We start from the raw sequence: 115809 nt of genomic DNA on the forward strand, positions 1-115809 counted from the left end.
TCTTCAGGGTTAATCCAGAATGTAGACATTTTGTTAAAACCAAGCTGTTTATTCTCTGGCATTCGCATTCACTCCACTGGCGGCGTGCACCCAGCTCCATTTTATCTTCCTCCGGGTGGCCACTCCTCTGTGTTTACAAACTCCCGGGCCTCTGGTTTTAGGCAGAGCGGCTCGGCACATCTTCGGAGGTCGAACTTCGCCGGGGGTTGTGTCGATTGGCGCAAAACACTACAGGGCCTATACCCAGCTTTGCTAGCTGCCTCAAGGAGGGTTACTGTATGCGAGCCCGCGCATTTGCGTCACTGGGAAAAAAACTCATTCCGAATGCCGTCATATGGTTTGTGGCCGCATCGGCACTCGGAAATTCTCGCCACCCCGTCCAGCAACTCTGAAGAACGGACGCTGCCTACGGTCTGCGGCACAACGCGTTTCCGCTGCAGCCAAGGTGGGTAGACACGTTTTGTTTTCCAACTTTGCTGCGTCAGGCTTTCCGAGCTTCTCGGGAGTCCGGCGTGCCGACTTTGCTGCCACGGTGAGTATGCAAGAATGAGGTACGCTTGTGTGTCTGCAGCAGGTTGCCTATATCCCTTTTTTCTCTCTATCTTTGCAGGTGTGCTTGCACTTGCAGTAGTGTATTCGGCTGGCGATGACATCTGGAATGATGTCAATTAAGGTTCGTGCAAAATTTGTCTTGCACACTGCATATATTTTGCCAGCCACACTGTACCTGTCGGAAGTTTCGACTGCGCTGCATCGCAGCGTCAAGTTTTCTGCGTTTTCGATAGACTCATCGAAACGAGAAGACTTGACATGGCTGCTATAACCCTGTCGGCTCACTCGTCACCAAGTGTGGCCGTAGTGGGGTGGAGGATGTAGCTTGGTCGAAGTTGACGCGGCAAACGCCGCATTTGCTTCTGACAGTGCTGCAAGTGTATAGCGTGACAAACAAACCTTTGGATGGCTCAGCCTTCATTCAAATATAAATGTTTGCTTTCTGCCACGCTTGTCCTCATCTCTTCATTACCAGAGTTTTGCCACTACTTAGCGATACTATTAATCACGTCCAATAATCGGAACACTAAACAGCCGTCACATGCCGAAAAAGCTGCGCATAGCAGATGTTTACAAAACTCATCACAGACGGTTTCAAATGAGACATTTACAGACACAATTACATATCCCCCTTTTCACCAACAGAATTACATACAATGCTTCAGAGATAATGTATTTCGCATTCTTTTTTGCCATTGCGTTCTGTTTTTTTACTTGCTCTCTGACATTATGCCACATTCATCGCATGCTGTTATGCTACTCTGTGCAAGGTCAGGGCACCTCACGCCGCTTTTATAGCTTTTTACCTGGCCTACAGGCAATTTTTTTTTTCTTGCAGAATAATTTTTTTTATTTTGGCTCGTGCCAAAGAATCTTGCTCGACAGCTGGCTATTATTCCGGCATGCAACGAGAACGTTTTTTTGGAGAGCTTTCAACTTATTTAGAACCTTCAAGGTACATTTCGTTCACATATACAACTACACTTCGCTACGAGTCCCTGCATGGTCTTCGTTACAATAAAACAGATATCCGAACAATTTAACACGGGAAAAAAGTTGTTACTCTTTCAAGCAGATATTTAATGTTTTGCTTTACACGACATTATCGGCACTTTCGCAGTGATCCTGCCATCTTGTACACCTACATGCGCCAGCTTGTTTATACTACAGCAAATTTACATATGCACCATGTTGCATACCATGTGCATACACTCCATTCATACATGATCCCATATTTCTGACACTAAACATTGACACTAAACACTATAATTTCAGATTAAGGGGCCCCTTTTCCCATCAAGGCTATAGAAAAAAATAAACGTGACTTCCATATGAAGGCTCGAATGAAACCGCGAACAAGATAATGTTGTAGTATTTCCATCAAACAATTTTATGAAGCCATATAGTCACGATTACGAATTGGGCACACACATCTAACACACACCTACTTGGTTTCAGGGACAGAGCAGTCTCACTGCGAGCACTGTAGCATCCCATTTTCAGGGGCCCATATTCGTTAAACATGCCTATTTTATAAAAATCATGGTCTCAATCATTTCAGAAAATTTTGACTATTGCTTACTATTTCATTGCCAGGTTTTATTAGGGGTGACACCTTTTGAAGACTGTGCATTATTTACATGCAACCGGAATTTTAATGAGTATATAAAGTTGCAATACTTTCATTCTGGGTAACTAGTTGAAAAGTGTAACCTGGCACTGACAAGAGCGCGTCGTAACCAAGCACGGTATAGGAGGAAACTCCTCGCCCTCTTGTTTGTGCCAAATTCCATCTATTAGCTTCCATTTGAATGTTTTTTTTGTCCATTGCTTCCAGTTATTTATGCTGGATTTTTATATTCGGTATTGACACACAGCGAATCCATCTTCCATCACATCTAGCACATCACACACGAGTTACATTGTTTTGGAGCTATTTAATTCTAGTTGCCCTTGTGCCATTAAACTTCCAACTATTATACGTTTTGCGTTTCAGCCTTTTTTCTGCATGTTTGATCAACTTATCTAGGTGTTCGCAATTCCTTAAAACACAGTCCATCAATGCCATTAAAGTAACTCAGTTATTCAGTTATTTCGAATGATAGACTCCCTGTGTCTCTTTAATTCTACATTGGAGAGTCCTCATCAATGCAGTCGTCTGTGATCATCTGTATTCTGTGTAATGATTGGTTAGCCTTGCACACTATCAGAGTGGTTCTTGGCCAAGAAAGACAAACAACAATTCAGCTCTTTTGTGGTGCTCAAGGTTGCTTTCCTCTTCAATACACTGTTGTTGTTGTTTGTCAACTCTGCTTCTTTGCTATCATTTCTTGTTTCGTTATATTAACAGGAATATGCGTTTTTATTTGTCTTTACAATTGTACTAAGCTCCAGTATGTAAAGATTTTGGCCGCACTTTTTTCCATCGTCAGTTATACCTGAAGAGAGAATCGTTAGATTAGGGTATGGCGGAAGACGTGTAGTGAAAGCGCAAGATCACATTGATGATATACTATAACGATCGGGAGAAAAGAGATAAACAAGTGACATTTTGATACAGTGGTCTCAAGAGAGACCAAGGGAGAAAAATGACAACGGCGGTAGACCATGGCAAGCTGCCTTGTCGCCTTGCCGAGGCGGCATTAATATCCATCACTTTCACGCATCTGATTCCCATCAAAGTAACGAGAGCTCGCATGCAGCACCTCTGGGCACAGTGCATCCTTGATTTCAAAGCACGAGCTGCGTGCACTTAAAAAGTCCTATAGCGGAGTCTCAGTCACTTATCTCTAGTGCGCTTACTACCTAACAACTTTGCATGTTGACAAATAAAGCAGACCTAGCAAGGCCAACATTCCTGAGTTTAGGGCTGTCATCTGCACAATCTTCTAAATTGCATTCATAACTTGTCAGCTATGCAACAAAAACTGAATGGCATGAGTGCGCAAGTGGCACTGTTGACAATTAAAGTGCCACTGATTCCGGCTTGAGAGCAACCTTAAGTATCTACTGTAATTGGTTATCAGCTTTGAAATAATTATGTCCTATTGTTATAATCCAAACCGGAAGTGAGACAGATAAAACAGTACATACAATATAACATTTTCTCCCTTTGTTGGGGAGAAACAGAATAGAAATGACAGGTTCCTTTGTGCACACTGGAAAGAATTGAAATTCGTTCAAAAATGTATACAATCATACCTATTCGTGACATCAGAATTGTCAAGACGTAGTAACACAACCTCATTCACAGAACATGAATGGTTACACAGGCGGCAGCCACGGAGGATGGCACACGACGGTAGTTAGTGTACTGCGAAAGGTGAATGACCTTCAATATTCCTGGCCATTGGTCTGCTTACAATCCGACCCTTTAGACACTGCAATCACCACTGGATGTTGGAAGCACTGCTCACTGGAAAAAAAAAAAGAAAATGACACGCATACTTAATGAAGATTCAATAACATAACTGCACTGTGGGTAAACATCTGGAGATTCCAACTCGTGGCTCTCAGCTTACTGCGGGACTCCAAGAGGAAAAGCAGGATTCGGTCTTGCTGGTCTCCGAGAGGCTCTCTTTGTCCCCTTGGCTGTCATTCGCAAGAGGTGCGAGCACAGGGCGCGTCCACAAATTATCCTCCGGTTCCAGAGTACTGCTACAGTATGCATCTCATGCAAGATGTCTTTGTTTCTTCATTGGCTTGAATTTCTTTGTACTGGTATGTTCTTTTCCCTGTATCTCTCAAACTACTTGGCATTGTTTGCGTGCAGACGTAAAATGTCCTGTTTTCACATGGAAACAGCACGTCATGTTTGCCTTGTGCAGGGCAAGTTAATGCGGCGGAGCTGTGCATGGTTGACCGGCATATGTAGCAGTGGGTCTGCCTTGATCTGTTCTTGAAATTTTGTATTTATCGTTTTTGTCCGTGTCTGACATGTATTATAAACAACTCTTGGAGCAGGCAGTTTGTAGGTGGTTGTAGCCGCCTTTGAGGTGGCGTTACATTTTGGCGCCGACGATAACTCTAGGAGGCTTGCCGCGAGTTGTGCAGTTTTGGCGTATAGTCTGGGAATCAGTATTTGGGATACAGGCTGGCGTTGGTAAAAGAGTTTTTGCGGAGGGAAAGGAAGCCAAAATTGCCTTGGCATTGCCATCTATGTTATGACTAGACGAGTTGATATGTCTCCTGCCTTATGGGTTGAATAGGTCTGGATGTTGCATAAACTGATTCGGAGGGCGTATACCTGGAAAACAAAACTTAGGAAGTGCCATTTCTTCAGCTTCCCAGGCCGCTAACATTAAAAATGGCCTACTTTCTAGCTAGAAATGTAAACACCATGACAACATATTGAGCAGTGGAGTAGCCTCCCAAGGGAGGATCCTAAAATGGGCGAGCAGCATCTCCCTTCCGTTGAAGTTAGGGCTAGCAGTTAACAGGTACTTCGATCTAACATTGAAGGAACGCTGACACAGTTTCTGACTTTTATTGCCACGAACATTCTTGACACGCGATGAAGGTTGATGCAGTAGAACGCAATATCCATGGTGACAGACATGAAAAGACGCGGCAGAAGTATTTTCGCTCCTGCGTTCATACAGGCGTTCGTCTCTCCGCAAGTGATGCTAACAGCAAACATAACAGCTTGACTATTCGTTTCCTGAAATACTTGCAACTCCTTGTAGAAAACTTCACAAAATGAAAAGGATGCACTAACTTTGAGCGGTGAACACAGCCCGATGCGGCATGCCAGCAGGTGTGACTATTCAGACGATCTCGCTAGACCACTTGAATTCATTTCCATGAAGCCTGAAGAGCAAAAAAAGACAGGAACGTGAAACACTGGAAAATGCACTAACTTGCAACTGGAATTTATTTAGGGCACGGAAGCATATATACAGAAGAAAGCGCTCCAATAAAGAGAAATAGAAAATGAGAACTCCATCAACTAGCCCATGAAACAGCCTTGCTGACGGAAAGATATGTACCGACGTCGACGGTAATTATGCTGTGGTTTTGCTACCAGGGATGGACTGAAGAGAACTATATGACGGATGCCATCAAATTGCTCAAGTACAATATAAGGATGGCCCTATTACATTGTGCATATCCCACACTCGTGCGTCAATTTTGTGTCTGCACAAGCGGCTGTGAAGAAGGGGACCCGAGAGTCAGTTCTCAAAAGTCCATGTCTAAACAGTCGGAAGATCGTGTTCATTAGGTAAGCGCCGTATATATGCGCTATACAGAAACCGAAACTGGACAAAACCGAACTTGAAATGGATAAACAGCACACACAATATTACAAATATAACCCCATCCGAACCCACAGCAACACCATGGTCTTAGAAGTGCTTTTTTTATCATTTATGAGTAGCAAGCAAACAGTTAACAGATCGTATCATCCTTCAGCAGCCAGCAACAGTCAAGCGGCAATCGGCAATCAAGCATAGCACATGTGCTACCACCATTCCCCAGTTTTGATCTTTGTGCTAATGACGACAGTAATATTGGACACAAATGGACCAAGTAGATAGAAAGGTTCTAGACCATTCTTTTGGCCGATGATATTACGGCATACGCATGAAAGAAAGCGTTTCTTCTGCACTACGTTGAAGTCTACAATGCGTTTCGCTCCCTCCCCGATAATTCTACACAAGCTCGAGCTACAGCGGCTACAAGCACGACCAAACCTGCAACACATCGACGCCGTTATACGATACCTCGTGAGAAAAATGATGCACATTTCACTGCGCGATTGACCATTTAGAATTTACAAATTTCGTCAAGCTTAGCAAAATGTTATTGAGCCATTGTACGCCTTCTACGCGCGCCTCCGGCAAATATCTGGGCACTGCAACTTTGAAAAAGTCGGAAAACAAATCATCTTTGTTACATTTTCCTGCCTCCGAAAATTATACCTGCCTCATTCCCATACTTTACTGGACTTTCAAGCAAGAATGCTCGGGGACGTTCAAACGTGATGCGTCCGAAATTCAATAGATCGTCAACAGTGACTCACCAGTGCTCGCAGTAAAGAACCAAGGACATCACCATGACCAATGCCGAAGACGTGGACGACAGGTGCAGTGACATACCTATACCAATTGCAACTACTTCATGTACTGTAACTGCGGCGGCAAGGGGCCTTACCAAGTCGGACGGTCAAGCTGTGCAGCATAAGGCCAGACAGGCAAGGCGTGCAACAACGTTCGTCACTTTTCACGATTCTGGCGTTCAGCGAGGAGAAATGTCTAAACAGCAGACAACAAAAAATGATCCGAGCAGTAGCCCACTGGATGCACGCATTAAGAGCAGCTTAAGTGTTAAAGAGCACGCATCCACCTATGACGCTAGCTTAATCAGTGAAGAGCACATTTTCGTTGCCTTGATCGACTGTCCCTCAAGCAAGCTAATGCTCAAGAGATGTTTTTATTGCCAACAACGCGCCTGCGGCTTAGTAATGGACACAGGTTCAACAGAGTCCAATGTTTGTGAAGACTTTGAGAGCCTTCACCTTAATGGGATTCTCCAGAAAACATCAGGGAGTTCCCAAAGCAATGTCTCCACTTCAACGTCTAGGCAAAGTCTTTGCCTCAATGAAATATAAAGAGAAATGTATTGAGGAGGACAACACTCTTGAGCTTCACAGCAGCATCCTATCCGAGGCTTGCCCAAATCGCATACCAAGTTGATGACAGCCAGCTGACATGTCAATCGTGGAATCATTTTCCCTAGTTACTTAATGCAGTTGGAAAACAAGATCAAGATCTAGCTCTTTGTGGACAACACTGTTGCACTTAATTGTTGCATAACCACACAATCCAGTTTTCTTGACGTGACGCCACATAAAAGGATCTTGAGCGACTCCTGTAGCAAGGCACGATTGAGCCAGTTATCGGACACTGACCGTGGTTGTCCCCTATGGTTATCTTGCCTAAACTACACCAGTTTGATGAAATTCGAATGTGCATTGACACGCGTGTTGTGAATAGTGCCATTCAACGTGAACGACATTTGTGTCTGAGAGTAGATGACACCAGTGTTGTCTTAACTGGAGCAATAGTATTCTCCAACATTGACCTGAAGTCTGAATGCCACCAGCTGGAACTTGACACTGCTTCGAGGCAACTCGCAACTATCTCTACAGTTGTTAACTTCGATACAAGTGCTAAAGTTTGGCCTCAGCAGTGCAGCCTACATCTTTTAGACTCGTCCGTGAAGTGCTCGATTGCATCCCTAATGTCCTGAATGTTAATAACATCCTTGTCTTTGGTAAAAGAAAACAGGAGCATGAAGCCTCATTGGAAGCAGTTCTGCAGAGACTCCAAAAAGCTTGATTGACAATCAAGCAAGAGAAGTACAATTTTTTTTCAGCAAGAACTGAATTTCTTTGGAAAAACTCTTTCAGCTGATGGCGTTTGTGCTGAGTTTGTGAAGAAAATAGCTGCCTTCTTACAAGTCGACTTGTCTCTGCAACAAGTGAAGTGCCTGCTAGAAATAATCAACCATCAGGTTAGCATGATTATTTCTAAAATAATCTTGCTAACCTCCCACAACCTTTTCATCGAGATTGAAGAATACTGCATGGGAATGGACAGAACGACAGCAGAAGGCGTTTAAAAGCTTAAAGCAATGCCATGTTTGACACTCCACCCTTACTTTGACCCATCACAACCGCTAGAGCTGGTGGTTGATGCAAGCCTACACGGACTGGGTGCTATTCTTGCACAGCATGTCAGTGAACATATTGCAGTGATAGTTTATGCGAGTAGAGAACTTACACAGGTTGAAAGCTGCTACTCCCAAATAGAACGAGATGCTCACAGCTGTGTGGACTTTAGAACGCTTTCTTCATCTTTGTGGAGTTCACCTTCCTCGCACTTACTGATCCCAAGTCATAAGTGATCATAGTAAGGGAGCCGAAGATCATCTGCCCGCATCGAGCGCCTAGCTGTACGCATTCAGCAGTAGAAATTTGATGTACAGCACTCCACAAGAAGCAGCAAACCATGCGGTTACCTTTCCAGACATTCAGTTCCCAAGATGAAAATAGAATCCCCATCGATGAGCCCTCAAATGAGTATGTTAGTTTCCTCCAGTGCCACATTGTTTAAAAGCTTCGTCGGTTCATAAAGTCAGTGATGAAATAAAGCAAACAGCTAAAACTACTTTTAACCGATATTTAGCACCCCATCCTCAATAGCTGCACTTCATCTGAAATGAAGCCACTTGCATCGATTAAGACAACGGCAACACCTGCAAGCAGAGTTCGAGGAACTCTGCTAGTTTTCCCTATAGACTGCAGAAACAAGCTGTGCTGCTCGACATCGAGGGTCATCTAAAGATCATCAAGACAAAACAACAGTGAGGAAAGGTCCTGTATCCAGACATGAATAGCATTGTAAGCAATTTGATTAAACGCTGCCTGCCATGTCAAGGATCTGTTCCCTAAACAACACGAGGACAATGTGCCATCATCGAACCACTCAATTATCCCCAGGAGGAAGTGTCAGTTGACTTTGGGGTCCTTTCCTAGATGGAAAATGCGCTATGGCGGTAATAGATAATTTTGAAAAGATACGCAGTGCTACAAGTCATGCACGTCACAAGTTCGAAAATTTTGCTTCCGTCCCTGCGAAACCTGTTTTGCCAATTCGGAATCTCTGCACAGGCGACGACTGACAACAGGCCACCATCCCAAGGCAGAGTTTGCTTCATTCTTTAAAGGGTTGGGACTTGGGCACCGCTGGATCACATATTTATTGCTGCAGGTTAATGGTGAACCCATCGTTTCATGAGAACCCCCGAAGTTCTTCACATGAGTCAGCTTGAGAACACTGATCGGTAATTTGAACTCAACACTTTTCTGATCTCGTATATGTCTGTTAAAACACTTGTAATACAATTGACAAAATAATCACAAGAACTGCGGTTCAGTAGACCAATGAAATCTTCTGCCCTACTACACTAAAACTATGTCCCAAACAGAACACCCAACAAGATGGAAAGCAATCATAATCGAGAAGGCAAACAAACGTCACGTTGATGCATTCAGGTATCCTCAATTTCTTCGCTTCCATGTAGGCGAAAGTCCCATGCAAGGATCACAAGTCAAGGCACCGAGATGAAATAGAGTATAAACGTGCAGCTCAGGTTTTTCAGACTGCTCTGGCTTTTTGCAAGTACCAGCCAAAAAAGCAGGACTTTGATAATACAATATATCCGCCACCTAATGTCAACAGCCCTACCTCAGTTCCAGATCCTGCACCGCCTCCTTGCATCAGTTCCCCAGTGCATCGCTATCCAAAGAAAAGCAGAAAACCCCCACATCATCTTTCTCACTTTATGACCTGACTTTGAGACTGTTGAGACAATCACAAGCTTTGCAGTGAGCAGTGAACTGTTCATTGTTTAGTTTTCCTAATCATTGTATGCTCATTCATTGAACTTCTCAACGCGAAGACAATTCTGCGAAGACGTCGTCGAGGATGGGCAATGTGTAGCGCTCCCTTTCACTGCTTCATTTAGCGCTTACGAGTGAATGGATCTTGGCTTCGCAATCCTGCTAAGATGTCGAGAATGGGCAACGTGTGAAGCTTTCGTTTCACAGCTTTATTTTGCACCTATGCATGAATGGACCTTTGCTTTCTAATCCTGCCAAGACGTCGAAAATGGCCTGTGTGTGGAGCTCTCGTTTCAATGCTTCATTTAGCACTTATGAGTGAATGGACCTTGTCATTGCAATACTGCCAAGACGTCGAGAATGGCCACCGTGTGATGCTTTCATTTCAATGCTTTACTTAGCTCTTATGGGTGAATGGATCTTGGCTTTGCAATCCTGCAAAAACGTCATAGAGAATGGCCAGCATGTGGACCTCTCATTTCAATGCTTCATTTAGCTCTTATGAGTGAATGGATGTTGGCTTTGCAATCCGACCAAGACGTCGTCGAAAATGGCCAGCCTGCGGAGCTCTCGTTTCAATGCTTCATTAAGCGCTTATGCGTGAATGAACCTTGGCTTTGCAATCCTGACGAGACGTTGACAATGGCCAGCGTGTGACGCTTTCGTTTCAATGCTTTATTTAGCCCTTATGAGTGAATGGATCTTGGCTTTGCAATCTTGCCAAGACGTCGTCGAGAATGGCCAGCGTGTGGAGCTCTCGTTTCTAAGCTTCGTTTAGCACTTATAATGACTAGATGTTGGCTTTGTAATCCTGCCCCGTCATCGAGAATGGCCAACGTGTGAAGCTCTCATTTCACTGCTTCATTTAGCGCTGATGAATGAACGGATCTCGGCTTTGCAATCCTGCAAAGATGTCATCGAGAATGGCCACCACGTGGAGCTCTCGTTTCAAAGCTTCACTTAATGCTTATAATAGACAGATGCTGGCTTTGCAATCCTGCCCCGTCGTCGAGAATGGCCAGTGTGTGAAGCTCTCATTTCAGTGCTTCATTTACCGCTGATGAGTGAATGGATCTTGGCTTTGCAATCCTACCAAGACGTTATCGAGAATTGCCTGCGTGTGGAGCTCTCGTTCCAATGCTTCATTTAGAGCTTATAATGATTGGATATTGGCTTTATAATCCTGCCCCGACGTTGTATAGAATGGCCAGCGTGTGAAGCTCTCATTGCAATGCTTCATTTAGCTCTTATAATGAATGGATGTTGGCTTTGCGATCCTGCCACAGAGTCATCGAGAATGGCCTACGAGTGGCGCTCTCGTTTCAATACTTCATTTAGCGCTTATGAGTGAATGGGCCTTGGCTTTGCAATCCTGCCAAGACGTCGTCGAGAGTCTCCTGCGTGTGGAGCTCTCGTTCCAATGCTTCATTTAGCGCTTATAATAAATGGATGTCTGCTTTGCAATCCTGCCCCAATGTCGAGAATGGCCAGCATGTGCTCTCGTTTCAATGCTTCATTTAGCGCTTATAATAAATGGATGTCTGCTTTGCAATCCTGCCCCAATGTCGAGAATGGCCAGCATGTGCTCTCGTTTCGATGCTTCATTTAGTACTTATAATGAATGGATCTTGGCTTTGCAATCCTGCCAAGACGTCGTCAAGAATGGCTAGCGTGTAGCGCTCTCGTTTCAATACTTCAATTAGCGCCTATGAGTGAATGGATCTTCGCTTTGCAATCCTGCGAAGACATCGAGTATGGCCACCGTGTGGAGCTCTCGTTTCAAAGCATCATTTAGCGCTTATGCATGAATGGACCTTGGCTTTGCAATCCTGCTGAGACGTCATCGAACGAGGCTTGTGTGTGGAGGTCTTGTTTCAATGCTTCATTTAGCGCTTATGAGTGAATGGACCTTGGCTTTGCAATCCTGCCAAGACGTTGACAATGGCCAGCGTGTGACGCTTTCGTTTCAATGCTTTATTTAGCCCTTATGAGTGAATGGATCTTGGCTTTGCAACCTTGCCAAGACGTCGTACAGAATGGCCAGTGTGTGAACCTCTCATTTCAATGCTTCCTTTAGCGCTTATAATAAATGGATGTCTGCTTTGCAGTGCTGCCAAAATGTCGAGAATGGCCAGCGCGTGCTCTCTTTTCAATGCTTCATTTAGCGCTTATAATGAATGGAACCTGGCTTTGCAATCCTTCCAACACGTCGAGTATGGCCAGCATGTGAAGCTCTCATTTCAGTGCTTCATTTAGCGCTTATGAGTGAATGGACCTTGGCTTTGCAATCCTGCCAAGACGTCATAGAGAATGGCCTGTGTGTGGAGCTCTCGTTTCAATGCTTCATTTAGCGCTTATAATGACTAGATGTTAGTTTTGTAATCCTGCCCGTCGTCCAGAATGGCCAGCGTGTGAAGCTCTCATTTCAACGCTTCATTTAGCACTTACGAGTGAATGGATGTTGGCTTTAAAATTCTGCCAAGACATCGTCGAAATTGGCCAGCGTATGAAGCTCTCATTTCAGTGCTTGATTTAGCGCTGATGAGTGAATAGATCTTGGCTTTACAATCCTACCAAGACGTCAGCGTGTGGAGCTCTCGTTTCAATGCTTCATTTAGTACTTATGAGTGAATGGACCTTGGCTTTGCAATCCTGCCCTGTCGTCGAGAATGGCCAGTGTGTGGAGCTCTCGTTTCAATTCTTCATTTAGCGCTTATAATAAATGGATGTTGGCTTTCCAATCCTGCCCCGAAGTTGTCGAGAATGGCCAGTGCGTGAAGCTCTCATTTCAGTGCTTCATTTAGCGCTGATGAGTGAATGGATCTTGGCTTTGCAATCCTTCCAAGACGTCATCGAGAATGGTCAGCGTGTGGAGCTCTCATTTCAATGCTTCATTTAGCACTTATGAGTGAATGGAGCTTGCTTTGCAATCCTGCCAAGACGTCGAGAAATGCCTGTGTGTGGAGCTCTTGTTTCAGTGCTTCATTTAGCCGTTATGAGTGAATGGACCTTGTCTTTGCAATCCTGCCAAGACTTCATCGAGAATTGCCTGCGTGTTGAGCTCTCCTTCCAATGCTTCATTTAGAGCTTATAATGATTGGATATTGGCTTTGTAATCCTGCCCCGACATTGTCGAGAATGGCCAGCGTGTGAAGCTCTCATTTCAACGCTTCATTTAGCTCCTATAATGAACGGATGTTTGCTTTGCGATCCTGCCACGTCGTCGTCGAGAATGGCCTACGAGTGGCGCTCTCGTTTCAATGCTTCATTTAGTGCTTATGAGTGAATGGATCTTGGCTTTGCAATCCTGCCAAGACGTCGTCAAGAATGGCTAGCGTGTGGCGCTCTCGTTTCACAAATTCAGTTAGCGCCTATGAGTGAATGGATCTTGACTTTGCAATCCTGCCAAGACGTCAAGTATGGCCACCGTGTGGAGTTCTCGTTTCAAAGTTTCATTTAGCGCATATGCGCGAATGAACATTGGCTTTGCAATACTGCCGAGACGTTGTCGAAAGTGGCTTGTGTGTGAAGGTCTCGTTTCAATGCTTCATTTAGCGCTTATGAGTGAATGGACCTTGGCTTTGCAATCCTGCCAAGACGTTGACAATGGCCAGCGTGTGACGCTTTCGTTTCAATGCTTTATTTAGCCCTTATGAGTGAATGGATCTTGGCTTTGCAATCCTGCCAAGACGTCGTCAAGAATGGCTAGCGTGTGGCGCTCTCGTTTCACAACTTCAATTAGTGCCTAAGAGTGAATGGATCTTGGCTTTGCAATCCTGCCAAGACGTCGAGTATGGCCACCGTGTGGAGTTCTCGTTTCAAAGCTTCATTTAGCGCTTATGCATGAATGAACATTGGCTTTGCAATACTGCCGATACGTTGTTGAAAGTGGCTTGTGTGTGGAGGTCTCGTTTCAATGCTTCATTTAGCACTTATGAGTGAATGGACCTTGGCTTTGCAATCCTGCCAAGACGTTGACAATGGCCAGCGTGTGGAGCTCTCATTTCAATGCTTCTTTTCGCTATTATAAGTGAGGGCTTTGCAATCCTGCCAAGAAGTTGTCGAGAATGGCCAGCGTGTGGAGCTCTCGTTTCAACGCTTCATTTAGCGCTTATAATAAATGGATGTCTGCTTTGTAATCCTGCCCCAATGTCGAAATTTGCCGGCGTGTTCTCTCATTTCTATGCTTCATTTACTGCCTATAATGAATGAATCTTGGCTTTGCAATCCTGTCAAGACGCAGAGTATGGCCACAGTGTGTAGCTTTCGTTTCAATGCTTCATTTAGCGCTTATGCGTGAATGGACCTTGGCTTTGCAACCCTGCCAAGACGTCGAGAATGGCCAGTGTGTGACTCTTTCATTTCAATGCTTTATTTAGCTCTTATGAGTGAATGGATCTTGGCTTTGCAATCCTGCCAAGACGTAATCGAGAATGGCCAGCGTGTGGAGCTCTCGTTTCAATACTTCAATTAGCGCCTATGAGTGAATGGATCTTCGCTTTGCAATCCTGCGAAGACGTCGAGTATGGCCACCGTGTGGAGCTCTCGTTTCAAAGCATCATTTAGCGCTTATGCATGAATGGACCTTGGCTTTGCAATCCTGCCAAGACGTTGACAATGGCCAGCGTGTGACGCTTTCGTTTCAATGCTTTATTTAGCCCTTATGAGTGAATGGATCTTGGCTTTGCAATCTTGCCAAGACGTCGTAGAGGATGGCCAGTGTGTGGAGCTCTCATTTCAATGCTTCATTTAGCGCTTATAATAAATGGATGTCTGCTTTGCAGTCCTGCCAAAATGTCGAGAATGGCCAGCGTGTGCTCTTTTCAATGCTTCATTTAGTGCTTATAATGAATGGACCTGGACTTCGCAATCCTGAAAAGACGTCGAGTATGGCCAGCATGTGAAGCTCTCGTTTCAGTGCTTCATTTAGCGCTTATGAGTGAATGGAACTTAGCTTTGCAATCCTGCCCTGTTGTCGAGAATGGCCAGTGTGTGGAGCTCTCGTTTCAATTCGTCACTTAGCGCTTATAATGAATGGATGTTGGCTTTGCAATCCTGCCCCGACACTGTCGAGTATGGCCAGTGCGTGAAGCTCTCATTTCAGTGCTTCATTTAGCGCTGATGAGTGAATAGATCTTGGCTTTGCAATCCTGCCAAGACGTCATCGAGAATGGTCAGCGTGTGGACCTCTCTTTTCAATGCTTCATTTAGTGCTTCTAATGAATGGCCCTTGGCTTTGCAATCCTGCCAAGACGTCGAGAATGGCCACCGTGTGGAGCTGTCGTTTCAATGCTTCATTTAGCGCTTATAATGCCGATGTTGGCTTTGTAATCCTGGCTCATCGTAGTCTTGAATGGCCAGCGTGTGAAGCTCTCATTTCAGTGCTTCATTTAGCGCTGATGAGTGAATGGATCTTGGCTTTGCAATCCTTCCAAGACGTCATCGAGAATGGTCAGCGTGTGGAGCTCTCGTTTCAATGCTTCATTTAGCACTTATGAGTGAATGGAGCTTGCTTTGCAATCCTGCCAAGACGTCAAGAAATGCCTGTGTGTGGAGCTCTTATTTCAGTGCTTCATTTAGCGGTTATGAGTGAATGGACCATGTCTTTGCAATCCTGCCAAGACTTCATCGAGAATTGCCTGCGTGTTGAGCTCTCCTTCCAATGCTTCATTTAGAGCTTATAATGATTGGATATTGGCTTTTCAATCCTGCCCCGACATTGTCGAGAATGGCCAGCGTGTGAAGCTCTCATTTCAACGCTTCATTTAGCTCTTATAATGAACGGATGTTTGCTTTGCGATCCTGCCACAACGTCGTCGAGAATGGCCTACGAGTGGCGCTCTCGTTTCAATGCTTCATTTAGTGCTTATGAGTGAATGGATCTTGGCTTTGCAATCCTGCCAAGACGTAATCGAGAATGGCCAGCGTGTGGAGCTCTCGTTTCAATGCTTCATTTAGTGCTTATGAGTGAATGGATCATGGCTTTGCAATCCTGCCAAGACGTAATCGAGAATGGCCAGCGTGTGGAGCTCTCGTTTCAATGCTTCATTTAGTGCTTATGAGTGAATGGATCATGGCTTTGCAATCCTGCCAAGACGTCGAGAGTGGCCAGCGTGTGGAGCTCTTATTTCAATGCTTCATTTAGCACTTATGAGTGAATGGACCTTGGCTTTGCAATCCTGCCTTGCTGTCGAGAATGGCCAGCGTGTGGAGCTCTCGTTTCAATGCTTCACTTAGCGCTTATAATGAATGGATGTTGGCTTTCCAATTCTGCCTTGAAGTCGTTGAGAATGGCCAGTGCTTGAAGCTCTCATTTCAACGCTTCATTTAGCACTTATGAGTGAATGGATGTTGGCTTTCCAATTCTGCCTTGAAGTCGTAGAGAATGGCCAGTGCTTGAAGCTCTCATTTCAACGCCTCATTTAGCACTTATGAGTGAATGGAGGTTGGCTTTACAATCCTGCCAAGATGGCATCGAGAATGGCCAGCGTGTGGAGCTCTCGTTTCAATGCTTCATTTAGCGCTTATAATGACTAGATGTTGGTTTTGTAATCCTGCCCGTCGTCGAGAATGGCCAGCGTGTGAAGCGCTCATTTCAACGCTTCATTTAGCACTTATGAGTGAATGGATGTTGGCTTTACAATTCTGCCAAAACGTCATCGAGAATGGCCAGCGTATGAAGTTCTCATTTCAATGCTTCATTTAGCGCTGATGTGTGAATAGATCTTGGCTTTGCAATCCTGCCAAGAAGTCATCGAGAATGGTCAGCGTGTGGACCTCTCTTTTCAAACCTTCATTTAGTGCTTATAATGAATGGATCTTGGCTTTGCAATCCTGCCAAGATGTCATCGAGAATGGCCAGCGTGTGAAGCGCTCATTTCAACGCTTCATTTAGCACTTATGAGTGAATGGATGTTGGCTTTACAATTCCGCCAAAACGTCATCGAGAATGGCCAGCGTATGAAGCTCTCATTTCAGTGCTTCATTTAGCGCTGATGTGTGAATAGATCTTGGCTTTGCAATCCTGCCAAGTAGTCATCGAGAATGGTCAGCGTGTGCACCTCTCTTTTCAAACCTTCATTTAGTGCTTATAATGAATGGACCTTGGCTTTGCAATCCTGCCAAGACGTCGAGTATGGCCACCGTGTGGAGCTCTCGTTTCAATGCTTAATTTAACGCTTATAATGACGACGTTGGCTTTGTAATCCTGAACTATCGTCATCTTGAATGGCCAGCGTGTGAAGCTCTCATTTCAGTGCTTCATTTAGCACTGATGAGTGAATGGATGTTGGCTTTGCAATCCTGCCAAGACGTCATCGAGAATGGTCAGCATGTGGAGCTCTCGTTTCAATGCTTCATTTAGCACTTATGATTGAATGGACCTTGGCTTTGCAATCCTGTCCCGACACTGTCGAGAATGGCCAGCGTGTGGAGCTCTTGTTTCAATGCTTCACTTAGCGCTTATAATGGACGTTTGTTGGCTTTGCAATCCTGCTCCGTCGAGAATGGCCAGCGTGTGGAGCTCTCATTTCAATGCTTCATTTAGCGCTTATAATGAATGGATGTTGGCTTTACCATTCTGTATGTTGGCTTTACAATTCTGTCAAGATATCATCGAGAATGGTCAGCGTGTGGACCTCTCGTTTCAATGCTTCATTTAGCGCCTATAATGAATGGATCTTGGCTTCGCAATCCTGCCCTGTTGTCAAGAATGCCAGTGTGTGGAGCTCTCGTTTCAATTCATTTAGCGCTTATAATGAATGGATGTTGGCTTTGCAATCCTGCCAAGACATCGAGTATGGCCACCGTGTGGAGCTCTCGTTTCAATGGTTCATTTAGTGCTTATAATGACGATGTTGGCTTTGTAATCCTGACCCATCGTCGTCTTGAATGGCCAGCGTGTGAAGCTCTCATTTCAGTGCTTCATTTAGCACTTATGAGTGAATGGATGTTGGCTTTACAATTCTGTATGTTGGCTTTACAATTCTGTCAAGATATCATCAAGAATGGTCAGCGTGTGGACTTCTCGTTTCAATGCTTCATTTAGCGCCTATAATGAATGGATGTTGGCTTTGCAATCCTGCCAAGACGTCGAGTATGGCCACCGTGTGGAGCTCTCGTTTCAATGCTTCATTTAGTGCTTATAATGACGATGTTGGCTTTGTAATCCTGACCCATCGTCGTCTTGAATGGCCAGCGTGTGAAGCTCTCATTTCAGTGCTTCATTTAGCACTGATGGGTGAATGGATGTTGGCTTTGCAATCCTGCCAAGACGTCATTGAGAATGGTCAGCATGTGGAGCTCTCGTTTCAATGCTTCATTTAGCACTTATGATTGAATGGACCTTGGCTTTGCAATCCTGCCCTGTTGTCAGGAATGGCCAGTGTGTGAAGCTCTCATTTCAGTGCTTCATTTAGCGCTGATGAATGAATGGATCTTGGCTTTGCAATCCTGCCAAGATGTCATCGAGAATGGCCAGCGTGTGGAGCTCTCGTTTCAATGCTTCATTTAGCGCTTATAATGACTAGATGTTGGTTTTGTAATCCTGCCCGTCGTCGAGAATGGCGAGCGTGTGAAGCTCTCATTTCAACGCTTCATTTAGCACTTATGAGTGAATGGATGTTGGCTTTACAATTCTGCCAAGACGTCGTCGAGAATGGCCAGCGTTTGAAGCCCTCATTTCAGTGCTTCATTTAGCGCTGATGAGTGAATGGATCTTGGATTTGCAATCCTGCCAAGACGTCATCGAGAATGGTCAGCATGTGGAGCTCTCGTTTCATTGCTTCATTTAGCACTTATGATTGAATGGAGCTTGGCTTTGCAATCCTGCCCCGACACTGTCGAGAATGGCCAGCGTGTGGAGCTCTCGTTTCAATGCTTTACTCAGCGCTTATAATGGACGTTTGTTGGATTTGCAATCCTGCCCCGTCGTCGAGAATGGCCAGCGTGTGGAGCTCTCGTTTCAATAATTCATTTAGCACTTATGATTGAATGGACCTTGGCTTTGCAATCCTGCCCTGTTCTCAAGAATGCCAGTGTGTGGAGCTCTCATTTCAATTCTTCATTTAGCGCTTATAATGAATGGATGTTGGCTTTGCAATCCTGCCAAGACGTCAAGAATGGCCAGCGTGTGGAGCTCTCGTTTCAATGCTTCATTTAGCACTTATAATGACGATGTTGGTTTTGTAATCCTGACCCATCGTCATTGAGAATGGCCAGCGTGTGAAGCTCTCATTTCAGTGCTTCATTTAGCCCTGATGAATGAATGGATCTTGGCTTTGCAATCCTGCCAAGATGTCATCGAGAATGGCCAGCGTGTGGAGCTCTCATTTCAATGCTTCATTTAGCACTTATGATTGAGTGGACCTTGGCTTTGCAATCCTGCCCTGTTGTCGAGAATGGCCAGTGTGTGGAGCTCTCGTTTCAATTGTTCATTTAGCGCTTATAATGAATGGATGTTGGCTTTGCAATCCTGCCAAGACGTCAGGAATGTCCAGTGTGTGGAGCTCTCGTTTCAATTCTTCATTTAGCGCTTATAATGAATGGATGTTGGCTTTGCAATCCTGTCAAGACGTCAAGAATGGCCAGCGTATGGAGCTCTCATTTCAATGCTTAACTTAGCACTTATAATGACTATGTTGGCTTTGTAATCCTGACCCATCGTCATTGAGAATGGCCAGTGTGTGAAGCTCTCATTTCAGTGCTTCATTTAGCGCTGATGAATGAATGGATCTTGGCTTTGCAATCCTGCCAAGATGTCATCGAGAATGGCCAGCGTGTGGAGCTCTCGTTTCAATGCTTCATTTAGCGCTAATAATGACTAGATGTTGGTTTTGTAATCCTGCCCGTCATCGAGAATGGCCAGCGTGTGAAGCTCTCATTTCAACGCTTCATTTAGCACTTATGAGTGAATGGACGTTGGCTTTACAATTCTGCCAAGACGTCATCGAGAATGGCCAGCGTATGAAGCTCTCATTTCAGTGCTTCATTTAGCGCTTATAATGAATGGATGTTGGCTTCGCAATCCTGCCAAGACGTTGAGAATATCCAGCGTGTGGCTCTCGTTTCAGTACTTCAATACGCGCCTGTGAGTGATTGGATCTTGGCTTCGCAATCCTGCCAAAATGTCATCGAGAATGGCCAGCGTGTGGAGCTCTTGTTTCAATTCTCCATTTAGCACTTGTAATGAATCAATGTGGGCTTTGCAATCCTGCCTCGATCTTGTCCAGAATGGCCAGCGTGTGGAGCTTTCGTTTCAATGCTTCACGTAGTGCTTATAATGGACGGATGTTGGCTTTGCAATCCTGCCTTGTCGTCAAGAGTGGCCAGCGTGTGGAGCTCTCGTTTCAATGCTTCATTTAGCACTTATAATGACGATGTTGGCTTTGTAATCCTGACCCATCGTCGTCGAGGATGGCCAGCGTGTGAAGCTCTCATTTCAGTGCTTCATTTAGCGCTGATGAATGAATGGATCTTGGCTTTGCAATCCTGCCAAGATGGCATCGAGAATGGCCAGCGTGTGGAGCTCTCGTTTCAATGCTTCATTTAGCGCTTATAATGACTAGATGTTGGTTTTGTAATCCTGCCCGTCGTCGAGAATTGCCAGCGTGTGAAGCGCTCATTTCAACGCTTCATTTAGCACTTATGAGTGAATGGATGTTGGCTTTACAATTCTGCCAAGAAGTCATCGAGAATGGTCAGCATGTGGACCTCTCTTTTCAAACCTTCATTTAGTGCTTATAATGAATGGATCTTGGCTTTGCAATCCTGCCAAGATGTCATCGAGAATGGCCAGCGTGTGAAGCTCTAATGCTTCATTTAGCACTTATAATGACGATGTTGGCTTTGTAATCCTGACCCATCGTCGTCGAGGATGGCCAGCGTGTGAAGCGCTCATTTCAACGCTTCATTTAGCACTTATGAGTGAATGGATGTTGGCTTTACAATTCCGCCAAAACGTCATCGAGAATGGCCAGCGTATGAAGCTCTCATTTCAGTGCTTCATTTAGCGCTGATGTGTGAATAGATCTTGGCTTTGCAATCCTGCCAAGAAGTCATCGAGAATGGTCAGCGTGTGCACCTCTCTTTTCAAACCTTCATTTAGTGCTTATAATGAATGGACAATGGCTTTGCAATCCTGCCAAGACGTCGAGTATGGCCACCGTGTGGAGCTCTCGTTTCAATGCTTCACTTAGCGCTTATAATGGACGTTTGTTGGCTTTGCAATCCTGCTCCGTCGAGAATGGCCAGCGTGTGGAGCTCTCATTTCAATGCTTCATTTAGCGCTTATAATGAATGGATGTTGGCTTTGCAATCCTGCCAAGAAGTCGTCGAGAATGGTCAGCGTGTGGACCTCTTTTCAAAGTTTCATTTAGTGCTTATAATGAATGGACCTTGGCTTTGCAATCCTGCCAAGACGTCGAGTATGGCCACCGTGTGGAGCTCTCGTTTCAATGCTTCATTTAGCACTTATGTTTGAATAGACCTTGGCTTTGCAATCCTGCCCCGACACTGTCGAGAATGGCCAGCGTGTGGAGCTCTCGTTTCAATGCTTCACTTAGCGCTTATAATGGACGTTTGTTGGCTTTGCAATCCTGCCCCGAAGCCGTCGAGAATGGCCAGTGCGTGAAGCTCTCATTTCAACGCTTCATTTAGCACTTATGAGTGAATGGATGTTGGCTTTACCATTCTGTACGTTGGCTTTACAATTCTGTCAAGATATCATCGAGAATGGTCAGCGTGTGGACCTCTCGTTTCAATGCTTCATTTAGCGCCTATAATGAATGGATCTTGGCTTCGCAATCCTGCCCTGTTGTCAAGAATGCCAGTGTGTGGAGCTCTCGTTTCAATTCATTTAGCGCTTATAATGAATGGATGTTGGCTTTGCAATCCTGCCAAGACATCGAGTATGGCCACCGTGTGGAGCTCTCGTTTCAATGCTTCATTTAGTGCTTATAATGACGATGTTGGCTTTGTAATCCTGACCCATCGTCGTCTTGAATGGCCAGCGTGTGAAGCTCTCATTTCAGTGCTTCATTTGGCACAGATGAGTGAATGGATGTTGGCTTTGCAATCCTGCCAAGACGTCATTGAGAATGGTCAGCATGTGGAGCTCTCGTTTCAATGCTTCATTTAGCACTTATGATTGAATGGACCTTGGCTTTGCAATCCTGCCCCGACACTGTCGAGAATGGCCAGTGTGTGGAGCTCTCGTTTCAATTGTTCATTTAGCGCTTATAATGAATGGATGTTGGCTTTGCAATCCTGCCAAGACGTCAAGAATGGCCAGTGTGTGGAGCTCTCGTTTCAATTCTTCATTTAGCGCTTATAATGAATGGATGTTGGCTTTGCAATCCTGCCAAGACGTCAAGAATGGCCAGCGTATGGAGCTCTCGCTTCAATGCTTAATTTAGCACTTATGACTATGTTGGCTTTGTAATCCTGACCCATCGTCGTTGAGAATGGCCAGTGTGTGAAGCTCTCGTTTCAGTGCTTCATTTAGCGCTGATGAATGAATGGATCTTGGCTTTGCAATCCTGCCAAGATGTCATCGAGAATGGCCAGCGTGTGGAGCTCTCGTTTCAACGCTTCATTTAGCACTTATGAGTGAATGGACGTTGGCTTTACAATTCTGCCAAGACGTCATCGAGAATGGCCAGCGTATGAAGCTCTCATTTCAGTGCTTCATTTAGCGCTTATAATGAATGGATGTTGGCTTTGCAATCCTGCCAAGACGTCAAGAATGGCCAGCGTATGGAGCTCTCGTTTCAATGCTTCATTTACCACTTATAATGACGATGTTGGCTTTGTAATCCTGACCCATCGTCATTGAGAATGGCCAGCGTGTGAAGCTCTCATTTCAGTGCTTCATTTAGCGCTGATGAATGAATGGATCTTGGCTTTGCAATCCTGCCAAGATGTCATCGAGAATGGCCAGCGTGTGGAACTCTCGTTTCAATGCTTCATTTAGCGCTTATAATGACTAGATGTTGGTTTTGTAATCCTGCCCGTCCTCGTGAATGGCCAGCGTGTGAAGCTCCCATTTCAACGCTTCATTTAGCACTTATGAGTGAATGGATGTTGGCTTTACAATTCTGCCAAGACGTCATCGACAATGGCCAGCGTATGAAGCTCTCATTTCAGTGCTTCATTTAGCACTTATGAGTGAATGGATCTGGGATTTCCAATCCTGCCAAGACGTCATCGACAATGGCCAGCGTATGAAGCTCTCGTTTCATTGCTTCATTTAGCACTTATGATTGAATGGACCTTGGCATTGCAATCCTGCCCCGACACTGTCGAGAATGGCCAGCGTGTGGAGCTCTCGTTTCAATGCTTCACTTAGCGCTTATAATGGACGTTTGTTGGCTTTGCAATCCTGCCCCGAAGCCGTCGAGAATGGCCAGTGCGTGAAGCTCTCATTTCAACGCTTCATTTAGCACTTATGAGTGAATGGATGTTGGCTTTACAATTCTGTATGTTGGCTTTACAATTCTGTCAAGATATCATCAAGAATGGTCAGCGTGTGGACCTCTCGTTTCAATGCTTCATTTAGCGCCTATAATGAATGGATGTTGGCTTTGCAATCCTGCCAAGACGTCGAGTATGGCCACCGTGTGGAGCTCTCGTTTCAATGCTTCATTTAGTGCTTATAATGACGATGTTGGCTTTGTAATCCTGACCCATCGTCGTCTTGAATGGCCAGCGTGTGAAGCTCTCATTTCAGTGCTTCATTTAGCACTGATGGGTGAATGGATGTTGGCTTTGCAATCCTGCCAAGACGTCATTGAGAATGGTCAGCATGTGGAGCTCTCGTTTCAATGCTTCATTTAGCACTTATGATTGAATGGACCTTGGCTTTGCAATCCTGCCCTGTTGTCAGGAATGGCCAGTGTGTGAAGCTCTCATTTCAGTGCTTCATTTAGCGCTGATGAATGAATGGATCTTGGCTTTGCAATCCTGCCAAGATGTCATCGAGAATGGCCAGCGTGTGGAGCTCTCGTTTCAATGCTTCATTTAGCGCTTATAATGACTAGATGTTGGTTTTGTAATCCTGCCCGTCGTCGAGAATGGCCAGCATGTGAAGCTCTCATTTCAACGCTTCATTTAGCACTTATGAGTGAATGGATGTTGGCTTTACAATTCTGCCAAGACGTCGTCGAGAATGGCCAGCGTTTGAAGCCCTCATTTCAGTGCTTCATTTAGCGCTGATGAGTGAATGGATCTTGGATTTGCAATCCTGCCAAGACGTCATCGAGAATGGTCAGCATGTGGAGCTCTCGTTTCATTGCTTCATTTAGCACTTATGATTGAATGGAGCTTGGCTTTGCAATCCTGCCCCGACACTGTCGAGAATGGCCAGCGTGTGGAGCTCTCGTTTCAATGCTTTACTTAGCGCTTATAATGGACGTTTGTTGGATTTGCAATCCTGCCCCGTCGTCGAGAATGGCCAGCGTGTGGAGCTCTCGTTTCAATACTTCATTTAGCACTTATGATTGAATGGACCTTGGCTTTGCAATCCTGCCCTGTTCTCAAGAATGCCAGTGTGTGGAGCTCTCATTTCAATTCTTCATTTAGCGCTTATAATGAATGGATGTTGGCTTTGCAATCCTGCCAAGACGTCAAGAATGGCCAGCGTGTGGAGCTCTCGTTTCAATGCTTCATTTAGCACTTATAATGACGATGTTGGCTTTGTAATCCTGACCCATCGTCATTGAGAATGGCCAGCGTGTGAAGCTCTCATTTCAGTGCTTCATTTAGCCCTGATGAATGAATGGATCTTGGCTTTGCAATCCTGCCAAGATGTCATCGAGAATGGCCAGCGTGTGGAGCTCTCATTTCAATGCTTCATTTAGCACTTATGATTGAGAGGACCTTGGCTTTGCAATTCTGCCCTGTTGTCGAGAATGGCCAGTGTGTGGAGCTCTCGTTTCAATTGTTCATTTAGCGCTTATAATGAATGGATGTTGGCTTTGCAATCCTGCCAAGACGTCAGGAATGTCCAGTGTGTGGAGCTCTCGTTTCAATTCTTCATTTAGCGCTTATAATGAATGGATGTTGGCTTTGCAATCCTGCCAAGACGTCAAGAATGGCCAGCGTATGGAGCTCTCGTTTCAATGCTTAACTTAGCACTTATAATGACTATGTTGGCTTTGTAATCCTGACCCATCGTCGTTGAGAATGGCCAGTGTGTGAAGCTCTCATTTCAGTGCTTCATTTAGCGCTGATGAATGAATGGATCTTGGCTTTGCAATCCTGCCAAGATGTCATCGAGAATGGCCAGCGTGTGGAGCTCTCGTTTCAATGCTTCATTTAGCGCTAATAATGACTAGATGTTGGTTTTGTAATCCTGCCCGTCGTCGAGAATGGCCAGCGTGTGAAGCTCTCATTTCAACGCTTCATTTAGCACTTATGAGTGAATGGACGTTGGCTTTACAATTCTGCCAAGACGTCATCGAGAATGGCCAGCGTATGAAGCTCTCATTTCAGTGCTTCATTTAGCGCTTATAATGAATGGATGTTGGCTTCGCAATCCTGCCAAGACGTTGAGAATATCCAGCGTGTGGCTCTCGTTTCAGTACTTCAATACGCGCCTGTGAGTGATTGGATCTTGGCTTCGCAATCCTGCCAAAATGTCATCGAGAATGGCCAGCGTGTGGAGCTCTTGTTTCAATTCTCCATTTAGCACTTGTAATGAATCGATGTGGGCTTTGCAATCCTGCCTCGATCTTGTCGAGAATGGCCAGCGTGTGGAGCTTTCGTTTCAATGCTTGACGTAGTGCTTATAATGGACGGATGTTGGCTTTGCAATCCTGCCTTGTCGTCAAGAGTGGCCAGCGTGTGGAGCTCTCGTTTCAATGCTTCATTTAGCACTTATAATGACGATGTTGGCTTTGTAATCCTGACCCATCGTCGTCGAGAATGGCCAGCGTGTGAAGCTCTAGTTTCAATGCTTCATTTAGCACTTATAATGACGATGTTGGCTTTGTAATCCTGACCCATCGTCGTCGAGGATGGCCAGCGTGTGAAGCTCTCATTTCAGTGCTTCATTTAGCGCTGATGAATGAATGGATCTTGGCTTTGCAATCCTGCCAAGATGGCATCGAGAATGGCCAGTGTGTGGAGCTCTCGTTTCAATGCTTCATTTAGCGCTTATAATGACTAGATGTTGGTTTTGTAATCCTGCCCGTCGTCGAGAATGGCCAGCGTGTGAAGCGCTCATTTCAACGCTTCATTTAGCGCTGATGTGTGAATAGATCTTGGCTTTGCAATCCTGCCAAGAAGTCATCGAGAATGGTCAGCGTGTGGACCTCTCTTTTCAAACCTTCATTTAGTGCTTATAATGAATGGATCTTGGCTTTGCAATCCTGCCAAGATGTCATCGAGAATGGCCAGCGTGTGAAGCTCTAATGCTTCATTTAGCACTTATAATGACGATGTTGGCTTTGTAATCCTGACCCATCGTCGTCGAGGATGGCCAGCGTGTGAAGCTCTCATTTCAGTGCTTCATTTAGCGCTGATGAATGAATGGATCTTGGCTTTGCAATCCTGCCAAGATGGCATCGAGAATGGCCAGCGTGTGGAGCTCTCGTTTCAATGCTTCATTTAGCGCTTATAATGACTAGATGTTGGTTTTGTAATCCTGCCCGTCGTCGAGAATGGCCAGCGTGTGAAGCTCTCGTTTCAATGCTTCACTTAGCGCTTATAATGGACGTTTGTTGGCTTTGCAATCCTGCTCCGTCGAGAATGGCCAGCGTGTGGAGCTCTCATTTCAATGCTTCATTTAGCGCTTATAATGAATGGATGTTGGCTTTGCAATCCTGCCAAGAAGTCGTCGAGAATGGTCAGCGTGTGGACCTCTTTTCAAAGTTTCATTTAGTGCTTATAATGAATGGACCTTGGCTTTGCAATCCTGCCAAGACGTCGAGTATGGCCACCGTGTGGAGCTCTCGTTTCAATGCTTCATTTAGCACTTATGTTTGAATAGACCTTGGCTTTGCAATCCTGCCCCGACACTGTCGAGAATGGCCAGCGTGTGGAGCTCTCGTTTCAATGCTTCACTTAGCGCTTATAATGGACGTTTGTTGGCTTTGCAATCCTGCCCCGAAGCCGTCGAGAATGGCCAGTGCGTGAAGCTCTCATTTCAACGCTTCATTTAGCACTTATGAGTGAATGGATGTTGGCTTTACCATTCTGTATGTTGGCTTTACAATTCTGTCAAGATATCATCGAGAATGGTCAGCGTGTGGACCTCTCGTTTCAATGCTTCATTTAGCGCCTATAATGAATGGATGTTGGCTTTGCAATCCTGCCAAGACATCGAGTATGGCCACCGTGTGGAGCTCTCGTTTCAATGCTTCATTTAGTGCTTATAATGACGATGTTGGCTTTGTAATCCTGACCCATCGTCGTCTTGAATGGCCAGCGTGTGAAGCTCTCATTTCAGTGCTTCATTTGGCACAGATGAGTGAATGGATGTTGGCTTTGCAATCCTGCCAAGACGTCATTGAGAATGGTCAGCATGTGGAGCTCTCGTTTCAATGCTTCATTTAGCACTTATGATTGAATGGACCTTGGCTTTGCAATCCTGCCCCGACACTGTCGAGAATGGCCAGTGTGTGGAGCTCTCGTTTCAATTGTTCATTTAGCGCTTATAATGAATGGATGTTGGCTTTGCAATCCTGCCAAGACGTCAAGAATGGCCAGTGTGTGGAGCTCTCGTTTCAATTCTTCATTTAGCGCTTATAATGAATGGATGTTGGCTTTGCAATCCTGCCAAGACGTCAAGAATGGCCAGCGTATGGAGCTCTCGCTTCAATGCTTAATTTAGCACTTATGACTATGTTGGCTTTGTAATCCTGACCCATCGTCGTTGAGAATGGCCAGTGTGTGAAGCTCTCGTTTCAGTGCTTCATTTAGCGCTGATGAATGAATGGATCTTGGCTTTGCAATCCTGCCAAGATGTCATCGAGAATGGCCAGCGTGTGGAGCTCTCGTTTCAACGCTTCATTTAGCACTTATGAGTGAATGGACGTTGGCTTTACAATTCTGCCAAGACGTCATCGAGAATGGCCAGCGTATGAAGCTCTCATTTCAGTGCTTCATTTAGCGCTTATAATGAATGGATGTTGGCTTTGCAATCCTGCCAAGACGTCAAGAATGGCCAGCGTATGGAGCTCTCGTTTCAATGCTTCATTTACCACTTATAATGACGATGTTGGCTTTGTAATCCTGACCCATCGTCATTGAGAATGGCCAGCGTGTGAAGCTCTCATTTCAGTGCTTCATTTAGCGCTGATGAATGAATGGATCTTGGCTTTGCAATCCTGCCAAGATGTCATCGAGAATGGCCAGCGTGTGGAACTCTCGTTTCAATGCTTCATTTAGCGCTTATAATGACTAGATGTTGGTTTTGTAATCCTGCCCGTCCTCGTGAATGGCCAGCGTGTGAAGCTCCCATTTCAACGCTTCATTTAGCACTTATGAGTGAATGGATGTTGGCTTTACAATTCTGCCAAGACGTCATCGACAATGGCCAGCGTATGAAGCTCTCATTTCAGTGCTTCAATTAGCACTTATGAGTGAATGGATCTGGGATTTCCAATCCTGCCAAGACGTCATCGACAATGGCCAGCGTATGAAGCTCTCGTTTCATTGCTTCATTTAGCACTTATGATTGAATGGACCTTGGCATTGCAATCCTGCCCCGACACTGTCGAGAATGGCCAGCGTGTGGAGCTCTCGTTTCAATGCTTCACTTAGCGCTTATAATGGACGTTTGTTGGCTTTGCAATCCTGCCCCGAAGCCGTCGAGAATGGCCAGTGCGTGAAGCTCTCATTTCAACGCTTCATTTAGCACTTATGAGTGAATGGATGTTGGCTTTACAATTCTGTATGTTGGCTTTACAATTCTGTCAAGATATCATCAAGAATGGTCAGCGTGTGGACCTCTCGTTTCAATGCTTCATTTAGCGCCTATAATGAATGGATGTTGGCTTTGCAATCCTGCCAAGACGTCGAGTATGGCCACCGTGTGGAGCTCTCGTTTCAATGCTTCATTTAGTGCTTATAATGACGATGTTGGCTTTGTAATCCTGACCCATCGTCGTCTTGAATGGCCAGCGTGTGAAGCTCTCATTTCAGTGCTTCATTTAGCACTGATGGGTGAATGGATGTTGGCTTTGCAATCCTGCCAAGACGTCATTGAGAATGGTCAGCATGTGGAGCTCTCGTTTCAATGCTTCATTTAGTACTTATGATTGAATGGACCTTGGCTTTGCAATCCTGCCCTGTTGTCAGGAATGGCCAGTGTGTGAAGCTCTCATTTCAGTACTTCATTTAGCGCTGATGAATGAATGGATCTTGGCTTTGCAATCCTGCCAAGATGTCATCGAGAATGGCCAGCGTGTGGAGCTCTCGTTTCAATGCTTCATTTAGCGCTTATAATGACTAGATGTTGGTTTTGTAATCCTGCCCGTCGTCGAGAATGGCCAGCATGTGAAGCTCTCATTTCAACGCTTCATTTAGCACTTATGAGTGAATGGATGTTGGCTTTACAATTCTGCCAAGACGTCGTCGAGAATGGCCAGCGTTTGAAGCCCTCATTTCAGTGCTTCATTTAGCGCTGATGAGTGAATGGATCTTGGATTTGCAATCCTGCCAAGACGTCATCGAGAATGGTCAGCATGTGGAGCTCTCGTTTCATTGCTTCATTTAGCACTTATGATTGAATGGAGCTTGGCTTTGCAATCCTGCCCCGACACTGTCGAGAATGGCCAGCGTGTGGAGCTCTCGTTTCAATGCTTTACTTAGCGCTTATAATGGACGTTTGTTGGATTTGCAATCCTGCCCCGTCGTCGAGAATGGCCAGCGTGTGGAGCTCTCGTTTCAATACTTCATTTAGCACTTATGATTGAATGGACCTTGGCTTTGCAATCCTGCCCTGTTCTCAAGAATGCCAGTGTGTGGAGCTCTCATTTCAATTCTTCATTTAGCGCTTATAATGAATGGATGTTGGCTTTGCAATCCTGCCAAGACGTCAAGAATGGCCAGCGTGTGGAGCTCTCGTTTCAATGCTTCATTTAGCACTTATAATGACGATGTTGGCTTTGTAATCCTGACCCATCGTCATTGAGAATGGCCAGCGTGTGAAGCTCTCATTTCAGTGCTTCATTTAGCCCTGATGAATGAATGGATCTTGGCTTTGCAATCCTGCCAAGATGTCATCGAGAATGGCCAGCGTGTGGAGCTCTCATTTCAATGCTTCATTTAGCACTTATGATTGAGAGGACCTTGGCTTTGCAATCCTGCCCTGTTGTCGAGAATGGCCAGTGTGTGGAGCTCTCGTTTCAATTGTTCATTTAGCGCTTATAATGAATGGATGTTGGCTTTGCAATCCTGCCAAGACGTCAGGAATGTCCAGTGTGTGGAGCTCTCGTTTCAATTCTTCATTTAGCGCTTATAATGAATGGATGTTGGCTTTGCAATCCTGCCAAGACGTCAAGAATGGCCAGCGTATGGAGCTCTCGTTTCAATGCTTAACTTAGCACTTATAATGACTATGTTGGCTTTGTAATCCTGACCCATCGTCGTTGAGAATGGCCAGTGTGTGAAGCTCTGATTTCAGTGCTTCATTTAGCGCTGATGAATGAATGGATCTTGGCAATCCTGCCAAGATGTCATCGAGAATGGCCAGCGTGTGGAGCTCTCGTTTCAATGCTTCATTTAGCGCTAATAATGACTAGATGTTGGTTTTGTAATCCTGCCCGTCGTCGAGAATGGCCAGCGTGTGAAGCTCTCATTTCAACGCTTCATTTAGCACTTATGAGTGAATGGACGTTGGCTTTACAATTCTGCCAAGACGTCATCGAGAATGGCCAGCGTATGAAGCTCTCATTTCAGTGCTTCATTTAGCGCTTATAATGAATGGATGTTGGCTTCGCAATCCTGCCAAGACGTTGAGAATATCCAGCGTGTGGCTCTCGTTTCAGTACTTCAATACGCGCCTGTGAGTGATTGGATCTTGGCTTCGCAATCCTGCCAAAATGTCATCGAGAATGGCCAGCGTGTGGAGCTCTTGTTTCAATTCTCCATTTAGCACTTGTAATGAATCGATGTGGGCTTTGCAATCCTGCCTCGATCTTGTCGAGAATGGCCAGCGTGTGGAGCTTTCGTTTCAATGCTTCACGTAGTGCTTATAATGGACGGATGTTGGCTTTGCAATCCTGCCTTGTCGTCAAGAGTGGCCAGCGTGTGGAGCTCTCGTTTCAATGCTTCATTTAGCACTTATAATGACGATGTTGGCTTTGTAATCCTGACCCATCGTCGTCGAGAATGGCCAGCGTGTGAAGCTCTAGTTTCAATGCTTCATTTAGCACTTATAATGACGATGTTGGCTTTGTAATCCTGACCCATCGTCGTCGAGGATGGCCAGCGTGTGAAGCTCTCATTTCAGTGCTTCATTTAGCGCTGATGAATGAATGGATCTTGGCTTTGCAATCCTGCCAAGATGGCATCGAGAATGGCCAGTGTGTGGAGCTCTCGTTTCAATGCTTCATTTAGCGCTTATAATGACTAGATGTTGGTTTTGTAATCCTGCCCGTCGTCGAGAATGGCCAGCGTGTGAAGCGCTCATTTCAACGCTTCATTTAGCGCTGATGTGTGAATAGATCTTGGCTTTGCAATCCTGCCAAGAAGTCATCGAGAATGGTCAGCGTGTGGACCTCTCTTTTCAAACCTTCATTTAGTGCTTATAATGAATGGATCTTGGCTTTGCAATCCTGCCAAGATGTCATCGAGAATGGCCAGCGTGTGAAGCTCTAATGCTTCATTTAGCACTTATAATGACGATGTTGGCTTTGTAATCCTGACCCATCGTCGTCGAGGATGGCCAGCGTGTGAAGCTCTCATTTCAGTGCTTCATTTAGCGCTGATGAATGAATGGATCTTGGCTTTGCAATCCTGCCAAGATGGCATCGAGAATGGCCAGCGTGTGGAGCTCTCGTTTCAATGCTTCATTTAGCGCTTATAATGACTAGATGTTGGTTTTGTAATCCTGCCCGTCGTCGAGAATGGCCAGCGTGTGAAGCTCTCGTTTCAATGCTTCACTTAGCGCTTATAATGGACGTTTGTTGGCTTTGCAATCCTGCTCCGTCGAGAATGGCCAGCGTGTGGAGCTCTCATTTCAATGCTTCATTTAGCGCTTATAATGAATGGATGTTGGCTTTGCAATCCTGCCAAGAAGTCGTCGAGAATGGTCAGCGTGTGGACCTCTTTTCAAAGCTTCATTTAGTGCTTATAATGAATGGACCTTGGCTTTGCAATCCTGCCAAGACGTCGAGTATGGCCACCGTGTGGAGCTCTCGTTTCAATGCTTCATTTAGCGCTTATGTTTGAATAGACCTTGGCTTTGCAATCCTGCCCCGACACTGTCGAGAATGGCCAGCGTGTGGAGCTCTCGTTTCAATGCTTCACTTAGCGCTTATAATGGACGTTTGTTGGCTTTGCAATCCTGCCCCGAAGCCGTCGAGAATGGCCAGTGCGTGAAGCTCTCATTTCAACGCTTCATTTAGCACTTATGAGTGAATGGATGTTGGCTTTACCATTCTGTATGTTGGCTTTACAATTCTGTCAAGATATCATCGAGAATGGTCAGCGTGTGGACCTCTCGTTTCAATGCTTCATTTAGCGCCTATAATGAATGGATCTTGGCTTCGCAATCCTGCCCTGTTGTCAAGAATGCCAGTGTGTGGAGCTCTCGTTTCAATTCATTTAGCGCTTATAATGAATGGATGTTGGCTTTGCAATCCTGCCAAGACATCGAGTATGGCCACCGTGTGGAGCTCTCGTTTCAATGCTTCATTTAGTGCTTATAATGACGATGTTGGCTTTGTAATCCTGACCCATCGTCGTCTTGAATGGCCAGCGTGTGAAGTCTCATTTCAGTGCTTCATTTGGCACAGATGAGTGAATGGATGTTGGCTTTGCAATCCTGCCAAGACGTCATTGAGAATGGTCAGCATGTGGAGCTCTCGTTTCAATGCTTCATTTAGCACTTATGATTGAATGGACCTTGGCTTTGCAATCCTGCCCTGTTGTCAGGAATGGCCAGTGTGTGAAGCTCTCATTTCAGTGCTTCATTTAGCGCTGATGAATGAATGGATCTTGGCTTTGCAATCCTGCCAAGATGTCATCGAGAATGGCCAGCATGTGGAGCTCTCGTTTCAATGCTTCATTTAGCGCTTATAATGACTAGATGTTGGTTTTGTAATCCTGCCCGTCGTCGAGAATGGCCAGCGTGTGAAGCTCTCATTTCAACGCTTCATTTAGCACTTATGAGTGAATGGATGTTGGCTTTACAATTCTGCCAAGACGTAGTCGAGAATGGCCAGCGTTTGAGGCCCTCATTTCAGTGCTTCATTTAGCGCTGATGAGTGAATGGATCTTGGATTTGCAATCCTGCCAAGACGTCATCGAGAATGGTCAGCATGTGGAGCTCTCGTTTCATTGCTTCATTTAGCACTTATGATTGAATGGAGCTTGGCTTTGCAATCCTGCCCCGACACTGTCGAGAATGGCCAGCGTGTGGAGCTCTCGTTTCAATGCTTTACTTAGCGCTTATAATGGATGTTTGTTGGATTTGCAATCCTGCCCCGTCGTCGAGAATGGCCAGCGTGTGGAGCTCTCGTTTCAATACTTCATTTAGCACTTATGATTGAATGGACCTTGGCTTTGCAATCCTGCCCTGTTCTCAAGAATGCCAGTGTGTGGAGCTCTCATTTCAATTCTTCATTTAGCGCTTATAATGAAGGGATGTTGGCTTTGCAATCCTGCCAAGACGTCAAGAATGGCCAGCGTGTGGAGCTCTCGTTTCAATGCTTCCTTTAGCACTTATAATGACGATGTTGGCTTTGTAATCCTGACCCATCGTCATTGAGAATGGCCAGCGTGTGAAGCTCTCATTTCAGTGCTTCATTTAGCCCTGATGAATGAATGGATCTTGGCTTTGCAATCCTGCCAAGATGTCATCGAGAATGGCCAGCGTGTGGAGCTCTCATTTCAATGCTTCATTTAGCACTTATGATTGAGTGGACCTTGGCTTTGCAATCCTGCCCTGTTGTCGAGAATGGCCAGTGTGTGGAGCTCTCGTTTCAATTGTTCATTTAGCGCTTATAATGAATGGATGTTGGCTTTGCAATCCTGCCAAGACGTCAGGAATGTCCAGTGTGTGGAGCTCTCGTTTCAATTCTTCATTTAGCGCTTATAATGAATGGATGTTGGCTTTGCAATCCTGCCAAGACGTCAAGAATGGCCAGCGTATGGAGCTCTCGTTTCAATGCTTAACTTAGCACTTAAAATGACTATGTTGGCTTTGTAATCCTGACCCATCGTCGTTGAGAATGGCCAGTGTGTGAAGCTCTCATTTCAGTGCTTCATTTAGCGCTGATGAATGAATGGATCTTGGCTTTGCAATCCTGCCAAGATGTCATCGAGAATGGCCAGCGTGTGGAGCTCTCGTTTCAATGCTTCATTTAGCGCTAATAATGACTAGATGTTGGTTTTGTAATCCTGCCCGTCGTCGAGAATGGCCAGCGTGTGAAGCTCTCATTTCAACGCTTCATTTAGCACTTATGAGTGAATGGACGTTGGCTTTACAATTCTGCCAAGACGTCATCGAGAATGGCCAGCGTATGAAGCTCTCATTTCAGTGCTTCATTTAGCGCTTATAATGAATGGATGTTGGCTTTGCAATCCTGCCAAGACGTCAAGAATGGCCAGCGTATGGAGCTCTCGTTTCAATGCTTCATTTAGCACTTATAATGACGATGTTGGCTTTGTAATCCTGACCCATCGTCGTTGAGAATGGCCAGTGCGTGAAGCTCTCATTTCAACGCTTCATTTAGCACTTATGAGTGAATGGATGTTGGCTTTACAATTCTGTATGTTGGCTTTACAATTCTGTCAAGACATCATCGAGAATAGTCAGCGTGTGGACCTCTCGTTTCAATGCTTCATTTAGCGCCTATAATGAATGGATCTTGCCTTCGCAGTACTGCCAAGACGTTGTCGAGCATGGCCAGCGTGTGGAGCTCTCGTTTCAATGCTTTACTTAGCGCTTATAACGGACGGATCTTAGCTTCGCAATCCTGCCCCGTCGTCGAGAATGGCCAGCGTGTGCAGCTCACATTTCAATCCTTCATTTAGCGCTTAGGAGTGAATGGATGATGGCTTTACAATCCTGCCCCGACGTTGTCAAGAATGGCCAGCGTGTGAAGCTCTCATTTCAATGCTCTATTTTCCGCTTATGAGTGAATGGACCTTGGCTTTCCAATCCTGCCAAGACGTTGAGAAATGTGTGTGTGTGTGGAGCTCTTATTGGAATGCTTCATTTAGAGCTTAGAATGAATGGATGTTGGCTTTGCAATCCTACCAAGATGTCGTCGAATATGGCCAGCGAGTGGCGCTCTCGTTTCAATGCTTAATTTAGCGCTTATGAGTGAATGGACCTTGGCTTTGCAATCCTGCCACAGCATCATAGAGAATGGTCAGCGTGTGGAGCTCTCGTTTCATTGCTTCATTTAGCACTTACGAGTAAATGGACCTTGGCTTTGAATCCTGCCCTGTCGTCGAGAATGGGCACCGTGTGGAGCTGTCGTTTCAATGCTACACTTAGCGCTTATACTGAATGGATTTTGGCTTTGCAATCCTGCCCCGACGTTGTCGAGAAAGGCCAGTGTGTGGAGCTCTCATTTCAACGCTTCATTTCGCACTTATGAGTGAATGGATGTTGGCTTTGCAATCCTGCCAATACGTCGTCCAGAATGGCCTGCGTGTGGAGCTCTGAATTGACTTTGGCTTTGCAATCCTGCGAAGACGTCGAGAAATGCCTGTGTGTGGGGCTTTCGTTTCAATGCTTCATTTAGCGATTCTGAGTGAATGGATCTTGGCTTTGCAAACTTGCCCAGACGTCGTCGAGAATGGCCAGCATGTGAAGCTCTCGTTTCAATGCTTCATTTACCGCTTAAGATTGAATGGATATTTTGAGTTTGCAATCTCTGCCAAGACGGCGTCGAGAATGTCTAATGTGTAGAGCTCTCGTTTCAATGCTTCAATTAGCACTTATGAGTGAATGCACACTCCATGCAGTCATTTTTGTTTATTACCAGTAGCAGTAGGTTCACCCACTCGGTTCGGTTGGTTACACTTGTAGCGAAAGCTATACTTCGGTAGGTTTTCAAGCCGTCAGCGTAGCACCATGGCGCTGTGGAAGATGAAGGAAAGGAAGAAAAATAAGAATGCTAGGTCAACCGCAGGTAATGCTTTCGTTCCACATTCGGTTTAGCAGCGTTGAACTATTGATTGTTTAGTAATAGATACACTGCTCTAGTTTTAAAGCCGTCTGCGTGTCACCCTCTCACCGTGGAAGACGAATAAGAATGCTCGGTCGCACGGAGCTATAATGCTTTCGCTGCACATTTGATTCAGCAGCGTTGAACCCTTCCTTCTAATTTTTTTATTACTATTCCGTCAATGATTTGCATTGTTTCTTCCAGTTGCAGTTTTATGCTGAAAGGCACTCTGCAACTTTTTATGGCTTTCAGTGTTATGTTTAGTTTATATATTGGATGCGCTCTTTTCAGTAGCGTCCCTGAGGCTTTGCCAAGGACGCCTGGAATTTTTTTGCACTACGGGCTTGAGGCCTTTTTCTGGAGCGTCAAATGTATAGCTCCCGGACCATAGTCAATTGTTGCGAGACCTATGGTTTCTGCAATTTTCCTTCCAGGTGTTAGCTCATCACTAACAACCTTGGCACCCCGCCGGAGTGGCGCAGTGGTTACCGTGCTCGACTACTGTTCCCAAGGGTGCAGGATGGAATCCTGGCCTCGGCGGCCGCTTTTCGATGGAGGTGTAAAGCAAGGCGCCTATGTGCTGTGCGATGTCAGTGCACGTTAAAGAACTCTAGGTGGTCGAAATTTCCGGAGTCCTCCACTATGGCGTCTCTCATAGCCTGAGTCGCTTTGGGACGTTAATCCCCACAAACCAAACCAAACCAACTACTAACAACCTTGGCAGTGACCTAAAATTTGTCCTTGCGTTGCAAAAAACTTTGCTTTCTTTCCATGTCCGCGGTGTCATTGCGTTCGCTCTTAGCTGCTGCAGCTCGACATGTTTTGCTCTGTAATCCCATCAACTGCCGCTAGTCTACCCAGTCTACCCTTTCTTTCCGTTGGCCGGAACATGTAGACTACTGGGCCTTTTGCTGTTGACTATCAAAATGTCCTCTTCATCGCTATCGACCTCCAGACTGTAGCCACTACCTTTGCACACTGCTGCGAAGTTGTTCGGCTTTTTCCGCTATATGCATACTTGCTTCCATGCTGGACTGGCGGTTATTTTGCATTCGTTTCTTCTGCTGTAGTCTTGTTCTGGAAGGTTTGCCATTGACGTAATTTCTTTTAGTCTTCTAAGCTGTTACTGGCATAGGCGCGACGGTTATGCTTTTCCACAAAGTGCACTTCGCTGTTGCTTGCAGCCGATACCTGCTTGTTTACATTTCATGTTTTGTAGCTTCATGAACAAGACGCACTCTGACCACTCTCTCGGATTGGGTCATGGAGCTTTAGGATGTTAACTCTCGCTTTCTCGTCCTTAACTCAGCAGATGACCTGGTCATGCATCAGATTGTCTCCTAAACGTGAAGTTATGCGCTTTCAGTGGCGGGTGAGAAAATAATTTAACCGCTCATCCTGGAGCTGCATTTGTGAGTGGAAGACGTGTCTCAAGTGCAGTTCGCTATGCTTTGGTAAGAAGTGTGCGTCTGGAAGGGTTATCACATGCATCTAGTAAGTCTTGGTGTGGTCTTGGTTCTGTTGGTTTCCCGAATTCCAAAGCGTTATAAATGTCAAGAAGCGTAGAGCCTCAGACTCTCAATGCAATGGCAGTGCTACTTGCCGGTCGGGCGGTAGCACCAGTCTGTAAGTTGTACGATTTCTTTCATTGATCGCATACAAATTGCGGATACGGCCCATATAAAACACAGAAAATATGGGGTTTTATAGAGCCAATCATTTTCACTATTGCTTTTTGTTGATGGATTCCCTTGCGCTATTGAGACTCCGCTCTTGCTAATCATGGTAGGTTGAAATGCTAAATTGATGCGAATGCAAATATAAATGCAAGTATCAATTGTCTGACTACGCACAAAAATACACTAGATGAAAAATCCTCGGATCAAGACAACAGAGCATTCCCTTTAAACTCTCCCTTTGAGGGCAGGAACTTTATCGACAACCATCAGCATTGTGGGTAGATGTAACAGGCCATCTTTAATTGGCTACCTACTCTTTTCTTGCACAAACCGTTGTTACGTGCAATCCAACTATGTCATGCTTGTCCTCCATCACGACCAACGGGGACACAGCATATCGCCAGTAACCTACAGCCTGTATCCTCGAAGTGGCCTATGAAACGCAACCATGGTGTGCTCTCTATTCGATAAGTTATTGCAACAAAAGTTGCACTTATTAAACTTTAAGGGAATGGGGCGAGTCTGCTGGGTAAACCAGGAAAACGCTGGACACTATATAAATTATAAATATAGGGCGAGCGCAAGCACCATGTAGAAGAATATGCTTGTCCTTACGGCCGCATTATTAGTAGACTACGTATTGAATTAGCCACTTTGTGGCCATGCGTGGGATCGAACTCTCAGCGCCACCAACATTTCTTGCACTCCCTGATCTCACCTGGAGTGGACAGTTTCCTTCTACATTTGGCCTCCTCTCCTCCTGGAGGTTCACACCAAACACTGAGCACATTCCGCGACAGAGCAAGCGCATTAACCACATTCAACTTCCTGTTGCTTCCCTCCTGTCGGGTACCGCAGATAAGCGCACTAAAGACGCGTATGGAATGCATGAATAGAACTTAATGTCGGATATATTGCTGCAGCCTGCCAACATTAACGCACAAAAAAACTATCAAGGCGAAAAATCTGGGCTTTCACGAGTGACAACTTTTCACTGAACGTTTTCTGGCTTAGAAGCGCTACCATTAGAGAGACAAGCTTTATGCGAATGATAGGCCCCCTTCTCCTTCGTCTTGTTCCATACTTTTAGCAGCACCTGACGCAGATGTTTCAGGCTGCTGCTTCCCGCCAGCTCGCTTCGTTGCGAGTGGCGCACAGGCATTGACTGAACCTGAATTTAGCTCCTTGTGGACGTTACCGTTGCCTGCCCTAGATGTTCCAGGCTTGCTCGTGTGGCCTGCAGTGTGTGGCACGTACCACGTTCCAGATACCTCATGCGCCTTCGCAGCCGCTCACCGACGCATATCTGAGTCTTTCTAATATAGCACAACCCGCATGACAATGGGATACTATACGCTGCACGAAGTGTGTTTGAAAAACAATGAATTCGTGCTGTACACAGCAAGTATGTTGGTAATTGTTGCGCGCGGAGAACGTGATCCTCACCCCTGTCCGCCCAAAGATCACGTTGTAAAAGGTCCACGTGGAATGGCGGCAGACTCACCGCCATTCTCTTGAGCTGGTTGCGTATTTCCGTGCCTTTTGTGGATTAATATCTTTGCGGTGATAGATTCAGCTATGCTAGTGAGCTGTCTTTTTGAAAACTATGATAGTGTTAAAGCCCTGTTCTCTGCAACATGAGGCGTTGGCGTTGTTGGAATCCAGCCCTAAAGGACTTAGGCCCCTTGGCCATGCCGGCACGTTGGTACGGCTTTGTTAAAGAGGGGGGCTTTATATCTATATTGTGTGGTCTTCAATTAATCTGCTAGTTGTTGGCAGTATTATAAACGGTATATACCAGGTAATAGAGGTACACATTCAAAGCAGTTATTAAGCGAACCGTCCAGTGCACGTGCGCGAAAAAGGTTCTGCAAGGGGAGTCTGAAGACGGGAGTCACCGCTAACATCCCTTGCAGGTGGAGCTTAGGTATCCCCCCTATTTTTAAGGCAGCTGGAAATCGTTTACCTTTTTCGTTCAGTTGTTGGTGAGCGCGCATTTAGTCTGTCTTCAGGAGTGCTAAACTGTCATGGTCAAGCCTTGACCGATGGGCTCCATGTCTGTCTGCCAGGCGAGGGGCTCCGGGACCTTTCTTTACCTATAAAGACGAATCAGAGGCGACATAACATAGGAAACCTTAGCCTATGCATGCCGTATGGATAAACCTGCTGAATAACATGATCGGTCTCTGAAAAGAGGTCGCGCCGATATGAAGCAATTGATGCCGGAGAAACCAGGAAGCTTCTCAAAGTTTTTCATTACCACCTCCTTGACCGATGAATCAGCCAGTGGCAAACTAGTCCGCATTTTTCATTGCCAATACCACCCAGAAATACGTTGGCCGAAACTACAAAGCCAACAAACGGAAAACTTCTTGTAGAAACTTGCATCGCGGATCAAACTGATAAGTTGCTGTCCTTGCAAAATCTTCGTGAACTGAATGTGCAGGTGACACCTCACCGCACCCTAAGTTACACAAAGAGCTTTATTTCCAAGCAGAAATTGCTACATAGCACTGATAGAGAACTACCTGAGCAAAGGAGTAATCTCTGCCCGACATATTACCATCAGAAGAATTAACACAAAGATAGAACAAAACACATTATCTTGACATTCAATAGAACTCTACCAGAATCCACCCAAGCCGCATACATTTCCGCCCTTACATACCGAACCAACTTAAAACACAACTTGTTAGCTTGCTGGGACACACTTCTGCCACATTTGGAAAAGACAAATACCGACGAGAGAGGTGAACACACGCCAAAATGAATCTACTGCAGTGGCGCACATGGCGCATACTCTAGATCGTGTCCAATGTGGAAAACTGAAAAATAAACTGAAAACCACCGAAAACATGCCATATCTTAAGACAAGAATACATATCTCCCTGCAACAGAAGGGTACATACACTGGGGCAGTGACGTGGGGACCACCTTCAGTTTGTCTGCACACAGTTCGATACGATGGACCTGGTGCCGACATCCAGGTCTGCCACTGCGTTCACAAAAGGCACAGACCACAGGTCCAAAATTAGATCACGTGATCTCTGTCGGAGGCCCTCAATCACCGCCTTCGGTGGCAGCCTCTCCAGCAACACACACAAGACAGTAGTGCTGATATGGGCCTGTCTCCCCAAACCCATAAGAAGGCAACTCTCCTGTCAAAATAGGCTGTGCCGCTGGAGCGGAGCCTGGCGAAAAAGACGCGTGAAGGTCACAGGTCAACGCGACGGAGAAAAATCCTCCAAGTCTACCACGGAGGAAATGGATTTTGGTGAGATCCCGCCGACATCCAAAACTCTCACGCCTGCGAAACCTCCGTGAAAGTCCAACGCCACTAGAGTGGCAATGGATTCAACTCCGAGCTTGTGGCTGCCTCTCTGCACCCGATGATAACTGTTCTCAGTATCCAGCTTATCACAATGACTTGTTAAATACAGTTGAACTGTATTGGATTGTGCAGAAATTACACTGGCATTACAGGTCTACTTAAAGCTATGACACCCACCGCTCTATGCAATCAAGAAACGAACCTCAGGCCACAACACACAAATATACAACACTTTTCGAAAATATCCAGAAAATAATAGACTATCAGGAGGCGTAGCAATGTAATACAGAGCGATGTCCCTGCCAAAGAGCTACAATTAAAAACAAACTTCGACAGTAGCTATAAAGATCATAAGCTACAAAACAATAACAAAACAATAATTTACTCTGAACACATACCGCCACATATCGCAGTTACCATCCCCGATTTCAAAGACCTTACTGAACAATTACCAGAGCCATAGGTGATAGTTGGACACTCCTCCTTTTGGGAAAGCGAACGCACAGATGCGAGAGGAAACATTACAGGTTTCATACCGTCTTATAATATATGCCTGATGAATACTGGAAAGCCTATAATATACTGCTCTCCTAGCATAGAAAAAATAAGCTGCCCAGATTTAGCTTCTACATCGGTACGCTTTTTAACGATTTCAATTCGGATGTTTTTGATGGCCCTCGATGAATTGATCATCTACCCATAGTTTTAAAGCTATCATCGCCTACACCATTCATCACAAGACCACAGCAATAGCTGTTGCACCTTGCTGATTGGTCGCTTTTTCAAAGAAATTTCTCATTAGAAAAAGAATATCAAGAAATTGAGGTAGACGAAATAAATCAGAAATTTACTGAATGCATTGTATCAGCAGCTGCACTATCCATTCCACAAACTTTCACAAAGGAAACAAACGTACAGTGGACAAATGAATGCAAGCAGGAAAAAAAAAGCAGTATAAAGTACTGAGTACTCTCCGTAGATACCCCAATGCAGAAAATTTGCTCTTGTGGTACGTTAGACGAAATGCCGAAACGCTTGAAAAATATAATGGCAGAAATATATTTCATTCATAAGTTCAATAACATCGGAAATGAAATTGGCCATAAATAAGGCCGTAAATTCACTAAAACCGTTTCTGCACTTACAATGTTGACGCTAATTGGTACGCAAACACCAGGACAGGCTAACACACTGGGCAAGCACTTCCCCAAAGTATCTTGCTCATCTAAATATGCACGCACATATTCCATAAATATAAAGCAATAGCAGAAAAACAAAAGCTTCCCCTCTGAACAGGCACGCATGTGGACTACAACCAACTTATTACACTACAGGAACTAGAGTATTATTGGAGAAAAAAAAACGCGAGGTCTGGATAATATTTATTATGATATGCTAGCCCACCTCTCCCAAGCAATAGTTAAGGCACAGTTGAAATTCCTTAAGATATGGATAACTGGAAAAATACCCGAAACATGGAAGCAAGCATTCATAGTAACTCTTATTGAACCCGGCAAGCCACCACCAAGTCCCAGCTGCTACCGGCCAATAGTACTTACCAGCTGTCTAGCAAAGTCATTTGAAAGTGTTGTAAATATCAGGCTGACTGAATCTCAACATTTAGACTATCATCAATGTGGTTTAAAAAATATGTCCAACCGCTGGTCTCCTCATCCACCTAGAAAACACGTCTCTGAAGCATTCATCCACAAGCAGCATTGTATTGGGTATTCTTTGGCCCGGAGAACGTTTACGATACAATGTGGAGGTTTGGGGTCCTGCGTGACCTAGCAGATCTATTCGCGGGAGGATGCTGCACTGCTCGAGTGACTTCTACAAGCAATCGTACATTGTCTGCTTAGGCTCAACATTTTCAATGATTTTCCTACAGGAAAGTGGTGTTCCTCAAGGCTGTGTCTTGGCACCACACTTTTCATAGTTAACATAATTTCTATCGGAAGTGATTCCAAGATGTATTCACACTAAGTGTCAAAGTCACATGCTCTTCCTCCAAATTCTCAACCTGCGAGAAACAAATACAGATTACAATAAACAGAATGTCTGCCTGGACAGACGACAAATTTAAATTATCTCCGCAAAAAGAATAGCTGTTCAATTCTCGCTCTAACGAGGCTTGCAAATTGACCTTACACTTCACCTGAACCAGACTCCATTACTTGTTAAACAAGAACATGGTTCTGAACATAAAAAAATTAAAACCTCACGCTTTCCACATCATTGCATTAGCAGATTATGCGCCATAAAAACCAATGCAACCCGTTTCCTAAAAGGAGACTTTCTAAACAAACTGTAGTTGAAACACACCTGTTTTCCCCCTTTTTTCACAAAACAAATTAACCTTGCTCTTGGCGCACGATAGCCTTAGTTGCTTATGCGCTAAAAACCCAACATAACACACTACACACACATATCAGCATATCAGAGGCAAATACAAACAACATTAAATAAACTTGCTATCTGGGCGGACAAAAATATATTTAACTTTTCCACGCAAAAACTAAAAACGGTAGCTGTTCTTTTTTTCACTTAAGGCAGGGTTACAGATTGACCCCACCTTATTCCTAAATGAGAAGTACAAATCCCAGTAAAGAAAGACTGCAAATTTCTAGGCCTGACTTTTGATAAGGAGCTTGCATTCCTTCCACACAAGTCTAAAAATAAAGCTTCTCAAGCTCTAAATGTGCTAAAGGTCCTCGTGCGAAAAGGGTAGGGCTGTGATAAGATATGCCTGTTGCAGGTTTAAAGATCTCTAGTAGGCTCCTGTTTAGATTATGAATGCATAGTTTGCGGTTCAGCTAGGCAATCTTATTTAAAGCGACTAGATTGAATGCATAAGTTGACCTTCATCTCTCAACCGGTGCATGCAGAACGTCTCCCATAACCAACCTATATGTTGAAACTGAGCCGCCACTTGCAGACGGAAGAACCACGCTTCATGCGCGGACACTCAAAATAAGGTCCCTCCCGAAACACCGCTGTCACTCTATTGTTAAAACAGCATCATCCCGAACACTATTCAACAATAGACCCCACGCCGCCGGACCACTGCTGCTCCGTTGTGAAGAAAAATGTAGAGAATTATATCCTTCTCAATGTTGCAACATCACCAAGCCCACTTACGCTAATCAAGATTTGACAAGACGCAAACGCCACGTGAATAAATACAGCAAGATTTTTTTTAAGTTTAAATGAGAAATACAAAAAATACACGCGCGTGATTTTATACAAATGGTTCAAAAACAGTGCAGTAATTCAGGACTGCTGGTAGAGAACAGTAAGACTACCACAGTACTCCAATTTTCACTGCTGAATGTAATGCTGTACCTGTAGCCGTAGAAACAATATAAAAGAACATCAGAAGCAGTGTTATTTACTCCGACACTCTGAATGTAATAATGGCACTGCGCCCCCAACACGGAATGGCACCTTTTATTGGAGATGTCATTAACAGTGTAGTGAAGGCTGATAAGCGAGGACAGGTAATTAAGTTCCACTGGGCCCCTAGCCACATAGGAATTAGTAGAAATGAGAAAACAGATGATTCTGCTGCGCTAGCTCTTAATGCTGAAATAAACACATTCAATGCCTCGTAAAGACTGCATGAAGTTCCTGCAGAACAAACAAAAATCTAAGCGGAAGTCATAAATCACGAAGAGTGCTTTTTTGGAGTAATCCTGTGTCGCCTCCGTATTGGGCATACTCACACACAACTTCATACTTCTCAAACAAGAAAAAAACCTACATGGGAAGCATGCGATGAGCTGACAAGCCACATTCTAATACCATGCGTAAAATTTGAGGAAATAAGGAAAAAGGCATTATACAAGTCTCTGCAGTGAACACATACCACTAAATCCAAGTGTTTTGCTAGGAGAAAATGTCCTCATTGAGAATTCACCTCTTAACTATGACATAAGTATAAAGTATTTTAGCACTACTCACTCAACCTTGTGTTTGGCGCATGATGGCCTTAGATGCCTATGCGCCATAAAAAGCAACACAATGCTACAGAATCATTTATCGTTCTCTTGTACAGTTTGTTAGACTATATGGTTGCATAGTATACGGTTCAGCAAGACCATCGTACTTGAAACGAATAGTTCCAGTTCATAATCTTGATTTACGGCTATCATGCGGAACTTATAGAACATCCCCAGTATCCAGCCTTTATGTGGAGACCAATGAACCTGTCTTAAAATATCGAACTGCACTAACTTGTACAAACGTCCTCAAAATCTGTTCGCAGCATAAATCTGTTATGTTGCCACGAAATGCCCGCCCATCTTGAGTAATCAACAACAAACCCCAGGCGATTAAGCCGCTGCCTCAAGACGTGAACCGCTACCACCCTGGCACACTCTCCTGCAGTCAGGGACCTCATGTTAACGCACTTTCGGGAAACCTGTACACCACATGAGCCTATACTATAATACCTTACGCTGCCAAAAAAACAGATATTACATGGCACTTCACACTAATTGGTCAAAAATCGAAATCCATGTCACAAGTGCAGTAATACAAGACAAAACTGAAAATTGCTGTAAAAAAAAAAAAAAGAAAATGAACTTCAGAAAGAGCATCGTTTATACAGACTCCCTGAGTGTACTCTCGCTTAAACTGTAAAACTTCTGCCAACTCCTTATTTGGAAGTATCGTACGCAATATAGCCAAGTCATGACACTAAGACATACCATAAAATTATACAACTCTGCTGGGTCCCCAGTCACGTTGGGATCAACGGTAATGAGAAGGAAGATGCGCCACGTGATCCAGAACGATGGAAATAAAACCCGTAAACATGTCACATAGAGATTGCATTAAGTTAGTGAGCTGCACACTGAGAAGCAAATGGCAGGCTCCTTGGGAAAATGAAACAAGCTTCACTCCGTAAAGCCCATATTTGGAAAATGAAAACCATGGCGCCATCAGCAACGTTTTGTCAAATTCATTTTATGCCATCTAAGCAACACGGATTGTTTCCTGCTAATACAGAAAAAGGCAAACCTGTGTGTGAAATGTGTGATGATGAGCTCACAGTTGACATTTTATTCTCACGCCTACATCTTGAAGAATGTAGGAAAAATATTTTGCTGTATTTTACAAAGAACACATTCCATTTCATTAAGCATTGCTTTCAAGCAAACAGGCACTCGTTGAGTTTACTTCTGTTTGCTCGTTTCTGAAGAAATCCATTTAAATCACAGTTTTTTCTTCTTTTTTTTGGCATGTCAGTTGAGGTTCACTGTGCGGTTATTATTCTGTTTCTTTGTCCTTCTCCCCCCTTTTGCCCAACGTTTTAAGAATTGTTCCCCTGTAGACATATTCCTTATCAGGGCCCTTTGCAAAGCCTGTCCCTTTTTAAGAAAGGTTCATCAGCACCAAACCTGCTTAAGTGATGACTAATCATCCACCCCATATTGTAGGTATTCCTGGTACTGCCGCTTTTATTTCTTTTGCAGGCCACAGGATGCCTTGTTCCAGGCTGAGAAATACATAGTGAAGAAACACTTCTTCTTATATTTTCTTAGATTTGTTTCACTTCATGACCGACTGTCTTCTCACCCATCCTCCCCCTCCACACTCCTTGACCTACTTTCTCCTCATCCACTTTTCCCTTCCCCAGCTTTTCTTCTTCGGAAGCAAAAGCGTATTTAAACCCCTGCCAGTGATGATCGCTTTGCCCAGACGAAGACAAGTCCACTTGTCGAAACGTTGGCTCCACCTGCGAACTGAGGCTTCCCCACCCTACCCTTGTTCAGTGCTCCTTCATACCATAACATCTGGGTACTTAACAGATCATCTAACCTTGTGTTTAGCGCATTACAGCAGAAGTCAGTTATGCACCATAAAACCCATAACTAACTTATTTCCAAACATGGCCAGATTGAAGCCCAAGAAGAAATATAACTTTTCTTCTTGAAATTTATTGAAATAAATTATTCAATGATTCAACTCTTTGCACTGTAAAATGAATAATAGCGTGTACGCGAACTAATAATGGAAGGCAGATGCTTCGCCTTCCAGTTCCGTGTGTTGTGAGAAATGGAGCGATGAAAACCACCTTTTCGGTCGCATGTTGTGACTGTAAAGGTAGACTTTGTTCAAAAATCATAGTGCCCACTGACCTGACATTACTGATATATGCTTGCGACGTTCGTATGTTTTTGTTTCACATGTATATACACTCTTTCAGCTTCCTCCACTTTTTAACTCCCATATTCTCTCCATGTTCCTCACCCATATTCCTTCAATTAACCCGGTTCTGTGCTAGCTGTATTCAGTTGACCCCTGGCAACTTCTTAACCTCATCCACCCACCCGACTTCCTGCCGCCCCCTATTAATTTTCCTGCCCTTGTTATCGAATTTGTTACAATGTTTGACCATCTGTTATCCTCTGTTCACACTACATGCCCTGCCCATGCACTTCTTGATTTCTACTAGAACGCTATAAACTAGACTTATTTATCTGATCCATTCTGCACGCTTGTGCTTCCTATCTCGTAACATTATACGCCTTCCATTTCTCGTTCCATAGCCCTCTGCGCTGCCCTCAACTTAAGAGAACCACTTTCGTTAGCCTCCACGTTTCAGCCCCATACAGGTACGATGCAAATGCTATATTGCCGCGAAACCTTCAAAACTGTATTTGTTGCTTTTTAGCAGCCAATTGCGGTGCGCATGTTAGTTCTGCATTCTTTATTAATACTCGATGTAACGAGATGCACCTTTATCAGTTTCTTTGTCGTGCAAGATGCGCCGAGATCTGTCCCAGATTCCAGCCACTCTCCTAAGTTTCTGCAATGTTCCAGGTTGTGCTAGTAACAGCTTGCGATTTTATCTAGATGGTTCTGAGCCGCCTTTAAATTCAGCGTTGACGTGTGCGACAGGCATTCTTTGCTTGACGACCGCTGAGCATCACCGCCGTCGAATCGCTTAGTTCATTTGTGGGCACAAGTCAGCCCAATAAAGTTTTTTCAGTGCACTCACTCTTCATTTGTGTCAAAATAAACATACAAATTCATATTTCTAATGATGTGCCTCACCTTAATCTCATTCATATCATTTCTAGTAAACCAAAGAGGTAATGTTCGTTACTGAAACATCTTCCAGATGGGCGCGGCATCCTTTTTACTTGTACTCTAAAATCAAGGCACTGTGCTAACTTTATAGTGCACAGAAAATGTGATAGAAAGCAGGAAAGCCTGAGGTCAGCAGTGATATTCTCGCAAGGAGCACTGGACACTGAAATCGACAAATACAACTTGTTGAGGTAAGTTTGGTTTGTTGTCAATGTTTAGTATTTATTGTAAAAGTGCTTTAAAGGTGACATGCGGCAGGTATGTGCAGTGTGGTTGTGCAGCATTTTCAGTACTAAATACACGACGATGCTGAAGTACCAAGGGTAGGGAAAAAAAAAAGCTGTGGGGGCATAACCGCGTGTTTGTGTGTTGAAGCACAGAAATCGTGGCAATGAACAAGGGCAAGCAGAAAGGTTAGACAAATTGTTGCAGTAGTCTCGGTCGCCCTTGCTCCTTCTTGACTGCAATGCAGAGCTCGTCCATATGCGCGCATGGAAACCCAGCCTACAGGGAAACCAAGTTATAGATTCCTTGCTGTTCACTGAGTGTAGAATTTTCCTATGAAACTGCCGTCAAGGAATCGGCGTGATCAACAGTTATTCATTCGAAATGGCATCGAAAGGTCCAGTCAAGCGATCCGCCACGGGGTCTGCACGGCTGTACCGTGGCCAGCTGCCTATGCTTATCGGCATTTAGGGCCACGGGAGGCTGCAAGCTGTCCGGGCCGGTAGGTGGCATCGTCAACCTCATGGGGACAGCGAGTGCAGAGTGCATCGCACCACCCTTTTTCCTCAAGTCCGGGCTGAAGGTGTAAGCATTGTCGTAAGTCACAGTGACATCGCAATTCGAAAATTGCATGCATGCCATTAATGAAGGTTTATTGACTGAATATCGGGGTGATGTGCTATGAGAAATGCACCTATAGGATGAACTACGAGACACTCGTGTATGAACGTGCGGAGCTGTGCCTTCTTTCAGAATCAAATGAGCTTTCTGCTGCGTGTCTCGGTGGACAGCGGGCCGAGGACGAGCAGCATGCACGCGGAGGCACCCTCACCAGATGGTAGGTGAACCATTTAACATTTTGATGTATAAGCCTTACATGTCTATATTGTTTCCTTCACTGTGGCTTTGTTCAGTTTGAACAAGTGTAGCAATGCACAAGCTGGAGTTTGCAAATGCAACCTTGCTTTCTGTACCTTTTCTTCTGAGTGCTGTTCTTCATAGCACCTCTGTACCAAAGTGGGGATTGTCACCAATACAATGCATGCTCTACTGAAACTGTTACAGGCCAATTCTGCCTTACTGAATCATTTCACGCATACGACAGCAGCGGAGGTGAGCTAATGCTAGATAAAGAGGAGGAGGAGGAGCAGCAGCAGCCTCCACATGAATCTGGTGGCACTACCTATGAGTTGGCCTGGAAATATTGAGGCTGTACACAACCCGCTTTGCAAGCCGCTTAAAGTAAGTGTTTACAGAAGCGACCGTGCAGTCCCAATCGTTTTGCCATGCCCACAGAACTCTCCTTTATATCTCTTTGCCATCTTGTGGTGGTTTTGCAGATATGTACAATGACTACAATGGAATAATGGTGCTGTTGTCATATCCCTGTCTGTGATGGCATTTGTGTGTTACTGCTCCCTTGTGTGCATCTCGGTAGTCATCTCGGACATACCACCAAACCGTTTCCTTATTGAACAGCACGCTGCATTGTATGATAACTGCTGGTTCTCCTTAATAGTCCCTCCGAGCCCACCTGGATCGCCGAGCCCACCAACCCTGCTGAGCCCTCCAGACTTTCCAAGCCCACCACCAGGGCCACCACCCAGACGCAGGCAACGGGCAGGGGAGGACAAATTGCGTCAGCTGCGTAGGGAAACGCAAGCCGCCACCAGGAGGACCCCGCGTTTCACCGTGACCTCCTCAGCACCCTGGACAATTTTTGTTCATAGAGCAGGCAGGTATGCGTAGGCAACACCCATCACATTGGCACAGCTGAAGCTGCACTATGCAACATGATACAACTGCATTCATTGTTAAACATGTTTGTTGCAACATTTTATTACTCCCTCTTATAGACGTGCTTTTTTATACCGCGGTACCTCACACTTAACATGAAGGTAAAATGATCCCTCTATATCCATTTGCAGTAAAAAGTTTTTTTTTTTTTCATTTAAGTTCCTTTTATATGCAGGACCGCATAGCAGCAGCGGCATCTACGTGGCATCTTACCCTGGCACTGCAGGGCACGACAGCAGCAACGTGGGAGGTGGTAGCGGCCTCTGAGCGTTTACGAGGTGACTATTCCGCTCCCATGAGCTGCTGGTGCGACTCGTGGAAGTTGTCATTTCACATATCCAAGTGCAGCCGCCTCCCTCCGCATCAAAGCAATTTTTTTCCTTATGTTATTGCAGTATTTTATTTATGTACTTCTGCATGTTATTGACAGCCTTTCAGAGTTGATGATAGCAGTTGGTATGTATTTTTATTGCGATAGCAATACTGCGCCAGGTTTCGAGCCGTCCTGTATCCCCGGCGGACGCCACGCTTGACCTTGACCATCCGAGGAGGAGGAGGAGGCTGGTAACTTACACTCTCGCGTCGTATTCTTAAAGGATGAGCTTAAGTGTCCCCAATAATGTAGCACATTACACTGACAGGGCGTGACTGGGGATTAATGTAGCAAGCAAAAGAAGCTTCCGCCGTTGCTATCTCAATTCAGCTAGGGTTAACCAGAGTTAAATCCCAATTAATTTTTTTTCCTTGCTACGTTTTTTTGTCCCACATTGGAAGATGAACAGGACCGCTTGTTTTTTTACATGCTTCATTTTTCTTCTTATACCCTCTGTGAGACATAGAAGGCTATGTATAAATGTTTTTACTTGTTACCTTTATTATGCCACCCTCTGTAAGATGTAGAGGGCTTTTTATGTTTTTACATTTAATGTTTCTTCTGATGCCCTCTGTAAAGCATAGGGCTATTTTGGGCATGTTGTTTTTATACTCTTAACGTTATACTATTATGGCAAATCTGCAAAATGCAGACTTTTTTGCGTTTTTCTTACGTTTCATTTTTATTCTGACGCCCTCTGCAAGACGCAGGGGGCTATTTATGTGTGTAATTTTTTACTTATGTTTTTATGACAGCCTCTGCAAGATCCAGAGATTATTTATGCATTGTTTTCTGGCTGTTTGCACATTATTTTTTGTATCTATCTAGGGGCAGGAGGTGTGATACAAAGGCAGGAATACACAGAACTGCATAAGGACCCTGGTGAGCAAACCCAACATCAGACGGTTGTGATTACTGATCTTGAGCCCGGCATCCTGAAGAGTGAAGTTGAATGGGAATTAGCCAGCCTTGCTAAGAAAAAACGCTAGCGGAATTGATGGCATTCCAGCAGAGTTGTTTCAAAACCTCAACCATGACGCTGTTAACGTTCTGTATACAATATGTCAGCAAATTTGGACAAACCTGCAGTGGCCACAGGATTGGAGGAGGTCAGTTTAAATCCCCATTCCAAAGAAAGGCAGTGCCAAAGATTGTGCCAACTACCACACGATTGCGCTTACTTCGCATGCTAGCAAGGTAATGTTGAAAATCCTTCAAGGTAGGCTGCAGCAGTATGTGGATCGGGAGCTTCCGGACTGCAAGCTGGGTTTCGCAAGGGCAGAGGAACTATACTCGGGGACACTTTTTCTTGGCAATGGAGCCAAAGCTACAGAGCCAGAACGCATCATCTTCCTATGCAGCTGAATATAGTCCCTAGTTGCATGAGCAGTTTCTGCAAAAACAAATTAAAATCATAGCGCTAGTTATTTACAGTATATTTCTTGTAACAGAACCGATTTTCCGAAATGAAGCTGTTATGCCTAAATCTGTCGCCTGTTCGGGTCGTTCTGGTTCTGGTTCGTCCACTCCGCAACGGTTGGAAGCGTTTTCACCGAACAAGATTCGAGTCAAGTTCAAGAGACGCTGGCTGTTGAAGGAAACGAAAGAAATGATATGAACGTCTATACAGGCCGAAAGCCGCGCGGTCGGACTACATGGCAGAGCGACACGTTTAAAGACGCCCAGTCTCCCTACCTTTGCGCCCATCTCCAAGAAAACGTGTCCCCGAGTATAGAGACCAGATTGCCAATCTTCGCTGGATCATGGAAAAAGCAAGCGAGTTCCAGGAACCCATCTACTTCTGCTTTATTGATTATGCGAAAGCATTTGACTGTGTAGATCACAGCAGATTGTGGCAAGCTCTCCAAGAGATGGGAGTTCCAATTCACCTCATCTGTCTCCTCGGGAACCTGTATGAAGGGCAAGAGGCCACAGTCAACTGGGCATGGTCTTACTGATTGGTTTCCGATTGAGAAAGGAGTGAGGCAAGGCTGCATACTGTCGCCCTGCCTATTTAACCTATATGCAGAGTGCATCATGAGGAAGGCCGGTCTGGACGAGTCTTCAGCTGGAGTGAAGATTGCTGGAAAACGTGTCAACAACCTTAGATATGCGGATGATACCACTTTAATGACAGAAAGTGAAGTGGAACTCGTGAGACTTCTGATGCGCGTACAGGAAGAAAGTGAGAAGTTTGGGCTTAAACTGAATTTTAAAAAGACAAAGATCATGGCGTCTTGCCCTATCAAGTCCTGGAGCATCAAAGGACAAGAAGTGGAAGCTGGACAGATTTTCTCTTGGGCTCCAAGATTACCCCGGAAGGAGACTGCAGCCATGAAATTAGGAGATGCCTGCTTCTGGGAAAGAGCCACGGCTAGCCTTGACGGCCTAGTAAAGAGCAGAGACATTCGACTGCCAACCAAGATCCATATAACTCGTGCTATGGTCTTTCCAGCTGTGATGTATGGATGCGAGAGTTGGACTGTGAAGAAGGCTGACCGCCAAAGAATTGACGCGTTTGAATTGTGGTGCTGGCCGAGACTCTTGAGAGTTCCTTGGACTGCCAGAAGATCAAATCAGTCGATATTGTCGACCATAAACCCTGACTGCTCATTGGAGGGTCAAATTCTAAAGTTAAAGCTCAGCTACTTTGGTCATCTGATGAGAAGAGAGGAGTCGCTGGAGAAAGATTTGATGTTGAGAAAGGTTGAGGGTCACCGGAGAAGGGGTAGGCAGCGAACTCGATGGTTAGATGGCATCCTCGAGGCACTGCAGATGAAGTTATGTGATGTTAGGAAGATAGTGAGAGACCGGAAAGCGTGGCGTGACATGGTCCATAGGGTCACGAAGAGTCTGACACGACTGAATGAACTGAACTGATGTTTAATTCGTTCATTTCTCGTTTATCTTCCCAAAGCGATCCAGGCTATGAAGGATGCTATAGTGGAGGGCTGCGGTTTATTTCGACCATCTATGGTTCTTTAATCGGCGCTGACATCACACAGTACACGAGCCTCTACCATCTTACTTGCACCGAAATGACATTGCTGTAGGCGGTGTCATACCCACATCTTTCCTATCGGCAGTCCATTACAGTAACTGATGAGCTGCCGTGATGACTACATGTTATTTGTTTCCTTTTACACATTGACTTTTCTTCCTTCCCTTTCAAGATTGCAAAATACGGGGGTTAATGTCAAGAGACGCATGCACTATGAGGGATGCAGTGGTACTGGGCTCCGGATTAATTTACTCCACTGTTTTTGTAGCGAGAGCTACATTACCTGCAGTCTCACCGTTTCGCTTCGCCAGGAGCAGAGTGACGTCAGAGCTGCACAGCTGGTGCGCCGCGCCGACCGCGGAGCAAACGCCGCTCGCTTCTGACAGAGGAATTTCGCAGTTTATTGCGCATGTGCGATTGAAATGTGCCCGCTGTGGCTGAGTGTAATAGGTCTTCCAACTCGGTAGCTAAGCATCCCAACTAGGCTTCCCATGTTATGCTCGTCGCGTCTATTGTTACGCGCTATATATTTTCTACAACGGTGCATGATTTGTGATAACCTCTGGTCACACAGTCTCTTTGAGTGTGTGATTTTTACACTTTTCTGTACATGTATGAGGATTTCCTGGTCATACTACGATCATTGTGGCTTGCAATATGTGTGATGCACTTACCTGCGCAGAGTTCTGCTCTTAACTGCTATAGTATTCACCAATGAGCAATACTTGAACTCACGCACAGTGTAATTGAAGTGAGTAACTGCACATTACCATGCACCCAAGCACAGCCATATGTCTACAAAGCAAAGCTATGCAATTTTCACAGAAACTTTGACATACTTTTCCTGGTTAGCTCAGCTGGCAGAGCTACTGCTTCGGTGAAGCGGTGGTCCCGGGTTCGAACCCCGGACCAGGATGAATTTTTCTTTCACAACAAAGTTTTTGTGCAAGTTATCTAGCTTTCCTTTGTAGCCGTATGGCTGTGCTCACATGGATACAGAGTAACAGTTCCCTTATTACAAAAACGCACTCCCCATTGGTTGATACCCTGGCATTTTGTACATGCTAAACGTTTTGTAGTCATGCACAAAATGTATTCGATATTGCACATGTATATATTGTAACGGGCTGCAAAGGAGATGAAGATGTGCTAGGGAAGAAGAGGAAGTGGCGCGCTTGTACAGCCAGACTACCGACACGAAAGCCTTCAGCTAGAGTGAACTTAAAGGAATGCCTCATTCGGAAGCCTGAAATTGAAGCCAAAAAAGGTGATTCCAGCTTGAGCGCTGCGATCGTTAGCCATCATTAGGCGCCATTTTACAGAGTGGGGGATGGCTAAAGGCCGCTGTACGGGGGAGCGGCTAATACTCTCCATGAATAACGCCAATGTTGCTTGGATTTTTGCTTGACAGCCGCGCTGAATCCCTAGCAATCCCTAGGCCAGATTGCCCCTAGTTGGGGGCATGGTAGGCCACCGATCATCGCCCGTCACCCATCCTGCGGTGGTTGGGGGTGCCGAGGCGGCGGTTTGGTGCCGTGGCGTTGGTTGTAGTAAACGAGACTTGTTTCTGGGGCATGGACGGGTCTAATCGAACTAACTGTGGTGTGCGTGTCATGAACAACCCTGGAACATCTGCTGCGGCTTTGGTACAGAAAGGTTAGTGCCCGGTCTGTGAAAGGATTTGTTCCGTTGTGGACAAAGCACGCCAGTGAAGGTGCCACCATGCTCAAATTTTAGCTGCCCCTTTTGTGTGCGATGTTCGTGGTTGCTTACCGTTTTCACTTGTTGCATACTGCAGTGATTTGTGCCGAGTTATGCACTTACAGCACGCGCCAATTTAGCACGGTTGAAGGCGAGCACTGCACTGTCTTATGATGCTGCTGACTGGTGCTTGATGCTTTGTCTTGTCTAAGAAGTGTTCGTTCTATCGATTAGATATTCACGGCACTCGCCAGTGATTAGCTGCTTAGGGCGACGAAGCTCATTCTATGCTTTTTTCGTTCTTGGCCCCGATTCTCCAGACTGTTTGTTTTGGTCACATCCGGTTGAAGTACTTACCTATGATATCGCTCGAGCATCACGAACTTGAAACTAGTGATAGATTGAGCACCAGAAACTCGAAACTAGCACTGAACTTCTTGTCACCCCCTCTCGCTTAGCGAGAACCTTGGAAGCCCAAAGAATGACAATCCACAAGGTTCAGTACTGTACAGGGGTGCAAGTGCTGCTCCAATTGCTCCATTCTGCTCCAAACTGCTATCCCTGCTCCATCGTGCTCCAAAATGCAATATTGCTTCAAAACTGCTCCAAACTGGCTGCTTTGATGTTCTGCCATCCAATTTAGCAAAACACTGGAATAATGTCATTGCATCAGTGGCAAAGATATAATGCATCTTGCACTGGGCTTAATACAAATGAAATTTTTGTAAGGGAAGGAAGCATGGAGCATAAATAATATTTGTTTGCAAGTAAATTTAGTATGAGCCACTGGTGATTGGGGATAATTGCATAAAAAAAAATGCACTGTGCATGCGACGTAGCACCTCCCCTCAGCCTTCTTAATCGCCAGTGGAGAGAAGCGAGATCAGCAAGCGAAGCAGGTAGCACAAACTACAGTGAGCCGTTAGGAAGCTTATCAGACTGCAAAAACTGCGCGAGTTATTGTAATGGTTCTGCTGTGAAAACAAGCAGGTACTTCATTATCGGGCCTCCTTGTCAGTGACAAGCTTGCCAGGCCTACACCAAAGCTGTCAATCACTAGGAAGCTTCTCAAGAGTGTTGGAAAGGCATACGGGGTCTGTCTCCAAAATATTAGAAATGAGCCCCATCATTGCTCAAGCAAAGAATGATGAACTATTGGCAGGAGGCAGTGAAGTAAAAAAGCTGTAGGATGGAAAGGGTACCCTTCAATGTGTCGCATGTAAGAGGCCAAATACAGAGGCTTTTTGCGAAAGCAAAGAAGACGGCGAAAAGGATTACGGGACCAATGAAGGATTAAGAAGTAACATGGCAAGCGCTGATTGGTGAACAGAAGAGGCAAGGGGGAGAATACCTTAATACAGCGCTCGATGTCATGCTGCCACCACATGTAATGGAAAAGGACAGCCTCAGTGTCACTGCCTACCTTCAGCGGGCAGAAGCCCGACGACTCACACAGCTGCACATAAAAAGCCAGCAAGGCACAGATGCCTAACCCAACTTACAATGACACAATGAAAATTACAAGCCAGGAGACTGACTCTTGGTTTGGATGCTGAATCACGATCGTGGATTTATTTTGTTTTTATTTTTTATTTAGGAATACAGTCAATTCCGGGCGGGATCGTTACAGGCAGGGCACAAAACTCATACAAAAAGTCAGACAATATTTGGAACATGTTCAAAGGCAGGGACAATCATTTAAAATGAAAGGAAGGAGATGAAAAGCATAAATTTTACGCTGCTGTTTCCGCAAATCAAGTTAACTCATCTAGATGAAATGGGCGATGGAATTGTCCCCAGATGTTACTGACATGGTGATACATATCCGGGGGTGATACATGTCCAGAAATTGTGTATGTTGTGTGCCTAAAGCCCTATTATAACTGATGGACACTGCGTTTACAATTTGCTCGATGTTTATTTTTGCCTACCTTTCTTTTCAATGTAGAGCATTGGGCTGATGGGGAAGTCATACCGCAAAGTTTTTTTTTTTTTTTTTTTTTTTGTTTACGCTTTACGCCACCTGGACGCAGCTTTTACTCTTTTTGTTGTACAATGATGCACAGAGATTTACCTCAAATAATTGCCACAACACTGTTTCTACATGCTTTTTGGCTGACACTGCTTTTTGGCTGACAGTAAATGATGGAATAAAAAGACATGGTTGCAAAGAGCATATGTAGGCTCCTTAGGAAGTTACCTGTGCTCCTTCTGCCATTCGCCTGTTAATCAGTATGATGAACCACTAGGAAAAGCTTTAGTTATTTAGGTCATTTTGGATATGTTGACATTCATCCCAGTAGTTATGGCTGACTGCATGGCAGCATAGCCTAGCCTCTGAAATCTGCTTCCAAAAATTGATGACACACACAATTTACTTGTGCAATCTGCTGGTGTTGGCAACACCTGTACTTTTTTTTCGTTTTCACTCGTTTTTGACAAATGGGAAAATATTTCTTTTTGCAGAGTTGGAAGCCTGGAAAGACCATATGTAAATCTGCGAGGTTGCTCATGAAAGCGTAGCAGGGGGCGGCAGAAAGTTAGGTGGGCGGATGAGACTAAGAAGTTCGCAGGGGTCAAGTGGATGCAGCTAGCACAGAACCGGGTTAAGTGGAGAAATATAGGAGAGGCCTTCGCCCTGCAGTGGGTATAGTCAGGCTGATGATGATGATGATGAAAGGTTCCCAAGTGGCTAAAATTGTGGCCTTCCTACAGCCTGGAAATAAAACCCCATATACTTTTCTGGTATACACAGAAGTAATACTGCCTTTTAATAACTAGACATAGCCTGCACCTACCTTTACCATCTGTGCTTGCCTTGGATTACAATGCCTTATGTAATGTGCACAAATGGATTGTACTTCATTTTGTAATTAATTTCACATGTACATTTTGGTGAACAGTCTGCAGCCACAGGGCCTGCTTTTGAGCTGCATAGACAGTTTTTTCCTCGTGGAAGTTTACAGTTGACAAGTGCTCTGTTTGGTTTATGGGGTTTAATGTTCCAAAGCGACATTGGCTATGAGGGATGCTGCAGTGGACAGCTCCAGAAAAGTATGACCACCTGGGGTCTTTTATGTGCACTGACTTGCATTTCACTTCCATCAGCTGCCACTGTGGCAGAGAGTGAGCCTGTATCCTTGGGATCAGCAATCAAGCTCTCTTATCACTGAGACCGTAGCAGGGTACAAGTGAACATGGCTGAAAACTGGTGTACTTGCAGGCATAAATTCAGGTGCAGAAACATTTTCTACAAAATTTTGCCTTGCAAACAAGCAACATTTGTGCACAACCTGCGCTGTGTGCAAGGAGGCTGCAGTGACAAAGCCGGCACCTCTTTTCGAAAAGAAGGTAGTTTGGCCACAAAGCTGCACATGCAAAAAATTAAATGATGCATTTTGAAAAGCCCAATGCTCAGCTTCATTCACAGATGTGTACAAAGCCAAAATTCCCTTCGCCAAACCCAAAATCCAGGTTTCCAGCACAGCTGTTGTGCATAAGCTGCCAATCTGAAAACCAATAATCAGAAGTTTTGCGCCTTGCTTAGCTGTAAGGAATCCATTTTTATTGCATGCCTCAAGCCAACTCAAGCTGTTGGGATGTTTAGCATTAAAAGGGTGCACAAGATAAATCCCCTTTTTTACATAAACCCAATTCATTAGAATTGTGCACATTATTGCAGTGCAAGCTTGCCAGCAGGCTAATGTGCATAATTTAAAATGATTCACTCTAGCCCGCAACCAAGCTTGAAGCATGCATACAAAACTAGCCAGGGTTCTTCCATAAATTTGTATTTCAGAAACACTCTAGAGCAGGAAACTTGCAAGGAATGGAGATTGCTAAATGGCCTTTTTTCAGCTGTGCCTTCAATAAGCTCGAGGTTTATGACACTATTTGGCAGTAAAGTTTTCTAATGGCCTGATTGGTTCACTATCCACAAAAAAAAGCAATTGACACTCATTCTGAGCAGGTCTAGAATAGGAGCAGTTAAACGTTCACAGGGCAGAGTACAAGATGCGTTATTCTAGGTGTAGGAAATTATCAACATTACAAAATGGAGAGAGGGTATGTACACAGGTCAGGAAATGAAATGGTTGACTAATAATTCTCAGCCTGTGGAGTCTTCATCTGTCTGACTGTTGGGTCAAACGCTATGCAACCACGAGATAATTCCATTCTTAAGAAAGGGCTAATGGTGCATTAAAATTGCAGTCTTGGGCTCGCCTCATGGCAAATGCATTATTACTTCCCTCTTATGCTGCATTAAATAGCCGTATTGCTGACACAAGCTGCAAGTCTGCGAAAAGTGTACTAGACAAACTGCTTTCAAGCAATGTAAACCGTGAACGCCACCACTTCTACCGTTCCCCTAGAACAAGCAGCAAGCATCGGTGCCAGAGAGCTTCTAGCAAATGTATAACTTTTCAGAACAATCGGAAACATAAAAGTCGCACAAAAAAGGTTTCTCGGTAGTGGTTAAACCACTTGCGTTTTTATTCCATAAGGTAAATGAAAATGCGGTGCAATTTCGAATGTCAAGAGAGCGAGGGGCGCAGACGAGTAGTAGCCAAAGGAGAAACCTTCCTCCCCTACCGTGGTGGCATTCTATACCATCGGGAGCAATCCCCTCGAATACCGTGCCGCAGTGGTCATCAATGTGCCGGCCGAGGAAAATTAAAAGCGATAGAATTCGGACAAAAACAGCCGTAAGCATATTAGAATCGAGTTTTAACAGCGAGAGAAACCTACGTTTTCTGTCCCGATTCAACTTTCTTGGTGCCGGCGTCATCCATTCTTTGTCACTTAGGTGCACACCTCTGAACCTATGCGCAAAGAGATAAATTTAATAAAGCACAAAACAATCGGCGCAACAAAACGCAATATCTCGTAAAGCGGGCACAAACACGCCGTCGCGAGTAGTAGTACGTGCGGCGACCCTTCGACGTCTTATGTCCTTACCTGCAACAAAAAGCAGCACCTTGGATGCGGGACGTGTCCTTTATTAGAGAGGAGCGTGAAATTTTGTTATGGGTAAACACTCAGGACGAGAAATCGTCTAAAAAGACGGCCACTGACGCGTCTCAGCGCAAAACATGGAGGCAGCCATCTTGAACGTTTTTTCCTTTTTTTTTTTGGTGTAAATACACAACAGATGGCGCGAGACGCTACAAACCGATAATGATGATAATGATAATAGCCGCGAATTTTGAAATTAAAATTTACGCAAAAGGGTAGCGTTTTTGGCTTAAATTAGGCGCAAATTCGACGAGTTATATAGGCAGACGATAGGCGTGAAATGGATATTCAGTTTGGCTACATAGCATACATAGCATAGCATACATAGGCGCCATACATAGCATAAAAACAAATCCCAATAATAGTGATTTTCGACTTCAATTACACTCTGAGACAACTTGTTGTGGCAGTGTTGCCAAGGCTAGGCAGAAAAGGTAAGAAGACAGGCCACTGTTCCCTAGCTCTGGAAAAAGAGCCAACTCATCCTTCGTGATCTTACACTTTCTCTTCAATTTATCCATTTCACCAGTCCCCCCCCGCCTTCTATACAAGGCAAGAGAACCATAGCCCGTCGTCTTCTCTTTCTTGGGTGGCCTTTGGTCGCAGTGACTAATAAAAAAAAAAAAAAAAAAAAAAGTATATTTTATCATATACATAAAGCATGCTGACAATGAAACATGAACTGATTGGGCAGCACCTAGCTTGTCCGTGAGACTCTCCGTAGCAGTGTAAGATCATGTATGGCCCGAGTACTTCTTGGGTTCCGTCCAAAAATCAAGAAAAGGCACCAGCTTTCTAAACTGGTTTATTTTATTTCATTCTTACTGCTAGCCTCCTTGCGGTGGCTGTTTCAGGTTTAGGGCATAATATAAAAACAGCAAATGACAGGAATGCTGAAAATCCACACTTGACTAATTTTTATATAATTCTATATGGCAGTGGGGAAGAAGTGGAAAAGAAGGATATAACACAATCTAATCACACTGAAGACGCATATTTCACAATATTTGTACAGAGGTCAGGCTACACATATATAGGGTACTCGAGGAACAATTGTCGGTCGTGAACTGAACCCATCTAGTGATGAGCAATTAACCTCTTCATTGGCTAAACCATTCCATTCGCGGACCACCAGGCGAAAGAACATGAATGTATCGATGTGTGCTCGATACTCGACTAAATGCTTGGAATGACGCATTCTTTCGTTTCTATGCGGTGACAGTTTAATAAACTCTGAAGCTGTATACAATCAAGAGCATCCAAACCGTGCGTGCCGCATGGCGCCTAGCCGAGTGTCCTCCAGGACCCCTACTGTGGGAAATAAAGTTTTACCAAACCAATAGCAAGCAGCCTTCGGATGCTCGCCGTTGAATCAAATTGTAAAACTGGAGTCTCCGTAAAGTCTTGACCATGAACTGTAGTAGTTTTTCACCTCACCTTGATTTGCAAATTCGGGTTTAGGTTCATTATTGCACAGGCAAGTTCTGAGTGTAACTATAGGCAGGGGTGACTGAGGAGGAGGAAAGACAGGGAGGTTAACCGGAATAAGAAACCGGTTTGCTACTCTGCACTGGGGGAAGGCGGTGAGTGGATATAAAAGTGACGGGTAAAAGAAGGTTGCAGAAATATGAAGTCAGCACTGTCACATCACAGCCATATCTCGTCACATCACAGCAAAATCAGTCTATCGATGAGGCCCGCGGTTTTCATGAAGCAGAGCAGTGCCTGGGAGGCCTTTACTGCAGACGATCGCCGCGGCCAGTGGCCTAGAATCTTGATTTCTGTCAGCGGGCGTCCATGTAGACGCTCCAGCGCAGGACAGATCGAAACACTGTCTTTCCGCACTGTATGTGGCGCACTCGCAAAGAATGTGGCCTATAGTCTCGTCAGACCCACAGGTTGCACATGCAGGGCTATTATATACCTATCACAAACGAATAAGAATTTGTGAACGCTACACCGACATTTTGCTTCACGTTGGGGTAGGCCGTGTGGAAGCCGGAGCTTCAGGTCAGGAGTAGGGGTGCCGGGATGCCTGTTCTGCGTATGATATACTAACAGCACCACATTTAAGCTATAGTGAATACGTTTTGCTAAGAATGTTGCAATAACTGGGTACCGCACTGTTGCTGATTTATCCATACATAAGAGAGTGTCCCCCTTATATGATGTAGGGAGAGAAATAACCACAAGGAGATCAAAGGGATGGCGGAAGGAGAGACTGACGACAGCATGCTTCCGTGCCACTGAAAAACTGTGGAATAACTGTGGAATAAATTGTGAAGTGCTAAGAGATGGTTGGTTGGTAACTTGGTTTATGGGGTTTAATGCCCGAAGCATCTCGAGTTATATGACATCAAGAGAAGTGAAAAACCAATACAGGAATATGACAGCAGAGCTCTGCACTTATAACAGTAAGACAAAAAAAAAAAAAAAAAAGAAAAGAAAGAAAATAAGACATAACAGAACTTGCCCAGACATGTAGCTATAAACAGACAAGTGTAGCAGTATAACACCAGAACACTATGCTTTACAACATATTTACAAATTTGCTTCCATGTGCATGCAGGAACTTGTTATAGCCTTTTCAAGATCATGGAATTAAGCATGTTGCACGCAAGGGCAAAAGTGGCTCTAGGCGTGGGAAGCAGGTGACTCTAGCCATAGATAAAGAGAAAGCTTTGAAACAGTTCAGATGAATGAGCAGGTACAGGTCTGGACAGTATCAAGGAAGTGACAGTGGCTGCACACGATTGCGTCGCATGCATCTGAAATGTGTAGCCTCTCAAATGACGTCAATTTATCCATATGCATTTGTATTTTAGTGTGTGTGTGTGTGTGTGTGTGTGTGTGTGTGTGTGTGTGTGTGTGTGTGTGTGTGTGTGTGTGTGTGTGTGTGTGTGTGTGTGTGCGTGTGCGTGCGTGCGTGCGTGCGTGTGCGTCTTTGAATAAACTGTACTCCGGGGAGTGGCTGCAGTTCCAGATGATAAGATTTAGAGTTCCTATGTTATTGCAGAATCTGCAGAATCGGTCCTCCGGATTTCCCGTTTGCGTGAGGTATCTCCATCTGGGAGACATGTGATTCTTGCAGGCGGCGCCAGGTGACTGTCTCTGCGGACGTAAACAAGAAGTGATTTATTTATTTATTTATTATTTACGAATACCTCAAAGGCCCCATTGAAGGGATATTACATGAGGAAGTGGTACATTCAGTACATGAAATTTTCTATTGATGACCTGAATGATGATGGGTCGGTGTCGTCCACGATAGCATCTGGCAAATAAGTCATTCCAATCCCTTGTTGACTTGACAAAGAAGGATGATAAATGGCAGGGCGGGGAGGCGGGTTAGACAGCCTTCCCATGGTTTATGCGGTCAGAGATGCGGTGGGCGTGGTTGATAATGGAGTTCAGGGAAAATTGTAGTGAAATTTATGGAACAAACACAGTCTAGCCATCTTTCGGAGGTTAGCTAAGGTTGGCAGGTTAGCATTGCGTTTTAGTTCAGAGATACTAACTTTATAAGAATAGGCTGGGAAAATTAATCGAACAGCGCGATGTTGTACTGCTCCTAGAGTAGCTAAAAGGTTATTGTGTCGAGGGTCCCAGATGGCGCAAGTGTATTCTAGTTTGGGGCGAATAAGTGTTAAATAAACCAGGGATTTTACTGATGGGGGTGCTTGACGCAAGGTTCGACGGAAATAACCGAGAAGACGATTTGCCTTGTTAGTGACGTGAGTTACGTGAGAAGACCAGCATAGATCGCTTGTTAAGGGGATGCCTAAATATTTGTATGTTGTTACTGGAGTGATTTCAGTGTCCCCGATAACATAGCACGAAGATGTTTGGGAATGACGTCGATGGAATGATAAGAGAGATATTTTCTTCACATTCAAGGACATCATCCATGTTTTACACCACGTTAGTACGCGTTGGATGTCAGACTGAAGAAGCACAAGGTCAGCGTTGTTTTATAGGGCGATAGATGACACAGTCGTCTGCGAACATGCGAATATTGGAAGAAATGCTAGTACGCAGATCGTTTATATATATTAGAAAAACAAGGGGTCACAGGGCGGTGCCTTGGGGTACCCCAAATAAAACAGAGGAATAAGGGGATGAACATTTATTATCGTGTACAAACTGTTTTCTATTAGTGAGAAAGCTGCAAATCCAATTATAAACAGAATCGTTAAGGTTTAGGCGCGAGAGTTTTAGGATGAGTCGTTTGTGAGGAACTTTATCAAATACCTTTTCGAAATCTAGGAAGATAGCGTCAATCGGTATGTTAAGGTCGATGCTGGAGCTTAAGTCGTTAGTGAAGAGACCTAACTTCGTGTCGCAAGATAAACCTTTTAGAAAGCCATGTTGGTTAGGGTGAAAAAAGTTGAAAGACATTAGGAATTGTATTACCTGAGAGAAGACTATGTGTTCCATTAGTTTTGATGTTTTAAGTTGAGGATAACCCAGAGGGCTATGGAACGCAAAATGGCAGAGGTAACATTAAGAGATAGAAAGCGCGCAGAGTGGGTCAGAAAAATAGCTCAAGTTACCGACATTCTAGTGGAAATTAAGAAGAAGAAATGGACATGGGCAGGACATGTAGTGCGAAGAGAGGATAACCGATGGTCGCTGTGGGTAACAAACTGGATACCAAGGGAAGGAAAGCGTAGCAGGGGCGGCAGAAAGTTAGGTGGGCGGATGAGATTAAGAAGTTCGCAGGGGTCAAGTGGATGCAGCTAGCACAGAACCGGGTTAAGTGGCGAAATATGGGAGAGGCCTTCGCCCTGCAGTGGGTATAGTCAGGCTGATGATGATGATGATATGAGTTTTGATGTTATGCAGGTGATGGATATATGGGGCGATAACTATGAGTAGAAGATGAACAACCTTTTTTCTGGACCGGAATGACCTTGCCTGTTTTCCAGTCTTGTGGTACAACACCTGATGAAAGTGATTGCTGGAAAGACAAAATGATGCTGGATGTATGTTTTGCGTTTTTCAATAATTTTGCATTGATTCCATCGATGCCTGCCGATGACGTTAATTTTAAAGTCTATTAATTTGGCAATGACGTTAGCCTCGAAGGTGACATCCGGCATACCTGGTTAGTTAAATAACGGAAAATCAGGAAATTGATCATATGGTTCATGAGCAAAACCAGAGCTAAAAGTTAAATTTAAAAGTGCAGCTGCATCGCAATCCGCGATCGGCGTATTATTATTGCGTGACGTAGAGGATGTGACGTCACGCAACCGGAAGTATAGAGCCAAAAAAGGGCATAGAAAGGGATTGGTGCGCAATTTGAAAGTATCAAGGGCTAAAGTGGGTAAACAAGAAGTAAATTAAGCAACTAGAAGCATCCAGCGGCATCAGTGCTTTCGTATTACTCCAATGCAGATTCTGCAGTACTCTTTAATTTTTCATCATGTGCCAACAGTTCGCACTTTACGGGTACCTTTCTTGTTTCGCCTCCATTGAAATGTGCTCACTGTGGCTGCGTGTAATGGGTCCTCCAGCCCGGTAGCTAAGCCCTCCAACTGGGCTTCCCATGTTATGTCCGTCGCGTGCATTAATATGATCTATAAATTATGTTCAACGCGGCATGTTTTCCAGTCATGATTACCTCTGCTTACACACCCTCTCCTTGATGTGTGTGTGTTTGTGTGCGCGTGTGTGCGTGCGTGCGGGATTTTTACACTTCTCCGTACATGTATGAGGATTTCCTGGCCATATTACGATCACTGTGACTTGCCAATGTGTGATGCACTTATCTGCGTAGCGTTTTGCTCGTAACTGTTTAGCGTTCACCAATAACAATAAGCAAAACTTCACTCACACACAGTGTAATTGAGATAAGTGAGTAATTTCGCATTACAATGCATCCAATTAAGCGCAGCCATATGTCCACAAAGCAAAGCTATACGGAATTGAACGGCGGCGCAACACGGAAACGGACACAGACAAGAAGGGGGTCCGTTTTCGTGTTGCGCCGCCGTTCAATTCCATCATGCACCAACTCGCCCCCCAGGCCGTTATTCCAAAGCTATACCATTTTCACACAAAAAAAAAAAACAAAAACAAAAAACTTTCACATACCTTTCCTGGTTAGCTCAGTTGGCAGAGCTACTGCTTCGGTGAAGCGGTGGTCCCGGGTTCGAACCCCGGACGAGAATGAATGTTTCCTTCACTGCGATGTTTCTGTGCAAGTTATCTAGCTTTCCTTTGTAGCCGTATGGCTCTGCTTACATGGATACAGAGTAACAATTCCCTTATTACGAAAACGCACTCCACCTCGCGATACCCTAGAAATTTGTACATGCTAAACGTTTTGTAGTCATGCACAAAATGTATTCGATATTGCACATGTATATTGCTTTTCCGCAACTCGTCTGCAAGCTATGATAATTTCAAAAGTTTCTAGTCTTGTAGTATCTTATTTTTTTTTTTATATCTACAACATGGCGCGATTTCTGCACTTCTCAAGGTATTAGGTTTACTGGCAAGGCTCTTGCATGCAGTACTTTTTATGTGTGTGTGTGTGTGTAAGGGGGGGGGGGTTAACATCCCAAAGCAACTCAGGCTATAAGAGACGCCGTTGTGGAGGACTCCGGAAATTTCGACCACCTGGGGTTCTTTAACGTGCACTGACATCGCACAGCACACGGGCGCCTTGCTTTTCGCCTCCATTGAAAAGCTGCCGCCGAGGCCGGGATGTGTGTGTGTGTGTGTGTGTGTGTGTGTGTGTGTGTGTGTGTGTGTGTGTGTGTGTGTGTGTGTGTGTGTGTGTGTGTGTGTGTGTGTGTGTGTGTGTGTGTGTGTGTGTGTGTGTGTGTGTGTGTGTGTGTGTGTGCGTGCGTGCGTGCGTGCGTGCGTGTGTGCGCACAGACACCAGGGCAAGTTGGGGGGGGGGGGTCGACGCGAGCAATGGCGTAGGTGGGTGCACGACGAGGCTTTTGACTTGTTGGACGAGCTCTTTCGACGGCACTTTCGACTTGACACTGTGCAGTGGTTGTGCGAAGAACTCTCCGATAAGTGGTAGGGATACCGGTGGGTGCACTCAGTTTAGATGACACCTCAATATAGTTACAATAGGTCAATGTAACTTATAATAATCTGGTTATAGGTGCTATTGTCCACCATTCGGTGGTGTCCTCCCAAAAGTAGAAGAGGCCTCCCTTTCCCCATAACCTAATTTAAAGAATAATTGTCGCCCCGCCGCGATTGCGTAGGGCACCGTGGTTCGAACCCGACTGCCGGCGGCTGCGTTTCGGTCCACGAGCAAGAAACCTTAGGAGTGGAAACCCCGTTGTGTGCGGGGACCCGAAAAAGGTCACAAGCCCGCGGAGCCACTATCATGCTGGCGGCCTGGAAAGAAATTACTGACGGTAAAAGTCTTATCTTGTCTAGCGTGATCCTGCCATTGCAATCCCACACATGAACGCGCGCCAGGGAACGCCACGCGACAGGAGCGATGGTGTACCTTCCAAACGCACACGTGTTGCAGAAAGTGTGACAGATACTGCACCTTTCTTTTTGTGTAAACCAATTATAATTTTATTTAGCACTGCAACGAACGCTGATAAAAAAATTACCGACGATTACGTTACTTCCTAATGCGAAATTTGAGCGCAGCAAATAAGCTGTTTCACCTTTTCGATAGATTGAGGTAAAGAAATCGAGCAACACATGTATGCGCTATCACATAATTTTTTTTTTATTTTTCACACGTATTCCTTTAACAAAGACTCCACTAACAGTTCTTGACAGTCATGAAGGAAGCTTTGTGGTCGGAGAAATAGACTGATATATGTTCGACTTGGTACACCAATGCTTGATTCTCAAAGACGAGATCTATACAAGTGCCTCGCGAGGTTGTCACAGCCGTGGGACGCGTTACGAGCGAGAGGAACGGGATGTTCTCCCGCATAAGTGATTGGCGAACGGCAGCGGCAATTTCGGCTCGGGCGGTGCACATATACAGATCCGCCGCCACCAATCTGGCTCTCTGATTGCCACCGCACAGGGGTTGCATTGGAGGAGGAGCGAAGAAAGGAATTAAGTTCGAGCCGGCGCTTTGACAACCGGAGACTCGCAGGAAGAGAGGGGAGGGGGACGGCGTGTACACCCAGCGGCAAACGATGGGGGCAGAAGCGCGCGCAGCAAGCGGACAACGCGATAAAGGGAGGAGGGAAGAGATAGCAGCGACTGACTGATGCTGCTGACGCCGATAGTGAGTCAACCCCAGCTGCGCAGTTGGTTTCAGGGACAACGCCGCCGATGCCGACGCAAACAATATGATACCCTCGCTTCCGCAGCGCCAAGAACCAGGTCTAGCCGTGGGAAGGTGGTCACGTATTCGTCGACGTGCCGGGGCCTACGTGAAATAACCGGCGCGTCGGCAACTGAAGAGCACCCTATCCGCCACACAGGAACAGGGGGGGACCCTCCCCTCCTCTTTCTGCATGGCCGCGACGGTGTTCTATGTAGTCACGTTATCTTGACTCTCTAGCGGCGTCAGCGGCATCCAGCGGTATCAGTCGGTCGCTGCTAGCGCTGGGGGGATGAAAGGGGGGCGGAGCTGGTTACGAGGCCGACGCCGACGCGAAACCCAGGAACGGACGCCAAAGAGCTGCGCTCTAAAAAGTCTCATCTTGTCTAGCGTTCCTGCCATCTGCAATCCCACTCTTGAACGCGCGCCAAGGAACGCCACGCGACAGGAGCGATGATGTACAGTCCAAACGCACACTTGCCGGAGAAAGTGTGACAGATACTGCTGTTTTTTTTTTCCTATTAACTAATTATAATAATATGTATCACAGCAAGGAACGCCGACAAGGGACAAACGATGAGAGGCAAATGATATGAGAGGAAGGATAGGATTTCACTATTCTACTCTTGAGACATCTAAGAGACCCTCTACCAGCAGAAGTCGGATGTTGTTTACATGCGGCTGCGGCGGCGAGCAAAAAAAAAAAAAAAACACCGCCTCAATTATCCTCCATGGCCCCAAACACGTAACAATATTTTAGGCACGGCCGCTCAATGGAGGCGCATTGAGCGGCCGCGGTTTAGGTGAGTGAACGTCGCGGGCGAGCCGCTACGTAGAGACGAAGCCGCAAGATTCTGCTTGCGCGGAGCTTCAACAGATGGCGCTCGCAACTACTGCCCTATTTCGCCCTTTGCGCGCGCTTCGCGCCATTCGTGTTCTTTGTCTGCCGCGACTTACTTCTGCTTTTGTGCTCGCGTTTAATAAAATTTGGATCTCTCTGATCAAGTTATTTTATGCGGCGGTGTCATGGTGAAGTGTTTTCTGCCCTTTTGTAATAGCGGCTACAAATCGTGCCAGAAGTACTCGCTTTTCAAGCCGCCGAACGACGAAGCAAGGCTTGAAGCGTGGTGGCGAGCAATACCTCGCAAAGATCGTGTACCGCAAAGAACCGATCGTGTTAGCGAAATACATTTTGCTCCCCACTTCATCTTGAAGGTGTCATGGTGAAGTGTTTTCTGCCCTTTTGTAATAGCGGCTACAAATCGTGCCAGAAGTACTCGCTTTTCAAGCCGCCGAACGACGAAGCAAGGCTTGAAGCGTGGTGGCGAGCAATACCTCGCAAAGATCGTGTACCGCAAAGAACCGATCGTGTTAGCGAAATACATTTTGCTCCCCACTTCATCTTGAAGACGTGGTCAGCGAAAATTGATGGCCGCGTGTTAATGTCGGGGAAGAGAAGAGCTGGCCTCACAAAAGACGCTATTCCGTCTATCTTCGTAGGGGCGCCAAGCTACCTCTCCAAGACGATCAAGAGTCCTCGCAAGACAGCGAAGCGACTGTCTGATCGTACAGCGTCAGTCTCTCAAAGCAGCAGCAGCAGCGGCGTCGGATAAACATTGCCCACCGACACAATTCTCCCTGCGGCGACCGCTCCTGATCAAAACGACGCTGCGTCATCCTGTGAGACTGCTACCACGGTTGCGTTCAGACAATATATCCACTATTTGTCGCCTGGTGGCGCTGCTCAGAGGAATCACGTAGAATCACGCGCCAGAGCGTCGACTGCTCGAGTGCTCCTACGGGATATGGTTTGCTAATAAGCGGCCCGGCCGCTCGCGGAGCGAGCCACAGTTGCTCTCGCCATCTGTCGGCAGCCCTCAGAAGTAGACTTCTTTAGCAGAGGGCTGGACGCGGCCGTTCTATCACCTAATCTACTCTTACACATTGACACGTCAGAATACGTGGCCCCAACGCTATAAAGCCCCTAGGGGTTTTACAACGCTAACATTAGAGGCGCCATCTTGGGCTGTTTCCCAACAAGAGGCGACAGAAGGTTGTTGCACAAGATGGCGTCACCGATGTTGGCGTTGGAGCAATGAATTCTTTTATTTTGCGCCGCCGCATACGGTAAGAACATTCGACTTCTTTTAATTGAATCGGGCAAGTACCCCAAACAAATGTGGTATTAAAAAATACTAACGAGAAAATGGCATTTCTGTGCGAAATTTGAACTGCGAGTATTCCACGGAGAAGCATTCTACCGCGAGCCTCTAATTGTGCAGCGCGCTATATGCTATGCAGGTGTTGCATTGTGCAAGAAACAAAGCACAGTCCATACATAGAATTTTCGCTACTTTTGTGTGGCGCTCTCAATGGGAACCTATGCGTCTAGACAATTAGTTACTCCCTCTGGACGCTGGTGGAGCTGGCCTTCAGCCCTTGTTTGTTCATCAGCTTGTTTCGTGTTTTTAGAGACCAGCTCTTTGGCGCCCGTTCCTGCGTTTCGCGTCGTTGACGGCGTCGTGCCTCGTAACCTGCTCCGCCCCCAGCCCTCCCCTCCCCCAACTCAGCCCCCCTCTTCTTCCTTGGCGGCAACCGCGCGTGCATCCCAAGCCGAAACGCAGAGCCACCTTGAGCCGCTAGCGGCGTCAGCGGCATCAGTCAGTCGCTGCTATATCTTCGCCGCGGGTGATGGGTGAAGGATGGCTGATCCTGGCCCAGTTGGGGCTGGAACAGGTAGGTCACTGCCGTTTGCGGCGGGGGCTAGCCTGCCATCGAATTTTATCTGTTGTAGCCCTCATTGCATCCGCCATTGTTTTGGTGGTGGACGACGGCTGTTACTGCGGCGCGCGTCTTTCTCTCCCTATTCTTTTTCTCTCTTCTGTCCGCACGAGGCAGCGGAAGTGGCTCAGCTACAAAGCCAGTAGCAGGCCCATGCATTTTGTTTTCCTTCTTCCTACAGCCACGACAACAACAACCTCCAATGACTTAATGATAATAATAATAATAATAATAATAATAATAATAATAATAATAATAATAATAATAATAATAATAATAATAATAATAATAATAATAATAATAATTTGGTCATAGGAAGGGAAAGGCGCAGTATCTGTCACACTTGTTTCTGGGGGTACCTGAACCGCGCCGTAGGTGAAGGTAGGAAGGTGGGAGTGAAAGTTGAAAGAGAGAAAGAGGAGCTGGTAGTGGAGAGCTACGGAGTAATTTTGACCACCTGGGGATCTTTAACTTGCGCTGACATCGCACAGCATACGGACGCCTGCCTCTTCGTTTCGCCTCCATTGAAACGCAGTCGCCGCGATCGGGATTGAACTCGGGTACTCCGACACAATAGTCATTTCTCTGACCGCAAAGCTTCCTTCAAAGTCCGTCTGGCGTGACAAATGTCGTTTTTCTTTGTACACAGGAACCTGTTAGTAACCTTATCTGAAATTGACGCAAGAAAAGTAAGATGCGACAGAAAGGCTATCTATGACGTCACCTATGCGAGGGAGAGTATATACGTCTTTCTAGGTGATGGTGTTCAGATGTGGAGAATCCACGCAGGACTGCCACGTACCGTCATTTTTGCGCATCAGGATTACAGAAGCCTCCCAAGGCCTTCAATAAGCTTGAATTACGCTCTTGCAGAGCATTTCTCGGACTTGTTCATTTGATGATCTTGCGCTCGAAAGCTGATACTATATAAGGCTTTTCTGGTGGAGCGGGCGGGAAGAACTGTGTCAATCGTGAGACGAATGCGAGGATCAGGAATAGAAGGCGGTACGGAGGCCTGGCCGAAGTCAAACACAGATGAGTATTGGAGCAGGAGGTTCACTAGGGCTTGGCGTTGAGTGCTACTATGACTGGTGTCCACCATGCGAGCAATCGTTAATTCTGGTGACGAAGGCGGAAGAGAAGAGGTACGGCTGGAACGACTCCGACTGATGCCACAGCGTGGCATGACATGTCCACTGGAGGCAAGCTTCAGTCCAGCTGAGAGAACAGCGGGATTAGGGGAGGAACTGATTGCCCGCAACCACGCTCGACCGTTCACCACAGAAACCAAACAATGAGGCGCAAGTACATTCCACTCAACACACAAAGAACAAATGGGCTGTACTAGAGCTTCATATGTGTCATCATCGAGAGGCGATGGGTGAATTGGGCTGCACACTGCAGTCCACGATGGTACGACTGTGTTTTTGGAAACGCTAAACACAATTTCCGCATCGCGTGAACGAGACTAGGAACAAGGATCTGCTCGAAGTAAACCGCCCCACTTCGACAGTCAACTGTAGAGCCACGCATCTCCAAAATGTCCATGCCTAGGATCACGTCATGGGTGGGACGAACAATGATAATAAATTCCGCTTGAAAAACTGACCTGCCCAGTTCGATTTACTCCCAAGGCCTGCAACGATTCACCACTTACTCCCCAGAATGCTGACGTAGGGGCACACTGAAACACTTCGTGCCATAACAATCGCTTAAATCCTAAACCCATTACTGCAACGATTCACCACTTACTCGACAGAATGCTGACGCAGGGGCACATTGAAACACTTTGTGCCACAACAATCGCTTAAATCCTAAACTCATTACTGAAGCAGTTGCACCAGTATCCGCAAGAGCCGATGTGGCTTAACTTTGTGAGCATTAAATCAGGCGGAAGTACGTTAGTACACAGCATGGCTTTCAGCGACATCACCTGCATCGGTCGCGCTAACTAGTGTTCCGGATGAGGTGATGAGCGCCGGCATGGCGATGGAGACCGACCTGTGCGAAATGCCGGAGGAGGAGTCAAGCTGCGATCCGATGCCGGAGGAGGGGTCATCATGCTAGCCTAGTTATGGTTCAGTGTAGCGGGTGAATGGAAAGGCGGACGGTGTTGAGGATAGTGCTGTTGGTAGCCTGGCTCTGCAGTATGTGGTGGTACCGCGGCGAAGTGAGCGGCGACGATGGCAAAACCGCGAGATGTGGCCAGGATTACTACAACAGTAGCAAACCAAAGACGGACGGACAGAGGCGCAGTATCTGTCACACTTGCTCTGTGGACACCTGCACCGCGCCTTAAGGGAAGGAGGGGAGGTATAAGTGAAAGTGAAGGAGAGAAAGGGGAGCCGCAGTGGAGGGCTAATTTTGACTATCTGGGGGACCACCTGGGGATCTCCAACGCGCGCTGACGGTGGTGAAGGGTGGCTGTTCCTGACCCTACGGGGCTGGGACGGTAGGTTTGGTTTGGATTGTGGGGTTTAACGTCCCAAAGCGACTCAGGCTATGAGAGAAGCCGCAGTGGAGGACTCCGGAAAATTCGACTAACTGGGGGTCGTTAACGTGCATTGACATCGCACAGCACACGGACGCCTTGCTTTTCGCCTTCCTGGCCCTACGGGGAAGGGTGGCTAGCTGTTCCTTGCCCTACGGGGCTGGGACGGTAGGGTTGGTTTGGTTTGTGGGGTTTAACGTCCCAAAGCGACTCAGGCTATGAGACACGCCGCAGTGGAGGACTCCGGAAATTTCGACCACCTGGGGTTCTTTAACGCGCATTGACATCGCACAGCACACGGACGCCTTGCTTTTCGCCTCCATCGAAAAAGTGACCGCCGAGGCCGGGATTCGATCCCGCATCCTTGGAAACAGTAGTCGAGCGCCGTAACCACTGCGCCACTCCGGGAACGATACGTCAACGCCGCTTGCGGCGGGGGCTAGCTAGCCCCAGAATTTTTATCTGTTGTAGGCCGTCATTGCACCCGCCACTGTTTCGGTAGTGGATGACGGCTGTTGTTGCGGCGCGTGTCTTTCTCTCCCTGTTCTTTTTCTTCTCTACTTTCTCTCTTCTGTCTGCACGAGGTGGTGTTGGCACGAGGCAGCGGAGGGCTCCACCGGGGTGGTGCAGTGGTAAGACGCCCGACTACTGTGCCGGAGCACCCGGGTTCGAACCCGACCTCGGCGGCAGCGTTTCGATTGAGGCGAAACGAAGAGTCGTCCGTATGCTGTGCGATGTCAGCGCACGTTAAATATCCCCAGGTGGTCGAAATTACCCCGTAGCCCTCCACTACGGCTCCTCTATCTTTCTTTCCACCTTCATTCCCACCTTCCTCCCTTCCCTTACGGCGCGGTTGAGGTGTCCACAGAAAACAAGTGAGACAGTTACCGCACCTTTCCCTTCCTATAAATCGATCAAAAGAGGCAGCGGCAGTGGCTCAGCTAGGAGGGTGAAGGGTGGCAGTTCCTGGCCCTACGGGGCTGGGACGGTAGGTTAACGCCGCTTGCGGCGGGGGCTAGCCAGCCACTGAATTTTTATCTGTTGTAGGCCGTCATTGGACCCGCCACCGCTTCGGTGGTGGACGACGGCTGTTGTTGCGGCGCGCGTCTTTCTCCCCTCTTTTCCTTTCTTCTCTATTTTCTCTTCTGTCCGCACGAGGCAGCGAAGGTGGCTCAGCTAGAGCCAGTAGCAGGCCCGTGCATTTTCTTTTCCTTCTTCCTACAGCCACAACAAAATCAACGCTGACATCGCACAGCACACGGACGCCACTTCTTTCGCCTCCATCGAAACGCAGCCCCCGCCGCGGTGGCGGAGGCTGATAAGTGGGATAATTGGTTCACAGGAAGGGAAAGGCGCAGTATCTGTTACACTTGTTTCTGTGGACACCTGAACCGCGCCGTAAGGGGAGGGAGGAAGGTGGGAGCGAAAGGGGGTAGAGAGAAAGAGGAGCCGTAGTGGCGATGGAGTAATTTCGACCACCTTTAACATGCGCTGACGTCGCACAGCACACGGACGCCTCTTCGTTTCGCCTCCATCGAAACACAGCCGCCGAGGTCGGGATCGAACCCGGCTACTCCGGCACACTGGCGCAGTGGTCGGGCGTCTTACCATTGCAAGTGGGATTGAAAAACAAATTATAGGTGTTTAAGCATGGCTTGACCCTAGTGATAAACCGAAAGCTGAGCGTTGCAGCTATAGCCTGTTTAACACCCGCTTTTCAATTCGTGGGTTTTTCATAATTTTTATTTAAATTGGGTTTTAGATAAATGACAGATCCTTATGTTTTATATATATATATATATATATATATATATATATATATATATATATATATATATATATATATATATATATTAGTTGCGAAGACGATCGGCAGTGGGTGAGAGGAGCCCTCACGTTAGGCTATATATATATATATATATATATATATATATATATATATATATATATATATATATATATATATATATATATATATATATATATATATACACGGGTAAAAGCCCACAGTCTGCGAGGCCAAATAAGGCGTAGGAAATTTTTTAAATTTTATTTTTGCTGTTGACCTGATTTAGAATTAGAATGAATTTAGCTCTAAAGATAACTGATTACAAAGAAGGAAAAACCCGCCGATAGTGGGAACCGAACAGAATATATATATATATATATATATATATATATATATATATATATATATATATATATATATATATATATATATATATATATATAGATTGTCGCGCGGCGCAACTGCACATTCAAATTACAAAGAAATTTTATAATTGGTCAGAATTTTCACACTCACGCATGCCCAGCCGAGGTGGCGCAGTGGTAAGACGCCCGACTACTGTGCCGGAGTTTCCGGGTTCGAACCCGACCTCGGTGGCTGCGTTTCGATGGAGGCGAAACGAAGTGGCGTCCGTGTGCTGTGCGATGTCAGCGCACGTTAAAGATCCCCAGGTGGTCGAAATACTCCGTAGCTCTCCACTACGGCTCCCCTTTCTCTCTTTCTACTTTCACTCCCACTTTCCTCCTTTTTTCTCTCTCTCTACTTTCACTCCCACCTTCCTCCCTTCCCTTACGACGCGGTTGCGGTGTCCACAGAAAACAAGTGAGACAGTTACCGCGCCTTTCCCTTCCTATAAATAAATAAATAAATCCCTTCCCTTACGGCGCGGTTAAGGTGTCCACAGAGCAAGTGTGGCAGATACTGCGCCTTTCCCTTCCTGTGAGCCAACCAACCAACCAACCACGTATATATGTGTGACAAATTCTAAACGATTATAAAACTTCCTTATAAGCTGGACATGCCGTTTCGCCACGCGAACATTCCTGGAGGAGTGCAGTCGTGTATAATGTATACCTGCGATATGGACGTGGGGAACGAAGTATGCATACAGACATCCAGCCGCGAGACACGCAGCGTAATAAGAGGGAACAGAGAGGGAGTGTGAAGGTAGTTGAAGAGCGGAGAGGTAAGGGCAGGGACTACGCGTGGAAAGGAAGGCGCCCAGATGCATGCGACGCAAAAGAAACGAAAATTGACAAAAGAATTCGAGTGACATGCACGCGTCAGCTTAACGAATGCGGTGATCCGAACGGCGGACGTCATTCGAGGAGCAGGGAAGGGAACGAGCCGGAGTGAGCGGCCGCGCGTTCGATGAGCTCCGTCGAACGCAGCCGTTCAAGTCCAAGTTTCGACCTACGGCGTGCATTATACCGCTGGATTCGACTACACACGTGAAGTGGAGTCCGAGGAGACCGCAAGTTCGGAGGTAGGCACACTAATTTGCCTATTTTTCGGTGGCCCACGCGGGACCGCTAGGCCTACCCATAGGCCTAGCAGAAGAAAGACGCTCTCGGCGGCGGGAGCCACAGAAGAGCATGAGCAACGCAATGGAGCTGGTGGAGGGAGAGACTATCGACCCCGCGGAGCTAACTAAGGGTACTTGGTTTATTACGAAAAAGAAAGGCCGCGTAGTGCCCCTCGAAGAGGAAACGCGAACCGCGACCAAAGATGAAGAGCGGCGGACTACAGGTCACAAGGCCGCCATCGGAAGAAAGCTAGCGGCAAAATCGGTAGAGAAGCAGTCCGTGCAGATACCGAAGGACGCCGAAAAAATAATAATACGCCCCCGGGGCGGAGTCAGCCGTCTAATAGAAGGTGGAATGATTGAACTGGCTGAATCAATCGCCCGCGCCGCCGGCATCGAGCTCAGGGACGCCGAGAACGACATCTTCTCGGCAAATATAAAGCAACAGTCCATACTAATCGCCACTACTAGCGAAGAGCGTGGAAGAAGGTACGCGGCTTTGCGCGCAGTTCTTTGCGGCAGCGAGAATATAGAAGTAAAGGCCTATCCCGCTATGCCTGAAGATTGTGGCAAGGGAGTCGTGCACGACGTCCCCCTACGCTATTCCAACGAAGAGCTATTGGAGCGAATACGCAGGAGAAAGGAGAACCCTTCAGTGCTCGGTGTTCGCAGACTGGGAGCAACCTCCAAAACAATACTAATCTTCTTCGAAGATCAGAAGGTTCCGCGCTGGGTGTACCTATCTCCTTTCGCGCAAAGATGCGTCTTGTACAAGAAGAAATATGAAGTTTGCCACGCGTGCGGGCGCATGGGACACCGAGACGACGTCTGTCCGGATCCGACGAATAAAAAGTGCCGCGGATGCGGCATGGAAAACCCGAAAGAAGGTCATCTGTGCGAACCCAGGTGCCAGCTATGCGGAAAGAATCACCTCCTCGGCGATAAGCGATGCCGGGAGATATATAGAACCCCATACATCACCAAAAAAAGACGTTGGGAGAAAAAACTGGGTCAGCAGGAACAACTGGCTGATGCAACGCAAAACTGCGAGCGAGCGGGACGCTCAAGAACCAGAAATGGTGAAGAGGACCCCCGGCTACTAAGGAGATCGAGATCAAACAGCAAGGACTGCCACCACTTCACAGCCAAAGAAGGGGACTTCCCAAGGCTGGAGGAAGGAGCCACCGCCAACTCTACGCGACGCCGCTCGAGCTCCGGTACCAGGGACCGTTCCAGCTCTGGACGAAGCCGCTCCAGTTCGAGGACCTTGGCCGACTCATCCACTGCCAGCAGCTCCGGGTGCTTTACACGGGACCCCAAGACGTCGTGGGGACCACCTGCACGCAGACGCAGTCCGAGCGAAGATCGAAAAACGGTAAGCTTCACGGTTAGCAGTTCCCAGGTAAATAGGGAGGCAGACGAGAGAACTAAAAAACTAGAAAAAGAGAATCGAGAGCTCAAGAGCATGCTCAGCATGCTCACTACAGAGATTCAAAATTTAAGAATGGAAAAGAGTACCCCCCCTCCTCCACCGAGGAACCAACTGGTACCCCAAAAACAGGTACAGAAACAGATGCCCTCTTCCCCGCCTACAAAGGTCGTAGTCGCGCGCCCTGAGCAGAAGGATAATGAAGAGGAGAAAATGATTACCGAAACAATCAGGCCACCCCCGCAAAAACGTAAAGGGAACGAGACGGATCCGCTGGTGGCATTAGAAAGGAGACTGGACGCTAAATACGAAGCAAGATTTGAAAGAATCGAGACCCTCCTCACCCAATTAATGGGTGCGGTAAATCAAATGCAGACGCAATTCACCGCGATGCAGAACGCCTTCACCGAGAGGCTAACTACATTAGAAAAGACTGTGACCCCAATTCAACAAAATGGACAGGCGCAGTAAAAATGAAGACTCTCTGGTGTGGCAGTGGAACTGCCGCGGCTTCCAACGAAAGCGAGCGCTCTTGCAACAGCACTTAGAGCAGAGCGCAGAAAAACCTTTAGCTATAGCCCTTCAGGAAACAGGAAAAGGTCTACCAAAATTATCGGGATATCAGGCGTTCCACGGTAATCGGGGAGAAAAATCCCGCGTCTCCACGCTAGTTAAAAGACACATAGCGGTAGTCGAGCATGAGGTCAACTCACGAGACATCGAAGCTGTATTAATAGAAATTATCACTGGTCGCAAGGAAGAGGCTAGTCTCTTCATCTTAAATCTGTACAGCACCCCCCAGCAGAGAAAGGTACGTTTCCGCGCCCTCTTCCGCAAAGCGATCAAAACAGCAGGAAGCAATACTCTTATAATTCTAGGAGACTTCAATGCCGCCCACCAAGAATGGGGCTACAATAGGCACGACCCCAAGGGTAGGCAACTGTGGGAGGACATACATGAGCTCGGCCTCACCCTGCTGACGGACCCTAGCTGTCCGTCCAGGATGGGAAACAGCGTCTGTGCAGACACCACCCCGGACCTTACCTTAGGAAAAAACACGGGAGACGCAGTCTGGAAAAACACAGCTCAAAATTTTGGCAGCGACCACTTTGTTCTGGCTCTCACCCTCAGCAAGGGCGTCAAAACGCGTCGCCTCAAAAAACCCAAGATCACCGATTGGGACAGGTTTAGGCAAATCAGAGAAAACTGCGAATCGGGAGATGAAATCCAAAACATAGAGCAATGGGTAGAGACGCTTAAGAAACAAGTAGAGAAAGCAACCACGACCCTACGGGAGGACGATGCGCCGGTGACGGTTGACAGCAAACTCCTTCATATGTGGGAAGCAAAATGCGGCATGGAGAGGCGTCTCCGGTCGCAAAGATGGAACAGGAACCTTAGGCGAAGGATAGCAAGATATAACAAAGAGATTGAAGATTACGCAGTAAAACTTTGCGAACAAAACTGGTGTAGTAGGTGTGACGAGATGGAAGGGAACATGAGCCTTGCTAATACGTGGAGCCTACTCAGACACCTACTTGATCCTGACAATTCGAAAACTCAATCGGGCATAAGACTGACGAAAGCCAGACACGCGTTCGAGGGCACGGACGGGGAACTCATGGCGAAACTAATTAACATGTACGTAGGCGACACGCAAACATTACCCCTGCCGGATTACGAAGGACCCTTAAACGAGGCCCTAGACGCGCCGATCACGGAGGCGGAGGTTCGCGCCGAAATATTAGGCCTAAAAACAAAATCGGCTCCCGGCCCAGACGGAATCACAAACAAGGTTCTCCGAAATTTGGACGATAATTCCATCCGCGCGCTCACCAAGTACATGAGAATCGTATGGGACAGAGGCCGCCTCCCACAACAGTGGAAGACGGCAAACGTAATTTTGATACCGAAGCCAGGCAAACCCCCTAAACTAGAGAACTTACGACCAATCTCTCTAACATCCTGTATAGGGAAATTGATGGAGCGGGTAGTCCAAACGCGACTAACGCGTTTCATGGAGCTTAACGACCTGTGACCACACGAAATGGTTGGGTTCCGGCCCGGCCTGTGCACACAGGACGTAATGCTCCGCTTGAGACACGATATCATAGAAAGCGAAACCAGGGACGCGAGGGTACTACTAGGTCTAGACCTGACAAAGGCGTTCGATAACGTAAAACACGCGGCAATTCTTTCTGGTCTCCAAGAATTGGGGGTCGGAAAGAAAACGTACGACTACGTAAAAGACTTCCTGTCGGGTAGAACGATAAAGATAAAGTTTCAGGACATTGAATCCTCCACCGTCAAACTAGGAAGCAGGGGTACGCCACAGGGTTCGGTGCTGTCCCCGTTCCTCTTTAATGTTGCCATGCGAAACCTCCCGGCAGAACTGAGGAAAGTGGAAAACTTGAAATTCAGTATGTACGCGGACGACGTCAACCTGTGGGCTACCCAGGGGAGTGACGCGAGCATCGAGGAGCGCTTGCAAGCGGCGGCGGACACCGTCGTGTCCTACGCGGCCGAAAGGGGCCTCTCGTGCTCTCCACAAAAATCGGAACTGTTTATATACAACCCGAAGGCGCTCAGGTGTAAACGCCAGATAAACATCAGCGTAACAGTAGACGGCCAAATAGTGCCAAAAGTCGAACAAATTAGGATCTTGGGGCTGTTTCTACAAGCAGATGGGTACAACGATACAACGGTAAAGAAACTGAACGCGTACGCCACGCAAGTCACGGGTCTGTTCAGGAGAATCGCACTAAAGGGTCGGGGCCTTAAGGAACGAAGCCTCCTGAAACTAATGCAGGCTTACATCACTAGCCGCATATGTTACGCCACACCATTCCTAAACATTAGATCAGACGAAAGGCAGAGAATAGACGCACTCATCAGACGATGCGCGAAGAGGGCTCTGGGACTACCCATCTCGACCTCGACTGAACGCCTCCTCGAAATGGGGGTGCACAACAACTGGACGGAACTAGCGGAGGTTGTGCGCATGGCGCAACTAGAAAGATTAAGCAGAACCACCACGGGCAGAACCATCCTCGGCTGGGTGGGACTGCAGTCAGATAGAGGAACAAGCCACAAAGTAGACATTCCACGAGAGTGTCGCGAATATATAATAGTGCCCCCCCTACCTAAAAACATGCACCCTACGTACAACAAGGAGAGGAGACAAAAGAGGGCCGAGACGCTCGCAAAGAAAGCGGGGAAAATGAAGCCGGGGGAGGTCGCCTACGTGGACGCGGCTAGCGGGAAGTCGGGGGCGGCGGTGGCTGTGGTCGTCAACGGCCGCGGCGTGCCCGCCGCCGCCGCGTCCGTTAGAAGCCGAAATGTAGACACGGCTGAAGAAGTTGCAATAGCGCTCGCTTGCGTTGGAACGGAAGCCAGCATAGTTATTAGTGACAGCAAAACAGCTGTCTGGAACTTTGGAAAAGGGAGGGTCTCGACGGAGGCAGCCAAAATTTTAGAGAAAAGAAAACTTGAAAGAAAGATTCGAATTATTTGGACCCCCGCGCACGAGTCCGTCCCCGGCAACGAGGCGGCGCACGAGCTAGCCCGAGCTCTCTACTTCCGGGCAGCCGTAGAGCCGCCTGATTGCGATGGGATGGACGAGAGGCTGCAAACTTATAAGGAAATTTTAGAACACTACAGACTTAGCAGAAGGTCCCTGCCACCACCGGACCGAACGCTAACTAACAAGGAGGCCGTCGCTTGGCGGCGCCTGCAAGCTGGGAATTTCCCAAGTCCCGTCTGGCTTTTCCACACGCAAGTGGAGGAAAAGGCGGACGATAGATGCGAAACCTGCGGAGAAAGGGGTACTCTTGATCACATAATCTGGCAATGCCTTGATTCCCCTGGCGCCAAGGAAAACATAAACAGTAGAGAAGCCTGGGAACTGCTACTGCGGAGCGAGTCCCCCGCCAACCAGCAGCAAGCTGTCCGCCTGGCGGCTGAAGCCGCGAAGAAACACTGTCACTTCGCCTGTCTTTAGTCGCGGAGGCCCCGGCCTCCGTCCCATAGGCCTGCGTGCCGGGGGCGGGGAGTAGGGGGCCTCCTACATCGGTGGAAAAATAAAGTTCGTAACAACAACAACAGGGAAGGGAACGTGGCGCTCTTCCACCAAGCAGCGGCATCGCTCCGCGCGGAGGCGAGGCGGTCACCGGCGACAGGTGACTAGTGGAAGCCAGGTGTTTTGGGCGACGAAGTCGATGGCGGCAGTAGCCGGATTACTGCAGGCCGCCGAAACCATGTGCTGCTTCGCCAGACGCTGCTGTCCATGCCGGCTGCTCTTCTCGGCTGGTTCAGATCGGCCTGCTGCGCCGGCGCTGTGTGTCGACGTACCTTTTTTGCGTGCGCCAGTGGAACAGTGGCTTTTGAATGTTGCCACATCGTGCTTGAATCCAGTGCCTGAGCTCTTGCCTCAATTAACAATATCATCGACAGTCCTATGAGAGTATTTTCTGGCACTGGTGGCTTAGCTCTTCTTGGGAAGAGGGAGAAGGTGATTCATATGAAAAGAAAGAGGAATACAGCGGTCTGAATGATTCCTGCTTCCTGGGTGGATACTCTGCATCAGTGAGGGGAGAGAGGGAAGGTTTCACCGACAACGAGAACGACGTTGGCAGAGGAGACGCGAATAGGTAAACAATTGCACGTCACAAGTGGACATATGGGTTGAAGACACTACCCACGCTACATAAAAAGCGAAGAAGCGCCCGAACTGTTCGGAGATATTTTTGAGCCGGCAAGCAAATGGACAATGCCAGGTCATCCGACAATGGTGTGCTATCTAAACGCGTGAAGGAGGCAAACATCAGCAGATGTCCCGCAGTCTCAGCGATATGGGACGCGGTTGCTGGCCAAGTTCCCCGGTCAGCGACGACGCTCGAACATCATTCCAGGAAGAGCGGGTTGAGGAAGGACCGCGGGCATTTTCTTCTGCATATCTATGCGTTCGTTCTCATGCAGTCTGCCATTACTCAGGATACACTGGATGATGATATCGGGAATTTCTTTCAGGCCAGTGAGTACGCCGTAGCGACTTATAGTGAAATACTGATGGGAGCTATCCATGTCGCACTGCGCGCATCCTCGTGTTTGCAGTGTTCGTTTAGACTCGCGGAATGGACACTGCGTAGTACGTTCGAAGCGGCTTCGTTCCTACATATGTGACTTTCGTTTTCTCGGCATGACACGACCCCCCGGCCATTAGCGTCGCTTTGTGACCGGTGCTTTAACGGCTGAGTATATGCTCAGTGGGTACACAGAGTAATATTTTTTACGTTTCCACATTTTATTTTAAAAATCTATTCGGGATATGACAGTTTGGCCTGTGCACCAAATCGGACATAAATATGTACGACATTTGTCGAACGTTTAGAGCCAAATTCGTTTGCTTGTGAGCCACATCGTGTGACTCGTAATGCATCCCCAGTGTTGTAAATCTCATGAAGGTGAGATTTTCAGTCCTGCCTCCTTCAGTGTGTTCGAATTTCCTGAATGCTACATAAGCCCCGCTACATGGCTTAGAAGCCAACCTCATAGGTTTTGAACTTTTGAAAACGCCATATACGTAATGCAGCTCAACAATTAAACAATTTGTTAATTAAAATCAACAAATCGTTTTAACAAGGGTACGTTTCTATCGCGAATTTGAAGACTGTCAACATCGGAGGGGTGCCCACTTTCTCACGCCTGAGCAGAGACTCAGTCTTCGTATACCTCCGCTTCCCAAACGTATGCATCCAGAGTATCATACAGAGCGCAGAGCCGACCGAGCCCGGCAGCTCCACAAACGTTTTACCGGTCGCCCCGACGTTACGTACACAGATGCCTCCCACCACCCCCGTCGCCCCGATATGGTTGCGGTTGCATTGCCACCGCACCGAAATTGGCACAACGCCTGCAGCGTCCTCAACGCCGCAACTGTTACCACTGCAGAAGAGGTTGCCATCGCGTTAGCTCTGACCGACCCCTCCACCAAAGTAGTCGTTAGCGATTCCCAACAGGCAATTCGTAACTTCGATGCAGGTCGTATATCCCGACAGGCACACACTATCCTCCGATCTCTCCCCTTACCGTCTACACCTCGTCTTCTCATATGGACCCCAGCTCATGAGGCGCTCAGCGGGAACGCACAGGCGCATGCTCTAGCCCGAGAACTCAGCTACCGGGCGGAGCACCCTCCTCAGCCTGCCGCTTCCTCTGACACTCCCCAAGGCACTCATTCACGCCTTGTTACATACACGGACATCCTCCAGCATTATCGGCTCGAACGGTGTCTATACCCCCCTGCACACCGGGAACTATCCCGGCGCGAGGCCGCCCATTGGCGCAAAATACAAACAGGAACCTTTCCCAACCCATGGCTATATAGCAAAATTTTCCCAAATCTTATTGCACCTAGCTGCAAACACTGCTCACAACCGGCCACATTTATTCACATGGTGTGGACATGTATACGACACAACGCAGACAATACAGCTACAGTGGATGCGTGGGAGTCCCTCCTGCGTACCACCGAGCTCGCCCTACAGCGCCAGCTCATTTTGCGCGCATTGGAGGCCGCAGAGTCCCAAGGGATCCCTGCTGACCTTCTCTAAGCAGTGCAACCAGTCTTTCGGCTGGTTCCCCTTCTTTGGAAGTAAATAAAGAGTTTATCATCATCATCCACTTTCTCACATTCTTCACCGGAAGTGCGGTTCAAAATAAAGACCGTCAAATAGTTCGCATTTGAAACCTCGTTGGGTTGTGTTTCCCGCGCTATATGACTAGCATTTTTTACGTTTTAAATATAGACATCGTTTGAATTCTTTATGAAGCAGAAGTTAACTTTGTAATGGTGCCAAGCAATTCGTTCACCACTTCAGGTGCTTCATATATTAGCAGACACCGGAGCCGGTAAACATCTTTCCGTTCGGTTTTTTGATATTTATTTAATAAATAACCACGTCTCGCTATTCCTGTCACTAGATGGCGCTTCAATGCATTTTCCCATGACTCTATTTTCCAGAGCTCCGCCACCGGCAGCGTGTTGTATATATAGCACTTTTACTTGCGACTGTACATGAGCGCTCACATTATATTTATAATTTGATACGCTGGTTAAGCCTGGCAATTTGCATTTTCGTATTTCAGTATTAATCAAGGCACGTCAAAAACCATTGTTTCTTTTTATGGTAGGTCTTTTACGGTAGCAACGCTCATCACGGCAACGGCGGTATAAGGCTTGTACGTGTCTTCTGAGAAAGGCAATTATGGGATATAAGTTGCGCAACAATAATCGCCTTATCTTGTTAAAAAAAAAAAAAAAAAGAAACATGCCCCTCCTCCCCCCTCCACCCAGTATTCACGCGTATGAATGCGTCACTTAACGGCTTCATGCTTAATTTCTCTAGCCCGGGCAAGATAGACATTTTACGGCTGTAGTACGTGTACCCAGACGACGGCATTAGTACTATACAAGCACAAAACAGCATACCTTAACTACACACTTTGTTATAATTTGGATGACATGGAGTGATGCTCGAATGTTTTATTCGTAATGCTGGCGCTTCGGAGAAGGACACACAGACTTCCTGGTCATCAGTTTATGCACTTTGCTTTGGGCTCGAATGTTATACCCTAGCACAGCACATCGTCGCGCCAGCATCATTTGCGTGTGCTACGCGACCATGTAAACACGGCTGTGTTGCACGTGCGATAGCTGTACCGTGTGCGGCCAAGGACAGCAAGATGGCGGAATACCCAAAATGTCACGCAAGCTCCCCATACAAGGCTTGGAAATTGACTCAGCTTAAGTCATGAAAGTATATGAACATGAGCGTACGCAGAAGTATAGAGATGAAAGAGAGAGCATAACAGATAAGGCGCGCACATGTACGTAGGTGCATATATATACAAACAAAAATGTGTTGATAAAAGAGGATGTCACGGTCCCAGGATTTTCTCTGCCATGGACGGCCTGGTGTCAAAATGTTCGCACGCTGCATTTTAAAACAGTTCCCGCACGTCCAAGCGAGGGCAGAGAGCATGCTCAATGATTTCATCACATCCGCAGTTACTGAACGTTGTTGTCTCCGGCAGTGTGATCACGTGTATACAAGGCTCTTTTTTACAGACGATCACCAGTCACAAGAAACAAAACAAAGTGCGTCGCAGCAGTGTACACTGAGCGTAGCCCGAAGCATACCAAATTAAGGTCGAAGGCGTAGGGGCGACATGTAAGGAAAGGTCAGCGGGAGTAACTTCAGTGCTCACTATCAACATGACAAACCCTATCAATTACAGCACCTGAACGATTGCGTCGAGGTCAGTCTTGTACTGGCGGTGGTGGTAGTGGTTTATTACTACTCAACGATTACGCGTTACGCATGGCTGTTCAAAACCCGGCACAAACGTAGTCGGCGGAAACCCGACGCGTTCTCATTCTCAAGACGACCGCTGCGATCAGCGCACGCAAAGGAGGCTTCCTCTGGCTCACCTCCCGGGGCAGTCGCGTAAACGTGTCCATTCTCGCGGGAAATCCGGAAATCCGTTGTTCGCAAGAGTGGCGCGCTGGACGAGGCGCGCCGGATATCCGGGTTTGGCTTCCGCCCGCCTTTGTGAAGCTGGATGGCTGTCCTTCGCGCTTTGGTTCCTTAGCCGGAACTAGAGGAGCCACAAAATGTGTGTGTTTACCGTTGGTTTTTATTCAGAGCAGTGGCCGAAAAACGTTGGTCGTGGCAGACACCTTGAGAATATCGCTTACGCGACCCGCTGCTAATCCAACAAACACTTCGTTGGTCGCCGCTCGTAAATCGCTAATCATGAATGCTGTCTTTACAGTCACGACTACGAGATCACTGCAGGTTAGCTTTTTTTTGTAAACCTGGCTTTCCTTCTGGAGTAACTATTACTGAGCGCTAGCCCCCAAAAGGAGTCAAAATTTAATTACGCTGTAGTTGCTTGATGAGTCCTTCACAGAGATGCAAAATTTCTGGAAATTTGAGTAAAAATTATTTTTGAAATTACGCCATTTACTCTAAAAAATACTAGAAAAAGAGGCATGCATCAGTGAGGTTAATACAAATACCCACCACTCGCCTCTCTTAAAACATCGTACTCGACCAAAATCGACTCCTCGCTTACGACTACAGCTTCTATGGGCATCTCCTTAACACGCGCGATAGATTGCATCCCGCTAAAACAGATTTTCTGTTCGCATAGAGGTTCCTCCCACACACGAAAGAGCTCCCGTATGCGGGCATTAAGTTTTTTTTTTTTTCAAATTAAAAATTGGAAATTTTAGAAAGAATGAAACACAAGGCTAGAACAGCGTGAATTTGTTTGCTAAAAAGAACAAACGTCAATGATGGCATTAACATTATCAGATAATTCTTAAGTGAATTTAGGCCGCGAGCTGCATATCCAATACGCGCAAGTAACTTGCAACAGTACCGAAGGATGCTTCTATGTTGCCGATATTTCCCATGACTCACACCACTACCTTATCGCTTCCGAGTGTTTGCCAATTTGCATATGTCGCCAGCAACATACATCAAAGTGTGATAATTCTTGCCTGTTTCGACTGACCACTAGAATAATGGTTTTGACATATCTACGAACAGTTCCTGGTTGCCTCTCCACTTATTTTAGTCACCTACACGTTTGTCAGAAGTGTCTGACACGAAGGATTTCTCAAGGTCTACCTGATGCTTCACTCGCGTGTACTTTGACCCGTTGAAAGCTCGACTCAAAAGGCATCATAAAGTTCAAGCTAAGGCAGCGTTAATGTGGCTTTGCAGCTATTGAGTTATACGGTCTGGAAGAGACACAGGGCTCTTGACTTTTTTCGGTATTGAGTGCTGTTCTTCGGCTCTGAAAGTACCAATTCAATTGTATGACTCTAGATGGCCGCACTGGTAAGCAATCCTGATGCTTAGCGCTTGTTTCATTCACGCAAATTTTCTTGATGTCTAGCCGAAACCTGTAACACGACAACACATGCCTTGTCTTTTATTTGCTATATGCGCAAGTACTCATGGCAAGACTGCGCAGCCGTATAAGTTGAAGCTTTGTCTCTTTCATTAGACGGTAGCGCGCGAATGTCATAGGGGCATTGCATAGCCTTCTCTAAAAAGACCTATATAAAAAGCAATGTCGCTTTCGAGAAGAGTTGTATTTGTATAAAGCAGCCTACGTGTGCAAAGGTATACTTTCTTTAGGCATTTTCATATATATATATATAAACAGGATGTCACACAACTTTCCCGATTATCTATTTTATTCCAACAGTTTCGGACGGTGGACCGTCCTTCTTCAAGTCAGCTTGAAGAAGGACGGTCACACAACTTTCCCGATTATCTATTTTATTCCAACAGTTTCGGACGGTGGACCGTCCTTCTTCAAGTCAGCTTGAAGAAGGACGGTCACACAACTTTCCCGATTATCTATTTTATTCCAACAGTTTCGGACGGTGGACCGTCCTTCTTCAAGTCAGCTTGAAGAAGGACGGTCACACAACTTTCCCGATTATCTATTTTATTCCAACAGTTTCGGACGGTGGACCGTCCTTCTTCAAGTCAGCTTGAAGAAGGACGGTCACACAACTTTCCCGATTATCTATTTTATTCCAACAGTTTCGGACGGTGGACCGTCCTTCTTCAAGTCAGCTTGAAGAAGGACGGTCCACCGTCCGAAACTGTTGCTATAAAATAGATAATCGGGAAAGTTGTGTGACATCCTGTTTGAATTTAACTCTGGCCCATTAGTAACAAGCAAACCATGTCTATATATATATATATATATATATATATATATATATATATATATATATATATATAGTAGAGCTTTACGTCAGACGCGGCTGTTTGTTTTCACAGTTTATTTGTCGACAGTTTCGGGAATGTCCCTCCGTCAGGACAACCCCCCCCCCCCCCCCCATACTCACTCACACACACTATATATATATATATGCCACCGAACTCGCCTTCGAAGTAGTTGCTTTCATCGATCAAGAAAGACGCTGGTGAGGTAACTGGCTGGAGGCTTGATCGAGTGTTGAGCGCGTGAAGCTAAAACAAATAAAACACACAAATGCCGTTTCCTTGTATATATAGTTCCTACAGCAAGCGTGCGCGTCCTTCTTTTGGAGGGATAGATTTGATTCCTCTTTACAGTATGTGCACTTAGCGGAGTATAGTCGGCACTGCTTTTCCTGAACAAGCTGCTATTTGCCCCTTTCCGCTTTCGTCCGCCTGCTGCCGCTGCATACGATGATTTTGTGGTTTTGTACCACTTAGCCCAGACATTGCGCTTTGGACGTGAAACTGTGTAATGCCGATTTTTCTATGGTGCTTAAACTGTTCTTATTATAGTAGCAGAAGTACTATGAAGACGGAACTTGTCCGATACCGGCGTCCGTTGTGAAGCCTTCACCTGCCAACCGTGAAAGATCTGTTTAGGAGATTCCTTTTTCATTACTTGCCAACCGGGGTGAGTAGAGGGAGAGGAATCTCCCTCTCCTGTCTTACGTAGCTGAGAGGAGTGAGATACCGTACTACCAATAGCTCAGGAAAAATGACTGAAGAAAGCGGTTAGGAATAGAAATATAATAAGTCTAGAATAAGAAATGACACCGAGTCGGGAAGTTGAACGGATCGGCGAGTGAAAGAAAAATGAGATTTCCTCCGAGTCAAAACAATTGATTGCATTTATATTTTTCGCTACTTCAGCTGTCTTCATGTCGACCCTCACGGACTGCCTCAGATGCCCAGCCGGAAGCACAGGCACCGCGTCTTTCCCTTTCTCAATACCACCTCTTACTCCTCAATAAGTTTACATTTTGTGCATATCTATGGCAAGGGGACGGCTAAATCGCTTGAAACAGCGTCGAAGTTAAAAAGGCAAATGTTGGACGCTCTTCACTCCCTCCTTTTTTTCAGATTTTTAGTTCACTTGCCAGGACCTGTCTGGGAGTTACTTTGCGTGTATATATAAAATATCTTAAAACTGACATCATTCCTTTAGGAAGCCATGCAGTCAGCAGGCGACTAGCTGCGTGCCTTTCTTCGTGCTTTTTGTTTCTGTGAGGCCGCCTTATACTTTTCTCCGCGGAATATATATATATATATATATATATATATATATATATATATATATATATATATATATATATATATATATATATATATATATATATATATATATATATATATATATATATATATTCCGAGAGGAATATATATATTGCACAGTCAGTATAGTGTTTTTCGACACCATATCTTTGCTCAGATAATTAGATAAATGAAGGAACCAACACTCCAGCGGTTCTTCAAGCCAAGGGGACACTCTGCTTCACCGAAGACGCTGCGAGACACGCGATGGGGAAGCCGAAATAAGCGCTATGCATAACGTTCGACCAGGTCATCACTGTTCTGAAAAGGCTGCCGAGTCGTCATCGTGACAGCGTACGCCTAAGGTATTACGAGTGGCAGCGCTGTCGCCACTGCACTGTCAACTGTGCGGCTTTGCTCGACAGGCCAGAGCTCCAAGAGGAAGAAGAATCTCGTCGTCAAAGGGCGACTTGTCCGCTGCTCGTCGCCGCTTCCCGTCCCTGGGAGATCGTGTCGCGCATCCCAAACCGGAAGGGGCTGTCAATACTGAAAACGACTGTAATTGTCCCGTCGCTCGCTCGAGCTGCTGCTTGTACACGCTCTCGGCGCGGCGAAGGAAGCGCCTGGTCCTTGTCTCTCTGCTTTATCTAATGCGGGGCCGGATGGGGCAGGTACGGGGCAACGCCAGCTGCCGCGCTGCCCGGAGCATTGGAGAGCAGCAGCAGCCGGTCCGGCGAGAAATTGCCCAGCTTCCGGTTTCGCAATGTTGGTGTGCGTGCGCGCGCAAGCTTGTGCTGTGTGCTTACCTGTGGGAGCCTGAATGCGCGTACGAGCGCCAGGTTTTTCATGGAAACGAGTTGGCCCCTGCCGTGCGTTGTCTTTAAAGCGAAACTCGCCCTCGCACTGCCCTTTTGGCTGATGCTCTCTGTTTAGGAGCTCGCGTAGGTCCGCCATCGTTGTGTGGTGCGAAAGTCCGGTCGCCTTGTCGTGCGCGCCGTTTTTTGAAACCGGGCGATTTCGAATGCTTGGCTTGGTTTTAGCGGTTTACCGTCTCAGATGGACACATGCTATGAGGGACGCCGCAGTGGAGGGCTTCGAACAACATCGAGTACCTGGGGATCACACAGGACAGGCGCCTTTCGTTTCTCTTCCATCGAAATGCGACTACCGTGGCCGGGATCAAATCTGCATCCGCGGGTTCAGCAGTGGAGAGTCCTAACCGCTGAGCCACTGCGGCGGGGAATTTCACATGTGAACTACATCTTAATGTTTTATTTATTTTAGCCAGCTCAGCGTTTACTCTCAAAAGAGAGAAATCACGGACTTCGTCATAAATTTGTTTCAAGAAATGAGGAACGATGTTCAATGTCTTTACACATGGGACATGTGCCAAGAGGTAATGGAGGTATAGGTAACCAAAATAAACGGATGTTGCTTTACGTGAATGAAAATATATGCCTGGGATATGTGACATGTCCCAAGCGATATTGGAGGGTAGGTAACCAAATTTACGGATGTTGATTTCAATTTTGTGAAGAAAAATAAGCTGCGTGGGAAATCACTTTGCCATGCGCGTTGTGCTCGCGCGGATTGGTCTGCACTGGAGCGAAGTGCGAGTAGTTACTGAAACGTCGAATAAATGAATGCAATTCTGTGCTTATAGCCGAAGAAGGAAGACAAATAATGAAATCAGTTGAACAATTAACCCAAGCTTTTTTCCGGCCTTCAGCTTAGCGGGTTGAAAAGATATCGGCTCACTTAGGATTACACGATAATTCTCGGTCAGAAATTATTTCTGCAAGGAGGGGATATGCGGTTCAAGAAAATATTTTTTTACTCTAAAACGCGCGCTCTTTGCATTACCAGGGGGTAAGAAAGGGCATGTTTTTTACGCTTGTCTTGGCGAGTACGATGGAGAGCTGAATAAATTGACATTGACTTTGAGCAAGATAGAAACAAGGTGGAGAAAATCACAGCGCAACATCACTCATAAGGCAAACAAACTCTTCGCTTAGGCATCACCTTGTACGTCAGACTCCGTTCTTCATCTTGGACACCAGAATGCAAATTGGCTAAGATTTGCATGATGGTGAACCGGAAGAAACAGCCAGCGTGCACGGTAAATCATGCCAGCAAGCAAGCACACAGAGTGCCGGACAGGAGTAGTGCACCAGATTCCCCTCAGACGTGGAAAAGTACATATGGTCAGACTTGGCACTGTTTTAATAAGAGACGATGAGCACTTCCTTGATAGGAAAGACAAGTCCAGGGGACATATATGTCAGATCACAGCGATCAATCCTGCCTTATCTATCGGCCCCTGATATCTGACACAAGTTCTTGGCAATATCAAAGGACAAAACGGAAAGGGAAATCCCTGAAGCGTTTTTAATTGAAAAGGCTGGAGACACGTGTATAAGCTCCACCTCAGTTTTTTCTGCAGGGCAACGAACGGTCGTTCCTAGAAGGCGCCCGATGTTTTCGTCACAGCCACTAAAGGTGCCTGTGTGTGAAGCTTCGCTCTTATGGCTCCGAGTTCCTCCAGTTTCTCGGTTTTGTTTTTACCTTCACTGTTGGCTTTGTTTTACTATGCTCCCGCACTGTTTTCTTGATTGTTTTTTTGTTGCTTTGCAGTGTTAACTGTTGGCCGTCGGTTTTAAGCTTTTTTTTTTCTTTTTTTTTTCCGCCGGGTTTCTTGTTGGCTGTTTGTTAGTTGATTGACTCGGCCTTTTGCTACGACAGTCTTAAGTTCTTTCAGATTTCTTCCCTATCTTTCGCTCATATTTATGTCGGCTTTTTCACCTTCTGGCCTTTCTTCCCTTCGTCTTTGCACTCAGCGTTTTCGTCCGTCATCCTTTCTCTGGTTGGAGTGAACACGAGCCGATATACCTTTGTTTTGCGAACCATTTCTTGAACTGCTAAGGCGACTGTGTTATGTTTTGGTTTGGATGCGTTAACTCATTTTTACTTCAAGGACAATTTGTTTTATCATGTGGCCAACCACACCACGTGGTCCAGGGTATTTATCGTGTTTGATTTTAAAATAAAAATAAACGGTTGGTATAGTCACGGCGTTCTGTGTTTGCGTGCATTCCTTCATCCTTGTTTTTTCGCGCCGTTCTTTCGTAACTTAGCCATGAACAATGCTATAGACCAGGCAAATGTCTTGAATCAGAATTCGACCCCGCGCTTACAAAGTGAGGTCTAATGGTCACTTAGTTGTACTAACAGCTTTACGCTCGGAGTGCGTAATTTGTCGCGGGTACCCGACCTAAGAGAGCGCGATGCACACCGACTCGTACGTAGAAACCTAAGTAGGTAAGGAGAAACCTTACTAACTGGTTCATTCGCTGTTATTCCATTTCATCCTGATAACCCAAACTCTAAAAGGCTGGAGACAGCCACGCAACTATAGACGGGCAAGCGAGGAATTTAGCTTTTAAGGACGTAATAAAAAATACCAGAAGCCCTGCTACATCACGGAGACCCATGAAGTGATCTACCGCACTCTTCTTGCATCCCCTTTCCTATCGGTACGCGCAATATCAGACATCTCCATGGCGCACTACGCTACAAAGCGGGCAACAACCTGCTCGGCCGCAGCCGAGGACATATCGATTAGGGCGATGCATTTACCCCCGAGCAACACTCCCATGTACGGCTGTCATTGTCAGAAAACTCCGATTGCCACCAATGCGTCCCGCTGCCCTTGTTGGTGAGCTGGGCACGCGACTGTGTTTTATAACGTGATAAGAAGCCACGATCTCAGACGTGCCGTTGCATGCGCTGCAAAAGTGACCGATATGCGTAACTTCTTGATGCGGCAGTCCCAAAGGATACTTTCGCAGCCGTCCGACAAAGTTCCCGAGCTGCTCTTCCGTCCAAATGGCCACTTGGCGAGCGGCTTAGGCTCCCCATCCTGCAGGATGAAACATGCAGGAGTTATGATGGAGCGCTGCGCAGAGAAGCGGACTTCTGCGTAATGCGCGCTCACTAAGTACGAGGCGGCAGGCCTGAGGGTAGCTCTGACGTGCATCGCGTGAATTTTCATGCCATAGTGGAGCAAGGACGGAAGAAGCACCCTCAAGGCAGAGACGCGTACAAGGGCCGATCGCGTGCTGATGCCTATACTGGGCGGAGAACACGGGCGGCGGACCTTTCCATTCGGGCATGGAATGGAGGGGGAGGGAAGGTGGGGGATAGGTGTTTGAGTCAGGAGAGCGGAGGGAAGCGGAGTGCTCGCTTCCTCTCGGTGAGTTTTATTTCCTTTCTTTTGCGCGCGGAGCTCCAGCGCGACCCGCCTCACGTCTGCCGGCCAAGACGCAAATCAAAACACCAGGTGCTCCGCCGCCGCAGCCGCTGCAGATGGCGCCGAGCCCCCCGCAGGCCCCGGCTCCTCTGCGCGGAGCCCGCTCGCTACCGAGAGGCAACAAAGGCGAGCGACAAGCGACGACGGTGACCCAAAACGCGGCCGCTGGTCGCCGATGGGAGCAGATGTTTCGTCCCCGGCGGCGCAGCCTCGCAGAGCACCTGTGAGGGGCCCATTGTGGATGGTCCCGCCGGCGGAGGCTCGACGGAAGGAGGGGGAGGACGGTGACGATGGCAGTTCTTTCCGCTGTTTGCCGATGCAGGGGCACGTCCCGTTCGCGTGCCGGGCACGTGCCGTCGGTCTCGCCACCGGCCGAGCCTTCTGGCATCGCCATCGGCCAATCCTTGCGCGTCCCCCTCTCCCGATGGCACGCGACTCGCTTGCACACGGGTCAAAGCACGGACGGCGTGTATTTGTGCGTAGAGGGAGCAAGGGAGGGAGGCGTAACGTGTCTCTCTGAAGAGATGGAATTAGAAAAGCGGATGGCGATCGTTTCGCACTGTAATCTGTGAATCAGCTGCGGAGCAACAACTCACTCTGCACTGCTGAGACGATCTATTTGGAGTGCCGGAACTTCCTCTCCTTGCGACAACCATCGGCATACGAGATATGCATAACAATCAAAGGAGACGAATAAAACGCTTCTAGTTAGCTGATCTGTGCTTAAGACATTTCCGCTACAGGGACCTATGTTACAACTCATTTTTGGACGACGTTTCCTGTCCACGAAATTTTTCTACGCACACTTTGCACGACCATTGTGATACACGCGCTTTGAGTAATTCGGCAGTTCAGTGAAGCTATGATCCGCCTTAACAAATGACGTCAAATTTTCGAGTACGTCACGCACTCTTGGACATTGTTCAGCCACGCGATGCTTGACCATCGCAAACTCCCTCATATGCTTTTGAAGGCGGTGCAACGAATGTCATTCGACAGTTGCGTGTTACGCATTGATTTAGCACTTATTCTCTGCCACTTACCGCCCGCAGAATCCTAATTTCTATAGATTAACCTTTAAAGTAAAGAGTAAACATATTAAGGTCTTCGTTGACATTTAAGCGTTGCCTCTTGCAGAAACTATGAGTTAGTGTCAAAATCTTTTATATACCTCATTCTGTGTGACCATTTTTCACGACCTCGCAGATTGTTTGCGAAACTCTCTAGCCGGGGGTTACATGCGGAACTTGTCCCATAGGTTCCTTCCGTTAAGGGGTGCGCGTCCAGACGATCCAATGTAGTACGCAGCGTATGTCGTTCAGTTGCAAAACCAGGGCAATCACAAAGGAGGTGCTCAATCGTTTCATCAACGCCACATCATCCACAAACAGGGCTGTCAGCCATCCCGATCAGGAAGGCGCATTTGTTTGCGAAAGCTACGCCAAGCCATAGACCATCTTGGGACCATGGCCACAAACGTCATCTGCGCTCAAAGCCTACAAGGCACTTCGCTTTTTAAGAGAGACTATAGGCTGATTGACAGACTGTGACTTTCGCACCTCCACTCCTCTTCTACTCTCCCCCTTTAATCCCCCATTCCCCTTCCCCAGTGCAGGGTAGCCAACCGGAATTCATTCTTTCTTGTTAACACCCCTGCCTTCCGCCCTCCTTTTCTCTTCCTGCCTCCTCCATAGGTTCGAAAACCTGCGACACTGCGAGGTAAATACATTCGCTCGAGCTGCTATATTGCATTATAGCGCATCAATTTTATTTATTTATTTATTTCAATACCCTCAGGGCCCGAAGGCGTTAAAGAGGGGGGGGGGGGGGTACAATGCAGAGAAGAAAAAGCATGCACAAAACTACAAAATGTAGATTACACAACAATAACAACAATGGTGCAGTTACAAAAGATAGTCAATTAGCGTGGCCTTGAAGGATGGTGCGTCCACAACTGAGGTAACGGAGTGGGGAAGGTGGTTCGATTCTGTGCAGGTTTTCGGTAAAAATGAGTTGAAAAGAACGTTACTGTGGCAGCGGGGTACGAGGCGATGATCAATACGAGAGGATACATATGAAGGCTGCAAAAGAAGTTCGCTTTTAAGTGACGGACAGTGAAAGAAAATTTTATGAAACAGAGATAGGCGAGAAATATTCTGCGGTAAAGTAGATCTGGAAGTCCAAGATTTGATTTCATTAAGTTACAACGTTTAATGGAAGTATCTATAGAGTAAGGAAAGTGTTCCTAATATTTGGTTAACTAACAGGGCTTCGCTAAAGGTTTCCCCGTCAGTCGGACGCCCATGCGCAGTGGCATACAGGGTGTCCGAGCTAACTTTAGCCAAAGGTTAAAAAATAAAACATCTTGGTAGGCCAGGGAAACCACTTGCATACAGCTGCCAGCCGCCTCGCGCACCCCGCGAAATCTTTGTTTTACAATTAATTGATTAGTAATTAAGATATTTATTCTATATTACTAAATATTGCTTTTAGACAATAAATGTGATCTGCAAAGCGAAGAGCACTTTCAGAAACCCCTCTCCATTTATTTGCGATAAAGAAAGCATTTCGTGTATCCCAAAATAACAGCTTGAGGGGCAAGTTGGTGCTGCGTAGTACCCAGAAATGTGGCTCAACAAACACAAGCAACACAAACAGGCGCACACAACCAACTGTATTATGGATCTGACCATACACTTCCTCTTCATCACTCATCCTCTTCTGCACCCAAGTACATCTTCTTCACATACACCTTCTTTGCCAAGGAGATAGTAGCACTTTCTTCCCCGCAGAACTCAAATATCGTCCAAGCATGACAGTCACAAATTCTACACCCAAGTGCTTCTCCACACACCTCTTCTTTGCTAAGCAGCTATTACCACAATCGTCCCAGTACAACACAACCATCTTCCAAGCAGGACCAGTCACAACGTCTACTACATAGACCCAATGTAGTGAACAATCACCACACATGTGCAATAAGACATGCTCATTCAAAGCACGCCACTTGTGAAGTCCCTATGTAAACAAAAGGAACTGTAACTTGCCCGGCAAGCGATGTGAGCATTGAACTCATGTACTTGAGGGAAAGTATAGGATCAAAATAAAACACGTGGCCACAATCACGAAAGGTGTCTAAGAATAACAGATTTAGGGCCGATAGTAAACTCAAATCTTTCCATTGCTCAGGAAGATTCCTCAATAAAGGTAAATTCTTTCCTGCGTAAACACATGTGTATTCTTTATTCTGTATCCAGAACGCCTCTAAAATTTCGCGGCCAATCTTGTCCCGACTCTTCCCTAAAATATTAAGCCTGCTGAACAATGGCTCACACTTGCACTTCTGACAGTGCAGGGGTAAATTTGACCCCGTATTATTTTCTATGGACTTCTCATGTTCCCTTATAGTATCATTAATACATCTTCCAGTCTGGCCTATATATACTTTACCGCATGTCAGTGGAATCTCGTAAATCACTCCCATCAAACAGCCAATAAAACTCTTTACATGCTTCTTATCGCATTGGGCTTTCTTTCTCTTTCTTGTATCTTTTTCTGAGCTCCAAAGAAAGCTTGCGAAATATAAAAATTATGACTCGACTTGCGCATTCGCGCCCCACGATTGTGGTGCTCTCACTCGTGGTTTGAATGAACGAAATCAACTGCAGGCGACCGTGCCAGTTCAAGCGGTAGGCTGGTATGTAAGCGATGGCTTATATTCCAGCGTGCACCGACTGCCCGACGCGGGCGAATTGAAACCACTGCAGACATATCGGCCTGCCGCTACAACGGTGCGTGGAGCCGTGGCCGCAGCTGATTTCTTTCACTCAAACCACGAATGAGAGTGCTCAGCACAATCGTGGCGTAAGAATGCGATAGTTACGTGATTTTTCTTTTGTGTGTTTTTCGCATTCTTTCTTTGGGTATCGGTAAAACGATATGCGCCAGGCTTTCTTTGTGGCAAATATTTACAATTAATTGAAATGAGGGTTTCTTTTCAAATCATATTTATCGTCTAAAGTCAATATTTAATAATTTACATTTTTAATTTCGTTCCACATAGGTTCCAGTTATAAGTGGAACTTTTTTAAAAGTTCCACTTATAAGCGGAACGTATGTGGAACCAGATTAAGAGTGTAGAAAAGTATATTAATTACCGGTTAATATTTGTAAAACAAACACAAAACAAAAATCTCTGTGGTACGCAAGATGGCTGGCATGATGACTACATGTCCGACTCACCTCACATTTAATAACCCACAATAGTGGAACTATATTTCAGACAAATTCTAAATGGAATCTGCACCCCGTGAAGACAGTTCTACGACCTAAATATGCTCATCTGCCGCTCGGTACATGGCAGGATGTGTAAAAAACGCAGTACGAAGGAGTGAATATTCTGTTTGGTGTAAGCAACGTGCCCCGAAGGTTACCGCACCGATTTCAGCGCCGTAAAGCAGAGCTAGAGTACTTCTATATGACGGCCTAATGATAGGAGCTAGCGGTTTTTGGTGTACTTATTCTAGAGCTCTTCCACGCCGCCTACAACAGCTTACACATACATGGCGCACTATATCAACTTCACACATGGCGTTACGTCAGCCAACTACATCCAGAGCAGCTAGACAAGGAACATCATCAGCGTCTCACGCTCGCTCACGCACTTGTGGCGTCTGAAGCGGCTGACAGGCAGCGGCTTTTACTTCCCCGCAAGAGTCAGCACTGCCTGAAGAGCTGTGTCGATTTGTTCCAATTAGGCTTCAGTTTATGGAAACTATCTTCCAAAGAACGTATCGCCGGGCGCATGACGACGTAGACGGAAAGGAACACGGGACAAGGCTGAAGAACGAGGTGACGGCGATTCCGGGGCTGTTTCTCGCGTGTCATGTCTGACACGTGCAGTGCGCCATGTAGTTGCGTTGCTTTTCACTCATGAAAATAACTGAGAGCTGGCTGTGCGGGCACCACAGTAATCAAAAATGGCGGTTCACCTTTTCCTTGTAGACGTCTTTTGACATTTTTCGATTCTTTCTCGGCTGCCTTAGCAGGCGGCGCTTCAAGGGCAAATAAGGCTGTTAGCCGCCTCATTGCTCAAGAGCCTATCGTGCCAAGACACTCGATGAAAGCGTGAACCCATTTGCTGCAGCACGTGTGGCGAACTGATGATAACGGGAGGTGGGGTAACTTAACTTTACAATGTTTTTGTGCCAAGATGGCTAATTTAGGATGCACAGTTTTGCGGCGGCGTATTAGCACAGAATGTGACGTCGCATTCTTTGCGCTTGCTGCTTCAGGGGGTCATTGCAAGACGCCTGGCAAATACGCACGAGTACTCAGTGTCTTAAGAGGCACTGTCCAGCAAAAAATTCACAGGAGAAGAAGGAGAAGGGCGCCAACTAGAACTGTGAAAACTGCAGTTTACCCCCTGATCTGTATGTTAAATTTAAGTAAATTATTTTCTAGCTTTATTTGAACTCAAGTCCGGTTCACAAATTCATTTCGCGACACTCCTGTATAATATTTTGTGGTTGCTTTTGTATTCGCAGTGCACTCATCAAGTGCTTCTTGGTCCTTACCAAACTCTGCTGTCATCAATGTTACGTGGTTTAATTAGCTGACTAACAGGAACCGGCATGAACACGAAGCATTTCTTATTCATATCGGTGTTCATCTCGAGGTAAATCTCGGTCCGGCACCATGCCTCTGATAGTTGAAATTCAAGACTATAATATGTTTCAGCGATAAACAATCGCAAGGATAGTCATTTACGCGGTATTGTGTTCTTGAATCTCAAAAGGCTGAGTGCTATAATCGGACCTAAAGTCAGGATCATCACATACTGAAATTGTGAATAAACACGGTGTTCCACACATCCGCCTGGTGTAGGCTGAAGGTTTCAAGCATTAAAAAAGAAACAAAAAGTTTTCGGCTTAAATTCTCACCACGGTGAACTGATAACGATGGCGGTACTCCAGTTAATCGCCCATTGAAATAATCATCAACAAAAAAGTCACGATATCGCTTCAAGGTGTTAGTTGATAAGCGATACCCAACTTGTGCTTTCAAAATATTGACGAGCAGGGAACTTAACATATGCTAGATATGTTATGATCGGCTTTTTAAAAGACGTCCATATTTCTGAGGCTAGCACAACTCCTTTGCGGTTTATTGATAACCTCATTTCTTCCGCTCAGTGGTGACATGTATGCGTGGATGATATATTTTGAAATGAAAAAATAACTTCGGCATCTTATTACGGTCCCAGGTTGCACCTATATTGTACATAAGATATTACCCCAATTATTATACATACTTGATCATAAATATTTTTCTCGATGTTGTTGCGATGGTTCCAGTTTTATCAATACGAAGACTTTGTGATGGAGTGAAGCCAGCGCAGTGATCAGTGTACCCCATTATCCTGAGGCGGTTGACGTGGGCACAAAATGTGGAGTTTGTGTTGCGCGCGTGCAAGAATGATGATGCTGATTTTAAGAAGATTACAGAAATACCATTTGTTGAAATCTCGGAGCACAGCGGCACATTGTTTAGAAAATGCTTAACGACTTTTGGTATCTTGGTGAGCAGTTTAACAAGAGAAACGTTACGATACGGTGAAATATGTTTATAATCAAGAAATCTTTACCCGCGTTTTGACACATGAATGCTAAGGCTTACAATTATTGTCTTCAAAAATTAACCTTCCAGGAATTATGCACCTTGCAGAGTGGCCGGAAATCAAAAGGAGAATAAAAAACGTCATCAGTATATAATGGAAATCTGCAGCTGAGCCACCTAAATCACTCTCACGGGCTCTGTTAACTCAACGAGAAAAAGGTCGCTCAGAAGATGGGCAATTTAAGATTAAATGCAAAATCCTAGATAAATATGAAGGAACGGATTTTAACCCTTTTTCCCAGTCGTTTGGTGCTAGTAACAATTTAGGCAACATGTCAACCTAAAATTCCGCATACCGATTTGTCTACAAGTACCACAACGTTACATTTGCAGATGGGAAAAACGACGTGGTGACTGCTTATTGTAAACCTCATTTTCGGTAGAGAAAAGCGTCGTTTCTAAACAAGTTACCAGCAGCTTTGCAATGCTCTACTCATTCACGAATGCTGGCAGGCAAGCGTTTGAAGTTTACTATCCCTAAACCATGGTCCGAGTTTCTGTTCGTTAATTTTGTAATTGCTTTTCGTCTTTGTACCAAACGATTTTCATTTATGTAAAATACCTGGAACCCCAAAAGCCCTTAGAATTTTTGTGGGCTAGTCAACGAGTGCGAATTTAAAAAGAAAAGAAATATTTACGCACTGGCTACGACTGCTGAATTAGTTAAGCGTTCGAAGGATTTCCAAACAATTCGTATATCTGAAGTCGGCGCTGCGAGAGTGCCCGGAGCACGAAGTGTTTAACGCTGAGCCACACTCCCACCTTCCAGCGTTCGAAAGCAGCATTATCGCCTACGAAATACAAAAAAAAAAAAAAAAAAGGCGAGGCGGCCGGGAAATTGGAGGAGGATGCCATGACCGACCTACCACATTTGCTTTTTGAATATAATGATCGCAAAATCAACACTAAATTCGCAGCTGATTGAGCTCACGAAAAAGAAATCGTTTGCAAAATTGAACACGCCTTTTGTCGTCATGGCAACAGCAACAAAAAAACTTTTAACACTAACAGTTGTGAATCCAGCCTATAGTACTACATTGCTAAAATATATGTAACGCACTAACACGCTTCAGTCGACGGCTCTGAGGAAGGGAGTAAAACAAGTCTAGAATGTTCACGAAGTGTCGACGATTGCCGCAATTAAATCTAATAAGCCATTTACCTGCAAACAAACACCTTTGAGTAATAACTGTTTTCTCGGTCTTTTTACATGCCAAGTTTTTGGGCGGGGCTTTTAAATTTCAACCCCTGTTATCGCATATTTCGGGCTGTCGCAGCCCGTGTGGTATATTGTTAACATTAAACTTCAGATATTGCAATATTGCTTTAATATAAATATCATTTTGTTTCTAACAATTAGCGCCATCCTACCTTCTATTTAATCTATTCGGTTAATTAAAGAAGGGAAGCGAGCAATGGGGAAGAAAGCAAAGAATGAGGTAGATGGTGAGTGAATTTCTATTCCCTCGACAACCGTCAGAGACAGCCACGCTGCTTCGATCTGTTACATTTTACTTTTTCAAGAACCAGAGCCGTTAGTGCATTCCAACAGAGAGGGGAGTAGAAATCATTTGTTTCTACAGCATTCTCACGGTTTTCATCTGATTTTTCACACGCCCCTTTTCTTGCCAGCGAGTTTTGTAATCCTGGAGCCGGAGTGAAACATTCGGATTGAAATTAAGATTGCCAGTGACCACACCACTGGACGGCAACGCCCCCCCCCCCCCCCCCCTTTTTTTTTTGTTTAACTGCACTAGTAACGGTTTGCTCTGTTTCTCTTTCTCTGTCTCAAATACAGGCGCGCGCCACTTTCTCTTGCTCTATCTTTTCTCACGCACTCATAAGCCCACTGGCACACCCACGAAGCAGAGACGGCAATGTGTAGTTCTGTGGGTTTTCTTGCGTAACAGTAGTCTCCTTTGTTGCAATTCACGTTGTACGTTACTGCGAGGAAACTATTCCCACGATCGCTCCGGTGAGCGCACGTACGCGTGCCAGGCACAGCACGCGATGGCGTTCTTCTGGAGGAAACCGCAAAGGAATGGTCGTCTAGTACATCAAGCCAGCCACTCCCGCTTTCCGTTCCAGTTTTCCACTTTGGTCGGTTCCACGGGCGGCGCTTCTTTAGATGGCACTCCAAGCATGCCATGTCTGCAGTGATGGTGATGGGTCAAGTGGGTAGCACGCGCGGTCGCCCTCATTTCCTCCCGCTTTTCCATCGCGTACTGCACTTTTCGGCGTGTAGTCAAACGGGGCCACAAAGCGGAGTCGTACGGGCGCGCATGTCTCCCCTGGGCAGACTGGCTTGATAAGGAAGAGGCGGAGAAAGGGGGAGGGGGGGGGGGGGGGGGGGGGGGGCAGGTTAAGGCCGACCCCTCCCGCGGCTATTCGCAGAGATCGAAGTGTGGCGTCTCTGTCCGCTTCAACTGGAAACGGTATAATATGCCGACTGAGAATGTATATATACAGCCTTCTAATTTTTTGACATAACTCGCGAGAATAGCCTGCAGAGTGTAAATGGTGCATCGTGTGGCGCGGTGGTGAAATGTGCGACAATACGCTTATGCGCGCAATTAAAAGTCAGAGAAAAGATTCCCCTACTAGGCGGTTCCAAACAACGGACCCCTCCCCTTTTCTTTTGAGTCCCTTGTCGCATTCTGATCTGTTTTCTGCACGACATTAAAAAAAAAGATTAGCCAACTTGGTGCCGCCACTCTTCCTGACCAGATGTCGTTCGTATTGCGCTTGGTGGCAACACGGTGGCAACAGCCACCGCCCGGTTGCAAAGAGGATGCTGACATATTCCATCCATCCATGCACAGCATATAACAAAGCCTTTCATCTGCTGCATGGTGACCCCAACTTTTGGTCACCCGCAGACAGCCGCTGCTGGGGCTTTCGCTTGAGCGTCCTAATACTAACACATTAAACCGGCCTCGGCGGCCGCTTTTCGATGGAGGCGAAAAGCAAGGCGCCCGTGTGCTGTGCGATGTCAGTGCACGTTAAAGAACCCGTGCTTTCGTAGAGTGCTTCGATTTTTGCCTCCATCGAAAAGCGGCCTCCGCGGCAGGAATTTTTTCATGTAGTTTTGAAAAGCAGTGATTATTTGCTATGTTGTACCCTATCAGAGTAGTGCGTATGAGTCATGCGTCCAGGCATGCAGTTCATGACCATGACTAAGCAGAAACACCGATGACCTCGTTGTATGCCAGGATCATGAAGTCGCCATATAGTGACATACGTTATGCAGTGATTATGACGTCATGCCCGCTGGCGTTTGGAGCCAACACCACCTAGACTCTTAGTCTAGGTGGTGTTTGGAGCTCCCAGTGCACTTGCAGCCGGCATTCAGAGCTTCCTTACTGCATTGCATCAGCCCGTTGCAGTTGGCGTTCCAAGCGTACAAAGCGTTTGCGGTCATGCAAGCTCGTACTTGGCTGTGCGCGGCAATCCCAGCAGGCTCCTTGTGCAATGAAAACCATGATCGGCTAGGTGTCCGCGAAACCTTTTTTTTTCTTTTTTTTTTTTTTTTTTAAGGCGAAAGTCTTTCAAGGTTCCTGGAACGAAATCCCGTGCGCGAAAGTTGTGCGCGAGATCTGTCAACGCCTCCTTCAGGCGTTGGATTTGTGAGCGAGATTCCGCGAGATGTGATTGATTGATTGAATGTCCTTTATTGATTGGGAAGGCTCATGGCCATGGATGGGGATAAAGGGGAGTAGACAGAATCTTCATTGTTTAGGAGGTCGTCACTCGAATCACATTGCTCTAACCAGGCCACTAAGCGAGCCATACTTGGCAAATATCATATGTGTGTTAGCATCAGTTTATAAAAGGGAACGGTAGTTCAGGCGGTAGGGTTTGATCTCGGAGCGTCCAGTAGAAAAAGCAGGGCAATCCCAGAGTAGATGAGATATGCTGCCGCGAGTAGTCGTACAGTGGGGGCACGTAATCATTTTATCCGTGTACTGACGCCAGCGGGCCATAATACGTGGCGTGTAAGCCGCATGGGCTTACACGCCGCTTGTTCAAAAAGACTTCTTGACTTCGAGTGAGATGGGTTTTTCTCGTATAAGGTGGGTCTGGTGTGGCCACCTGCATGCGATGCTGACTGAGGCTACGAAGACTGGTCCGATTATAGTGCATAAGGGAAAGAGAAGGGGTGAGTTGCCCGCCCAAGGTCGAATAAGGATGAAGCAAGGGGGGTGGGGTAGTAAATGTGGACATCCCACCTGCCAAGGCAGCCGCGGCGTGTGCCGCCGCATTGCCCCCTGATTCGTCCGAGTGACCTGGGGTCCAGTGAATAGCGACAGTTCTGGTCGCGAGTTGGTGGCGTTTAAGGAGGCGCTGTATGGCCGTAGCTGTTGCGTCTTGTGAACCCGGAGTAGCGATTTCCTTGTAAGCTTCATAGGAATCAGTAAGAATACGAACTGAACCAGTTCCGGTGCAAGGCACTCCTGACAAGGCTCCCCAAATCGCGAGGAGTTCTGTTCTTGTCTAGAGTTCCCGCCGTCTGCAATGAACGCACGCCAAAGGAACACCACGATACAAGAGCGATGGTGTACAGTCCAAACACACTTGCCGGAAAAAGTGTGACAGACACTGCGCCTTTCCTTTACTGTAAACCAATTATAATTATATGTAGCACTGCAACGAACGCCGATACAAAGCAAACGATGAGAGACAAATGATAGGAGAGCTGATGTACAGCCTTTGTAAAAGTGTAGAGCCTGGGGAGTCTGCCTCTGAGCCGTGTAATGGCTCTGATTTGTCATTAGTGCACGTCCTTCCCGTTGAAGAGGGTAGGACAAAAAAATCATCTTACCATCAAGAAATTCAGAACAAACGGTTTACAAGTCGCATGAAGTGACTCAGAAGCAGACCCCCTGAGCTTTACAATTTTGACAAAGACTGTACTTGCATCTCGGCTATCTTTGTTTCTGCAAAAATCTTGGCTGGTAGTCCAACTGCGCATTACACATTTACATATCTATTTTGTGCCGAAGGCCATGTATTCACACGAATTCCGCACGTGTGCCTACGTGCTACGCAGGCGGAAGAAGGGGCCCGTATTGGAGCAGGAAAACGTGGCGGAGCAGCGACCTCGCCCCACCGCCCGAGATAAGAACAAAAAATAAAGAGAAAGAAAGGTAAAGCAAGAAAAAGCTGGTCTAGTTGTCTAATTCCTGTCTCCCGTAGGAACTGCGCCCATATATGCACGACGGCGCGTGGATCGTGTGGCCGCTATGCCGCTGCTTGGGTCCCGGTGCATGGCTGCGCGATAGGCATGCTCCGGCGATCTCGCTTGCTCCCATCCATCCGCGCCAAGTCTGGCGGAGAAATTCCGGTCAGATCACCCTAGCGTGACCAATGAATTCACTGGCATGTGTGTGCGCGCGCGTGTGCGTGCTCGTATAATGTATACGTATATCGCATGGCGCATTTTACATTATGGTGTCTTTGCGCTTTCTCCGCGGCATCCAAATACGGAACGGAGATGTTTCGGCACGCCATTTATGCCCCTCCGGTCGGGAAAGGGGGGGGGGGGGGGGGGGGGGGGTAAGAGTATATGACTGGTGCAACATTGCAGTCGTCGTCGGCACTCATTGAGTCGGGGTATGGGTTCAGCAGGGCGCGCTAGGTTTACAGGCGAATTGTCCGATAAAAAAAATAAGCTAGTAATTTATGCGCCTGCGACAGCTTTCCCAGGTACAGCCTTTATCAAAAGTTTAAAGGCCAGAGGGCTCGCTTTTATGCCGTATAATATGACTTCTGTAATAATCGTGGAGGTCCTAGCCATTGGAGAGGGTAGGACGAAAAATCTTCTTGCCTTCAGCTAGTATGGAAACCTGGGAATGCATTACGAGCCACACAGTATCGCTCAGAAGTAGACCCCCTGGGCTGTAAACTTTTAATAAAGGTAGTACGTCACGTCACTGGGTTTAATGATCTAAGTCCCAGTTCACCCGGAACGTGCGACAGACGCAATGATACGGGGCGAGCTTGCCTTCTTTAAATTTCTTTATTTTCTTTATAGTTTAATTATTTTAAATTTGTAGGTATTAGTAGTACGTTCTGACAGAAATGACCTGGTCCAGTTCACACGCAGTTGCACCCCGAAGTACCTGAAGCGCAGAGTCGCTCGTGGGTGCCACCAGGGGCGCGCAAGTATCTCGTGGGTCTCAGTCACGTGATGACTGCGTCACAGAACTGTACCGTGAGGACAGCAGCTACGCGTCATTTTTATTACATCTCTCCACACGAAGGGAACTTTCTCGACGCTGCTGAAGTGCGCGAAGCTTATACGATCGGAGAATGCGAACGGTTACGGCTCAACTCCACTGTAGTCGGCCGAAAAATACTACAAGAACTACAGCTTCAGTCAGATAAGCCACCCTATGTCGCTGAACTCCTGGAGCTTAAGATGCGGAAACTATTCAAAATTGCACCGATCCCTAAGAATATGCACTCGACTCATGACAAGGAACGAAGACGGAATAGAGCAAAATTTATTCAAAGCAATATAATAAACGAGGAATCAGCCTATTGCGATGCTGCCTGCGGACTAGAAGGGGCCGCTTTCATAGCAGTGGTATATGGGAACCACTCCCAGAAAGTAATTGGATCCATTAATACGCGTAACGCATTAATAGCGGTAGAGGCGGCGATAGCGCTAGCATGTACAGGCACTAAAGCCAAAACTATATCCTCTCAGATAATAAGGCGGCTGTTAGGAACTTCGACAAAGACCTAATTTCCAAGCAGGCGGCCAGTCTACTGAGAAAGCACCCGCTAAACCGGGAGGTTTCACTCATCTGGGTTCCAGCTCACGAGGGTCTACCAGGCAATGAGGCTGCCCATCGCCTCGCTCGAGATGTATACATCCGAGCGGCCATAGAGACCCCGCTACCCGAAGACAAAGACCCCCTAATCACGTACAAATAGCTCTCTGAGACTCCCACACTAAGCAGAAGGGTCTATCCACCCCCAGATAGGTCCCTAACACCCTCAGAATGCAGGGCCTGGCGAAAAATTCAGGCCAATCGTTTCTTTCCTCATGTTACTCTGCATAATGAGTTGACAGGTGACCCAGAAGCTTGCAATCTCTGCAATGTACCTCTTAGTCAAAATCACCTAATCTGGCAATGCACCGATTCTCCGGGAGCTAAAGAAACTGATCCCCTTGATCAAATTACCTGGGAGTCCTACATCCGCAGCCCAAATGCGGATGAACAAATGATCGTCCTACGCCTGGCGGAGGAGGATTACTCCAAGACCTGATTTCTGCGGCCACGGCGCAGGAGAGCCGGCAAGGAGACCCTCCTCCCTGGCTGAGCCCCTGCCCCGAGGTCCATGTCGGTGTGAATAAAGTCTTCTCTCTCGCTCTCATCCGTGAGAGCCCGGAACGAAGCGCCTCAGAGGCAGTGATCATTAGAGCATTAGCAAAACTGAAGCGGCGCAGCATGTGACGACCTATCCGTCTCTACTCACACACAAGGCATGCGTACCGGCACGCACCGTCTGGAGCTTCGCGCATTACGCACAATTCGTAAATGTCTAAATCCTCTTGAAGCGATAGCTTTTTTACGCCATGTATCAGTTGAAGTAAATCTCTCCGGCTGCTTGACCTTAAAAAAAGTGGTATGACCTTGACCTGATTAAGTGTAGGTGTCCACCATTTGTCTAATCGAAAGTGTACTGCGGCTTCCTTTCCTCAAAACCCAACTTACAAAAGATATGTGCCCTGTATTCGTATATAAAGTATAAATGAAAAATAATTTCATAAAAGAAGCACATTTTTGTATATAACATTTTTTTTTTTTAATTTTAAAAGTGAAAAACACCGTCCCTGTGTGTGAAGCGCTATCGCGCCATATCTTTAACGGCGGAGCTTGTGTCCTCATATTTTTTGTTTTAATTGCGTCCTTCAACTGCTCTGATCTGTACTAGAATGCAGGGAATAAAAAACAAATTAGCGGGACACTTAAGCTCTGCTATTAAAGGTATGGCGCGATAGCATTTAACACAAGGAATATATTTTCACTTTTTATGTTTGTTTTTATTTATTTTGAATTGTTTTATTGGTCTAGTTACCTATTTTTACTTTTTATACGCCGAGTATCAGAAAACCATTCTGAGAAGTTCGACACCATTGAACGCATTTCTCATTTTTTTCAATTATTTCAGTTAATTGATCAAATACACACACTATATTCGTATTAGCGTACTAAGCATTAACTTTTCAGCTGAGACCTTTGAAACCTTTTTTCTAATTTTTGTAATTTTTTTTAACTTTTTAAATTCATCAACTACAATGATTTTATTAACTCGTCGTCACCTATCACACACCTATCAATCATCTATCACTAGAACCACAAATTACCATAACAAAGGGGACGCTAAGGACCTTAAAAAATACAGACCAATCAGCTTACAGTCTGTTACGTATAAGGTGTTTACTTAGGACAAGTAGTAACCGCGGATTCGGACAATGAAAGAGAAATAACAAAAAGAACAAGATTCAGATGGAGCGCATTTGGCAAGCACTCGCAGATTACGACTATCAGCTTACCGCTATCGCTGAAGAGGAAAGTATACAACGGTTACGGTTTTTTAACGCAGCCCCCGATTATTTCCGACGCGCGGTGCCGACTACTAGTGCCACTATACTACTACTACTACTGCACCGACGCCAACGGCTTTTCGACCGCACGAGCTATATAAGCTATCGCCTAATATCTAGGTTGGTAAATAGAGATTTTGCTCTCTTGCTGAAAATACACGGGCCCCAGGGTTCTCCTCATACCTCCTTCCTACCTTCCTTTATCGCTCCAATTCAGGTGTCCAACCAGAAGTGTGACAGATATTGCGCCTTTCTCTTCAGACCAATTTACAACTCTACTAATAAACATACAAATCGCGGCGGTTTACTACAGTGATCAGAGGGCTATGGTCGTAAACGTTACAACGTGAACAAAATCAATATTATAAATATTGAAACCAGCCTTTCCAGTTTTTCCATCAAGCTAGCATTTACGTAGAGTATTTTTCTTTTTACCAGCCGAAACGTGACGACATCTGATGCAATAAAAAAAAAAAAATTCTCCAGATGGGGGCATAGAGAAACACTCTATGATGGTGGCGCCAATTTAAATTCCCGAGACGCGTTCCAGATAAATCTATTCGATTTTTTCTGCAGTGTTCTATCCGATGAAGCTTGGTGTACGTTGGGCGAATTATTTAAAATAACAGGTGGTCACGTGACAGCTCTTTTTGAAAGCCTATAAATAGAGCTGCATAAACCGTGGCATTGATGGAAACAGCTTTGCTGTTTTCAATGTGATCTACAACCTTTTGTATTCACACTTTTTTCCTCAGGCCAGTAAATAAAATAGTTAATTAGTTTTTACCAATTAATTAATTTTAACTGTTTCACTATGGCGAGTGCCGTATTTTTTAAACATTAATTGAATTTAGCTGGGACACACGGTATAAGTGGCTGGGAGGAAACGCTCTCTGCAGGTATGGTCTGAAAGCTAAATTCAGTCGTCTTTAGTCGACTGAGTACTGGTGTCATGCATGTGAATAGTTATAGAGGTTAACTACGCTATTAAGCCATCATAGACCATTAGACACATCAAGTCGTATCATATTATTTCAGGCATTAATGTCCGATATAATGTGCTTGCAGATCCAAATATAATCTATATTCATCTTCACTAGCCGCCACTACGCAAACAAGGCAGGCCTTAATGATAGCATATGTTTTTCTCGTGTTCCCTCTATGCCATTCATTGTTACGGATTATCGTTACGGATATTGTTACGGATTATAAACAGTTTTGCTTGGGAGCCAAACGTGTCTATATAAACGAGGCACGACTAACGTGGCAGCGGTCTGTTTAGATTTCATGCAAAAAAAAAAAAAAAACAAACGCCTGATTTCGTCGCGCTGAGACATGCATACGCAAGTGCAAGTTTGTTATTGTGAAGAGCCATCTACTCTTTATTCTGCATACCAAACATGCTGCCTGAATCAAGCGCTTCTCTGGGGGCTCGAAAACCTTTACCTCCTGCTCAACTTTCTAAATAATTTCTTTTGAACATTTTGTGCATGGATCCCAACTAGCCGGCGAGAGGGATCCAGATGCTTGTTGCAATGTTCCTTGTGTTGGTTTTGTTGTGTTTGAAATAAATAAACAAACAAACAAACGAACAAAAAATTTCCTCTAAAAGAAAGGAATAATTTTTCTTTTTTTTTTTTTTAGTATTATTAAATCACGCAGTACAGAGCAGAGCTGGCGTAGAACAAGGCCGCAAAACAAAATATGACTGTGCCAGAAGCCCTCAACAATATCCCAGTAAACGTTAACAGCTGTTCCCTTTTATTCCTATTGGAATATGCTATCGTCGGCTTATATCCGGCTCACTGAGCTTTTGAAGGTCGGCGTTTCAGGGCCACGCTGTGGTGCTTGAGCGAGATTTCATGCCGGGTATTTTTCTGCGAGAAGTCGGAGAGGTAGGCACAGAGGCTGCGTGTGGGAAACGATTCTGGCAGCCACGTTCTCGGGCGTGCATCGCTCCGTAGCGTGCGCCGGAGCTCATCCGCCGATGTAATGGCGGCCATTTGTTCTTGGCAGCCATTGTCTGCGATGCCCACATGCAACTCTGCGGGCGCCGCGCTCTAATGTGGAAATGCCTTCGTGGCGCTTCCTGTGCGTCCGCGTTTGCCGACGTGACTGTTCAGCTCAACGACATGCTTTAGCCGTTTTTCGGCTGAGCCATGCAAGGAGTATAAAACTTTTCATCTGCATTCTCTTGTGTAAAAGCAAGTTTTTTTTTCCGGCTTTTTGAAAACGAATCTTGCTCAAAGTCAATCGTAGTGTTCAGATTTTTTTTTTTTTCAAAGGCAGTTAAGAGAAAAAAAACTGCAGCGGTTCACCTACCCTTGAACCGCAACCTGCAGTGGCCAGGTGGCGCAGTGTTGCTTTCGCAACAAAAAGGTTCTCCCCTCAATCGCTGTCCTCTGACGCGCAAACCGGCGGTCTGTTCGAAAGTGTCATGCCGGCCACCTTGAACTGCTCGGAGATCCGCAGAACTGAGTTCATTGATCATAAAGCGCAGTAGTACTTGCTATACGACTCCGACGACATCATTTATTGCACCTAGTGCTTTTCATCCAGAAAGTTCCCCAGACACTTAATTACTCTTCAAAAAAAAAAAAAAAACACTACAAAATGCACCAATCAGGAGTGAGGTTCCCGCCTCACATTGGCACCAACCTTCTCCGCCACAGTTCCCCTTTGCTCCTGCAGTACTGTACCGATTTCGACTCCGCACGTACTCTCTCGTGGTCGTCGCACATTCCGCAGCGTTCGAATTCCATGGCCGGCATCACGTGCATCTCTGCCAGATGCACGTTTTCGGATTCCGTGAGAACGGGCTTCGATGGAATCATTGCATCCGCTGCTCTTCTTACATAGGCTCCTACAACGGCACCCACTGCGGCGGACCTACGTCTCATACCGCCGGAGAGATAGCGGAAGCGTGCCAACCGCGCACGCGCAGTAACAGCGGCGCGGCATCGAGCCACCACAGCAACATCCGCGCGAGGCAGGGATTCCGATGCTCGGGGCTCATGTGAAGCCAATATGAAGGCACGCACCGCGCTGTGCGCTCTCAAATTGACACGTAAATATCGCAGTGGCACTCATCGGGGAGCTGGAGTCTTTGACCGACGTTAACAGCGAGACACTGAGCTGTGTTTCAGATGCCGGTGACGTAGAACATCGCGTTGATCAGCGCGACAGATATGCCACTGGGAAAGTTTGGCGTGCCAGCAACATTTCGAAATATCGCCGTTTTTAAATTCGAATTTCGAATGCCTTGAGAAATACAATACACCACTTGTATTTTGAAAAACTCTGAGCAGCGTCGCGTTTCCCGAGAGTTCGTCTAATAGATATACAATTGTAGATACACAATGCAGTGCACCCGCGTCTCTCGTTTCAATAATACATTTTATGATATCGTGCATGAATCTTGTTCAAAGGTGAAACAACAGCCTAACGAAAAAAATATACAAACACAAGGAGGTGAACAAGACACGGGGCTGACTAACAAATGATCTTTATTAAAGGGAGCAGAAGAATATAAAGGCGAAAGGGAGAAGGTGATGGAATGAGGTGCGGTAACATGAAAAATACGCTCGGCGGTCGCGATGAAATAGATGTAGTCGACATCACGGGATAAAAGCAAATGAAAACAAGAAAACGCGTGAGCGAGGGTGGTGTAAAGGGCCAACCCGGTAGAGGTAAAAAGCTGCCAACGCGTGAAGAAATGTGGCTAAAAACACCAGCTATGAGATAACAAAAAGAAGGGGGGAGCGTAAACATTTCTTTTGTTTTTTGAGCATAACTTTTATTCAAAGCGAATTTTAAGGATTAAGTATACAGCGTCGAAAACAGATGTTATTTCGTCGAATCAATAGATAGCAAGAGAGGATAGCAAGGTTTTAGCTTTCGCGCTCTATCAGAGCAAAGCGAGGGGCTGAATTCTTCGTTAGGCGATTGCGTCCGTTAGTGTTTTCTTTTTGCAGCAAATTCAAGTAAAATATTTCTTCCCACCGTACGTTCGGCCATCATGACTTCAACAATTTGTAACTAATGTGTTGCCTTGATTGCATTTTTGAAAAACATAGCGAGTCATACAACGCGCGGAGCTGCTGAGTTTCCTGTTGCAGCTGCTCGAACTTGACGCTGCTTCGTGTGGCAGATATGCCACCTCCACAAGCCACCATTGTGCCCCCACCACTACCTGCGTGCCGCAGCTGGCAGCGCGTCAGAGAGGACAGACTGCATAGCTCGTGGATGCCTGGCGACTAAGTGTTGAGGCTCGACATTTCACCGGGTCGACAGCATTGTCCTCGTACGCTGAAAGTCCCATTGTGCCAGGATTCTTCGAATCGTGCCCTCTCCCACAAGTGCGAGAGTTTAAGCGGGTGGAGCAATTAGCGCGACTGCTCTACACGCGGGCTGACGCGCATATCGGAGGACGATGACCGCGCGTGGGGCGCGCTCTCTGGCCAACGGTGGCACCGGCCTCGGGTCCGCATTCCTCTTTCCGCTAGACAGAGAGAAAGAATACGCGCATACTTTCTTTCTTTCTTTCTTTCTTTCTTTCTTTCTTTCTTTCTTTCTTTCTTTCTTTCTTTCTTTCTTTCTTTCTTTCTTTCTTTCTTTCTTTCTTTCTTTCTTTCTTTCTTTCTTCCTTTCTTTCTTTCTTTCTTCCTTCCTTTCTTTCTTTCTTTCTTTCTTTCTTTCTTTCTTTCTTTCTTTCTTTCTTTCTTTCTTTCTTTCTTTCTTTCTTTCTTTCTTTCACTATAGTTCCGCACAGTAGCACACAGCCTGGCTTATGGGACAGGATCAAGTGGTGTGTGGTACCTATGAGGCTTTTAATGTTGCCTCCAGCGACGCGCGCACCGTGAACACCCTCGCTTACGCCTTTAGATGTTAGCTTTTGCTAAAATAAAAGCCGGTTCCATGCATTCACGCGGCACACAAGATAATGCGGGTTTTACAGAAAAACTTGTTCTAAGTCAAGGGTTAAGACGAGGGCTTCCTGCCGACAGTTAACAACCTCTCACTCCCATATTTCCAATGAACCAATCACAGACCTTATACAGTAAGGCCTGGAATAACCATGTGCTGTCGCATGACCTTTCTTGCTCATTCACTCAGCCTTTTGTGCTATTGGCGCAAGCATGCATGGAGCATCGCCCTGCAATTTTCAACAGATGGTTGAAGCCGTTGCGCCATCGTATTGGCTTTGTATGCAGTCGTTCACGTGCGCATCGGTACTCACGCATCAATTCACACTTTCTTTTTTTATCTGTATGCTTGTTGG

At 46.2% G+C, this 115809-nt stretch overlaps 1 long non-coding RNA gene and 1 other non-coding gene across 3 annotated transcripts; one reads left to right on the forward strand and one right to left on the reverse strand.

Annotated features, from left to right (window-relative positions):
• Positions 1–4419: 4419 nt before the first annotated feature.
• On the reverse strand, positions 4420–60622 carry LOC146185716 (uncharacterized). Of its 2 annotated transcripts, XR_014708029.1 has the most exons (5): positions 60474–60622; positions 60264–60337; positions 40895–40980; positions 39952–40081; positions 4420–5361 (listed from the first exon to the last, which is right to left on the reverse strand). It is a non-coding gene; the product is annotated as an uncharacterized LOC146185716 (long non-coding RNA). The 2 variants fall into 2 exon arrangements; XR_014708030.1 differs by lacking the exon at positions 40895–40980.
• TRNAT-GGU (transfer RNA threonine (anticodon GGU)) lies at positions 54656–54729 on the forward strand. The gene has a single exon. It is a non-coding gene; the product is annotated as a tRNA-Thr (tRNA).
• Positions 60623–115809: the final 55187 nt, after the last annotated feature.

The sequence above is a fragment of the Amblyomma maculatum genome, chromosome 6 (genome assembly GCF_055883805.1).
Source record: "Amblyomma maculatum isolate TAMU_Amacu chromosome 6, ASM5588380v1, whole genome shotgun sequence".
Classification (NCBI taxonomy): Eukaryota; Metazoa; Arthropoda; class Arachnida; order Ixodida; family Ixodidae; genus Amblyomma; species Amblyomma maculatum.